General features: G+C 42.0%; 7 protein-coding genes across 9 annotated transcripts; 2 read left to right on the top strand and 5 right to left on the bottom strand.

Annotated features, from left to right (window-relative positions):
- Positions 1-5,303: 5,303 nt before the first annotated feature.
- Positions 5,304-35,371, top strand: RC3H2 (ring finger and CCCH-type domains 2; the record flags this gene model as incomplete). Of its 3 annotated transcripts, none has more annotated exons than XM_084239178.1 (20): positions 5,304-5,534; positions 7,039-7,156; positions 9,693-9,926; positions 11,867-12,042; positions 15,702-15,902; positions 16,657-16,789; positions 16,919-17,037; positions 18,244-18,356; positions 23,630-23,938; positions 26,878-27,092; positions 27,706-28,136; positions 28,791-28,961; positions 31,097-31,243; positions 31,579-31,792; positions 32,020-32,101; positions 33,095-33,176; positions 33,261-33,395; positions 33,942-34,049; positions 34,414-34,562; positions 35,176-35,371. In XM_084239178.1, the coding sequence occupies 20 exons, from the start codon at positions 5,304-5,306 to the stop codon at positions 35,369-35,371; spliced, it is 3,564 nt and encodes a 1,187-aa protein (XP_084095304.1). The 3 variants fall into 3 exon arrangements, with proteins under 3 accessions (XP_084095304.1, XP_084095306.1, XP_084095305.1); XM_084239180.1 differs by having other exon boundaries at positions 34,414-34,543; positions 35,176-35,204; XM_084239179.1 differs by lacking the exon at positions 33,942-34,049.
- A 13,720-nt stretch (positions 35,372-49,091) lies between these two features.
- Positions 49,092-54,354, top strand: PDCL (phosducin like; the record flags this gene model as incomplete). The annotated part of the gene is made up of 3 exons (XM_084238582.1): positions 49,092-49,263; positions 51,587-51,768; positions 53,612-54,354. The coding sequence occupies 3 exons, from the start codon at positions 49,092-49,094 to the stop codon at positions 54,161-54,163; spliced, it is 906 nt and encodes a 301-aa protein (XP_084094708.1). The 3' UTR covers positions 54,164-54,354.
- A 13,551-nt stretch (positions 54,355-67,905) lies between these two features.
- OR5C1 (olfactory receptor family 5 subfamily C member 1) lies at positions 67,906-83,366 on the bottom strand (the record flags this gene model as incomplete). Its single annotated transcript, XM_084236313.1, has 2 exons — positions 67,906-68,869; positions 82,564-83,366. The coding sequence occupies 2 exons, from the start codon at positions 83,364-83,366 to the stop codon at positions 67,906-67,908; spliced, it is 1,767 nt and encodes a 588-aa protein (XP_084092439.1).
- A 6,857-nt stretch (positions 83,367-90,223) lies between these two features.
- LOC311173248 (olfactory receptor 1G1-like) lies at positions 90,224-91,261 on the bottom strand (the record flags this gene model as incomplete). Its single annotated transcript, XM_084237097.1, has 1 exon — positions 90,224-91,261. The coding sequence occupies one exon, from the start codon at positions 91,259-91,261 to the stop codon at positions 90,419-90,421; it is 843 nt and encodes a 280-aa protein (XP_084093223.1). The 3' UTR covers positions 90,224-90,418.
- Positions 91,262-98,428: 7,167 nt separating this feature from the next.
- Positions 98,429-99,271, bottom strand: LOC311172785 (olfactory receptor 1G1-like; the record flags this gene model as incomplete). Its single annotated transcript, XM_084236314.1, has 1 exon — positions 98,429-99,271. One exon carries the CDS (start codon positions 99,269-99,271, stop codon positions 98,429-98,431), a length of 843 nt encoding a protein of 280 aa, XP_084092440.1.
- An 18,346-nt stretch (positions 99,272-117,617) lies between these two features.
- Positions 117,618-118,638, bottom strand: LOC311173232 (olfactory receptor 1L4; the record flags this gene model as incomplete). The annotated part of the gene is made up of 1 exon (XM_084237083.1): positions 117,618-118,638. One exon carries the CDS (start codon positions 118,636-118,638, stop codon positions 117,700-117,702), a length of 939 nt encoding a protein of 312 aa, XP_084093209.1. The 3' UTR covers positions 117,618-117,699.
- A 22,133-nt stretch (positions 118,639-140,771) lies between these two features.
- On the bottom strand, positions 140,772-141,707 carry LOC311173240 (olfactory receptor 1L1-like; the record flags this gene model as incomplete). Its single annotated transcript, XM_084237089.1, has 1 exon — positions 140,772-141,707. One exon carries the CDS (start codon positions 141,705-141,707, stop codon positions 140,772-140,774), a length of 936 nt encoding a protein of 311 aa, XP_084093215.1.
- Between the last annotated feature and the right edge of the window lie 2,472 nt (positions 141,708-144,179).

Consider the following 144,179-nt stretch of genomic DNA (forward strand, 5'->3'; position numbering starts at 1 on the left):
GTTTCTGGTGAATCCCTCAAACTACCCCCCCCCCCAATCTCTGGCCTGCACCCCAGCTCTTTGTATGAATAAATAAATAAATCTTAAAAAATAATTAAAATGGAAATTATCCCTTTATTCTCCTACTAGAAAGCATTGCAAGTTATAGCTCATTCTTTTTTTTTTTTTTAAAGATTTATTTATTTATTCATTCATTTATTTATACAAGCGCTGGGTACAGTCAGAAGCACGGGAGGGTGAGAGAATTCACCAGAGCCAGAGCGGGGAGCAGAGCAGGCAGAAGGACCGAAGTACACTGCTGAGGGGAGCAGCGGGCGGCAGGAGAGGTCTGCGCACCATGTGGGACCCTCCTGCGGTGGCCGGGGAGCAGCCGGGGATCGAACCGGCACTGCAGAGGCTGCGGGCAGCTTCGCAACCCAGTGCTCAACCGCTGCACCACTGGGGAGGCCCTATAGCTCATTCTTACTAAAAAACTGAGTTCAACCCTATAATGGTTTTAGAAATAAAACTTGAGTCATATATGTTTCCTAACAAAGTCACATGTAATGGCATTTTTTAAAAGTGTTATCCAGTTCTCTTCAACCCATTTGATGTTTGAATGTTAAGTTTTTGAGCTTAAAGATACTGCCATTGGTTTTATTTCTTTTCTAGTTTAAGATCTAAATTCTACCTGTGATGTTTTAAATAAATTTTTTTAAATTCCAAAACTAATTATTTTTAAGGTTTCTAAGTTGAGAAGTACTGCGACAGACCATTTCTGTAGCTTAGATTCTTTTCATGGGTGAAGTAGAATGAAAACAGTATTTCACTTAACAGGCCTGCACCATAATCATTATAAAGAGTATTATAAAATACTATATATCTGTCTCTGTGTGTATGTATGTATGTATTAATTACACATTAGTGAAAGAGGTGTGCACTTTATTCTGGCATTTTAAAACAAGGTGTTATAGTTTTGAACTGGCTGTACAACATCATGGTGGACTAATAACAGAAAATGAAAGTACTTTGCTAGTATGCAGTTTGTTTAATAAGGAGGTTTGTAATCATCTGAGAGATGATTACAAAATCTTTATTCTCCCTTGTATTTTATGAGTTAGTGATCATAGAAAAGAACTTAGTCTGAAAAATTACTTGGGTAAAAATCTGTTTAAGATCCCACCTTTAATTTAGCATTTCCCACTTCTATGCTTTATCTTTGTTATCTTTAATTTTAATAACTAGCAGCTGAAATTAGTTATTAGAAATAATTTAATTAGACTGGTTTTCTTAACTAGTCCCTTTACACATCTAGTTTAGGCTTTTCTTAATCCTTATTATCTCAATTTGACATGTTCTGGGAGTATCTTTATGATGAATACTTAAGTATTAACTATAAATGTTGTTAGCAGTTTAGACTTCCATAGATTCAACTTCATTGTATGTTAGTATAAATATAGAAGTTTTACACATCAATATATATTCCCAGCTTGCTATGGTTTATTTAGATGTATCTTTAAGTTATAAAGATGACAGGTGGTCATTTTTTTATAATTATCAAAATATTTTCTAGATAAATGTAAAGTACCTTTTTTAAAAGGACTGAAAGCTCAATTTTGTCATTACTAATTAAATATTTTAGTGGTCCATATACCATGTGAATTTCTTCTGTGTTCTAGGTAAAATTTTATTTTGTCTTTATCTTAATTAAGGATTCTAGAATTTATTGATAACTATTGAAGAAAAAAAATTTTTTGAATGAAACCATTACTTTAACCAAGTCAGGAAAGTTTAATTCATACTTTTCCCATCAGAACGTTAGAACCTGGGGCCTCCCCTGGTGGCGTGAGGGCTGGGCTGCCAGGCTGCCCTCAGCCTCTGCAGCGCAGGTTTGTTCCCTGACCGCCGGCGAGGGTCCCACAAAAAAAAAAAAAAAAAAAAAAAAAAAAGAAAAGAAAGTTAGAACCTAACACACAGAAGAAGGAAGATTAGGGAGAGTTACTACTAAAATGTTGGCAGAAATTTTCTTTCAAAGTTTTTCAATTTCAGGGCCTCCCCGGTGGCGCAGTGGTTGAGCGCTGGGTTGCGAAGCTGCCCGCGGCCTCTGCGGCGCCAGTTCGATCCCCGGCTGCTCCCCGGCCACCGGAGGAGGGTCCCACATGGCGCGCAGACCTCTCCTGCCGCCCGCTGCTCCCCTCAGCAGTGTACTTTGGTCCTTCTGCCTGCTCTGCTCCCCGCTCTGGCTCTGGTGAATTCTCTCACCCTCCGCGCTTCTGACTGTACCCAGTGCTTGTATAAACAAAAACAAACAAACAAACAAACAAATAAATAAAGCATGCCTCTATTAAAAAAAAAAAGTTTTTCAATTTCAATTAGAAGTTAATTATTTGAATTAATTTAGCTATTACATTTAAAGTTTCTGGTGTTCCTACATGTAGAAACATCAAATGGGATGTTATAACAAAACTATCAAGTGCATTTTGAAGTTAGAAACACTGCTATAGGTGAACTAATAGGTGAAAATATGAGAGTTTTTCTACATTAGTTCCACTAAATGTAGAATGACTACACCTCCCCGAAATGACTCTTACCTCCCCCAAACCCTACCTCTCCACCAGCTAACTTGAAAGGGTTTCAGAGTGATCTTGGAAAATTGACTAAGGAAAAGTGTTTGCTATTTGTTTCCTCTTATCCAGTAACCTGTAATACCCTAATCCATAAAGTTAGCATTCCCAAACAGATGGCCATTATGAATAAATAGATGCAGTGTTGTATTTTCATAAATACTTCATTGGCTCAAGTTATTAACTAAATTAGGGCCCCCAGCAGTAGATTTTAGATAAAATTTATTCTTCTTTAGAGCCCTTTTCCTTGTTTCATTTTACAGCTTAGAAAACGGAGCATTAAAAATACTAGTTTCAGGCCTCCCCGGTGGCGCAGTGGTTGAGTGCTGGGTTGCGAAGCTGCCCGCGGCCTCTGTGGCGCCGGTTCAATCCCCGGCTGCTTCCCGGCCACCGGAGGAGGGTCCCACATGGCGCGCAGACCTCTCCTGCCGCCCGCTGCTCCCCTCAGCAGTGTACTTCGGTCCTTCTGCCTGCTCTGCTCCCCGCTCTGGCTCTGGTGAATTCTCTCACCCTCCCGCGCTTCTGACTGTACCCAGTGCATGTATAACAAAAAACAAACAAATAAATAAATAAATAAAACATGCCTCTATTAAAAAAAAAAAAAATACTAGTTTCAAAGAGTGAGTGATGTGTTCATTTCCAAGGTTGGAAACCAGTGAACTGGTTTTGATATGGATGGTATTGATAGCTATGACCCCTACGAGGGTTGAAAGTGTAAGATAAAGTAAGTATAACTTGAAAGATTTGATCAGTTTAAAAATAAAAATTAGGTACTTTGCATTAGAGCTATTTGAAGAAAAGTTTATATGGGGTGCTTTTATATAGCATGCTTTGTAATTCATTTTTACCAAGTTTTTTTTTAATTGAAGTAACATTGCATTATAACAATTTTTGGTTATGTATCATTATAAATCAATATCTGTATATACTATATCAAGTTCACCACTAAAAGTTCAATTCTATTCGTCACATAGTATATCCCCCATTTACGTGAATGACTGCCTGAAGAACCCCTTCTCCTTTAGGTAACCACTAATTTGGTCTTATAGTTTATTTTTGTTTTATTTAGATCACTTGTTTGTTTATGTACCACATGTGAGTGAAATCATGTGATGTTTGTCTTTATCCCTCTGATTTTTTTTTTCATTCAGTTTTTGTTAACATACAAGCCCTATAAGGGCCAATAGAATTCTTTATTTGAATGTGGGGATATTGGAAAATCTGTAATATACTTTTATCTCTGAGTCTGACTACATTTTTATTTTTTTAAGATTTTATTTATTTATCTTAAATAAATAAAATATTTATTTAAGCCAAAGGAGGTGGTCGTGGTGGGGGGGATGTGAGAGGTCTGCTGCGCCATGTGGGTCAGCTCCCTGGCTGGGAATTGCACTCATGCCTGCAGTGGCTGACTGTGGCTTGATAGTGCTGAGACTTTAACTCCTGCGCCACCAGGGAAGCCCAAGAATCTGACTGCATTTTTTAAACAGCTGATTTCTATGGAACGAATACGTTTGTGTTGGTAAATATTCTTATGAAATAAAGTTTTACTGTTTAATTGCCCTATATACCTAGATTTCTTGCTCACCAGACAGAATTTGTCAGACTTACATAAGTTTTGAATCAGAAGATATGGAAAATTTGTGAAATGTAGTGTATTTGAATTTGGTATCAAAATGGTTTTAAAGTACAAGACAGTATTGTTTTGATACTAAATATTTTACCAAAAATTATGGAACATTTAATCTTAATGTGCCTTTTAATCATATGCATATATAATTCTTCCCAAACCATAATCATATCAAAGATAAAAATTTATACTTTTTTTTTTTTTTGCTTAGAATTATTGTAGATGAGAGTATACTTTTATTCTTTATCTTGTGTGTTGGACTTGACAGTTTTTGGTACTGTGTGTGTGTGTTTGTGCGCGCGCACGCCACTAAACTATCTGTTTTGCGCAGCGTATTGTAAGGACCCACATTCAAGATATATGACAGTTTTTCTTTTTTACTTTGTCATTCTTTAATTTGTGGACATACAGCTCTGTCACAATCTTATATTTTGATTTTCAATGGCTCAGCTAGCCTCCTACTCAAGTCCTGACCAGAAATTTCCCCTTGTGAAACTGCCAGTTGACTGACTTGGCCATTCAGATGGCAAGGCAGTTTTTTTAAAACTTGTCTCAATAGGATATTGTTTGGATCAATAGTTATGAAAGTTTACTCTCAGGCCACACTGTAATACGTTTTGGGATGGTGTGTATCCAAGGGAACCACTTTTTAAAAATTCTAGCAAAAGTAATTTGTGTTCCTTAAAATGAAATATCTAAGTTAATATTATTAACTTATTTGATGTGGTCATTAAGAAAACTGTGTGAAAGCATTGAGAACTATTATATGAGAAACTGATATAAATATGTTTAGTTGAAAGGAATACTATCAGGCTATTGTTTCTGGACAGAGTTTCCGAAATTTAATTTAGTAAATAGATTTAAAGTAACAGAAATCCAAAGCATACAAAATTATTTAGAAGTGTTTTTAGAATTTAAAACTGTGATGATTGACTTTGGCAGTTAACTTTCAAAAGGTGAATGATGAGTAATTGGTTTATTCTTACTTTTGTCCATTTCCAGCTTAATAAAACACTACACAGCAAAATAATGATCTGCTAGACTCCTAACCCAAGCATCCAGCTTCCACAATGCCTGTGCAGGCAGCTCAATGGACAGAATTTCTGTCCTGTCCAATCTGCTATAATGAATTTGATGAGAATGTGCACAAACCCATCAGTTTAGGTTGTTCACACACTGTTTGCAAGACCTGCTTGAATAAACTCCATCGTAAAGCTTGTCCTTTTGACCAGACTGCCATCAACACAGACATTGATGTGCTTCCTGTCAACTTCGCACTTCTCCAGTTAGTTGGAGCCCAGGTAAGTTTTCAAGATTTTACTAATTTGTTATCTGTAATAATTACAGGATGTTGTTCATTAAGGGGTACAAAGCATGTTTAGTAATATTTGAGACATAAAAAATATTGTGTACCTGATTTTCTTGAATGTATTTAATGTCATAAAGCAAAACTGTAAGTTCCATTATGGTCCTGTATTTTTTGTGTGTTAAGCGCTATGGTCAAAATTTGTGATTTTTTTTTTTTGTGACTCAGGAATTTTTTTTTTTAAGATTAATTTTTATTTACTTACGCACATAAGAACGGGGATGTAGGCAGAGGTGTAGGGGCTGAGAGGATTCATCAGAGACAGAATGGAGAACAGAACAGGCAGATCTGCTGACATACACTGCTGAGGGGAACAGCAGGCGAGACAGGAGAGGTCGGCTATGCCATGTGGGTTAGCTCCCTGGCCAGGGATCGAATTCGTGCTGCTGATAGCTTCATAGTGTTGAGACTTAAACCCTTGCACCACCAGGGAGGCCCTGCAGTGATTCTTGTATTTACCTAGAATATTCATTCCTCTTCCTTTTTCAGGTTTTTAGTCAAATGTCTTGATTCGCAAGGAAGCCTAGCCTGACCATACTTGTTAAAATTGCAGCCAGCACTTCCAAACTTCTTATCCTTGGTGTAAAATTTTTACTGAGCACCTTCCATCATACTACATATTTATTTATTATGCTTTTTTATTTATTGACTGCCTCCTATCTTCTCCACTATAATGTAAGCTCCACAAGGGCAAGAATTGTTGTCTGTTTTGCTCACTGATAGATGCCTAGTGCCTAAAACTGTGCTTGGCATGCATGGTAAGCACTCTGTAAATACAAATATTTCTTAAATTAAACTAAACTTTTATAATGGCACTATGAGATAGGGATTTTCATCTTCATTTTGTAGATAGAGAAACCATGACAAGGAGCAATTAAATAATTTACTCTAGATCACTCAGGAAGTGGCAAAGCTGTAGTTTATACTTAAGTTTTGACCTTTTATTGAAAAAATAGTGTCTTGTGGTGCTTATATTCTTGCAAAAGGGGACAGACCATAAGCAATAAATATAGGAAGTAAATTACATAGTAAGACGTTCCTAAGTGCTAAAGAAAAAAATCTTTTACCTCTACTTTTTTACTTTGACATACTTTTTAGAATAACTTTCAAAATATGTACAGAGAAACTGTATTGGTTTCCCATTTTCCCCTTTAAAATTACAGCATATTATAGCATAATTATCAACCCCAAGAAATTAACATTGATATAATATCATTAAATACCTGCTTTTTCCCATTCATTAATGTACCCACCCCTTGCTATTAAGTTTGATTATCCTTGGCTCTTAGAAAACAGTTTGCCTTTAACTTTATTCAAACTGCTTTGCTATATTGTTTGTATTATAAATTTATACTCACCATTATTATTACCAAATGTGTAAGTAAATCTTGTGTGTGTGAGCTGAATGAATATGTTCTTTAATTTTTCTTTATTCTTAGGTACCAGATCATCAATCGATAAAGTTAAGTAATCTAGGTGAGAACAAACACTATGAGGTTGCAAAGAAATGTGTGGAGGATTTAGCACTCTACTTGAAACCACTAAGTGGAGGTAAAGGTAAGCTCATAAAAGTGTTTTCACTGGGAGATAGGACTTGGTAATAAATTTGTTTTGAATGACTTGATACTGATAGCCTATTAAATACTTTTGACGTTTGGAAAATGAATTTGCTAAGAGAGGTAATGGAAAACTTTTTGATTGAAAACATTTATAATTTTACTTTGTGAAAATAACCAGTATTGTGATTAACATAAGAATTCATCAGACATACTACATACTGAGATTCATGTAATATTTATAGTCACTGGTTAATAGTACTATAACAGTATTAGTTTTGATAATTCCTATTAAGACAGTTTCATTCAATCAGTCACTAAATTTTTTTTTGATTACACATTGTGGTTAGGATGCCCAGTCTTCATGAGGCCCACAGTCCACTGGGGAAGATAGGCATACAAGCACAATAAATTATTTTAAGTGCTCTGATCAGAATGGAAATTTTTTTTTTATCACTGCATGCCTAGTAATTATGACTAGCACATCATAGGCATGATTTGAAGTTGTTGAATGAATCAACCAATTATTTTTTATACCTGGTCTGTGTTTTGCGCTGTTGGGTATTTTGCAGATTATGTTTTCCTTGAAAAATTTACCGTGTTCATCCACCACATTCATTTATTATTTCATTCATTGAACGGATATCTAAAAGAACATGTACTAAGTGCCAGACACTATTTTGGTACTTGTAATACATTAGTAAAAGTGCATGTTTTCATAGTACTTATGCTTTAGAAAAGGGAGAAAGTATAAACAGTAAGTGGATAAGATATAGTGAAACCAGGTGATTTCTACGCTTACAGTCCATTTTAAAGACTTGAGCTTTTACTCTTGAGTCAAACTGGGAAGTAACTAGGATTTTGAATGGAGAAGTGACATGATTTGACTAATGTGGAAAGGATTACTCTAGCTGCTCTGTTAAGAATTCAGTATAGAAGGGCAAAGGTAGAAGCAGGGACTCAATCAGTTTATAAGCTAATGTGACAAGATTACTACTACTGAGGATAGAGGATTTCCAAATTATTGGCTGTGTGGATGAGAAAAAGAACAGAGCTACGTGTGACTCCCAGATTTGAAACTTGAGTACTTGAAAAGAGCGGTTGCCATCAACTTATGTAAGGAATACTGCAAATAGATCAGGTTTAGGTAAGAAGATCAGTTCAATTTTCGTCATGTTAAGTCTGAAATGGCAAATCTTCACTTGGATACAGTTGAGTAACCAGTGGGTATATGTTAAGGAATCAGCTGTAGGAGCTGTAGATATGGGAGTCATGGACATATTGATGGTATTTAAAATATTAAGATTGAATAAGATCACTTAAGTGGTGAGTACAGATAGAGAAGAAAGCAAAACTGGGTCCTGAGACCCTTTAACATGAAGAAGTCAGGAAGTAAAGATGAAATCAGCAAAGTAAGAGTGGAAGGAAAGAAGGATGAAAACCAAGAGAATGGGGTGTTATGGAAGCTAACTAATGCAAGTGTTCAAAGTAGTTAGGATTTGATAATTTTGTTAAGTGCTCTGTGAAAGGTCAAGTAAGATAAGGAATGAGAATTGACCATTCCTCTAAGAGCTGTTTTGTCAAGAGATGGTAACAAAAAACCTATTGCAGTAGGTTTTAAAACTAGAGAAGAAGAAAATAGAGATAGTGAATATAGAAAACTCTAGGAGATTCACAGCAGAAGGGAAGAAAGAAATGGAGCAGAGCTGATAAAGAGATCCATAAAAAGGATTTTTAGGATGGCATAAGCAGCATGCTTCTTATTCTTGTGTGCTGATGGAACTAGTTAGGGAAAAACTGATGCTATGGGGGATGAGGGAAGAAATGGTGAAGCAATATCCTTGAGTCAAGAAAAGGGAGTAGGATTTAAGAGCTTACCATTATGCAATATGCTGTCTTGTATATGGTTAAAAAAAATAAGTTTTTATCAGTCATTACTTGTGGATTAAATTTTTCATTCATTCACCTTTAAAATTACCTTTAATAGTTTTAAAAATGGAGATCAGGCTAAAAAAAACTAAATACTGTTTTGAGGGGCACACATACAACCTAGGGAATAGAATACCTAAAAAGGGGACCTCCCTGGTGGCGCAAGGGGTTAAGCACCGCACTATGAAGCAATCACAGCCTCTGCAGCAGGAGTTCCATCTCCAGCCGGCATGGTGAAGCAGACCTCTCCTGTCTCACCCACTGCTTCCCTCAGCAGTGTGTTTCAGTCAGTCTGCCTGTTCTGTTCCCCACTGTCTCTGGTGAGTCCTCTCACCCTCCGCATCTCTGGCCTGTACCCCAGCTCTTGTATACATAAAAAAATAAATTAAAAAAAAAAAAGAATACCAAAAAAAAAAAAATTGAAGTAAATAAAAAGTAAATTCTTCATATCACAGAACAATAATAAACAGATAAAATATTCATTGATTAAAAAAATGAAAGTACCTTATGGAGGACTCATTTGGAATTGTGGCTTAATTGAATTCAGATAGTAAAACTTGATTTGTCTTTTTTTAAGTGAAAAAACTTTAGTTTCCTTTTTCCTAAAGGTGTAGCTAGTTTGAACCAGAGTGCACTGAGTCGTCCAATGCAAAGGAAACTGGTGACACTTGTAAACTGTCAATTGGTGGAAGAAGAAGGTCGTGTAAGAGCCATGCGGGCAGCTCGTTCACTTGGAGAAAGAACAGTAACAGAACTAATTTTGCAGCACCAGAACCCTCAGCAGTTGTCTGCCAACCTATGGGCTGCTGTCAGGGCTCGAGGATGCCAATTTCTAGGGCCAGGTAAGATAGAACCCTCATTTACCTTTCTTATTGTTTATGAGGACTAGAGTATGCCAGTTTCTAGAGGAACATGAGAATTTCCAGATTCAACACATTTTTATTTATACATAAAAACCTTGACATAATAAAGACAACCAGTTTTTGTAAATCATAACATATATGATATAGCTGTAATATTTCAGAATAAATTTCTCAGTTAGTCCTCAGTGACCTTCAGAAGAAGTGACACAGATCCAATTTTACAATCGGAAAATAGAGTTAAAGAGATACCTAAGATTACACAGCTATTAAATAAAGAAAAAGCAAGTTTTCTGAAGAAGAAAAAAAAATTTGTTTTTAAAACTTGAAAGATAGGGACCTCCCTGGTGGCGCAAGGGGTTAAACATATTGCTGTGAAGCTATCCGCAGGCTCTCTAGCACAAGTTCAATCCCTGGCCGGCGAGGGAGCAACCCACATGGCGCAGCAGACCTCTTCTGTCTTGCCTGGTGCTCCCCTCAGCAGTGTATTTCAGTCATTCTTCCTGTTCTGCTCCCCACTCTGTCTCTGGTGAATCCTCTCACCCCACCCCCCACACCTCAGGCCTGTACCCCAATTCTTGTATGCATAAATAAATAATATAAATTGCACTGAAACATAAAAAGATACTCAAACTTGCTCATATTAAGAGTAGTATACATTAAAGTTAATACTGAAATACCATTTCTTATCTCTCAGATTGATAGAATCTAAAAGTTTAGCAATATATGGGCCTCCCTGGTAGGCTAGGGATTAAGTCTCGGCGCTATCACCACTATGGTCTGAGCTCAATCCCTTGCCAGGGAGCTAACTCATATGTGATGCAGCAGACCTCTCCTGTCTCGCCCGCTGCTCCCCTCAGCATTGTATTTCAGTAGATCTGCCTGTTCTGCTCTGCATTCTGTCTCTGGTTAATCCTTTCACCTCTCCCTCCCCACCTCCTGCCTGCACCCCAGTTGTTCGACACAAAAATAAATCTTTAAAAAAAAAAAACCAAGATTTTCATTATTCAAAAAAAATCACAAGTATGAAATGAAATAATTTTATATAAAAACCCCGTAGTATTAAAATTGAATTAACAATATGAGAACAAGAATCACTTAGATTATGGCCATTTCCCACTAAAAAGAAGGAACTTACTGGATAAATGTCTTATTGTAATTCTAGAATAGGAACATATAAGGTGAGCCCGGAGAGTCTTAGACTAGAAAGCAAAAAAACTATCTGAGAAACCTGGAATCTTGACAGAAGGAGACGGAAGTGAATTTAAAGGGGCTCCCACAGGACATAGATGGAACAACTTGAACTTCAAAGTGAATAATGACTATGATGGATTGTAAGGCATAAAATAGATAAAAAGCCGTGATTTTTGTAATGGTAGTTCACAAAAAATTAATTGGTTATCTTTGGCAGTTGCTATGGCACCGACATGTTATTTTCAAAATTGGAAAAGAGTTAGAAAAAAACAAACTTGTTTTTACTGCCATTACATGCTGTTTCAAGGACAATTCCTCAGGGTGTTGGGTATAGGTTCCTCTTCTAGCTGAATTTCAGCTAATAAATTTAGGAAAGAAATGTTCAAATTAGAAATATCACAAATTTGCAGCCTCAAATGTCAGTGTACCTCTGTGTCTTTTATAAATGAGGGCTTTTCCCCTACTTTAACATTTCATTAGCAAGTTGATTATTAAATATCTATAGCATATATTCTAAGTTTTCTTTACTTGTGTTTCTGTTGGTTGTTTAGTAGCATGTTATCTTTTATTTGATTAAACTATATTTGTATATAAGTGATGGTTTCTCTGTGCTAATTAAATGCAGACTAGATAAGGAACCATCATAAACTAACACCTAAAGAAGTCTGTGACAGACATAATCTGCCAGGTTCCTCACTTGTCATGAACTTAATGCTCTTCACTTCTAGCTATGCAGGAAGAGGCCTTGAAGCTGGTGTTGCTCGCCTTAGAAGATGGTTCTGCTCTCTCAAGGAAAGTTCTGGTACTTTTTGTTGTGCAAAGACTAGAACCAAGATTTCCTCAGGCATCAAAAACAAGTATTGGTCATGTTGTGCAACTACTGTATCGAGCTTCTTGTTTTAAGGTATGTCATAAGCAACCATCTGAAAATTACATGCCTGTATGTCAGACACAGGCTACCTAGGATGGATGTTAACCAGTCTAAAGACCCAGAAATGCAGAATGTTTACAAGAATTGAAAGGGACATTTTTTTTTACTCTGCTGCATTGATTGAATTGTTGCCGTAAGGACTACTTTTTGGGAATAAGAACACCTGCATGAAGGTGTCAATACAAAACAGAACATAAGGAAATCATTTGCTAAACTTAATTCTTGTGTTGGTAAAAGTAGATTAAAGAAGACTAATTCATTTATAATTTCCATCTTAAAGGGGATTTAGGAACTACACTGAAAACTTCATAAGAGTAAGTAAATGTTTTAACTTCTCCATTATTTTTGTTATTGCAGTCTCTATGGTGACTAGATTAAAGCCTTTAAATTGAAGTTGGCCTATATGTTATTTTAGGAATCCGGGTAGAAAATTGAGATTGCTCCACTCTACATTTAGGTGGTTTTTGTTTGTTGGATGGAGAGGGAAGATAAGATCCCAAAGACAGGGCCTCCGTGGTGTGGAGCAAGGGGTTGAGCACCTCACTAAGAAGCAGTCCGCAGCCTCAGCAGCCTCTGCAGCAGGAGTTCCATCCCCGGCCGGCCAGGGAGCTACCCACATGGTGCGGCAGACCTCTCCTGCCTTGCCCACTGCTCCCCTCAGCAGTGTGTTTCAGTCAGTCTGCCTATTCTGTTCCCCGCTCTGTCTCTGCTGAATCCTCTTACACCCCTGCATCTCTGGCCTGTTCCCCAGCTCTTGTATGCATAAATAAATAAATCTTTAAAAAAATCCTAAAGATATTTAGAAATACAGTTTTATTGATTGATAGGCTAGTGAATAGTGACAGGTACTGAAAGGAATGCAAAGTAAACCAAGTCCTTGAGATTTCTGCATGTTTTCAGAGTGTAGATTGCTGGTTGTGTCTTGAGAAAAGCCTAAGGAATTGGCTTCTATGAAAGGAAAATGTCTATGTTTGAACCATAACTTATTTGGGTTATTTTTGCTGGTTTTAAAGCCTCAAGAGTGAAAACAGTAAAGACAGGAAAAGGTTTTTTGGTGGACTGTTTAATTTGAGGTAACAGGAAGTGATGATAGGAATGGGTTTACTGATCTTCGAAAATGAGGCATGGACCCTGCCTGCCTGCCTGCTAGTTACAGTGTTGGATGTTGTGTCCTTAGGGCAACAATTCAAATGAATCTCTAGTTCCGCAAGCATTTTATTTTTTGGCTAAGCACCTACATTACAGAGATTGCTTGTCATCTTGAAGTGACTGCCTAGGTTGTCACACAGTGTATTACTCGTTTAATTTTGTTTTTTTCCTCTTAAGTATCATGCTGATTTTTAGTTTATTTTCATGTTATAGCTGCTGCTGATCTAACGTTTGGGTAACACTAGTTTAGAAAACAGGTCAATTTTATGCTCTCAGTTTTATTTTACAGGGCTTACTGCCCTGTAGTTTAAAATGTTACAGCAATGTTTACATGAATAAAAGGATTTGGTGCTGACTTAACTGCCAAAGGGCTCATTACTCTTGTGAACTCCCTATTGTTGAACGTCTTTTCCTTGACTCAGAGAGCTGGATTTTGTGGGTGTGTATTACAGATCCTTTCCTCAGGAGCAGAATCACCCTAACCAAAGTCACATAAAACAAATGATCCACTTTCTTAATTTGTAATAGAAGTGTGACTCTAAAATTAATTGAATTGTCATGTTACTGATATTTTCCTATAAAAGAGTGTCAAACCTTTGCTTGCTAGTATGGAATCAACATGAATAATTAATGATTTTAATGTTTAACGCAGTGGTTCTCAACTGAAACTATATATCAGAATCACCTATGGAGTTTTTAAAAGTGTACGTTCTTAGAGCCCATGCACAGATATCCTGATTTGGTATACTTTCTATTTTTTTTTTAAAGATTTATTTATTTATGCATATAAGAACTGGGGTACAGGCCAGAGGTGTGGGGGGTGAGAGGAATCACCAGAGACAGAGCGGGGAGTAGAACAGGCAGACTGACTGAAATACATTCTTGAGGGGAGCAGCGGGTGAGTCATGAGAGGTCTGCTGCGCCATGTGGGTGGCTCCCTGGCGGGGGATCGAACTTGTACTGCAGTGGCTGCGGACCGCTTCATAGGTTGCGTCACCAGGGAGGCCTACTATACTTTTTAATTATGTGGTCTTCAAAGTCTGGGATTCTGATTCTGTGGACCTGAAATTGTAGTTTTCAAAACTTCGTGAGTAATTTTGATGGATGTTATTAGATCTTTAATAGGAGTAGACTTTCTTGATGACCTGTGTCCATATTCACTACTCGGGTCGATAGATACTTAGGCTGTAGGTGAGACACCCCCTGTACTGCATTTTGCTTCATCAGGGTTACCATTCTTATTCATTCTATGTTTCATTTCATTCTTTCTCTCTTTTTTAGGTTGATAATTCCTCTTCCCCCCACCCCGTTTTTCTCCAAGTTATGGTGGAATTCACATTTTTGTGACTTCTAGGTTAAACTGTGCTCTTGCTTTAAGTTATATCAAAGACGATGTTGAATGGAATTTTGGGTGTCTAAAAGTTTTCTGTAATGTATTTTTAAATACATTATTTAACTTGAGTTCCTGCTTTTGGGAGCATGTTAACTATAGTCCTATGTACCAATAACAGCAAGAGAGAGAACCAGAGAGATTTTTCTGGGGAATTTTACATTTTACTCATGAGAAAATCATTGTTTTGTGTAATTGGAATTACTCAGTCTTAAATTTTAGAGACTGAACTAATCCCAGATAATTTGATTCCTAACCAAGTTTCAGATTTCACTGTGGCCACTAGCAAGATTGAGTGGCTCAAGAATAAGGATGTATCATCCGTTGCGGAAATTATTTAGCCATATACTTGTACATTTGGACAAATAGTTTAACTAGGACATGTGAAACTAACTTTGAATTTATGTTTTCTTATTACTACGTCAGGTATAGATTAAAGCTGTATAAATAACCCTAATGATCATTTTTGGTGGCAGAGAATTTCTTAATCATCCTATCTGTAGTAGTGGTAATATATACCTACCTTTCAGTATGCCTCTCATCTACTTAAAAGTTCTCAGTGGCTTCCCATTTCCTTCAGGATAATATCCAACTTTCTCACCAAAGTATACAAGGCCCTCTTATTTTTCTCTGGCTTATATCTTGTCCTTTAATTATATGTACTCAGCTCTTTTGTGCTTCTCTTTAGTATCACTTGCTAATATCGATATTTCTGTCCTCACTCTTTGCCGATAGAAATATTTATTCAAGATTTAATTCATGTGGCCTTCATCTGGGAGAAACCTTCTCTGTTACCCCGGCTTTAGTTGTCTTACCTTTATGTTGCCATAGAGCTCTATAATAACATATACTATAATTTTCTGTTTACAGTTCTCTTCCCTTCTAGCTACTGAGCTCGTTGAAGGAAGGCAGGACTATGTATTGGCTTATATAAATTCTACTTTTTCCAAAAAGAATATGTGATAACATTATCTTCTTTGTGTGGTATCTGATATGTAGTCGGTACCCTCCCATCTCAAGCTCCCCAAAACAGAATTGGTGGGGCAGATCAATTCTGATGTTTTGTTTTTTTTTCCTCCTTTTTATTTTTCAGGTTACCAAAAGGGATGAAGATTCTTCCCTGATGCAGTTAAAGGAGGAATTTCGTAGTTATGAGGCGTTACGCAGAGAACACGATGCCCAGATTGTTCATATTGCTATGGAAGCAGGACTCCGTATTTCACCTGAACAGTGGTCCTCTCTTCTGTATGGTGACCTGGCACATAAATCGCACATGCAGTCTATCATTGATAAGGTTTGTGAAATTAGAGATGCTGATTTTGTATTGTTGCTGTTATAATACAGAGGGACTAAAGAGGCAACCTAGCTGCTGTGTTTTTATGTATGAATGTACGTATGTGTGTATATATGTATGTATTCAAGAGCTGGGGTATAGGTCAGAGATGCGGGGGGGGGGGGGTAAGAGGATCCACCAGAGACAGAGCGGGGAACAGAACAGGCAGACTGACTGAAACACACTGCTGAGGGGAGCAGTGGGCGAGATAGGAGAGGTCTGCCTCACCAGGTGGGTTTCTCCCTGGCCGGCCAGGGAGCGAACTCGTGCTGCAGAGGCTGCGGATTGCCTCATAGTGCAGTGCTTAGACCCTTGCGCCACCAGGGAGGCCTAGCTGCTATGTTTTTAAATATCAGGCTCTTATAAATCATCTTTTTTTCTTTTTTTTTTTTTTAACATTCTAAATAAATTAAGGAGGGCAACAGGAAGCAAATACAGGATACTAGCATAAAAGCAACCTGGCTTACAAAATGTGTCATTTATCTTCATTCTGACCCTAGAGAGTTAATACAGCTTATAAATCAGTTTTCTAAGTGTCTAATGATGAATTTCATAGGGCAGATTCTGAGGTGAAACTTAATTCATCATTGATACTCCTACTATGGAATCTGAAGACACTTGAAAACCTATTTTATATGCTGACTGAATCAAAGTATTTGAATAAAGATGTATCATAAGAATGAGAGTAAAAACCATTCTGCTTTTTGTTTGTTAGCTGCAGTCTCCAGAATCATTTGCAAAGAGTGTCCAGGAACTGACAATTGTTTTGCAAAGAACAGGTGACCCAGCTAACTTAAATAGACTGAGGCCTCATTTAGAACTTCTTGCAAATATAGATCCTAATCCAGGTATGTGGGAAAATGCTCAATTGCTTATACTTTTTTAACCTTTGAGATAAATAACACAAAAGAATTACTGCTAATGAGGTCTTCTCTGCTTCCCTCCTCCAAACCTCACCTCTTGGTGGCTTATTTCAGATGCTGTTTCACCAACTTGGGAGCAGCTGGAAAATGCAATGGTTGCTGTTAAGACAGTGGTTCATGGCCTGGTAGACTTCATACAAAATTATAGTAGAAAAGGCCATGAGACACCTCAGGTAAGCACGTTCATTGCATTTCTCCTTGCTGCTGTCCTTAAAGACTCATCCTGAACAAGATGTTTGGTTGATAGACTCCTTGTGTGACCCTACTGTCATAGAAGTTTTTATTGTCTCTGTTCTTTTGGGAGGAACTCAAAAATTAGTGTGCCTTATAAATAATGGATAGCACAGCAACAGTATGAAGAGTATCTCGAATATGAATGTGCTCACTACAGACGTTTTTGACCAAGTATAGATCATTGATTCCTTGTAAACATTTTGTCTAAATCTTTTCTAATGTAACATTTTGTCTAATTCTGTTTTCTTTCCATTGCTGTCACACAAATGAATCTCTATTTGTAAATGTATGTGATTTTCAGGATACTTCAGAAGTTCTTTAAGGTCATCAACTTACTCATATAAAAACATCCATTTATTAAGTTACTATGAGCCAGTCCCTATGTTCAATATTTTACATACTGTTTCTGATCCTCACAGCCACTTGCAAGATAACTGCTGTTCCTGAGCTGAAATTTAAAGAGGTTAAGTAACATATCTCAGATCTTGGTAGCAGTAAGTGACAGCAATGGAATAAAATCTATTCCAAAGTGATTTTTCTGCTCTTTTAATTCCATTAGAGACATTATAACATCCAAATAACCACTGAAAAATAAATGTTTCATCTTCATTAGGGTCACAATAGTAGTAATAACATCTTAGATTTTGATGCAAATTATAGCAGTTATGATCAGGGTTTTGTATTTTGGCTCATTATATGAATTTAAACAGTGCCACACCTAAGAAGTTTTACCCTCAATTTTATTAATAAATGTTATTAATTTTTTACTTTCAGAGGAAATTACCTTGTATTTTTTGTAGGAAAGTTTAAGGTGACAAAGCTTATGACTTTTAAATGCTTTTAAAATTAATTTTGGTATCAGAATTTTAATAGCAAACTATAAAAAATCCTTTTTTTGGTGGGTGTTGAGTGATTAAATAGACATAACATTTGAGCCAGTTTTGGAACATCTTCAGAGGGCATGTTTACAGTGTTGGCGTGGGGCTATGCTGCATGACGTCATCACGGGGATCAGTGGGGCGGTAGTTGTCTTAGCACAAGAATACTTATGTGAAAAAAAAATCAAAGATGTAATCATAAAATTCTGCCAAGACTGAATAGCAACTGGAATCTTCACTTCTCCATACACTGTTTACTTTTTGTAGCCTCAGCCAAATAGCAAATACAAGACTAGCATGTGCCGAGATCTGCGACAGCAAGGAGGGTGTCCACGAGGGACAAATTGTACTTTTGCCCATTCTCAGGAAGAGCTTGAAAAGTAAGTTATGAAATTGTCTTAATTTTTGGTCACTATGAAAATGCTACTGCAGTCTTAAGGTTTGTGATAAGTTTCAAAGATTTAATGACATTCACATTGTCATTAAAGCTGTTTGGATTGCAAAATCATCATTTAAAAAAAAAACATACCTAATTTCTGGGTGCATGCATGCTGAGTGATTTAGACTGTTAATTCAGAGGTCATATTTCGACTTCTTTATAAGTGCAACTCATGTTTCTGTTAAGCGCCTGTGTAGGATGACGGTACCCCTATGTACAATCTTACTTGCTCAGGTTCAGTTGAAGATAACAGCAAATTCCCAGGTAAAAATGGTAAAGAGATACATTTTCTTTTAACGGCTTTTGGCCTTATTAATGTTCTTTTTTGATGTTGTCTTTCTCTTCTCCTATGGGCAGTTGTCCTAATGGAGATAAATAGAACTTGTTCATATCTGAAATAGAGCTTTCTAGCTAAAATCGAGCTTTTTAGAGAAACTTCCTTAGGAGCATTCAGACTTGAAAAGTCAGAGAAGACTGGTGTTCCTGCTGAAAATCCGTCTTACCTTTTTTTTTTTTTTTTTTTTTTTTTTATAGAGGCATGCTTTATTTATTTGTTTGCTGGTTTGTTTGTTTGTTTTGTTTATACATGCACTGGGTACAGTCAGAAGCGCGGGAGGGTGAGAGAATTCACCAGAGCCAGAGCGGGGAGCAGAGCAGGCAGAAGGACCGAAGTACACTGCTGAGGGGAGCAGCGGGCAGCAGGAGAGGTCTGCACGCCATGTGGGACCCTCCTCCGGTGGCCGGGGAGCAGCCGGGATCGAACCGGCACCGCAGAGGCCGCGGGCAGCCTCGCAACCCAGCGCTCAACCGCTGCGCCACCGGGGAGGCCCTCCGTCTTACCTTTTATAAAATCTTTAGCTTGGCTTCTTACTCTCTGTCTTCAGTACCTGCTTCAGAACTTTATATCTCTTATGTGAATTTATAGTAGTGGTAGTGGTTGCAGTGGTGATAGTGGTGGTGGCAATAGTAGTAGTATCAATAATAGTCAAATTAATGGTCACATTTGTGCCAGGTACCATTTTTAGTGTTGCACATATGTTTATCCAATTTATCCATATTAGTGCTTCTGTTTTTTGACTTTCATAGAAATTATTTTCTCACAATCTGGAGGTCAGAAGGCCAAGATCAGCATGTTGACAGGATTGGTTTCTTCTGAGGTCTTTCCATAGCTTGTAGGTGGCCATAGTTTCACTGTGTCTTCGTGTGGTCTTCCCTCTGCATGTGTCTCTATCCTAATCTCTTACATTTCCTTGTCTCAAAGATTTTCTTTTGCAAATAAGTTGTCTAGTCATGTCCATCTTGCTTTAACTTCTTAATTGTTCTTTAGTACATTATAGGATGTAGTCTCAATCTGGCTTTCTAGCCTTATTCTACCTTTTGCATTCCTTATTTTTTTCCTTATGGTACATCACTTAACTACTATACAAATACTTTCCATTGTCTTTCCCTTGAAACTCTTATTTGCTGTATGTCATATGCTGTTCTTCCTTTCTCTTTTTGGAAAACTCTTGTTCCTAACTACATTCATATGTCACCTTCCTTCTGAAGACTTCCTTGGTTTCCCCAGACAGTGTCAATTACTTCCTTTATTGTGCTGCCATAATACTGTCTACATGGTAACTTGATTACTGTGAGTTCTCTTACTACATTGCAATTATTTATTGTATATGTATATTTTCACTGGACTTCATTTATCCTGTGGATTATTCATCCTTATATTTTCTGCTCCTAGAATGTATGTGTTATGTAAATTCAAAATATTTATATTAAAAAGGGAAATAACCTGCAGTTCATATTTCTTATTTCCAACCAGCTTCGTACTTTCTGTTGCTATTACAAAAAAAGAAAAACAAGAATTAAAAACAGGGTAATATATAGGAATAAGGAAGTAGAAAATGTTTTTTGAGGGTACAGACATTGTCTTAATCTGTGAAATACACCAGGAGTTCAGCCAACTTTACTGAATTTAAGTAATTTAACTTAACCCTGCTTGCTTTCTCTACTATACATCTCACTAAACAAATAAAATGTAAGTACCCAACAATCTTTACTAAGAATAAGTATCTCTGTGAGTACATTTTAGAATGTAGGGTGTTGGAATCCTGTTCCCAAGAATTGCTGCTTTTTTGGAGGGTGTCAAGAACCTGGGACCAGGGCGTCCCCAGTGGCGCAGCGGTTGAGCGCTGGGTTGCGAAGCTGCCCACAGCCTCTGCAGCGTCAGTTTGATCCCCGGCCGCAGGGTGAGGGTCCTACATGGCGCGCAGACCTCTCCTGTCTCTCCCGCTGCTCCCCTCAGCAGTGTATTTCATCAGTCTGCCTGTTCTGTTCCCTGCTCTGGCTCTGGTGAATTCTCTCATCCTCCCGTGCTTCTGACTATACCCAGTGCTTGCATTAAAAAAAAAAAAAAAAAAAAAAAAGAACCTGGGACCAACCAGCTCAATAAGCATTTGTAAAAATGATGAGTACTATTTAAGGTGCTTCTGTAGGGAGAGTACAGTAATGGACATATAAACAAACAATTTCAGTTACTAAGAAAAATACTACAAAAGTCTGAGATAGAAATAAGCTTGCCATATTTAGGAATTAGAAATTAAATCAGAACAGGGAGTGAGAAGACAAAAATATGATTAAAAAGGTAAACAGGTCAGGGCCTCCCCAGTGGCGCAGCGGTTGAGCGCTGGGTTGCGAAGCTGCCCGCCACCTCTGCGGCTCTGGTTCGATTCCCGGCTGCTCCTCGGCCACCGGAGGAGGGTCCCGCATGGCGCGCAGACCTCTCCTGCCGCCCGCTGCTCCCCTCAGCAGTGTACTTCGGTCCTTCTGCCTGTTCTGCTCCCCGCTCTGGCTCTGGTGAATTCTCTCACCCTCCCGCGCTTCTGACTGTACCCAGTGCATGTATAAAACAAAACAAACAAATAAGTAAAGAAATAAGACATGCCTCTAGAAAATTAAAAAAAAAAAAAAAAAGGTAAACAGGTCATACTGGCTTCATGGACCATGAGAAGCAATTTGGATTTTATTCTGGAATTTATTGTAGAATTTTATTCAAGTGGAACCATGAGATTTTACATTTTTGTCTTAGAAATATGTTACTCTAGATTTTGCATAGATAGAGGCCAGTTAAACTGTGACAGTGATCCAGGCATGAAATATGTCATTTGTTCTAGGACTATGGTAATGGAATGAAAAACTGTCAGATTTGGGATATATTTTGAGCACAGATTTTATAGAACTGATACAGTGAATATTTGGTCCAAAGAAAAGGGAGGAATCAAGGATGACTCCAAGGCTTGGGGCCTGCATAACGGAGTAGTGTCTTTTATTGAGATGTGAAATGCTTTGGGGTGGAAAAATCAGTAGTTTTCTTGCCCATATGAGTATGAGGCTTACTTCACATTCATGCAACAAGTACTTTTGAACACTTTAATATGCACCAGGCCGTGTACTATGTGTAAAGATTGAGAGGTGAACAAGAAAGGAAAAACTGACCTGTGACTATGCAGGTGTTTCTTTTCACAAACCTTTTCCTTTGCAAAGCAGCCGTGGCAGCTCTTTCTGCACACTTGTATCTGTGCAAGTGTCTTCTCTTTTGTTTTTCCTAATAGACCTGTCCTTTTGAAATGGGGAAGGGAAAAAAAAAAAAGGAAAAACTCATCACTTGTGGGGCTTAGGTTGTAGTAGAGAAGATCAATATAAATAAATAGAAAACAATATCTGGTACCAATTGGTGCTAAGGTACTTTACACAAGGTGTAAAGAGAAAGATTGGGCTGGGGAGATATTTTAGATAAGATGATTTGGGAGGGATTTCAGAGAATATAACATTTAAACAGATACCTGATGAGGTGAGATTGCATTAGAGAAAAAAAATAATTACAGGAGTAAAGAAACAGGTCTTTGTTGGAACCCAGGTGGAAAGAGAGGCCTTAGGGAACTCTTCATCCCTCAGTTTAGGAGGTGTGTGCAGTTAAAGATGCAGTAGGATGGTAGTGGAAAGATTAATAGTTCTGCCCTGGTTTCATCTATTTTTCTGGTGAATGGGAGGCAATATCATCAGCTATGGAAGACTGGAGCATGGAGGGGGAAAGGATATTAGAGATGGGAAAGTGAATTTAGTAGAGAAGTATATTAATATATTGCTTGGCCATTTTAATAGTTGATCATAATATTGAAGGGAGTCTAGACAGCATGACTGCATGATTTTCCTCCAGCAACATTCAGCTGCTTGGGAGCAGGCACAAAATAAGAGAATAGTGAAGAATTGGATTGGGGTATTTACCAGGTGAGTTCAACAGGGGAGTGGGCTAAGGGAGTTAAAGGGATTCATAAGGGAGGAATTAAGGTAGATAATGGGTTCTGAGTTGGGTTAAGGGAGGGAGTAAATACATAATGGAGTTAATGCATAATTTTAAAAAGAATAGGAAATAGTTGTTATTTCCAAATAATGAGGTTCAGATTCTAAGTCCAAGTCTTTAAGTGCCTATATGCGAGGAGTCCAAGGTGTGGCCCTACTTATCATTTACTTTACCTCCCTTGGTTAAGGTTTTAGTTTTCATAATTCTTTTTTAAGACTTATAATTAAAACTTTACTTTTTGCCTGCCAGAACAATCTTAAGGATGTCTGGGATTTGTTCTTTGAGGATGGAAAGCAAGGAGCAGCTGGGCATTTTGTACAAGAACCTTTGATGTGAAGAATGAAGAGCAGGTTTCAGAGAGCATGTTGAGGAGAGCACAGGCCCCTCCATGCCACCAAATTGCCTTTTGAAAATTGTTTTTAAGAGAGTTTTTTTTTTCTTTAAATTTACATAATGCTTTATCAATTTGGTAACAACAGAATTCTTTCAACTCTTGTTTACTTTTTCTCTTCATTCTACATTTTCAGCTAAATTTGGTAAGGTTCCTTTCATTTTGACATGGTATACTTTATGTTCCAGTTATACAAAATTTTTGAAAGGATCTCTTTCCACTCCCTCCGAAGTCTTTTTTGAATACATGTACTTTGCCTACTTTATTATGTGTCTGTATATACAAGTGTGTGTTTGTATATAAGAATGTTTGTACTAATGGCATATATATATTTTCGTGTGGCAATCTATCATTGCATGGTTTGATGTAGACTGTATTTGGTAATTAGCTGAAGAAACTTGTTTGCTTTTAAAATCTTTCCCCATAAAGTTTAGTGAACTATTCACCGATGCACTGATTGCTTTTGTAACAGGTATCGATTAAGGAACAAAAAGATCAATGCGACTGTAAGAACATTTCCTCTCCTAAATAAAGTTGGTGTAAACAACACTGTCACAACCACAGCCGGAAATGTCATTTCTGTCATAGGAAGTACTGAAACAACGGGGAAAATTGTTCCAAGTACAAATGGAATTTCAAATGCAGAAAACAGTGTTTCCCAGCTAATCCCACGTAGTACTGATAGCACATTAAGAGCTCTGGAGACTGTGAAGAAAGTGGGGAAGGTTGGCACTAATGGTCAGAATGCTGCCGGGCCTTCTGCAGAGTCTGTAACTGAAAAGTAAGTACTGGGTTATTTAGCTTTTTTAGAAATGCCTGTGTATTTTTACACAAGAAAATAAAAGCAGTCGCTCATAGTTTGTGTATAGAACATTTCATGTGGTAGAAAAAGCACTTAAATACCACACTATATGAGATCTAGTCATGGCTCTGCAATTATTAGCTCTGTGACCTTAGAAAGTCACTTCAACTCTGGGTTTTGTGTTTCTCAGCTTTAAAGATTATTTATACAAGAATTGGGGTACAGGCCAAATGCTCAGGAGGGTGAGAGGATCCCCCGGAGACAGAGTGGGGAACAGAACAGGCAGACTGATGAAATACACTGCTGAGGGGAGCAGCGGGCGAGACAGGAGCTGTCTACTGCGCCATGTGGGTCACCTCTCTGGCTGGTGATTGAACTCAGGCTGCAGTGGCTGTGGATAGCTTCACAGGTTGCGTCTTAACCCCTTGCGCCACCAGGGGGGCCCCAAATTTAATAATTTATTTCAGCAATTAGCTTGGGAATTTGTCCATTAAAGGATGCCTCTTTCCCGCAAGAGAGTTTAGAAAAGATGTATCAGAGAACATTATCTAGTTAGAAAATGTTATTTGCATACTCACTGTCAGCTTTCTTGGAAATACATACGACATATAAGATATTCTTGTCTTTAAGAAACTTAAGATGATACACTTGTGAAGATAGCAGTTACATAGATAAAATAATACTGGCACTACATAAAGTGTAGGAAAATTTTATATTGCTGAAAGAAATAATGGAAGAAGGTTTTAGAAAAAGAAACAACTTAGCTGGATCCAATTTATTGGTAATTATGTGGAATATTTAGGAGACCAGCCTTTTAGAACTGAAGGTTTATGTTAGGGGCTGTTTGAAATAAGATTATATATATATAGGTTGCCATCAGATTGGGGATACCTTGTGGAAATTTAACTTTTTGAATGATTTTGGCAAGATTGCATTGTGAAACTGATTTATTTCCACATGACAGTATGTTGTTCAGCCATAAAAAAGGAGCAAAGGACTACTACAGTATGGATCAATCTTGAAAACGTTATGGCACAAACATATATGCCACATATTATATAGCCCCATAGGTATAGATGTCAGAATAATTGAAACTATAGAGACAAAATAAATTGGTGGTTGCCAAAGGGTGGAAGGAGGGTGGGATGGGGGGTGAATGCTAATAAGTATAGTTTTTCTCTCAAGAGTGATGAAAATATTTTAGATTTAGATACTGGTGATATTACACAACCTTGTGAATATATCAAGTCACTGAGTCATACATTTTAAAAGGATAAATTATATTTCCTTTTTTTAACATGATGGACTAGGGGGAAACGTTTTTAAAAATAAATGAATCTAAATAAATTATTTATTCATTCAAAGTCACAGACCTTCTGCTATGTGCCAAACACCAGACCAATTGGTGTAGCTAATGAAAATAAATGTAATCCCTACATCTGTGTTCTTCAAGTATAGTTTGGGAGATACATACAAACAGATAACATATTATGAAAGGTAATTAATGGAGTTGTGTTCCAAGTATTGGTCCAAGTATTGTTAGAATATGCACAAACACAAATAACTGATTCTATGGTGAGTTCTTGTAGATGACTTTTAGAGGTGAAGTGATGATATCTGAGCTTGTTCCTAAAGGAATTGCTGTAAAACAGAGCATAGAATCCTGAAAGGCACATGCTCTCTGATTAGAATGTGACAAAGTTAGCTCTCCCTTACGTCTGGCTATTTGGGATATCTTGTATGATTTCATGAGGCTATGATCCTTGTCATGGATTTTGATACCTTTTTCCTGATAAGTAAGAATTTGCCATTTCAAAGTACTTGTTCAGAGTTTAAATATATGGCATTTTGACAGACACAAATCTAATGTGAAGCACTTAACATTGTGTCTGGAATTTGCTCAGTGTTGTTATAAGACAATCTATATAATCTTTCTTGTTATCTTTATTTTACTTCAAAGCACAGCCCTAAAATGTCTTTAAGCACTAAGCCAACGCATTCGTATCTTCTAGTATTACTCACTGTTTCTTAATTTTTCTACATTCTAATAGGCAATTGCGCACAGAAGTAAACATCTGCTAGACTAATCTGCTGGGCTAGTCTTAAAGGCAGTCTGTGCTCCTTATTTTTACTCTAGCTCTAAAAGAGCCATTCTAATTTGAGGGAAACCCTCTAAACTGGTTGAGATGCAGTGTATTGCATTCCTGCATAATTAACAAGATCTTTTTCTTGAGTCACCATACTCTAAATTCTGCCAAAGTTTGACTTCTTAAAGGGCATAAGGAAGCCATGATGAGCTCTTCTAGAACTGATTGCTTGGTGACTCAACAAAGAAAATCCGTTGCGTTTGTTTGTTTAAGATAAAAAGTTTTTGCTTTTTGCATCAGTTTAATAAATTACCATTTCATTTGTCCAGCATATATTTGCTGAGTACATACTATTTGCAGGAACTATTTCACTTGCTCATCAAATATTATGAGTGTCTATTGTGTGCTAGGTTCTGGGGATGTAGCAGTTAACAAGATGGTCTTTCTTAAATGAGTTTGCATTTTAGCTAATCTAATTTCTATAACATTCCAGAATTCTACTGGTAAACTGTATTGTTTCTGATGAACTTAATAAAAGCAAAAAATTTATTTTTATTTCAGTGTGGAAAAGATTTCTTTAGAAAGAATGAGTGAAAGGGGACTAATGGGTCACATTAGTGCCTGGGATTGCATATCTTTTTTTTTTTTTCCCCCTTACCAGAATATGAGATCTTTACTATGAGCCTATAAATTAGCAGTGAAATTCATTGCCTTCATTTATTAACATGGTTACTGGTTTCACTGTATAATTTTATGCAAGAGTCCTACTGAGAAAAACTTAACAGTCAGAGAATGATTTTTCATTTATCCTTTGTTAAATTTCCTCTCCAGTAAAATTGGTTCTCCACCCAAGACACCTGTAAGTAATGTAGCGGCTACCTCAGCTGGGCCCTCAAATGTTGGAACAGAGCTAAATTCTGTGCCTCCGAAATCCAGCCCATTTATAACTAGAGTACCAGTATATCCTCAGCATTCTGAAAACATTCAGTATTTTCAAGATCCAAGGACTCAGATACCATTTGAAGTCCCACAATACCCACAGACAGGTAAGTAGTGTAACTTGTTTTCTTTAGATAAGTCAATTGTTTATATCTTTCAGAATATCTACATTAAAAAAAAAATTCTTTGGATTACATGATCCCTAGGTTTTTTTCCTATCTTAAGAATCTATGGGTCTACATACTAATTATTTTAAGGCTCACATTCTGTGAATCAACTTCCTATGAATCAAATGTAGGGTCCATGGATGAGCTTCAGGGAGTTCTGTAAATCCCCTGTAATGGCATAGAAAATATTTGGTTTATATGTACTTATGGATGAATTTTGAAAAGACAATTCACAGTTTATGTAGGTTAACAATCAATGATGTAATTACTTAATCCAAAATTTGTGGCAGTGAATGTGTTAGAAAGAAATTTACCAGTCATCTGTTACTAGCTTTGTCATGTGTTTTTAAGGAACAGTTTAATAAAGCATTGGACATTAATGATTTTCACATGGTGATATCTTAAAAGTATGTGCTTTCTTTCTAAATCATGTATAACTAAGATAAGGTTCAAACTTATTTTCTTGCATTAAAGACTACTTTAGACTTAATCCATTATAAAATGTTGAATTTTTTCCTAAATTTACATTACATTCTTCTTTCCAATTTTCAAGGATATTACCCGCCACCTCCAACAGTACCAGCTGGTGTGGCTCCCTGTGTTCCTCGCTTTGTGAGGTCCAATAATGTTCCAGAGTCCTCCCTCCCACCTGCTTCCATGCCATATGCCGATCACTACAGTACATTTTCCCCTCGAGATCGAATGAATTCTTCTCCTTACCAACCTCCTCCTCCTCAGCCGTATGGACCAGTTCCTCCAGTACCTTCTGGAATGTATGCTCCTGTGTACGATAGCAGGCGCATCTGGCGCCCACCTATGTACCGAGATGACATCATTAGAAGCAATTCTTTACCTCCCATGGATGTGATGCACTCGTCTGTCTATCAGACGTCTTTGCGGGAAAGATATAATTCATTAGATGGGTATTATTCAGTGACTTGTCAGCCACCAAATGAGCCAAGGACAACTGTGCCTTTACCAAGGGTAAGTGATGATGGAGATGGGAATGCTGCTATAGTATAGTCTATAGAATAGTATATGCTCTGGTATATACTAGTTATGTAGTATATACTACAGAATAGTCATGGTGAGGAGCCCAGTGTCTTGGTGTCAGACCACCCAGGTATATATCCTAGCTCCTTCCCTTACTGATTGTGTCACTTAAGGAAGTTAACTAACTTTTCTATGTCAGTTTCTTCATCTGCTTCATGGAAATAATAGTAGTATCTGCCTCATAAGGCTGTTGTGAGGATTAAATCAGAAGAAAACAAAGCTCTTAGAGAACTGTTCCTGATATACATTAATGCCCAATAAATGTTATGTTTGGATAGGAAGTTGGAAAGGTAAGAAGTAGTCAAAATACAAGGATGGAACCTATTTTCATAGCACCACAGTATCAATACATGCAATGAATTTCCTAAACCAGGGAAGTGAGTGCTCAGATTTTACTTTTATCATAACCTAAATATTTACCCTTTCATTTATTTGTATGGGAAATAGACTGGGGTGTTTTCCCTGTCGTACTTTTTTTCATACCAGCAATATAATGAACTGTTTACATGATTTCCACAGAGCATAGTTAAATTTACTTCCTGCTCCTGAGATGAATAAGATTGTTTCTTTTTGTCCCCTCCTTAGGAACCTTGTGGTCATTTAAAGACCAGTTGCGAGGAGCAGATGAGAAGAAAGCCAGAGCAGTGGGCGCAGTACCACACTCAGAAAGCACCTCTTGTCTCTTCAACTCTTCCTGTGGCAACACAGTCACCAACACCACCTTCTCCTCTATTCAGTGTAGACTTTCGCTCTGATGTAAGAAAGGTTTTAATCACTTGATGTTGCAGGGATAGGTCAAACAATTGCCATCATAGCACTCGTTCAAACCAGACTTAACTGTGTTGAATATTTTGCAGTATTGTGGTATGCAATTGAGTTTAGTTCAATCAACACTGAGTGTTTAAGCACAAGAAGTCTTGGTGTTGTGAGACTTAAGACATCACAACCCGTTCCCACCAAGAATTGAAAACCTTGCCAGCAGTATAGTTCTCGCTAATTTTATGGTTTTTGTAAATAACATTTATATCGACCATTTATTGAGCACCTACTTGTGCCAGGCACTGAATAAGCACTTACATGCTATTTAATTCTCACAAAACCTTTAAGAAGCAGGTATTATCTGGAATCTGACTCAGAAAAGTTAATTTACCCTAGTCTAACACATTTCTTCCCAATTTTATTGGCGGTACAGAAATGGTGTTTCACATTACTGTTAATTATTGTCCTTATTAAAAAAAAGATTTATACCAGGATCATTTCTGTGACCCTGGTATTTTCAGTAGTAGTATATTTAGAGCAAACCATCCTTTTTAAAAATTACTTTGGTTTACCCCCTAATGCTAGAGTTTCTATTAAAAAAATTTTTAAATCTTTCATTATGAAAAATTTCAAACACATACAAAAAGAGAATGATATAATAAATATATCATCCAGCTTCCACAATTACCAGCACAACCAATCTTATTTCCTATGTATTCCTTTTCCTACCACATGATACTAAAGTGCTTATAATCATCATATTTGAAACCATAAGTATTTCAAGGAACCAGTGCATTTTTAGACTAGATCCAGATTCATCTCATCAGACTTCTTCAGAACAGCTAACTTATTGACGAATGGTAGCATTGCCACCTGCTTAATAGAAATTTTTTTTTTCTACTAGAAAATAATTTCGTGAGACTCAGGTCTGCTATTATTAGCTAGTAATAGGATATGAAGTTAGTGATTACCCATTTTGGCCTTGAGTTTCTTTATTTGTTAATTAGTAAACTAAAGTTACTGATTCTTAAAACTTAAGCATTCTGGTCCAATAATCCTTAGAGTCCCTCCAAAATGTATGTTTCCCTTTCTAATTCCAGAGCTGCCTTTGAATTATTTTAATTCTGTATTTAATACTATGTGGTTTATAGGTTACTTACACATGACATTCTTTTCTAAAGAAAATTCTATAATACTTTAGAACATGATTCTGTGTATGTGCTTATGTGGGGTTTTTTGGAGCAATTCATACCATTTTAGAGGCAAGCTATAAATTTTTTTTTTTTTTTTTTAAAGATTTATTTATTTATTTATTTATACAAGCACTGGGTACAGTTAGAAGCGTGGGAGGGCGAGAGAATTCACCAGAGCCAGAGCGGGGAGCAGAGCAGGCAGAAGGACCGAAGTACACTGCTGAGGGGTGCAGCGGGCGGCAGGAGAGGTCTGCACGCCATGCGGGACCCTCCTCCTGTGGCCGGGGAGCAGCCGGGGATCGAACTGGTGCCGCAGAGACTGCGGACAGCTTCGCAACCCAGTGCTCAACTGCTGCGCCACCGGGGAGGCCCTATAAATTTTTTTTTTTTAAAGATTTATTTATTTATACAAGAGCTGGGGCACAGGCCAGAGATGTAGGGTGGGGGGGTGAGAGGATCCACTAGAGACAGAGTGGGGAACAGTACAGGCAGATCAACTGAAACACACTGCTGAGGGTAGCAGCGGGCGAGACAGGAGAGGTCTGCCTCACCATGTGGGTTTCTCCCTGGCCGGCTGGGGATCGAACTCATGCTGCAGAGGCTGCGGATTGCTTCATAGTGAGGTGCTTAACCCCTTGCGCCACCAAGGAGGCCCTAATAAATATTTTTTGGTTGATACTGAAAGTATCAGTTGCATTTATTTGCTCTTAAAAGGGTAAAGAAAGAAGGCATTCTATTTTCTGTTAATAAGAAATATAAATACAAATAGTAAAATGCTATTGTGACAGTTTTTTATATTATTGAAGGTTTAATTGTTCACTATGAAGTCTATATATAGTTACTTTACCTAGTCTGTATATAGTTACTTTACCTAGTTACAAATTTGTAAATTTAAGTTTCTTACTAATGGCTCTGCTCTTTTTTTCTTTTTTAAATCAGTTCTCTGAGAGTGTAAGTGGTACAAAATTTGAAGAAGATCATCTTTCCCATTACTCTCCCTGGTCTTGTGGCACCATAGGCTCCTGTATAAATGCCATCGATTCAGAGCCAAGAGATGTAATTGCTAATTCAAATGCTGTGTTAATGGTATGATTTGGGAGTTTGGGGGGGATGTCATGCATGTTGATGCAAGTTTTAGAATGATTGAATATTTTCATCTTTGTATTGTTGCTGTATAACTCATCTGTTAGCAGAGTTGTATTTAGGTGAGTGTGAAGTTAATTGTATTTAATGTTTAAATTATTTGAGCGTAGTTCAGTGGTTTAGAATAAATGCTGACTTATCATTGAAATCTAGAGCTAATGTTAAATTTACTAGAAAACTGGATTACATGTCTTTTGATAGCATGTCCCTACATTACTAGCTGAAGTAATTGTTAATTGACACCAGTCCTTTCACTGGTTTTTCTTTGTTTTATGCAGGACCTGGACAGTGGAGATGTTAAAAGAAGAGTGCATTTATTTGAAACTCAGAGAAGGACAAAAGAAGAAGACCCAATAATTCCTTTCAGTGATGGACCTATCATCTCAAAATGGGGTGCAATTTCCCGATCTTCCCGTACAGGTTACCATACCACGGATCCTGTCCAGGCCACTGCTTCCCAAGGAAGTGCAACTAAGCCCATCAGTGTATCAGGTAATCCATCTAACTGTCACCTCAGCTTGTGTGTTCTAGCACTGTAGATTTTAATCTTCACTTTGTGAAATGCAGGGCTTTCCCCTCCATTTAACATCTACAGTAAACTCACAACTAAATGGGAAAACCACGTTAGCACAGTTAGTTGGATAAAATGTGGATCTTTTTGGAAAAGTGTACATTTATATCTATATCCTGATTTTTCACTTTTCTGATTTTTTCTACAGATTATGTCCCATATGTCAATGCTGTTGATTCAAGGTGGAGTTCATATGGTAATGAGGCCACATCTTCACACTATGTTGAACGGTAACATTACTCTTAATTCTCTAAAATTCTCTGTTCTTTTGCAGGTATCTCACATTACAAATTTTATCCTAAATTGTTTATGAAATGTGCTTTGTTAATTTTAGCTGTTTAACAGGTTTTTGAAATAATTTTACATTTGGAGTGATGATTGAAATTTTCAGGGTTGATCTGTTTTGAAAAACATACATAGTATTGTTATTTAGGCATCCACATATGTTTGTGAGTGTGTTAATATATATAAATTATATTTTTAAGCAAGTATGTGATGAACTAAAAGTTCAAGATTATGATTTCTTTGAGGGTCAGAAAGGAGATAAGGGAATATAAAGGTAGGGCCTCCCCAGTGGCGCAGCAGGTTGAGCACAGCACTGTGAAGCTGTCTGCAGCCTCTGCAGCGCAGGTTCTATTCCCGGCCTGCCAGGGAGATTTCCACATGGTGCTGCAGACTCTCCTGTTGTGCCTGCTACTCCCCTCTGTCCATCTGCCTGTTCTGCTCCCCACTCTGTCTCTGGTGAATCCTCTCACCCTCCTGCGCCTCTGGCCTATACCCCAGATATTGTATAAATAAAAAAATCTTTTAAAAAAAAAAAAATAGTCCCAAACTCTTAGGAAATTTCCAGTTCTTGTATTGAGTGGTAGACCCAAAGGTGTTCATAATATGGTTAGTAATTCATTAAAAATGGAACAGTAACAAGAAGATTCTTGAATCTAGAATTACAATTATTTCATAATTTTTTGAAAAAACATTTATTTTCTTTCCCCTGAACACTCTTAGATATATAATTACTTGTATTTCCCCAGGTTGATTGATATCTTACCCATGGAATGAACCAAATTTTAATGAAATTATTTATTTTTATTGATATGGCTAATATTTTCAAGTTTCAGTAATAAATTTAATATAATACACTAAGAGCATATAAAGTGTGTAGTCATTATTGCTTTAGTTCATTTATTTCACTTTTATTACAGTAAACATATTTTTCTTTAAAGGGACAGATTCATTGTTACTGATTTATCTGGTCATAGAAAGCATTCCAGTACTGGAGACCTTTTGAGCATTGAACTTCAGCAGGTACGCACTGTGTCACTCAACTTTGAGTTTAGAATGGCAGTGGAAAGCTATGTTTGGAATCTAACTTTACCTTTTTTCCTATAGGCCAAGAGTAACTCACTGCTTCTTCAGAGGGAGGCTAATGCTCTGGCCATGCAACAGAAATGGAATTCCCTGGATGAAGGCCGTCACCTTACCTTAAATCTTCTAAGCAAAGAAATTGAACTGAGAAATGGAGAGGTAAAGAAACAACTCTTCACTGCATGCTTAATGTATTTGTTTGCTGCTATGCATTGGTTTATGCCATTAGCGCATTTTAGCGTGCCTTTTCTGATGGAAGATTGCTTTTAAAACTTAAGAATAGAAATAAATTTTGTTGTAAGATTTCTTTTTGTTGTTGTTTTAAGATTTCTTAAATAACTCTTCAGATCAAGCATTGGGATTCCCATTTTAATTTAAAAGAGTAGCCACGGGTTAAAAATTGGTATTTTTTTGGGCCTCCCCGGTGTCTCAGCGGGTTGAACGCAGCACTGTGAGGCTGTCCACGGCTGCTGCAGCGTGGGTTCGATTCCCAGCCAGCCAGGGAGATACCCACATGGCACACCAGACCTCTCCTTTGTCACCTGATGCTCCCCTCAGCATGTGTTTCAGTCCATCTGCCTGTTCTGCTCCCCTCTCAGTCTCTGGTGAATCCTCTCATCCTCCCGCACCTCTGACCTGTACCCCAGTTCTTGTATAAAAATAAATAAATCTTTTTCAAAAAATTGGTATTTTTCTTAATTACAGAGTGATTATACAGAAGATGCAACTGATACTAAGCCTGACAGGGACATTGAGTTAGAACTTTCAGCACTTGATACTGATGAACCTGATGGACAAGGTGAACAAATTGAAGTGAGTACCTCAGTTGGATATTTAGGAAGACTTCATTCCATTAAAAATTAAAGTATAGGGCCTCCCTAGTGGCGCAGTGGGTTGAGCGCAGTGCTGTGGAGTTGTCCGCAGCCTCTACGGCATGGGTTTGATACCTGGCCGGCCAGGGAGATTCCCACTTGGTGCGGCAGATCTCACCCACTGCTCCCCTCAGCAGTGCTTTTGGTCCTCCTGCCTGTTCTGCTCACCGCTCTGTCTCTGGTGAGTCTTCTCACTCTCCCGTGCCTCTGGCCTGTACTCCAGCTACTGTATAAATAAAAAATAAATCTTAAAAAATTAAAGCATAAAATACTTTCATACAGAAGATTAACATTTAATTTCTTAGGAGATCCTGGACATACAGCTTGGTATCAGTTCTCAAAATGATCAGCTGCTGAATGGAACGGCGGTGGAAAATGGACACCCAGTCCAGCAGCACCAGAAAGAACCGCTGGAGCAGAAGAGACAGAGTTTAGGTGAAGACCATGTGATTCTGTGAGTGTTAGACAGAAAACTCCTGACCAGTGGGCATAGGGCATGAATACTTAAAGAGAAATAGATACAGTGTTAAATTCACATTTGAATTTAGTTTTTGTAGGAAAACTTCTTTAACTAGGCAATCATTTGGTCAGTCTGGATTTTTAGGAGGGGAAGTAAATTAGGACTAACAAAGTGTTCTATTTGAATAGCCTGAAATTTGCTTTTCTTTGGAATAAAAGTTAGTTTTTGTGCTCCAGCATCAGATAATACTTCCTCAGTGTAATAGCCAAACTTCTAGAATACAAAATGGAGAATTAAAACCTAGACGATAAGCTTCCCTTTTTTTTTTTTCTTAAAAAAGTTAAGATTTTCTTGACTTTAATATTGCCATTTTGTATAACTATTGCCAAAAATATGGGCTAATCTTGAATTTGATGGTTTATTGATCTTTAGTATTTTAATGTTTTAATTTTTGGAAAATGGGGCTTTTTTTAACAACCGTGATATTTTTTAGTGATAAAGACGTGCTTTGCTAGGGACTTTTAAAGTTTGTTACAACTTTTATTAAGCATGAACAATTACTCTTAAAAATTTTCACTTACAGATAATTTCATTTATTTTCTCTCAGGGAGGAGCAAAAAACAATTATGCCGGTAACTTCTTGCTTTAGCCAGCCACTCCCAGTGTCCATTAGCAATGCAAGTTGCCTCCCCATCACCACATCTGTCAGTGTTGGCAACCTCATTCTGAAAACTCATGTTATGTCCGAAGATAAAAACGACTTTTTAAAACCTGTTGCAAATGGGAAGATGGTTAACAGCTGAAAGGAGGTTCATCTTTCAAATTTGTGACCATACCATGGAGGCATTTACACTAGCTTTTTATATATATAATATATATTATATAATGTATATTTTTTTTAAAAAAAAGATATTACTGGGGGCATCCATTTCCTGTGGACTCTTTGATACTTCAAGCCCTCTTGCATTAGCATTATGAAAAAAAAAGAAAATTTACTTTACTAGGGTAACATGTTCACTTTCCAGAAGTGAGTGGAATTTGGACATTTAACTTAAGCTTCAAGCAGCTTTTTATGAGTTTGTAGCAATCCGGTGCAGTAACTGAGCCATTTCCTATTTTAAATGGCTTCTATAGAAAATTAACAACTCAGTTATTAAACTAGCAGGATCCTACAATGATACATCTAGTGAAAGTAGACTTAATTAACTTATTTATTTCTATTTTATGTTTCACTGAGAGAAATTTCCATCTCATTCCAACTGCTTTATTTATCTTCTTCATGAACTTTGCATGGACTTTTTTTCTTTTCTGTTGTTTTCTGTTTGTTTGTTTTTTTTTTTTTTTTTACTTTGAAGAGTGGAGTTAGATGTTCTTACCATAGAATTTTACAGGGTTATATACTAGCTTTCTTTACTGCATTATATGTAGGAGTGTGGTGCAGTGCTTTTATCTGTAGCATTTAAATTTTTTTTTTAATTTTCCATTTTTCAAGAATAGTTTCTGCTTTGTTAATATTTATACACAGGCTACTTGTTGAAGTAAGTAATTAAATATATAACCAAGTGCCTAAGTCTTTCAGCTGATGTACTAGATATTAAATTCTCCTAAGTTATGCAGAATCGTTTTTACAATTTTGATAAATTATGCACTAATGTAATGGCAGTTTTTTAAAACGCAGATTTAAGCCTGTACATTATTGAATCTGATGACTTGGCAAAAGAATCAGGTGCTTTCAGCTTTCTTGAGAAAACCCTGTATGTAGCGTTTGCACTGACTAACAAGATGGTATTGCTGGGTTTTTTAATTTAAACTAATTAATTTAGATGTTCATTTCATTGTCTTGGTTAAATATTGTTTATTGTTACTTCATGTTGGGGTTTAATTTTTTTTTTTGTTTTCTGACTGACTGTTAGGTTGGTAAGACTATGAACCATGTAATAATAGAACATTGGCTAACCTTTATTCATACTTAAAAACATGAATAATTTCCCCCCTGCTAAATGTGACTGAAAAGTGTTTTGACTTGGCATCTGAAAGTATGCAGTCTGTTCAACCAGCCAAGCTCCAGATTTGTGGGAGGTATTTTATTGAACCTAAATTTCAGTCAACATTTGAAAACAAAAGCTGGGCTTCTTGGTGATCTCACCTATAGTTTGTCTTTTGTTTGTCTCCCTTCTCCCCTCCTCACCCCATTTTCTTTAAGATTAGTTTGACTTTTATTATTGTTTTTTTAATTAACTTCTGTGAAGTTGTTTACTCTGAAAATTGTACTGGAATATTTTAAGCCAAGCTGATCTTTCACCAGGTGTACTGTATGTAAGGGCTTCTCCTGCTAGCAAGATGCTTAAACAGGATCATGTTATTGGTCGTCTGAGCTATTTAGTTGTTTTACAAAACCACAGCATTGTATCAGATAAGATTTTGATAAAAGTTTTGTGCACATTTCCAGGGGTGGGAGGGTTGACATTTCCCTGAAATTTCTTGATCAGAATGAGTAAATACTGGTGTTTGATACCTGTCTTAATGAACATGCTCATAAGGTGACTGATAAGTTGTAAATATACCTGAGAAACAAAGGGGGTAGTTTTGATATTCTGGTGTCAGTATGGAAGATCTTACACATTTATTTAATACTCAGATGTAGGGAGATGTTTGTTTGTAGCATAACAACACAGTAGCCTTGACTTAGTTTCCTTTGGTTAGTACTGTACCTTTTTGCCATGGCCAGTGCTCCCTATCCCTATAAAGACATTTTATTTATTTCACTCTAACCTGAAATGAATAGGAACAAGAGTTTTAAACCATGTTACATTAACTTATTTCTGACATTATAAATTAGCCTAGAATATTACAGGAACATGATTGTTATATAATTTATATCAGAACCTTTCTATAAATATGTGCTTATTACATTTGAAATGCTTCCAATGTACTTTATTTGCTGTTTGTATTTCCAAAAAGGATATGCAAACCAATATGTCTGTTTCATGGATATTTAAATAGTGAGATCTTCCATGTTGAAGGTAATGTATTTTTTTTTAAGATTTTAAAATTGCTATTTTGTTACAAAATAGAGACCTATTAACAGTTTGAGAGCTCCTTATGTGCCCTCAGGGAAAGAACCCTCTGTGCGACAGAACTACGCAAAACATCTTCAGCACTGTTCTGAGGGTGAATAATATACTACATAAATTGATCTTGTGTATTTAACCTTATCTTTTTAATTTTAAAATTGAAAATTTGAAATTGGTTGTGCTCTGCTGGAGGGGGTTGGGATAAACTGCTTAGGTGTTTGCCTACTTGTCCAGTGAAATTACATTTGCATCAGTGTATGTATAGACCTTCCAACCTATTGCTATGTCTCCGAACATTTATATTAAAATAATGCTTGTCTTGCAGCAGGTGATCCCATAAAATAATAACTCTCCATTCTAAAAAACTTACTCTTTCTCACTAACAACATAGAAATTGTTTCTGTGTTGGGATTATTCTGTGTTCCATCCTTTATGTGGTGGCCATCTGTTTCTCGTGATGGGTTTAATATGAAGAAAGACATTAGTTCTCTGCCTTTTTAGAAGAAAGAGTAGTTTATCTAATCTGTCTTCAAAATGGTATCGTATCTACTGAAGTCATACTGGAAAAAATTACACGTCAGAAGTAGGATGTGGCTTTTTAAATTGGGGGCATTTCCTGTCATTTGACCTTTTCATCAACATGTTGTGATGTAATGTTTTGAAATCAAAGAATATAAAGTAATTGGAGAGGAAATTTGTAATGTTGGTGACTAACTGCATTTGTTGCCTCTGGTCTAATCAAGAAAAAGTAGTCAGAGGTCTGAAAGGTAGGAAAATTGTGTGTTGGGGGTGTTCTCCTCCACTTCTTGTGTTTATTTTCAATATCCAAGTCCCATTCTGAAGTCCACGCCTCATTCAGATACTGTGAATATAGCATCAGCAGTTTTCTTCTATGTCTCATTTCATTTTATAAATTATGACAAAGTTACATGTGTATTTCCTCTAGGCAGATTCTGTTGCCCTTGCTTTTAATGCCGTCTGATTAACTAGTGTCGCGCTTGAAAGTTATGCATTGTAATTTTCAAGTTAAGATAGTTCATGGAGCCAGTGGCACTGATTTTTTGTGCTAGTAGCTCTTTACCTTTCATAAGAGAGTAATGACATTTCTTTTGACAGAATAATGAAATTTTCTTTCTGCTACGCTAGAACTGAAATTTTCCATTTGTATAGATCCTAGTCACTTTCACTCAAATTTCAAGTTGATGCTAAGTATAAAAAGCACATCCCAATTTTATATGCTGCCTTGAGAAAATTACCTGATAAACAACAATTTGTAGGAATTTAAAATGTGATCATTAAACATTTGAGAATATTGTTTTAAAAGCCATCTAGCTTGCTTTTGCATTTTAGATGTTAAAGCCCATACTGTCTTGTTAACAGAGATCTGTAATGATCAGATACAGCATGTGTTATCAACTTTGAATCTCAATATTTCTTCCCTAGCTGCTGTGAGTCTGTTTCTGAGCAGACTGTCCACCTGTATTGGTAACTAAGTCATTAAAGGGAAAAGTTACATTGCAACTACAGATGAGTTTCCTGTGTTGTAGTGAGTAAAGAGTGTTGATGGGATCACTTACTGTAACTCCGCCTATGTAAGAACCCCTTCTGCAAGCAGAACACAAATGAAAATGCTCAAGGAGTATCCCATTTTCTGGATAAATTGAATATATTTGCTAGTTTCTCCTTTATACCAACTGTTTCTTTGTATCCCTTTGCTGGCAAGGGAATGCAAGGAGTCAAGGCCTCTGATCAGAGCATCCCACATTTGAGTGGAATCTTATTTATACTCCGAGAGCAGTTATACCCCCAAGTAAGTAATTGGCAGTTTTTTTTTTCTTTTTTAAAATAAAAATTTAAAAATATCCTTAAACCAGTGAAACACAGACACTGGCTGCACTTAGTACTGCCAAAAGCCAAGGTCATTTGCATATATCCCATCAATCTGTCAAGAATTAGGCCTCATTTTATAACCCAAGGCATGGAAGTGCATGCATTCTCTTAGCTGGGCAAACAATTATACTGTAGTTGTGATACAACACATGTGGCTTTTATTTGTACTGCACATATCCACTGTACAGCCACTTGGGAGTATCGTGGTTAGCTTGCAGCAACTGCTGTCTGCATTTATACTGTTTATTGCATATTCTTTTCCCTGGAAGTGAAAGAGAAATGTTTTTCTTGTTGCATTGATTACATTTTATAAATTTGCTTAGCTGGAAAGTTTGGGAAAAGAGGCCTGTTTGTCAATTGTACAACCGATTGTGAAGCTCTAGTGTGAATATTTTTACGTCTGTATTAGACATTTTCTTTGCAAATCTATTGTTCGATTGAAATGTAAATGAAATTAAAGATGGTGTACACCCATCATGTAAAAAGCAGGCACCATCTCTAAGATGGATTTAATGCTCATTTTTAAGGCATATACTCAGCTTCTATTTAAAACTATAATTTAAAATAATTCTGTACAATGAAATGGGGACTATATATGGGAATAAATTCTATTCCATTTATTTCAATTTGAATTTCCAAATTGTAATGTTTCCCTTTGTGCTATAGGAATAGGATTAAATGGGGGAAGGCTAGGACTTATAAGGCCTGTATATGGGGGGAGGGCGGAGATGGAACAATGAGGGTTGTGATGATAGTGGATAGCAAAGAGTGAATTCTGTGTGTTTTGCTGTAGCACTGAAGTGAAGAGATAATAGCTTTGGCTGTTCACGGAATAGAGCATCATGATTTTCAGTGTTTGAGAGAAAATTGATGGAAAAAGTTTGCAGTACTTGACATGTATTTGCATGCACAAAATAAAATTATTTGTCCACCTTAAGAGTTGTTTGTTTAGTGTCAATATTAAGTTTATGGTACATTTCAGTTACCTTGATTTCTTTGCCTTTTTTTTTTTTTTTTTTTTTTGATTAAGCTGCCAGGATACTCCTTAAATTGAAATTTAAAATAATCACCTGTCTCATGCATATATCATTGGGCAGGATCTAAAATAAATGACTAGACCAAGGAAGTAGAAATAGTCCTTAATTTGATCAGTCACTTCATTCCACTGTACTTTCTATATGGGAGATAAGGACATAGATAATATTTGCAGTTCACAGGCTAGTGGAGAAAATAGGACAGGTACTTAAATAACCAACACAAAGCAATGTATCATAGAAGTATGAAAACAGTTTTGTTAACATCAGAATATGAACAGATTATATTGTTTCCTGGATGGAGCAAGACACCATTTCCACGGGCCTTGAGTAATTTCATTCATTCATTCAGTGAGTAAAGTCCCTCTCTGCTGGTCATTAAAACTAAAGGGCAGTGAACCACACACCTTTCTCTATCTAGCAGCTCAAAGTATGGAAAATGGAAAGATGAATCTGAATAACCTGCTCAGTGAGCTAAATATTCTTTTGTATATGGAAGTTCCCAAAGTAGAAATATGGGGGGGGGTGCGGAAGAGGAGGGCACACAGTGGAGGTGGTGAGCCAGAAGAGGTACTTCTTTGAAACACGACCTCAGACTGAACTTTGAGGCTTAATAGCATTTTACCAAGCAGGAGTAAGGGGAGAAAACACCCCAAGAACCTGCTCTGTCTTCACAACAACCTACTTTGAATCTTAACAGTCCTTCATCGTAGGTATTATGATCCCTATTTTGTATCTGCAATGTTAAGTCACTTGTCCAAGAAAGTGGTCGAGTCAAAACTCCAGTTTACGTTTCTCCTTGTTGTGCCTCCCACCAGTGGTGATGGTGGCTGGAACCTGTTGTAGCCATTGCTGTCACTGAAAAGAGTGTTTAAGGAATAGCTTAACTGACTCTTAGACCACTTAACGTGTTGCAGACACGGCTCTGAGCACTATAGGTATGTTAGGATCTAGGACCGTTGACTGTCACCATTTGGTGAGATGAGAAACTCAGGCAAAGGCCTTAAGAGAATGTGTCCAAGGCGGCCACATGGTTGGATGAAGTAGGTAGACCCTAATAAAGGACATTAAATACCTTACTAAAGAGACTATTAGGGAAACTTGGGAGTTAGGGTTTTTAGAAAGATCACTTTGGCTAGAGATAGACTGGCAAAGAGACCCGATTAACAATCTAGATGGGAAGTTATCTAGAGCATGGCCAAGCAGGGAGAAGAAAAGAGATGGATTTGAAAAAGTGGAGAGAATTGACAAGATTTATGGGAGAGGGAGTTTCTGTACATTATAGTGGATTAAATTTAACTGGATCCCAGATATCATTGCTAAGGACAGACCAGTATTTGTGAAGCATTTAATCTTGTATAAGCCCTGGAGTGACTGTGGAGATCAGGAAGAAGAAAAGCCACGGATAGTTGATCCAGGAAAAGAAAGAAAACTGAATGAAGCAAATGAAATTCCAGGAAGATTTTATTTCCTTTACCATTAATACCTATTGAAGTACTTGTCATCCATTTTCACAAAGTCTGAGTTTTTTTTAATAGTTGAAAACTCCGTAGCGGTTCCAAACTTAGCTATGCGTTTCAACCACCTAGGGATCTTTTAAAAATCTCAAATCCCAGATCACATCCAGACCTAATCAATCAAAATCTCTGGCGGTGGGACCAAAACACCAGCGCTTTTGAAGGCCCCAGGTGCTTCCAGTGTGCAGAAAAGTTTGGGAACCACTGCCATAATGAATGAAAATGAGCCTGGGCCTATCTGCCCAGGTGTGTTCAGTAATATTCACTGTCAAGTGCTCGGAACTGGATGGCTTTCACAAATATATTTTTTGAGAACTTTGCAGTGTCTCTTTACCAGACCTTAGGGATATGGGAGTGAACTGTCCCTGACTTCACTAGAGTTGGAGGGGACAGACAAACTGTAAATAAAAGGTGAATTTATATATCATGAGGCATAATACAAGCAGATGAATATTTTTCAACCAAATGATGAGATTTTGTCAGGTGGGGGCGGTCATTTTCAGCACTGTGGACAGTGTTAGGTCGGCATCTCCACCGAGCTCTCAAAGGCCTCAAACTTAACATGTTCAGATCTTGAGGTTTCTGGTATTTCCCCTCTGCCCAAATTAAACCTCTTGCCTTCCCCATTTCAGTTACTTCCCCCTTGACTACTACTCTTCATACCTAGTCCAGCGAGAAATCCTGTCCGCTCTATACCTTCAAAATATATCCAGAATTTGACCATTTCGCTCCCCGAGGTGCACACCTGTCTCATCTGAATCGTGACAGCCTCCTGTGCTCCCTGCTTCTGCCCTTGCCTCCCTTCAGCCTCTTCTCGCCACAGCAGCTGGAGGAAGCCTGTTAATGTGATAAGTCTGAGCATTCCTCAGTGCTCAGAACCCTTCAAGTGCTTCCTGTTTCACACAGGGTGAAAGCCGGTCTTCTCAGATACTTGGCTAACTGTACTCCAGCCACACTGGCTTCCTCTCTCTGCCAGGCATGCTCCCATAGTAGGGCCTTTACCCTTGACATTCTTGCAAGGGCAGAGGGCTTCCCCCAGATACCTTCACAACTAGATGTTCCCTTTCTTCAGGCCTTTACCCAGAAGTCAAGTGAGAACTGGATGGAAAGTCATGGGGGTGGGGTGCTATATAAAATAGAAGTTTCAACCCAAGAGAGTAGACAGATTCAACTGAAGTCTTTTTTTTAATTTCATATTCTGAAATACTTAACAGATTCACAGGAAGTTGCAAAAATAATACAGAGAGGACCCATGTGCCTTTCACTCAGCTTTCCCAATGGTAACATCTTGTATAAATCTCGTATAGTATCAAAACCAAGAAATTGACATTAAAGTAATTTACAGACCTTGAGATTTCATAGACTTCATGCGCAATCATTTGCATGTGTCTTTCTCTGTGTGTAATTATATGCAATTTTATCACATGTAGATTTGTGGAACCACCACTATCAAGTAACAGAACTAAAAAAAGATAACAATTCAGAATTGTCCCATCATCTCAGAGATCCCTCATGCTACCTCTGTATATTCACATCCATGCCTCTTCCATACCCCTGTTTTCCCACCCCTAATCCTTGGCAACCTCTGATCTGTTACCCATCTCTATAATTTTGTTGCTTTGAGAATGTTATATAAGTGAAATTTTACGGAATGTAACCTTTTGAAATTGACTTTTTTTCCACTCAGCATAATTCCCTTGAGATCCATCCATATTGCTGCATGTATTAAGACTTCGTTCCTTTTTATTGCTGAGTAATAGACCATGGTGTGGATGTACCACATTTTGTTTAAACATTCACCCATTGAAGAGCAGTTGGGTTGTTTCAATCTTTTGGCTGTTGCAAATAAAGCTGCTATGAACATTTGTATACATAATTTGTGTGGGTGTAATTTTTTTTTTGTTTCTGAAATGATTTTGAGCAAATAAATTGGTATGCTTTGTCTGCCTCTCAAGAAAGTGAATAAATGATAAGATCTAACTTAAAAATGGACAAATCTTTCAAAATACAGTTTACCAAAACAGAGACAAGATGAAAAGGGAAATGGTGTAACTCTTGTACTATCTATTGTCACATAACAAATAACCCCAAAAGTGGCTTGCCACAACATTTATTTCATGGTTTGTGTAAGTCAGGAGTCTGGAATCTGCTTCTGTCTCTCACGGGCTGCAGTCTGGGTGGTGGCTGCAGCATCTCACAGCTCATCTGGATGGGTATGCTTCCAAGGTCACTCTACTGACTGCTGGCAGGATTCTATTGCTCGCAAACCACTGGAAAGAGGGCCCAGATTTTTGTTGGCTAGAGGCTGCCCTCAGTTCCTTGCCACATGAACTTCTCTGCAGGGCAGCTCACAATCTATATGGTAATTTGATTCCTCCAAGCAGCAAGCAAGAAGTGGTTGAGACAGAGGTAGAGTAGGGAACACGGGGTGGGGTGGAGAGAGAGAAAGAAGTCACAATCCATTCCTTATAAGCAAGGCTCTAGTAGGTCCAGTCCAGAATCGGGGACTGTGTAGAGTTTCCAAAGGTCCCCGTCCCCTCATATTCATGCTCTTGTATAATTCCCTCCCCCTGAGTGTGGGCAGTACCTAGTGGCTTCTTTATCTTCAGGCATGAGAGATAAACCATATGGGAAGTTTTACATAAAGAATGGTTAACATCTAATAAATGAGTGACAGATGCAGGGACACTCCATATGGTGCTATATGACTTATTTGGGGAGAGCATGTAAGGAAGGACAAATGTGCAAAGGTGTCCCATTACCAGATGGGTTCAGACCTCATTGGAGATGGTGTAGTTCAGCTTACTGGGCCAAAGAGAGGTTTGCTGGCTTTGCCCAGGCTGGAACTGATTGCTGGCAAAGGAGAGTAACTCTTTGGGTCACAGATGAACTACACCAGAGCCCAGGGAGGGAATTGGCACCAGTGCAGACAGGAAGCATTTGGCTGCCAATGCAAGCGGGAGGCCTTCAGGGCACCGATTTCGGTAGAGAGGGCTACTGCAAAAATACTGCTAGGCCAAATCAGGGTTGGCAAGGACAGCAAGGGAGTACGTCTGCTCATCGCATGGCCTGAGAAGCGTGCCCTTGGATATCCTTCAAGCCATACACTGACCACAGCCCCTCCTGCAGTGGCCTCTAGTGCCCTCTACTGAGAATCTTTGTGCTCACTGCCAATGAGCGATGCTTCCAGGAATTCTGCCCATTGTTCCAAAGCACGAAGGGTGGGTGGACTGGGAACTGAGATGCAGTGAGTTGTTTATTGGCACAGAAGCTATTTTAGAAGCTGCCTAATGTAGCCCTACATCTATAATAAAGAAATGGAATAAATTATGAAAACTCTCACAAAGAAAACTGGAGGCCCAGATGGTTTCACAGGTGAATTTTATTAAAGAAGAAATAACACCAATTTTGCAGATACCCTTTCAGAAAACGGAGGAAGAAAGTCCCTGGTTAGTTCTATTAGATAAATATAACCCTGGTGCCAAAGTCTGACAATAACATTACAAAACACACACACACACACACACACACACACACGAGGAAATTATAGATAAATAGTCCTCATGAACATGGATGCAAAAATCCTCAAAATATTAGCAAATACATATATATATCTATAGATTTTATATATATGAAAAATCATGTCCTAATAGGATTTATCTCAGGAATGTAAGGCTGGTTTTTTTTTTTTTTTTTTTTTTTTTTAGATTTATTTATTTTTATTTATTTATTTATACAAGCACTGGGTACAGTCAGAAGCGCGGGAGGGTGAGAGAACTCACCAGAGCCAGAGCGGGGAGCAGAGCAGGCAGAAGGACCGAGGTACACTGCTGAGGGGAGCAGCGAGCGGCAGGAGAGGTCTGCGCACCATGCGGGACCCTGCTCTGGTGGCCAGGGAGCAGCCGGGGATCGAACCGGCGCTGCAGAGGCCGCGGGCAGCTTCGCAACCCAGAGCTCAACCGCTGAGCCACCGGGGAGGCCCGTAAGGCTGGTTTTTAACATTTGAAAATCAGTGTTGCATTGTTCAACCCATTATTAAGGGTTCTTAAGTTTGGGGGGAGTTTTTGACTCGATAGTCTGAACTGCTTTTCAGAAAAATAGGCACATACACAAATTTGCAGACAATTTCAAGTGGTGATAGGACCACATATTAACATAAAAAAAAAGATTTATGCATACAAGAACTGGGGTGTAAGCCAGAGGTGCAGGGGACGAGAGGATTCACCAGCGAGAGTGGGGAGCAGAACAATCAGATCCACTGAAATACACTGCTGAGGTAAGCAAGGATGAGGCAGGAAAGGTTTGCTGCACTACGTGGGCTGCCCCCTGGGCCGCCAGGGATGGAACTGGTGCTACAGTGGCTGGCGATGCTTGATGCTTGCTAGCCCTGTCTTTAACCTGGGTGCCACAGGGAAGGCCCCATATTAAGAACTTCTACCCCAAACTTAGAGCTATTTTAAACGGTGTATTGTTCTAGTATAGTTTGAGTGATTCAATTTACACAAAACTTTTTATGAGCTACTTATTTGTGATTGTGTCTTGAACACATCTCAATAAGGGCTCAGAACATACCATTTTAGGTTTAAAAAATGTTGCAAATAGAGTTCCTCTATATTCTTCACCCAGAATTCTCAAAGGTTAGCATCTTACATAAGCGTTGTACAATGATCAAAACTATTGAAACAACACGATCAACTAATATTAGGAGGAACTGAGATGCAGTGAGTTGTTTATTGGCACAGAAGCTATTTTAGAAGCTGCCTAATGTAGCCCTACATCTATAATAAAGAAATGGAATAAATTATGAAAACTTGGGTAGATTCTTGTCTGAATCTGTTTTCCTTTTAAATAGACTTGGTGTAATCAAGGGCCCGTAAAAAATACATGTGAATGGCTTGGCAAACTTCAAAGGTAAGTGAACAAAAGATTTTTATTGCTCACAGCTGGGCATACACCGTGTAGTTTTGAGTTCAAATAAAAGCCAAAACAAAGGAAGTAGCAGCGGATTGCTAGTGTCGAGGTGTTTTGTCCAAAGTGGGACCCGTAGCTCTCCCCGCCCGGCCGCCCGCTGGGGTCGGCTTCTGATTGGCTGGCGTGTGCCGGCGCTGACGCCAAGGGCCGCCTCATTGGTCCGCGCGGCCGGGACTCCAGCGGCTTTTCTCAGTGCTGGAAGCTCCGACCCCTTCTTCCCACCGCGGAGCGCGTCCTCCCCTCTGCAGGGCCCGGAGCCGCTGGCCCGACGGGCGCCGGACCGAGCTAGGCCGGGCAGCTGCACCGAGGTCAGCCGGGCGGACGCGGCGCGCGCGCAGTAGGGCGGGAGGTGTGAGGCCCTGGCGGCCGGCAGCCCGGCCTGTCCGCGCGCCCGACCCCGCGGCGTCCGCGCTTTTCTGGCTCCGCCCGCCCCGCGGCTCCCACCGGCCTCGGGTTCCGCCCGAGGTTCTCCTCGCCGAGTCCCCTGGGCCCGCCTCCTCCGCGAGCTCCCCGGCGGCCCCGCCCTTCCTTCCGGTCGGCGGCCGAGCCGCCTCCGCCGGCCCTGGGGACCCCGCCCTCCCTGGGCTCCCGCAACCCCCGCCACCGGGTCTCCGCGGGTTTTCCCCCCCAGGCTTCGCCCTAACTCCGCCCTCCAGCCAGGCCCCGCCCCCTCAGGAGCTCCCGCGGCCCCGCCCTCGCCGCGTCCTCCCTGGGGGCCTCGCCCTCGCGCCTCCCTCTCGGGCCCCGCCTCTGTCACGTGCTGCTCCGCCTTCGCGCCTACGGCTCCACCGCCTGCCAGCCTCGGCCCCGCCTACTTTTGGCCCCGCCCCTTGGACCCTGCCCGCCTCTGGCCACGCCCCATAGGACCCCGCCCTCCGCTGGCCCCGCCCCTCTGACCCTGCCCTCTACTGGTTTGCCCCTCCGACCCCGCCCTCCGCTGACCCCGCCCCCTCGGACCCCCGCCCCCCTTTGGCCACGCCCCTCGGACGCCGGCCACGCCCACCCACCCTGTCCTGGCTTCCTAGACCCTTCTCTGCCTCTTCAAGTTTGGTTATGTCCCACCCTCTATTCCCATCGTTTCCCAGCCACCGCCTCTAAACTGCATCTTTCTATGAACCCTGCCACCTTGAAACCCCTCTCCCCGTCTGATTGCCCCCATCTGGGTCCCCGAATTCTACCCATCCAGACTGTCGCTGTGGGCTTAGCAAATTGTGGAGAGGCTTTTATGCTGGGCATTGGGTGAGCTCTCTGCCCCGTGGGAGGATTATTTTGTCATGGAGTTTAATGGGCCTGGTTTTAAGTATTTAATGAAGAACGCTCAGGATTGAGATGCTTGGAGGAGGGAGTTTTCGCTTTCCCTGCTGGATCCGCCTGCCTACCTGGGAGAGGCCAAAGGAGTTTTCTCCCAAAATGTCCCTGGCTGCTTCTGGTATAGAAGCTTGACTTTAACCATTGTCTTTTAAATACCTGGGGATTAGCAAAATCTTGTCATGGGCTCTTCTACCCAAGTTGGTAGGGCTAGAGCCCACCCAGCCCAGAGTGTCCACTGGGAGGCTGAAGACAGGGATGGAGAAATGACTAGCTTTCACAGGGTGAGTGACTCAGCACTCTTGATGATGCTTTTTTGGAGTTTTTCTTGAAGATTCCTACACAACTTTCCAATTATCCGGTTGTCTTTAGGAAAACCTAAAAGTATGTGTAGATAAAACCTCCCACCAGCAAGTACAAGACTAACTCACACCTTTGTCTCTTGGAGTTAGGTCCCTGGTGTTTCACCCTCGCTCTCCCATTCACTGTAAAGTCTAGGAACATAACTTCCCGTGTGAGAGCCTCACTTGTACCTTCTGCAAAAAGGGTATGATAAACCTTGCCACGTAGGTCATGGTACAGATTTCTTGAGATCCTGCTTAAGAAGAAAATCACTTTTAGGGTCTTGGGAAGAGCAGGCCCTTAGTGCAAGTGAACCCATACTCTTCAGATTCATGTGTTTGGTTCACACCAGCAAAGAACGTGATATGTTGCCCTGTTCCAGGCACCATGACGACCTTGGATGATAAGTTGCTGGGGGAGAAGCTGCAGTACTATTACAGCAGCAGTGAGGATGAGGACAGCGACCCGGAGGACAAGGATGGAGACAGGGGTGCCCTGGCTGGCAGTTCAGTGCCTGCAGATGCTGAGTTGGCAGGCGAAGGCATCTCAGTTAACACAGGTACTGGCAAATCCTGGGTTCTGGGAAAAGATTTTAAAAATGTCCCTTTTGAGACAGTTAACAGTCTCCTCATCATGTCTCCTAATTCTAGGTCACTACCAGAGATAACCTAGTGTTGTCGTTTCTGTGAGTGTGCTTATAGCCATGCCCTGTGCCCTACAGCTATGTATGCACAGCAAGGGGGCTGTGAGCATGGATCTAGGTTTTAATCCAAATCCTCAAATGAATAGTTGTTTGATATCACACAAATCAGAGATATGCATATACTGGTAGTACAAAGTCCTACAGGGGGCATATTTACTCTTTCATACTGAAATTTTTTGAATTTCCATCCATCAGTTGAGGTGACAGTGTATAGCTTAACCATCTTCCCCGTACCCCTGCCCTCTGACTGCTTTTATCTTTGCCATCCTGGTGGATGCCATGTGGCAACTCATGGTTGTTCTGTTTTCTTTCTGTTTCTGTTCATTGTTAAAATTGAGTATTTGGTCTTTTGTCTCTTTAGGGAGTTACATATTAAGGAAATCAATCAATCTGTGGTATAGGTTGTGACTATATCTACCAGTTTGTTGTTTGTATTTTGACTTTGTGTTTTCCTGGCAGAAATTTTTATTTTTATGTACTTGAAAGCATTGTTTTATAGTGTCTTAGTTTTGTGTTTTTTTTTTTTTTTTTTTTTAAAGATTGATTTATTTATTTATACAAGCACTGGGTACAGTCAGAAGCGCGGGAGGGTGAGAGAATTCACCAGAGCCAGAGCGGGGAGCAGAGCAGGCAGAAGGACCGAAGTACACTGCTGAGGGGAGCAGCGGGCGGCAGGAGAGGTCTGCGCGCCATGTGGGACCCTCCTCCGGTGGCCGGGGAGCAGCCGGGGATCGAACCGGCGCTGCAGAGGCTGTGGGCAGCTTCGCAACCCAGCACTCAACCGCTGTACCACCGGGGTACAGTTTTGTTTTGTTTTTTACTTAAAAGTGTCTCTTCATTCCAGGGTTATAAAGAGACACGTGGCTTTATTTTTTTTTTAAGTATTTCTATGTTTTTTTTTTTAGACTTTTTTAATTCATCTGGAATTCACTTTGGTGCAATGTATGTGGTATGGCCCTGACTGATTTTTTTTCATATTGCTACCCAGTTGGGTCACAATCATTTATTCAATAAGTTATCTTTTCTCCATTGTTTTGAAATGTCAGTTTTATCATGTGTATTTGTGTATTTAGCTGTCCTTAGTCTTTAACATTAATTTGTCTTTGTGTTGTATCACACTCTTTTTAATTGTTTGTGTATTATAATATTAAGTATCCAGTAGGGCTGGTTCCCCTCAGCACCTTCCTGTGTCATTATTTTCCTTCCTTTTCCCCTCTTTTATTTTTCTAAAGCAAATTTAGAGGTGTGCACACATGTGTAATCACATATTTTCATCAGGACCACCTTAACTTTATAGATGAATTTAGGGGTAACAGCACATTCGGCTACTTTTTTGTTATAAAAATTCAGCTCATACAGAAGTAGAGGAAGAGCTGAGTCCCCTTCGAGCCGGTACTTAGAGACAACCACCGTAAAGAGTTTATATATCCTTCTAGCTTCTTTTTCTGTGAAAGTGCAAATGTACACATATGTGTAAATGTCCACAAATATTTATACACACATACAATGCTGTTCCTAACAATTGAGAATCATACAATATTATTCTACATTTTGCCTTTTTTTTTTTTTCATTTTCCTTTTTTTTTTAAAGATTTATTTAGTTATGCATTCAAGAACTGGGGTACAGGCCAGAGATGCGGGGGGTGAAAGGATTCACCAGAGACAGAGTGGGGAGCAGAATAGATGGATTGACTGAAATACACTGCTGAGGGGAGCAGCGGGCAAGGCAGGAGAGATCTGCTGCGCCATGTGGGTTTCTCCCTGGCCGGCCGGGGATCAAACTTGTGCTGCAGAGGCTGCGAACTGCTTCATAGTGCGGTGCTTAACCCCTTGTACCACCAGGGAGGCCCTCATTTTCCTTTTTTTAACCTAGTATACTTGAGCATCTTTTTTGGCTGGAAAGAGAGCTGCCTCATTCTTTGTAAGAGTTGCTTTATTTTCCTTTGCATAGATGAATCATAATTTATTTAATGTTGGGCCTTAGCTTGGCCTTTTGGTGATGGCAGGCCGTGCTATAGTGGACATCATGGTGCACGGACCCCACTGCCTTGTGTGAGTGCCTCTGTGCAGTCTGCTGGAGCAAGCTAGGACAGATGTGAACTTGCACCTACAGATGTGAACTGGTCCATAATTGCTTGCCTATTCTTCTTGGTCCCTTCCATGTGCACCCACAACTCAGGTCCAAAAGGTGTGATCAATGACTGGCGCCGCTTCAAGCAGCTAGAGACGGAGCAAAGGGAGGAGCAATGCCGGGAGATGGAACGGCTGATCAAGAAGCTGTCCATGACCTGCAGGTCCCACATGGACGAAGAGGAGGAGCAACAGAAACAGAAGGACCTCCAGGAGAAGATCAGTGGAAAGGTAGGAAGCGGTGCCGGTGTCTCTCAGCAGCTGTGCTGGCTGCTGAAGCTGGGGTTAGCAATTCAGGAGATGGAGGATGTTTGATTTGGTGGTGCAGTGCAGGGGACGTATGGGGTCACGTTGTCCCCCAGATGCGTCTGACTTTGAATCTCAGCTCTATGTCTAGTGACTGTGGGGCAGCTTTGTCATTGATTCAGTGAGGTCAGTAGCCATATCTCACAGGACCATGTGGGTAAGTGACCATCACAGGGCCTGGCTAGGTAAATGCAGTTTCCTGTCCTTTATGGGGGTCTTTCTTACCTAGGACCAGAAATAACCCTCTGAGGTTGGTAGTATTTCCCCATTTACAGATGATGAAATTGACGAGTAGAGGGAGAAGTAACCTTGCTCACGGTCCTGCACCTAGTAAGTTGTGACAGAAGCTGGGCTTCTAACCCACGCTGTCCTCCTCTTTCCAGGATGTGGCTCCAGTTCATCTGAAGCCTGTTCCTGAGAATCCATTCCGAGGAGGTAATCCAATAGCAAACGGATGCTCCACAAGATACTTGCAATTAGGTCCCTGACTCTCTCGTACCTGCCCAGTCTTAAAAGGACCTTCTGTTCCTCCCGTCCCCTCTGAGCGCAGATGAACATCTAGAAGGGCCAGAGATCCTGTGGCTGTGGCCCAGAGAACTGTTGGCTGGGAGCAGCAGTCAGGATCAGGAAACAGATGAGGATTAAGGGAAGAGTCATTTCAGGGCCTTGGACTCAAGCAAAGACCATAATTAGTCAAGAAGGAGCCACTCGGTTAGGCTGCGGTAGAGTGAAGAGTTGTGAGATGGGACGGAAACTGGAAATAATGAGTAAAGCAGGGAATCGAAATGGTGCTACTGTGGTGCAGGAACAGCATCTGTTCTGATCTGGCAGGGTCCCCAGCCTCCACCCTCTGACCTGCGCAAGATAAGGCAGAGCTGGGCTTGGGTACAGGCACAGGAAAGTCTTGCCACGCCAAGGAGAAGAAGGAAGATGGATTTGTCCCTTCAGCTGGCTGCTGGGCACTGTGCCCACCGCTCACTGCCATTTGCTTGTATTGAGCTGAGAGACGGAGCAACACAGCTCATGGCCACCAGGGGCAGTCTTGAGGTGGGATGGCCTGTCCTGCTGGGTTGTCAGAGTAGAACAGAACAGCACATTGACAGGAAGCCAGAAATAAGGGCGTGGCTGAGCAAAATCAGCACATTATGTACATCTCAGCAAAGACTGGAAACATGAGGCAATATGTATGATGTAATAGTGCTAAGTTGCAAAAGCATTTTATAGTTTAGTTGGTTCCCCACAAATGCTGTTACAAATGCAAAAATGACTTTAGCCTGTGATCGATAGTGAAAAGTTTCTCGAGAGTATGTGTGACTGAGTGTTTTAAGTGCGAGCTGGGGATTATGAATATAAAATTCCCTAATGTCCCATCGTCTTTTCTACAAAAGCAGAAGTGGATAAAATCAGGAGTCCTTTGTCAAGAGAGACAAAAAAAGAAAAATACTCAGGAGGTTTTGTTATCCCAGGCTGCCTGTTTGAATTAAGAGATGAAATGAAACCCACTGGGTTTTTTAAAATTAGTTTGAAACCTGGTCTTATTCTTGTTGCCTGTGTGACCTGGTGCAAATAATTTCACGCCTGGCAACCTCATTTACAAAATGGGACCACGATAGACCCTTTCCGGTGAGGCTGTCTTCAGAATTCCATGAGATCCAGGCACACAGAGCCCCAGGTCCAGCCTCATATAGCAGAAGCACAAGGTGCATGTGCACGTTAGTGTCAGGGTGTGGCTTGTGTTTCTCATGTTCATTCGCTCGTCCTCCTACAGATGACTCTGAAGGAGTTTGCCATGGTAAACGAGGACCAAGATGACGAAGCGTTTCTGCAGCAGTACCGGAAGCAGAGAATGGAGGAGATGCGGCAGCAGCTCCACAAGGGACCCCAATTCAAGCAGGTGTTTGAGATCCCTAGTGGAGAAGGGTTCTTAGACATGATTGACAAAGAACAGAAAAGCACCCTCATCATGGTCCATATCTACGAGGACAGCATTCCGGGGACTGAAGCCATGAACGGCTGCATGATCTGCCTTGCTGCCGAGTACCCAGCTGTCAAGTTCTGCCGGGTGAAGAGCTCGGTGATTGGGGCCAGCAGCCGGTTCACCAGGAACGCCCTGCCTGCCCTGCTCATCTACAAGGGGGGTGAATTGATTGGCAATTTTGTCCGGGTCACTGACCAACTGGGGGAAGATTTCTTTGCTGTGGACCTTGAAGCCTTCCTGCAGGAATTTGGATTGCTCCCTGAAAAGGAAGTCTTGGTGCTCACATCGGTGCGTAGCTCTGCCACCTGTCACAGCGAAGACAGCGACTTGGAAATAGATTGAGCCACGAGTCCACTAGCGTCGATTTCCCACTGTTGGGGCTGCAAGAAACATATCTGGGTGTTTTTTTTTTATTTTCTTTTGTTCTTTCCTGTGTCTTCTGGTGTTTCAGCTGTTTTTTGTAGTTCCTTTTCTTATGTGTAAAGTCAAGAAATTCTCAGATTAAATTAGAATGCTGAATCACCTTGTGGTTAGCAATAAAGTCACTTAAAATTGTATAAACAGGAAGCCAGGCTTTTGAACTATTTACTCAAGAGTCTCTGGTATGACATCTCTGTTATTGTTTCCAGTCAATATTTACATAGCATCCTAAAGACAGAGTCCTGCAAATTGTGCTCAGATGAGCTGGGAGGTCTCTGCCAGGTCTGGGAGTATGATTCTGTAACTTGTATGTTATTTGCAACGTAAATAGTACGTTTCCCTCATCAGATGATTGTAAATTATATTTACTGGTGATCAGACCCATACCCCGAGAAGAGAGTTCTTTCCCTGCTAGTGTCTCTTCTCCCTGGTCTTGCTTCAAGGTTGCTGATCTATGTGTTTGCCCCATCACAGGAGGCAGCCTCTGCTGGTGGAGTTGATGTCTGGCTCAAGGGTGACTAGATCTAGGATTAGGGGAAGGATGGGTGCCCGCTGCCTTCCTGATGCTGAACAACCAACTGGAGTTAAGAATTAGAACGGGGTGGCGCTGGGAAACCTTTTTAAAGGTGGATCTTTTAGTAAGATCCTCCCGCTTACCTCATTCTCTGTCTCTTATTTAGTAAGGTAATTCTGTTTCATGTTGCTTTTTTTAAAAAACTTTTTGCATTTTGGAAAAGTATTATTCAATAGGGGAAAATTGACCAAAATGCAGAAGCAAAAATAAGATTAGAATAATCTCTGATCCTATCCAGGGTAAAACACTCTTAATATTTTAGTACATTTCCTTCAAGGTGGTTTTCTTTGTCTACATAGACATTTTGTTTCTAACACAGCCTTGGGATCATTCTGGACATACTGTTTTATAGTATGGTCAGATATTATGTTAGACTTCAAGTTTTTAAATACTCTTCTACAACATGTTTTAAATGGCCGTCAATGTTCCATTGTATAGATATTCTGTCGTTTTCCTGGCAGTTGTCTCTTAAAAAGAAAAACAGCAAAGACTTTGTATTACAGGAGTAATAGATGTCCGGTGTAGAAAAATATAATAAAAACTGCTAAACCGAAGAGAGATTTTAAAAGCCCAATCCTCCACCAACCAAAATTTATCTCCGTTACCATTTTTACAGGTAGCTTTCTAAATTTTTTTTTTCTATGTATTTATAATAATGATGGTCATGGGAGGTTTCCCACTTGAAAAATAGATATTCCACAGTCAGGGAAAATGTAATCTGGAGTTAAAAATTAGCTTTAAAGTTCATAGTTTCACTTTTTCTGGCTGTTCAGAAATTGACTGTTGGAGGGTGTTAAAAATATCTGTGGTGGTTTTCCAGCAAATAGAGATATCGTGGTTTTTCTGATAAAAGAGCTTATTGTAGCAGAAAATTGTAAGAGGTAGAGACAACTGTTTTTACTGTTCGAGTTTATTTCTTTTCAGTCTCTTCAATATTTTTAATAACAATACGAACTTGTGAATTTAGTTCTGTATTCTGTTTTATTTAATATTACATCACAAATACCTTGACATGTTATAAAAATTCTAAATAAATAATTTTTAATGACTTCATAATATTCCATTGCTTGGCTATTCCATAATTTACTTAACTAGTCCCTTAATGTTGGATATTTCGATTCCCAGTTTTGGGGTTTTTTCCCCCAAAGTACTTCACATCTTTGTATCTGGGGCTATATTTTGAGTCATTCTTTTAGGATAGATTTCCAGAAGAGGAAGTGCAGGATGGCTGAACAGGAACATTTTGAGATAGTTTTTCCAGACTCTCTTCAGTTCTCATTGAAAATTAAAATGTATCATATGCTCACAGAATTTGGGCTTTCAAGAAAAGGAATTCCAGAACAGACACACAGTGATCAGGCACGGAGTGGGAGGTCCTAGAATGTCACCCTTCACTCATATGTAGTGCAGACAGCACCAGCTTGGCGGTCAGTCAGTCCCGGTTCCAGTCCTGTCAGACTCAGGCTGTGAAGCTGTTCCCCTGCCTTTGCAGTGGGAACAGCAAGCCCTGCGTTGAGGGTGGCTGTGTGACAGTGCTTCCAGCATGTGGGCCTGGGCGTGCAGCCTTAGCCTTGCTGGGAGCTTATTAGAAAGGCAGCCTCACAGGCCTCACCCACACCTACTGCATCCGAAACTCCGGGAGCGGCCCAGCATGCCTTTGCTGGTGTTCCGTGACCCATTCAAGTTTGGGGCCAATCTTTGGATTAAAGTGGGTGAGGGCATCTGTCCCAACCAGGACTCACTGCTGATAGACTCCTTTATTTGAGCAAGGGAGGAAGTTGAAAGAGGAAAGGTGAGTTCATGTCCTTTTCACTTTTTTTTTTTTTTTTAAGATTTATTTATTTATGCATACAAGAGCTGGGATACAGGCCAGAGATGCAGGGGGTGAGAGGATCCACCAGAGACAGAGTGGGGAACAGAACAGGCAGATTGAAATACACTGTTGAGGGGAGCAGTGGGTGAGTCAGGGGAGGTCTGCTGTGCCATGTGGGTAGCTCCTTGGCCGGGGATCGAACTCATGCTGCAGAGGCTGCAAATAACCTCATAGGTTGCGTCTTAACCCCTTGGGCCACCAGGGAGGCCTCCTCTTCACTTTTTTGTGATTCTCCCTTTCAGCTCTGGAATTGAGAGGAAAGAAACGAATATTTGCTATTACAATCTGTGGTAGTTTTCCAGGCTCCTCATTGACCTAGAATGAAAGTGGCCAACAGGCATGGACTGGTTTTCGCCCCGTGGAGGACATAACCTCTTCTCTTTGAAATAGGCTGAGGTAGACTGGCTTTGTGGGCAAGAGCTGAAACCCCTCCATGCTTCAGTGTCTTCATCTGTGAAGTGCGGAGGAGCAACATGACTTCATAATATTCCATCACACTGTGGAATAATATCCCATGAATGCTGCCAGCCTTCAAGTAAGTGCTGTCTGTCTCTCACCCCAGTGCTCACGACTGCCTGGCCTTGGGAGGAAGCCGTAAACATTTAATAAGGAACATACTGGTTCACAGAATGACACATCCTTCCCAGACAGGAAGTAGTGACCTTTCAAAGATGAAGACACAAATACTTAGCAGAGTGCAGTGTCTATTTCAAGCTGTACAGGGCCAGGTTTTGAAATCAAGTCTGTCTAGTTCCAAAATATTTATTTCTGTGATGTCAGGTTATTGATGGAGAAAGTAGAATGATCAAGTGACATTAAAACAGAAATAAGTTTCTTTTTTATTCACTTTCTGTTTAAAGATTTATTTTTTATCTTTTTTTAATTATCATTTTAATCCTTTTTTTAAAAGATTTATTTATTTATGCATACAAGAACCGGGGTACAGGCCAGAGGTGTGGCTGGTGAGAGGATTCACCAGAGACAGAGCGGGGAGCAGAACAGGACCGAAATACACCGCTGAGGGGAGCAGCGGGCGAGACAGGAGAGGTCTGCTGGGCCATGTGAGCTGCTCCCTGGCCGGCCAGGGTATCGAACTTGTGCTTCAGTGGCTGTGTTCCAACCCCTTGCGCCACCAGGGAGGCCCTTATTTTTTATTTACTTATGCATACAAGAACTGGGGTGTAGGCCAGAGGTGCAGGGGGTGAAAGGATTCACCAGAGTAGGGAGCAGAGTAGGTGGATTTACTGAAATACGCACTGCTGAGGGGAACAGGAGGCAAGACAGTCTGCTGTGCCATGTGGGTCTCATGCTGCAGAGACTGCGTGGAACTTTCCAGCATGGGACTGGGAATTAGTCATTGTCCAAGAAACTGTCTCCTTTTGTGGAGAATGGGTTTAGAATTAAAATCTGGATGCTTTGTGTGCCCATTGCTACTGAGTTATCTTTACTTCTAGGCCCTTATAGTGGACAGAGGAAGAAAACATATTTCTGAAAATGGCAAGTTCATAGTTACATTTCCAATGGCAATATAATCCCTACATCCATATGTTTACTAATTTTTATTACTGTCTAATACACACATGGTAGTTTCATCATAATTTCTATGCCACTAAAAATAGAAACTTCAAGAAAAATTTCAAGATTTCTTTGCCATTGTGGTTTTTTTTTTTTTTGTCCTTAGAGTTTCTCCAGCTGAGGATGTGCAGAGTATTGAGTTAAACATGATTTGAGTTATTTTCTTCTGTGTCATTATGTTGTCAACTTGATAGAGAAGTGCATTCATTGGTTTCTGAAGGAATCAATTTGAGGGCTTGCTTTTGTTCACTCTTCTTGATTTGACTTTTTTGAATTTGTAAAGCATTTGCCTAGTTTGAAAGCCAACATTAAATGTATACTCGTTTGAAAGCCAACATTAAATGTATACTCGTTTACAAAGGTATTCTCAGTGGCCTCCCTGGTGGCCTAGGGGTTAAGTCTCAGCATTGTCAACACAATGGCTTGAGTTCTATCCCTCCCAGGGAGCCTTGAGCCAAGGAGCTAATCCTGGGGCAGCAGACCTCCCCTGTCTCCCCTGCTTCTCCCCTCAGCAGTATATTTCAGCAAATCCACCTGCTCTGCTCCCCAATCTGTCTCTGGTCAATCCTCTTGCACCTCTGGCCTACATCCTAGCTCTTTCTATACAAAAATAAATAAAATCTTTAAAAAAAAAGGTATGTTCAGAGAGAGAGCTCACCGCTGCTTTTATTCCCTCCACCCCAGGAATTTATTTCTGATTGTATGAATGGCCCTTGGTAAGGTTCTTAGTCCCGCTATACTTTGCTCTCCCAAGTGAGGATAATCAGAGTAATAATTAAGCAAGGATTATGTCAGCGAGCGAGATTTCATCCAATGAGCTAAAGTTCTTAGCATGATGTCACACATAGTAAATATTCCATAAATGTCATCTGTTTCTTTACTATCCTCTCTCTACAAAGCCTTGCTTCCACTTACCATCCTGGGAAAAGCCCTATTTATCCTTCGAAACTCAGTTCAAAACTCACATTTCTGCACGCTTAGATGCAGTCTCCCCTGCCTCTGTAGAGAGTCACAGTCATACCACTGTGTGTGCGCCTCCAGACAGTGGCGACGTTGGTTGAGAAAAGTCTGGAGGGCTTAGCGTGTGGGTCCAGTGAGCACTGGCAGTACCTTTTTTTCCCCAGATGTGCCAGGGGGATAGTAGCAATTTGGATGAGAGGCCCACGAGTCAACGCTGATAAAGCATATAGCCCATTGCTTAGCAACTAGAAACAGCTCAACAAGTCATCTACTGTTGTCAGAAGGCTCTCATTTGGTATCTTGTTTAATTTAATGAAAAATTTAATATATTAATAAGTATAGGATGTGAAATTTCTGGTGACTTTGGTGAATTTGTCTTCCTTTCCCATCTGCTGACTCCAACTTCAGCAGAGGTGGTTGCCAAAAGGTGAATTGTAAGTATTTGTTTACATGTCAAACTATGAAGTCCTTGGGGACAGGGACCATGTCCTGTCATTTCTGGAATGTGATCCCACTTGACGTAATGGAATGTTTGCTGCTTAAGTGGGGGGATGTCCCCAAAGTCGGAGTAAATGGGAATTTTCCACGTTGGGTTGTCGGTTTCCTGTTATATTGCTTTTCCAGGAACGTTCCCTATGTGTAATCAGAGGTGCCCTACCTATGCCGACAGAGAACCAGATAACAAGTTCAATTCCCAGCCCTGCCAGAGGAACGGCTGTAACCCGACATGACCACACGGTGGTGGCAGAGGACAGGGAACGAAATGTTTCAACATTTTTTTTTTTTTTTTTTTTTTTTTTTAAGTAAAAGCCAGAAACTTGGGCTTTGGGGTCTGGGGGTGATGCCTGATGCCATTAAGAGTCATTTTAGAGAGTTAGTTTTGGGCCTCCCCGGTGGCGCAGCGGTTGAGCGCTGGGTTGCGAAACTGCGCGCGGCCTCTGCGGCGCCGGTTCGATCCCCGGCTGCTCCCCGGCCACCAGAGGAGGGTCCCACATGGCGTGCAGACCTCTCCTGCCGCCCGCTGCTCCCCTCAGCAGTGTACTTCGGTCCTTCTGCCTGCTCTGCTCCCCGCTCTGGCTCTGGTGAATTCTCTCACCCTCCCGCACTTCTGACTGTACCCAGTGCATGTATAAACAAAAACAAACAAACAAACCAGCAAACAAATAAATAAAGCATGCCCCTATTAAAAAAAAAAATCGTTTTATGAGAGTTAGTTTTTAGGAAAGAGAACCAGAAAGTATAATATTCACACACCTTATTAATCAATAACAAAGAAAAGAAATACTATTTGATGAACGCAACATACATACGCTTAAAGTCCACGTGATGGTCAGTTAAGGGTGAGCGATGAGCCGACCCTGGAAGAGAGGAGGAGGCAGTGGACACTCACCAGCCCCAGGGCCTCAGGTAAAAGCACAGCCCTTGTGTTCAAAGCCCAGTCCTGTCATTGGTCCCTGGAGCCTCCTGGTCTCAGTAGCGCCTGTCTGCAGGGAGTAGCACATGTATTGAGACTCACCAAGGGCAGGTCCTTGTTTTAAGCCCTTTCTACACCTTTTCTAGCTCATTCTCCCAACAACCCCAGAGTGATATTATCCTCACTCTATAGATAAGCATGTGCCCAAGGTCAACCAGTGAACAGTCAAAGCAGGACGTAGACCCAGGAACTCAGAGCTCAGAACTCAGCATCTTTTTCCCCCTCCTTAAATGTTATTGATTTGCCAGTTGCTTCCATAGCTGTATAATTTGGGGCATACAACCTCACCCCTCCATGGGTGCATATGCTTCCCTCACTCTCCCCCTGAGCTCCAGTGCCAGTGCCCTCTCGCCCTCCCTTCCCTATCAGCTCTGAACTCAGGATCTTAGTGCCACTTGGCAGCCTCACCTAGGGACAAGCTATAGGAATGTTCTCTCAAATAGGTTGCTGGAAAGAGGTGGGGGTGCCTGCCCAGGGTCGTCGTTAGGCACTGAATTGTGTCCACCCTATAGTCATGTGTTGAAGCCCCAGCACCCAATGTGGCTGGAGAAAGGCCACTATGCAGGTAATTAAGGTGAAATGAGGCCATAGTACTGGTTTCTTATTTTCCCCTCTTTTTAATAATTTTTTTTTCTTATATTGTTACAGTCCCCATAGTTGTCCCACATTACCTGTGAACCATCACGATATTCTCTTGTGTTCTTCCCGCCCCTGTTTCGACTCCCCTCCCTCCTCTCCCTTTGCCCTAAGCCTCAGATTTATGGTCAGCTTGCTAGTTTTAACTTTTTCTTGACCTTCTGTTTGGTTTCTCTATATTGCTCATATAAATGAGACTGTAACAGGGAGGTCCCCAGGAAAGGGGGATGTTCCAGGTTTCCTGCCCCACCCAAAAAGGAGGGTGGAGCTGAGCAGGGAGAGAAGCTGCTGCAGAGGAGACTGAGGAAGGAAGCAGGATGGAGCCAGGAGGAGACCTGGAGGAGGCACATGGAGCCTAGAGACACGTGAAGAAACTGCGCTTGCCTTTTGGTCTTGGACGGGGTGACACAGATGTGGGTGAGACTTGGGGCAAGGTGACAATGGCGGTTTTGGTCTTGATTTTGATTTTGCTCTTTTCCTCCCAGACTCGGACCCCTTTCTGTAGGTCCCCACTGGAAGGTGCTTTAGACTTGTGGCAGGCTTTGGGGCCTTGCTCTGGGCCAATCCTGCTTGGGTGGACTTTTACCCACGAGGGGACGGGTAACTTTGGGTAGTTGATTTAGAAACTATATTCTTTGCCTTTCCTGGATTGTTTCCTAATTGTATTAAAGTTCCTTCCCATTAAAGTCCCATATGTTTTGTGTTGATGCGGCAGATGGCAGAACCCATTGAGAACAGGCAGGTTTGCGGGTGTGGGATGCCTCTCCCTGCCCTGTAACAAGACCATCTAATATTTTTCTTTTTCCTTCTGACTGTTTCAGCTTGCATAATCCCTTCCTGCTCCATCCATGTTGCAGCAAATGGCATGAGTTTCTTTTTTTTTTTGATCACTAGTAATATTCCATTGTGTAACTATACCACATCTTTTTTGATCCACTTGTCTATTTTGGGGCATTTGGGTTGTTTCCATATCTTGGCTATTATATATTTTTTTATTTTAAAGATTTATTTATTCATGCATACAAGAACTGGGGTACAGGCCAGAGGTGCAGGAGGGTGAGAGGATTCACCAGAGACAGAGCAGGGAACAGAACAGGCAGACTGACCGAAATACACTGCTGAGGGGAGCAGCGGGCTAGACAGGAGAGGTCTGTCGTGCCATGTGGGATTCTCGCAGGCCGGGGCCGGTCAGGATCGAACCGGTGCTGCAGAGACTGGGGACAGCTTCACAGCGCTGCGCTCAACCGCCTGCAGCCACCAGGGGAGGCCCTAGGCTATTATAGATAGTGCTGCAATTGGCAGAGGAGTGCAGGTTTCCTTTTGAACTAGTGATTTTATTAGGACTGGTGTCCTTTTAAGAAGACCAAACCAGCCTTTGGCACATCCTCATTATAGTTTCAAAGCAGAAAAACAAATCCTGTTTAAATAAAAAAAAAAGCAACAACAACATTCTCTGCTTCTCCCAACCGCTCCGCTCCACCCTTCCTTAGGGTGGGGCAGGGAACCTGGGCCTCCCCTCCCCCTCCCAGGATAAGGGTGTTACACAGTGAGAAGAAGCTACTTCCACAAACCACCCCTGCCGGCACCACCACCTGGGCGTCCAGGCTCCAGAACTGTGAGCACCTTTGTTTCTGTTGTGTGAGGCCCTCACGCTGGGGGACCCCGTCACTGCAGCCTGAGGCCACTGGTACAGTGCGATTGACTGGTGACTGGGAAGTTACAGGTGTGGGTTGGTGGCCTTGTTTTCCATGAAATGCTCCCTCTCCCCGACAGGCTGCGCAGGACTCCCTCACCATCTCCTCTCTATGTCTGGAAGCTTTGCCACCCACCCACACAGCTGTTACTCCTTTAATTTGTGTCAGCGCCCATTTTCCCTGCGCGTTCTCTGGGCCTTGACCTGTGCTTGGTGTTTGGAGGCAGGAGAGTCACGCTGGGCCATTAGAGTGTCGGGGTGGATTTGGGGATCACAGAGGAAAGGGAGAGAGAGTAAAGCCAGTATTTCTGAGAGTGTGGGCCTGACAGGAGCTATCAGGAGAGGCCTCAGAGAAGGGGCTCAAACGGTTCTTTCCCTTGGCTGCTGTGGCCTCCTGAGTATTCTGGGCCGTGGAGGTGATGTCACTTGGAGAGGTGCTGGGTTCAGAGAGTGGGGTCCTGGGTTACCTCTGAGAGAGGTTCATCAGAGCTCCCCTTTCAGCGGCACGTGGCGAGTTTCCCAGGAGGCGGACACTGGTAGTTATACCCACAGGGGCAGGTTTATTATAAAAGGAAAGGGAAGAAAATGAGTCTTGCACAAATACAAGTGGGCGGAAAAGAGCTGCCCCGGAAGAAACAGGTTTGCTATGAGAGGCCTGCATCGTCCCAGGCGGGCAGAAATGCTGCCTCTTGCCAGGTAGAAATTGCACTCATGGGCCCTCCTGGTGGCACAGGGCTTACGTCTCAGCACTACGAAGCTATCAGCAGCCACTGTGACATGAGTTCGATGCCCGGCCAGGGAGCTACCCACATGATGCAGCAGACCTCTCCTGTCTCATGCGCTGCTCCCCTCAGCAGTGTATTTCAGTGGATCTACCTGTTCTGCTCCCCACTCTGTCTCTGGTGAGTCCTCTCACCCCCTGCACCTCTGGCCTACACCCCAGCTCTTGTATGCATAAATAAATAAAATAAATCTTTAAAAAAAAAGAAAAAAAAGAAATTGCACTGGTAAAGGCATCTCTTTGGGGGGATTCATTCCTCTGTAAGGTTGTTAACTGCTGTTAAATTAATTATTTCTAGGGTTGGTGCTTAAGGATTTTCTTTTTTAATATTTGGCTTGACTAGGTCCATTTGAAAGGACCTGTGATTTTTTATAATGGCCTTAATCTCTATCTCCTGGCCTGGTCTGGACCTCAGTCTGTGCCTCCGGATATACTTTACTTTCCTACAGTTTGTTTGATGGCTGTTGTTAATCATTCCTACCCCCACCTCTCATTTCATCAGCTTCTGGTCTTGTGATGCCTCCTTCCCAAAGTTTCCACTCTTAGTTTCCATGAGAGAGAAGACCAAGCTGGTTATTATGAACAGAACATTTGCTTCCCCCAATTTGAAGGCTCACAGCACCAAGCACAGCTCCCTGCCTGGTCATACCTAGGCAAGCCTCATCATCACCCACTGTGGCCCCTTTGTGCACGCCCAACCCCACTTCTTCCCCTCCTCCGTCACACAGTTGTAACCTTGAGCAAAACAATCTGTATTTCATATACCCACTGGGCCTACCCTACATGCTCATAGGCTCATGGTGGGTCACAGCAGAGATGTGCCCCCTGGAGGAGTGTGTCCACATCCACACTGCCAGCCCCACGTGGCACTGCCTCTACGTGTGTCATGCAGTGACCGTAACACAGTCACAGCCTCGTGCAGACAGCACACACTTTCACACTCACACCATGACTCAAGCTCATGGTCACACTCAGGAAGACAGATCTGCACACTGTCCAGCCTGGCCCCGAGTCCCAAGTGGACCTTCTGGCCTCCCCGTTGCAGAAGAGACCTGCAGGAGGGACCAGGAGCAGCTTGTCATTGGAGAGTCCAAGAAGGGAACCCCCACGCCTGTGTGGTCTGAGTCTTGGGAGAACCTTTCTCTCCAAAGGCACCACCCCCTTCTGTGGCTGCCTCTCCCCCTGGGCCAGGAGGCAGCTCCACTCAGGGGCTTGTTAATCTTTCTGTTTTGTGAAAACCAGAGAGAAGGGCAGGCTGACTCCTGAACCCCAAACAGTGACTGGGACTTCAGCAGGGGAACTTAGGACAGAGCAGTATCTTCTGGAGTCAACTCTGCCATCCCATCCACTGTTGCTGGCAGCTTCTCGTAGGAAATGTTGGAGTGTGGGAAGTGCTGCTCCTCTGATGAATGGCCATGTGTGTGGCTGCACATGTGCAGGATTGCATGCCTGGTCAGAGGGCTCTGGGGTCTCTGCAATCAAGTGTGACTATTGGCTTGGGGGTGTGTGTTTCTGAGGGCAGCTGTATCTGTGAGGGTGGGTGTCTGGAAACTTTCCCCTGATAGTGTATGGCATAGGAACCCCAGAACCCACAAAGGAAGAAAAGGTTACAGAGAAGGGAAAACCTTGCATTCTCAGTGCTGAGGTTGCCAACTCTCCCAGTAATACCTCCAATCACTGCCAACACGAGTTGTTATGAGGATTGGAGGTAAGAACTTGGAAAGGATTATAAACATTGTGATGGGAGAAGGGGTTTAGATTTATTTAAACCTTTGACAAAATGTGCTGAGTTTGGGATATTATATCCCCTGCACGCCAGCTGCTAATTCATCTGTAAATAAACTGACCCACCGTCCTGGTTTTCCCAGGGGGTTCTTAGGATACTGGATTTGGAATCTTAAGACTGGGACAATTCTGGGCAAACCAAGATGAGCTGGTCTCTCTGTCAGTAAACCTATAAAATTCCCTAGAGTTTAAGGAGATGATCTTGCCAAATTCCTCTTTCTGTAAGCCTGAGACCTACCAAAGGACTACAAGGAGGGGTTCTGGTCCAGGTAAGAAGGGGCAGCACCTCCCAGGGAGCCAGGGAAGCCTTTGGTCTAAGTACTGATTTCAGCTTGCAGGAGAGAGTAGCATGACAGTCAAGGCCAACCCCTGACTGGGGCACAAGGGAGAGACTCCAAGGGTAACCTACTAGGTGGTAGCAACTAACATTGTTTTGAGTCCCATATTTCACCACCAGGACTCATCTCAGTCATCATTAGGGCGACTGGCAGGGGATCAGGCAGGTGTTGACACTTGGTTCTGGCCACGCTCCACCCGTCCTTGGAAGCTCCTGCCATGGGGTCCACTTCTGTGCTGCTCCCGTGTGCAAGAGCTTCTCATGCAGAATGCAATGGCCTGGACCTTGCTCAGGTATAACTGAGTCAGGGAGACAAAGAAAATCTGGGTGGGTGAACATCTCAAGAGCGTTGGCTCTGAAGGGTCCAGAGTGACCCAGGCTCAGAATATGGTGGGTACCTTTGCCCAGGAGGTCAGGATTATGGCAATCTCTCTCCTCTACCCCTGCCACTGGATACTGTGCTCTTAACACAAAGCAGTCTACCCCAGCTGACCCGCCTGTGAATGTGCGCATGCTCGCAGCTCTGAATGCAATTTAAACATATTAGAGTCAACATCTACCCTTCAGCTAAGAGACAACATCTACCCTTCAGCTAAGAGACACTAACCCTTATCCATACCTTAAGTAAGTTTTAAATTAAGACCCCAAACATGCCGATTTGATACTTAAAACACTTCTTATGCCTCACTGTCATCTACTTCTGAACTAGAACTAAACTAACTGTAATAATAACTAGACTGTGACTTTAATTTATCACCTATACCAACTCAACTGAAATCTAACAGCTAAAGAACTAAACTCTAATTTGAATTTAATTTAGTCATAGAAATAAAAATGACCTCCAGTCTTTGTGTGCACTATAATTCTAATTTTAAAATATTTCTAATATTTCTAAGAGTTCAAGTGCATCTAAACCCCTACATTTATTCCAAATATAGTGCTAATTAAAATCAATCTAAATCTTAAAGTTTACATAATTTTAATTCAATCCTGTTTGTCTGATTGCTTTCCAATTCTAAACCTAACCTCAACTCTACCCTAACCCCAGCCCCATCTTAGCCATAACCTGAACTCTGAGTCTAACCCTTTCCTAACTGTAACCATAATTCTGACCCTTTCCTATCTTCTATTGCTTGCCAACTAATCCAATCCTGACCAAATCATAACCCAGATGTTGGGAGTTTAGGAATGAGCTCAGGTATGTGAGAGCTGGAATACAGAGGTTAATAGGGAGGGAGGTCTGCCACACCAGCCCCCTCTTTGGCATGAGTGGGTTCTGACGATGCTCAGGGTCAAGGAGATCAGATTTACTGGTCATGATGAACCTTAAAAGTGCAAGAACCGCCTCCCTGGTGGTGCAAAGGGTTAAGATGCAACCTATGAAGCTCGCCGCAGCCACTGCAGCATGAGTTCGATCCCTGGCCAGGGAGGTGACCCACATGGCGCAGCAGACCTCTCCTGTCTCACCCGCTGCTCCCCTCAGCAGTGTATTTCAGTCAATCTGCCTGTTCTGTTCCCCACTGTATCTCTGCTGAATCCTCTCACCCCCCACAACTCTGGCCTGTACCCCAGTTCTTGTATGTATAAATAAAGAAATCTTTTAAAAAAAAGGTGCAAGAATCTAGAAACACTTGGAGTCAACATAGCTCTTAATTGGAGTTTCTGAGACTCAATCTCTTAGAAGCACAAGTGGCAAATACACCTAAGTTACCTCACCTGCCAACACGTAGGAACTTTGTTTTGAGCAGTGAAGACACTAAGGCAGTTAAAGAGCAAATTAACCTGATATTGGCTCTGTCTATAGGTGTGGCCCTAGTTCCCCCCAGATTGCTGCCTGCCTTCTTCTAAGCTCCCCCCTCTTCCTTTCCCTTAAGCAAGAACAAGAGACATCCAAGCCAGAGGAACATCATCTTTACCCAGTGACAGAGGGGTCCTTCTCACTCTCCACAGTCAGTCCTAACCAGCCTCCTGGACCCTTAGTGGTGCCCCCGCCCCACAGAGCAAAATCGGCCGCAGGTTCTTTTGAAGGCCTCCTTCACCTCCTTGTTTCGGAGGCTGTAGATGAGTGGGTTGAGAGCAGGGATGACCAGGGTGTAGAACACAGATGCCATCTTGTCGGTGTCCAGGGCATAACTGGAGCTGGGGCGCAGGTACATGAAAATGAGGGTCCCGTACAGCATGGCCACAGCCGTGAGGTGGGAGCCACAGGTAGAGGCTGCTCGCCGCCGGCCCTCTGCTGAGCGCATGCGAATCACAGCCCCGGCAATGAAACCATAAGACACGACAATGGCCAGCACGGTGGCTGTCTGGATGAAGCCACACACGGCGAACAGGAGGAGTTCGTTGAGACTGGTGTCATCGCACGAGATGGCCAGCAGCGGAGGGATGTCACAGAAGAAGCTGTTGATCTCCCGGGAGCCGCAGAAGCTAAGGTGGAAGGTGAAGGTCGTGTGGACAAAGGCACTCACTGCCCCACCCAGGCCTGAAGCGCCCAGCAAGGCCAGGCATAGCCGTGGCGACATGGATGTTGTGTAGAGAAGGGGGTTTCCGATGGCCACATAGCGGTCATATGCCATGGCTGCCAGCAGGCAGCACTCAGCATCGGCTAGCCCTGCAAACACAAACATCTGGAGGGCACAGGCTGCATATGGGATGGTGGCGTGGGGCAGCAGCAGGTCCACCAGCATCTTGGGGCCGATGGCGGAGGAATAGCAGGCGTCCAGCAGGGAGAGGTTGGCCAGGAAGAAATACATGGGGGTGTGGAGCCGGGTGTCCACACAGATCAGCAGCACCATGCCCACATTCCCCAGCAGGCTCACCAGGTAGATGGGCAGGAAGATCAGGAAGAGGGTCACGCGCAGGTCCCAGCGGTCTGTGATGCCCAGGAGGATGAACTCAGAAGGGGCAGCCTTGGCCCAGGTGACATTCTCTGGGGTCATCCTGCTGGACAGAGACTGGGGAGAGAATGCAAGATGGAGAAGAGAGAAAGGTCACCAACCACCATGGAGGAGACAGCACTTTGTATGGGGGTCAGGCAGACTTGGGTTCCAGCCCTAACTGTACCACTCAAATGGGTGTGGCTGTGGATGCACCATGCAATTCTCCAAGGCTTATTTCTTTTTTAAAAATTTACTTATGCTTACAAGAACTGGGGTATAGGCCAGAGGTACGGGGTAGGGGGAGAGGATTCAGCAGAGACAGAGTGGGGAACAGAACAGGCAGATCTGCTGAAATACACTGCTGAGGGGAGCAGCAGGGAGACAGGAGAGGTCTGCTGTGCTGTGTGGGCCAGTTCCCTGGCTGGGGATCGAACTCATGCTGCAGAGGCTGTGGATAGAGTCACAGTGTTATACTTAACCCCTTGTGCCACCAGGGAGGCTCAGGGGACATTTTTCCAGAAAGTTTTATTTGAACCCCCTATTGCCCTACCTCTCAGGCAGAAGCCCCACTCACTGGACTCTGTATTATAGCCCTACCCTATTATTTTATAATTACCCATCTCACCTAGCTCAGCATTTGGGGACATTCTTGATTCTTCCCTCTTTCTTTAGGGGGTTTTAAGGATTTTCCCTTTCTCTTCAGTGTGGTCACTGAAAGAGGTCAGACAGCTTCTAGGGGTAGAGAAATCTGTGGAACTCCTGCCCCACCCAACTCACATTTTCCATGAACAAAGTCCACTGGCTTGGTGGAGTTCTGCACACAAAGCCTAGTTGGTGGCAAGTCCCTTGTATGTTTCTGTTTGTCCATCTGGGAAGCAAGCACTACTCACCCTCAGGAAGGGACGAGTTGAGCTACTTCTGGTGCCTCTCCATTTCTCCATCTGTAAAACGGGGACAATGAGACTTCAAGGTTTTTCAGTTGCTTCAAAATTTTGGGGCACAAGGATGCCCAAACTTTAGTAAATAACATTATGGAGAGAGAGAGAGAGAGATTGTGTGTGCGCCTGCACAAAACATAGTTAATTCTCCATTGATTTCTCTCTGTTGCCTTACTACCTATGACGGGTAATTCTGACTTGGTCGTGTTTCTTTCCATGAAGGCAAGAGCACTGAATTCCAAAGACTTATCCCAACCCACACAGCTGTGAAGGGATAGAACTCAGGCTTCAACTCAGGTCTACCTCCAAATCCAATTCTCTTTGTCTATAGACAAAGACCCAGTTCAGTCTCTTCATAGATTTCCAAGTTAGTTATTGCCATTGTCTTGCCTCAGCTCTCTCATCTTCGGATTGCAGAGACTAGGTCAGATCAGCTGTTCCCAATCTATTCTGTGGCCCAGCGTCAGTTACCAGTGGAGCTTTGTAAGCGCTGTCAGTGCCCAGAAATTCAGATTCACTTGATCTACCACAGTATTCACAAACCTGGACTGGAAAAGCAATGTTCCATGTGATTCTGATATGCAGCTTGATTTGGGACTCCCGAGCAGCAGAACTGCTCAATCTTTATGTGCGTGGGGATCACCTGGGGATCTTGTTAAAGGCAGATTCTGCTCAGAAGGACAAGGGGCAGGGGCTTCGATTTTGCATTTCTGACAAATTCCCAGTTGAGGCTGCTGCTGCTCCTTTAGACATCAGGATTGAGTAGGAAGACCCTAAACCACTTAGGGCCACTCTGACATTTTAGATTCTAGTTTTCTAGAGGATTCTCTTAGTCTCTTAGCTACTGTCTCTACTTATTTTGAACATCCTTTCTCTGCAGACCAACCATACTTATGAACACATTAAGTCTGGAGAAACTAGTCTCGCGCCTTTCTCTTCCTGCAGCTTGCCCCTTTTCTATCAAGCCCAAGTTCTTAGCTCATTCCTCCCCTGCACACAGACATTTCCAATGCCTTGGCCCCGACACCGCTGTTTCCACTGTGTTTGTGCGTGGTTATTGGGTTGGTAGGACATACCTAGAAGGTGGGGAGTTCTGTCGACAGAGCAGCTTCAGTCCAGCCTTTTGGGGTGAGAATTGCAGGGAAGTTAGCAGGGACATGCCCAGCCCCAGAGGTAAGAACAGAAGGCATTTATACTCTTCTTGGGCACGAGGGACTGTTCTCTTCCTGTTTTCCTCCTGAATCCTTCCCTCTCCCCTGCCCTGGAGTCCATGGAGACTCTTTCCACACCCCTTGGGGACTCCATCACAGCTAGTGGAGGGGAATGCCAGATGACTCACTCTTTGGTGCCGGGGGAGGTTGGAAAAGTTTAACCTGAGTGGGTCCCCAGGTTCTGTGCAGGGACTGCTACTTGATGAGGGAGTCCCTTTGGCTTACTTTTCCATCTATTGTTTGGGAATCAGTATTTTTATTAGGCTTGTGAGCTTCTACACAAACACAGATTCTTCTTCTAACACTTTACATTGTTCCTCTTACCTGAACGGTCCAGCTTCTTTCCTGTCTACCTGGAAAGGTCCCCCTTTTTGTAGAAGGACAAGCTCAAATACCACCTTGTGCAGGAAACCTTCCTGCCTCTGAAGGAGAGTCACCGTATCCCTCTGTGTTTCTTGGAGATGCATATACAAGAGCATGAATCCAAGACAGAGAGGGAAACATTTGACTGTGCCTGATGCGGCAGCAGACAGGAAGCCTCCTGAGACCGTGGTCAGGGCCAGGGCAGACATGGAGTAAGCAGTGAGGAAATTTACTCAGAACTCTTGGGGCGGCCCCACATATAGGTAACTTTAAAGGTGCCAGGATTAAAACTACTTGGAATGTCCACTGAGAACTACCCTTAAAGAGATCAGATGGGGTTGAGCCTGGAATTAGGGCTAAGTGACTCAGGTGGTGGGGAGTAGATGGTTATGGGCTGGAAATCTTCGACTAGAATCACCTCATCTATAGTGTGTCTTCCAGCTAACCTGTCAGTCATGTTTGCCACATGTTCTCCAGTTTACACAACCAATACTCATTGCACCTACTATGTTTCAAGCTTAAGTTTAAGAGCTGAATGATGTACCAACATCACATCCCTTTTTTAAAAATTATATGTTATATATTTTTTACATCATTTTCCATTTTTGCACAATGTGTGAATTTTCATCTTGGTTATATTCCTCATCCAATTCCCACCCCCCCTTAAGCAACTAAGAGACACACTACAGGGGGCTGGGGAGGGGAGGAGGGACTAGGGTCCTCCCAGCCCCCTGTAGTGTGTCTCTTAGTTGCTTTTTTTTTCATGGAGCATGCAGGGAGAAAGAGTCAGGATTAACTAACTAAGAATATTAAAGAGAGTGTTTCAGGTGGGACTACTGGCCTGGCAAAGGCCTGCATGTGGGAATGCAAATGGTGCAGTTGATGAATGAAGGAGGCCAGTGGAACTGGAGCTCAGAGGATGGTGGAGAGGTGTGTGGGAACCTAGCAAGGTAAGCAATGAGGGGCCAAATAGTGGAGCTTCACAGAATGTCGACATTGTCTGATATTACCAGTGCCACCCTATCTTTTGATTGCTCTGGCTGGTGTATATTTTATCACCAACTTATTTTTTGCTATGAACTGCTATTGTACCTTCAGTGCACGATGCACTTCATATTCCTCCAGTGGCCCATCACTTTCTTGGGCTTAGTGTGAGGCTTGGAATCTTGGAGGATTTTCTACCCATAACTGTCAGCGCAGGTCCCGCATGCTGCTGCCACAGGGAGAGCAGATCCTCTTCACACTCGTGAGCTGCCTCTCTCTAGTGTTAGACTCAAAGTAAGGCTCATAGAAACAACAGGAGATTGTTAGTTCTGTTGCTCAGTATCAGCCAGGCTCTACGTAGCACGTCTCAGTATCTTTAGCTTTGGACCCTCCCACAGTAAAAAGCAAGTGAATCTTCCACCTCAGTGGAGGACCTAGGGCACAGGTGGGTTTCCTGCCTCTCCCCGTCCATGGCAGTTGGACTATGCTTTGTAGGATGGGAGGGGCCATCTGTGGGAGTGACTTTCCGATCCCCTTTATTTTTCACAGCATCTCCCCTAACGTGTCTTTTCCACATCTATATGGTATTTGATTATTGTGAGACCTAACTAATATAATCGTTAATGGAAAAATTTTAATCATTGCATGCTTTTTAGGTTGTTTCCATTCTCTGGTTATGAATGATGCCACTGTGAACGTGCACAGGCTTTTGTGTGGACATGCGTTTGCTTGGGTATATACCTGGGAAGGGGATTGCTGGGCCATGTGGCAACTCTACATTTAACTTTTTGAGAAACTGCCAAACTATTTTCCAAGCAGCTGCAATATTTTACAATTCTACCCTCAGTGTAGGAGGGCTCCCCTGTACCTAACTCCTCATCAATCTTTAGTTATTGTCCATCTTTTTGAGTAGAACCGTCCTAGTGGAAGTGAAATGGCTTCTCATTCTGGTTTTGATTTGCATTTCCATGATGAATAAAGACCTTGAACATCCTTCATGTACTTATTGGCGATTTATATGTTTTTAGTTGGAGAAATGTTTATTTAAATCACTTGCCCTTTAAGAGCTATGGTTTTTAAAAATTATTGAATTTAAGACTTCCTTTATTAAAAGAAAGATTTATTTATGTATGCATAGTAGAACTAGGGTATAGGCCAGAGGTGCGGGGGGTGAGAGGATTCACCAGAGACAGAGTGAGGAGCAGAACAGGCAGCTCTACTGAAATCCACTGCTGAAGGGAGCAGCAGCCGAAACAGGAGAGGTCTGCTGCGCCATGTGGGTCAGCTCCCTGGCCTGGGATCAAATTCGTGCCTCAGTGGCTGGTGATAGCTTGATAGCCCTGAGACTCAATCACTGAGCCATCAGGGAGGCCCTATAAAGTTTAAACCTTTAATATAAAAAGGACTTACACAAGTCTTTAAATAGTCAAATAACATGGAGACATACTTAACACAGATACAATTTATTTTATTTTATTTTTTTTTATGTCCTAGAATTTTATTTTATTTTTTTTTAATAATAAATTTTATTGTTATATTCCCCATACAATTGCAGCCCCCCCATTCTGACCCCAATCCCTCCCCTCCCGCCCCCGCCCCCCTAAAAGTGTCTCTGGTTCATAGTTTTTTGTTGATTTTGATTTTCACTTTCTTATAGTTATTCGTTTTCCTGGTCCCTTATTTAAGTTTTCTAGATTCCTGCTATGAGTGAGACCATCCGGTATTTTTCTTTTTCTTTTTGGCTTATTTCGCTGAGCATGATCCCTTCCAGCGCCATCCATGTTGCTGCAAATTGCATGTGTTTATCTTTTTTGAATGCTGAGTAATATTCCATGGTATATATGTACCACATCTTCTTGATCCAGTCATCTATTTTTGGGCATTTGGGTTGTTTCCAAAGCTTAGCTATTGTAAACAGTGCTGCTATAAACATAGGGGTGCAGGTGTTCTTTGGAATTGATGTTTCTGTGTCCTTTGGGTAAATACCTAGGAGTGGAATTGCTGGATCATATGGAAGCTCTATGTTTAGTAGGTCCAGAAATCTCCACACAGCTTTCCACAGTGGTTGGACCAGTTTGCACTCCCACCAACAGTGTAGAAGAGTTCCTTTTTCTCCACACCCTCGCCAGCATTTGTTGTTGCTAGTTTTTTTAATATGTGCCATTCTCACTGGTGTAAGATGGTATCTCATGGTAGTTTTGATTTGCATTTCCCTGATGGCAAGTGATGTTGAACATTTTTTCATATGCCTGTTGGCCATTTGCATTTCCTCTTCAGAGAAGTTTCTTTTTAGCTCTTCTGCCCATTTTTTGACTGGATTATTTTCTTTGTTGTTGTTGAGTCTCATCAGCTCTTTGCAGATTTTTGTGATCAGTCCTTTATCATTAGTGTTGGGTGCAAAAATGTTCTCCCAGTTGGTGGGGTTTCTCTTTGTTTTTGTTATTGTCTCTTTTGCTGTGCAGAAGCTCTTTAATTTGATGTAGTCCCAGCTGTTTATCTTTGCCTTCACTATCACTGCTTTGGGTGATGTGTCTGTAAAGATGTCTTTGATGTGCAAATCACGTAGTGTTTCGCCTATATTTCCTTCTATATATTTTATGGTTTCAGGTCTTATGTCTAGTTCTTTAATCCATTTTGAGTTGATTTTTGTGTATGGTGTGAGGTAGTGGTCAAGCTTCATTCTTTTGCATGTAGCGACCCAGTTTTCCCAGCACCATTTATTGAACAAACTTTCTTTGCTCCAATGCATAGTCTTTGCTCCTTTGTCAAAGATTAGTTGACCATAAATCTGTGGGTTTATTTCTGGATTTTCTATTCGATTCCATTGGTCTGTATGTCTGTTCTTGTTCCAATACCATGCAGTTTTGATGATTATGGCTTTGTAGTATAGTTTGAAGTCTGGGAGTGTAATGCCTCCATTCCCTTCTTTTTTTTTCAGGAGAGCTTTGGCTATTCGGGGTTTTTTGTGATTCCATATGAATTTCATCAATAATTGTTCTATTTCTTTGAAGAATGACATTGAAATTTTGATTGGAATAGCATTGAATCTGTATATTGCTTTTGGAAGGATGGCCATTTTAATAATGTTTATTCTTCCAATCCACGAGCAGGGGATGTCTCTCCATTTCTTTGTGTCTTCTTCTATTTCTTTTAACAGTGTTTTATAGTTTTCTTTGTATAGGTCCTTTACCTCTTTTGTTAGATTTATTCCCAAATATTTGATTTTTTTTGTTTCAATAACAAAAGGGATGGTTTTTTTGATTTCTTCTTCTTCAGATTTATTGTTTGTGTATAGGAAGGCTACTGACTTTTGCGTGTTGATTTTGTATCCTGCCACTTTACTGAACTGATTGATGAGTTGAATTAGCTTTTCTGTGGAGTTTTTGGGGTTCTCTATGTATAATATCATATCGTCTGCAAATAGTGATAGTTTGACTTCTTCTTTTCCTATTTGGATTCCTTGGATGTCTTTCTCTTGTCTTATTGCCCTGGCTAGGACTTCCAGTATTATATTGAAAAGCAGTGGTGAGAGTGGACATCCTTGTCTTGTTCCAGATCTTAATGGAATTGCTTTCAGCTTTTCACCATTGAGAATGATACTGGCTGTTGGCTTGTCATAGATGGTCTTTATGATGTTGAGGTATGTTCCTTGTATCCCAAGAATTTCAAGGGCTTTTATCATGAATGGGTGTTGCACTTTGTCGAAAGCTTTCTCAGCATCTATTGATATTATCATATGGTTTTTATATTTCTTTTTGTTGATGTGTTGGATAACGTTGATTGATTTTTGGATGTTAAACCATCCTTGTGCCCCTGGAATGAATCCTACTTGGTCATGGTGAATTATCTTATGGATACATTGTTGGATTCTGATGGCTAAAATTTTATTGAGGATTTTTGCATCAGTGTTCATTAGGGAGATTGGCCTGTAGTTTTCCTTTTTTGTGTTGTCCTTGTTCGGTTTTGGTATTAGTGTAATGTTGGCTTTATAGAACGTGTTTGGTATTGTCCCTTCCTTCTCAATTTTTTGGAAGAGTTTGTGAAGGATAGGCACTAATTCGTCTCTGAATGTTTGGTAGAATTCATTTGTAAATCCATCAGGTCCTGGGCTTTTGTTTTTGGGGAGGTTTTTGATTACCATTTCAATTTCGCTGCTTGTAATTGGTCTGTTTAGGTGTTCTATTTCTTCTTTATCTAGCTTTGGGTGATTGTAGAGTTGTAGGAATTTGTCCATCTCCTCTAGATTGTTAAACTTGTTTCCATATAACTGTTCATAGTAGTTACTGATTATTCTTTTGATTTCTGCTGTGTCCGTTGTGATTTCTCCTCTTTCATTGATGATCCTGTTTATTTGTGCTTTCTCCCTTTTTTCCTTTGTGAGCCTGGCTATGGGTTTGTCTATTTTATTGATTTTTTCAAAGAACCAGCTCTTGGTTTCATTGATCTTTCGGATTGTTTTTTTAGTTTCAATTTCATTTATTTCTGCTTTGGTTTTTATTATTTTTTTTCTTCTACTGGTTTTGGGTTTTTTTTGTTGTTCTTTTTCTAGATCTTTGAGCTTCGAGATTAGGTTGTTTCTTTGAGTTCTTTCTTGTTTCTTGATGTGAGCTTCTATTGCTATATATTTTCCTCTTATTACTGCTTTTGCTGCATCCCATACATTTAGGATATTGGTGTCCTCCTTGTCGTTCAATTCAAAAAATTTTTTAATTTCTTCTTTGATCTCCTCATTAGTCCAGTTGTCTTCCAGTAGTGTGGTTTTTAATCTTCATGAGCTAGGAAAGTTCCTTGCCTTCTTTTTATGGTTTATTTCTAGTTTGATGCCTTCATGGTCAGAAAAGATGGTTGATATGATTTCAATCTTGGTGTATCTGTTGATGTTTGTCTTGTGCCCCAGTATGTGATCGATGCTGGAGAATGATCCGTGTGCGCTTGAGAAAAATGTGTACTCCGTTTTTTTGGGGTTTAGTGTTCTATAGATGTCTGTTAAGCCCAATTGCTCTAGGTCCTTATTTAGAGCTTTAGTTTCTTTACTTATTTTTTGTCTTGTTGATCTATCCATTGTTGATAGTGGTGTGTTGAAGTCTCCCACTACGTATGTGTTTTCTCTGATGTCTGTTTTCAGAGAGGACAACAGTTGTCTGATATATTTTGGTGCTCCTTCGTTTGGTGAGTATATGTTAATGAGTGTTATTTCTTCTTGAAGTATTGTCCCCTTGATCATAATGTAGTGACCATTGGGGTCTCTTTTTATCTTTTTGAGTTTGAAATCTGTTTTATCTGATATAAGTATAGCTGTTCCTGCTTTCTTTTTTGGTCCATTTGCTTGTAGGATTGTTTTCCATCCTTTAACTTTGAGCCTATTTTATCTTTTGTAGCTAAATGTGTTTCCTGGAGACAGCAAAAGGTTGGGTTTTGTTTCTTAATCCAGGCTGCAACTCTGTGTCTTTTTATTGAAGAGTTTAGTCCATTTACATTTAGAGTTAATATTGATATGTTAACATCTGTATTTGCCATTGTGTTTGTCTTTCCTTTGATTTTATTTATTTATTCTTTTAATAACTTTTTTTTTTTGGCCTTCTTTCATTGTTATTCGTCCCTCTGAGGTTCTGGCTTTAGGACTCCTTGTAGTATTTTTTGGAGTGGGGGTTTAGTTGCAATGAAATTCCGGAGTTTCTGTTTGTCTGGGAAGGTCCATATTCTTTCTTCAAAGAGGAAGGAGAGCTTTGCGGGATAGAGTATTCTTGGTTGGCATCTGTTTTCTTGGAGTCTGTTGACTATGTCCCTCCACTCTCTCCTTGCCCGTAGTGTTTCTTCGGAGAAGTCTGATGTCAGCCTGATTGGCTTTCCTTTGAATGTTATCTGTTTCTTCCCTCTTGCCAGCTTCATTATTTTTTCCTTGTCCTGGATTCTTGGGAGCTTTACTATTATGTGTCTTGCTGTATTTTTTCTTTCGTCGTGGAAGTTTGGTGTTCTTCTTGCTTCTTGTATATCAATTTTCAGCTCCTTCTTCACATTTGGGAAGTTCTCTTCAATTATCTCTTTGAATATTTTCTCTGTTCCTACTTCTCTCTCCTCTCCTTCTGGTATTCCTATAACTCTTATATTTCCTTTGCTCATGGAGTCAGATAGTTCCCGAAGTCTTTCTTCATTCTTTTTCCTTCGTACTTCTCTTTCCTTTTCTGTTTTGGTTCTTTTTATTTCTGTGTCTTCAAGAGCACTTATTCGTTCTTCCATTTCATCAATTCTGCTTTCATTGCTTTTCCCAGAATTCTTTAGTTCTTCCACTAATTCTTTGATCTCCTGCATTTCTTTTACTTCCCTCTTTAGGGACTCAATTTCATTCTTCTGATCGTTGATTATTTTTCCCTTATCATTGTTTTCCTTTATGACTTCTGTCAGTTTTTTAATCACAGCAATTTTAAATTCTCTTTCTGGAAGGCTCAGAAATTCTTCCAAGTTACTGTCGTTGCAATCTGGGGGCTGGTTTTCTTTTTGTGGTGTGCTTTTTCTCTGGAGAGTTGCTAGGTTGCGTGTGGTTCTTCTCCTCCCTACTGTCTGTTTTCTAATTTGCCGTATGCGTTGGGACACTGTGTTGTTGGGACTGGCCGGCATCTTGGGTGGGCTTCTCTGCTCCCCTCTGGTTCCTCCAGGAGTCATCTGTCAGTTTCAAGCAGTCTTTATTGGAGAAAGGTCCCTGTTCTAAAATGCCGATGTGGGGACTCACTCCCCTGTGCGCCTGGTCTGCCCCGCTGTGGGTTCCTGCTCCCCCTCTGGGCATGGACTGCAGGCCAGAGGGGGTCTGGCGTGGGCGAACTTCCCCCGCTCACCTCTGGCTCCTGAGGAAGCCTTCTGCAGGTAGTCTTTACTGAAGAAATGTCCCTGTTCTAAAATGGTGATGTGGGACACACTCCCTGCGCGTCTGGTGTCAGGCACACTCTTCTGCGTGCCTGGTCTGCCCTGGCTGTGGGTGCTCGCTCTCCCTGTGGGCTCAGACTACTTGTTCGGAAGGGGCCCGGTGTGGGCTAACTCCCCAGCTGGCCACTAGCTCCTTCAGGAGCCTGTGCTGGCTTCAAGTCACTAGGTGGCGCCAGAGATCTCTCCTAGAGCCCTTGGGGAGCTGATTTTCCACCCCGTGGGACAGGGAGGAGAGCGGGGATGGTAGGGTACACCTCAACGGCTTTGGAGTGCTGTGTCTGCCTTGTGCCCCACCGTCGTGGGGAACCCACGCCCCTAATTTCGTGCCCCGGGTCTCAGTTCCAAAGCCCTCAGTTCCAGGACGCGGGCTGTAGCCCAGATCAGTGGCGCGGGAATGGCGCCTTTTGAATCCCGCTCCCCTGCCTGGGCGCCTGGTTCCTGCTCACTCAGGGAGGGCCTCCGCGTGTCTCCCCGCAAGCCTAGGTCGCAGGCGCGGGGACCTGGGCAGCTGCGATCCGATCCGGATCCGCGTTTGCTTTTCAACCACACTGCTTTTCCGCGCAATCCCGATCCGCGTCTGCTTTTCCAGCGCGCCGCTTTCTGCGCAATCTTACCGGGTGGCCGGGGCTGTGTGCTGGTGCTGGTCTCCTCCTGGGGGTGGGGCTCTCTTTAATGGCGCCTGGAGCTCACTTCTGCGGCGGATCCTGCAGGGTTCTCCACAGCTCCCGTTCACGGGGTGTGGTGGCTGCAATAGTTCCTTTCCACTCACAGTCCCGCTTGCTGCGTCGTTTGTTCTTGTTGGCCGTTTTGGTTTGTTGTTTCCCTCCTCTCTGCCGGTCGGAGAGTGCCGCCTCTGTGGGCGGGGGAGGGGAGCAGGGTTCTGCGCTTCCCTCCCTTCTGGTCCTCTTTTATGGCCACTTTCTTCTTCGGGCAGTTTGCTGGAGTCGTCCGTTTATCTTCCGTGTCCCAGTTCTCACTGGGACCTGCCGCTTTTCCTCCCTATTAACTTTTTTTAATGGGAGATCTTACTCGCAGCGTCTCCTCGCCGCCATGTTGCTCCGCCCCTCCCTAGATACAATTTATTTATAGGCTTAAGGAAACAGTAAGTAAGCAAATGAAAGAGAAGTAAATATTTGCAACTATTAAGTAAAAAATAGGGTCACAAAATACTGGTAGGATACAGACAAAGCAACACTCATAGAACATCAGTGGGAAGGTAGATCATTAACTGCATCTTTTTTTTTTTAAGATTTTAGTTTATTTATACAAGAGCTGGGGTACAGGCCAGATGCGCAGGAGGTGAGAGGATTCACCAGAGACAGAGCGGGGAACAGAACAGGCAGACTGACCAAATACACTGCTGAGGGGAGCAGCGGGCGAGACAGGAAAGGTCTGCTCGCCAAGTGGGTTGCTCCGAGGCTGGTGGGGATCCAACTGGCACTGCAGAGCTGCGCGTAGCTTCACAGCGCTGTGCTCAACTGCCTGCACCATCAGGAAGGCCCCCATTGACTGCATCTTAACAACATAAATCAAATGTACAGAGAAAAGGATCATAAGAATTTGTGTAACATACAGTGGATTTTTTTTAAAGATTTATTTATTTATACATACAAGAACCCGGGTACAGGCCAGATGCACGGGAGGGTGAGAGGATTCACCAGAGACAGAACAGGGAGCAGAACAGGCAGATCTACTGAAACACACCACTGAGGGGAGCAGCGGGTGAAACAGGAGAGGTCTGCCGCACCATGTGGGATTCTCACCAGCTGGCCGGGATTGAACCCATGCTGCAGAGGCTGTGGAGAGCTTCACAGAGCTGCCCTCAACCGCCTGCGCCACCAGGGGAGCCCAAAAGGGGATCTTTTGAGAAGGGACTTACCCTTATTCACTGTTGGTGGAAATGCAAACAAGTCCATCTCCTATGGAACACAGTGTGGAGGTTTCCCAAAGAATTAACAATAGATCTATCATATGACCCAGCAATCCCACTCCAAGTTATCTACCCAAAGAATGCCAAAAAAAAAAAAAACTTATTTGGAGAAATATATGCACTCCTCTGTTTACTGCAGCATTATTTATATTAGCTAAGTTAAAGAAACACCCTGAGAACCCAAAGACAGAGGAGTGTAAGAAGAAGTGCTATAGGGGCTTTCCTGGTGGCACAGGGGTTAAAGTCTCAGCGCTATCAAGCTATTGCCAGCCACTGCAGCTTGAGTTCGATCCCCAGGCAGGGAGCTACCCACATGGTGCAGCAGAGCTCTCCTGACTTGCCTGCTGCTCCTCTCAGCAGTGCATTTCAATCTGTCTGCCTGTTCTGTTCCCCACTGTCTCTGGTGGACCCTCTCACTCCCCACACCTCTGGCCTGTATCCCAGTTCTTGTATGCATAAATAAATAAATCTTTAGAAAAATTTTAACTATTTTCTCTTTACTGCAATAACAAATGATTTTTCAGTTGGAGAAAAAAATAAATCAGAGTTTAAAGAGTAAAGACTGGTCACAACTAACCAAAACCCAAATAACCTGCAAGAGACTAATTCCAGATAAGTGACAATGAGCAAATTTTAATCTTTTTCTGTCCAGGTTTCTTTTCTAGAATGTTTGTGTCCTCTTGGGCCACACATAGGTTTTGCCTATTTGGTGTCATTTTCTTTATTGAGGTCAATTCTCATAAATGAGCTTCTTCCATGGCAGGTTCAGAAATGGTCCTTGAAACCCAGTGACTTTACCTGCCTGGTCTTGCCAGCATCTCCTTTTTCAAAAAATTAGAAACGTGTATTCAATGTGTTTGTTTGATGTATTTACATATTGCAATATGGTTGCTACATTAATGGTAGCTAACTTTTCATCTCATATAGTTTTCACTTCCTTTGTTAAGGTCTAATCTTATAGCAACTTTGAAGACTATAACAGAGTATTGTTAACTATATTCACTATGTTTATAGTAGATGTGTCCCCATTATTTTGGGGAAGAATTTATAGTTCTACTAGGTGTTCCTATTGAACTTGCTCCTACATGTTTATTGGCATTTTTGCTGTTCCCAAGGCTAGACTGAATCTGCTTGGATACATTAGCCACTCATCAAGTCGCTTGTAGGGACTGCTGGTCACTCACTTTCTCCAGGCTGCAGTTCTATCTTTGGCCAGTTAGTCCTAGCCCAGTCCTAGGTTGTCAGACTTCATTTTCTTGCATCTGTTTGGAAGGCTAACCATCCATCCTGTCTTGAATGTGTGTCTTTCAATTTTATGATGGACAAGTCCAGAGAAGAAGGCAAATTGGAAGTCTTGGCTTCAGGGACCTCTTAGGGGGTGGAACACCTCCCCCAGCCAAGGAGCCTCCACAAAGCCCCCTTCATGTCCCTGTTTCGCAGGCTGTAGATGAAGGGGTTCAGCATGGGGGTGACCATTGTGTATACCACAGAGGCCACCATTCCGGTGTCTGCTGAGTAGGAGGATGAGGGCTGGAAATACACTAGAAAGAGGGTTCCATAGAAGAGAGTGACAACTGTCAGATGTGAGCCACAGGTAGAGAAAACTTTGTTCTTTCCTCCAGCAGAGGGGACCCTGAGGATGGTGTGGATGATATGGGCATAGGAGACCAGGACACAGGTGAATGGGACCACACCCGAGAGGGCTGAGTCAGCATATATCATGATTTGAAATATATGTGTGTCTGAACAGGCGAGTTTGAGAAGTGGGAGAAGATCACAGAAGAAATGTGGGATGGAATGAGAGGCACAGAAGGAGAACTGAGACACTAGGATGGTCTGTGAGAAGGCCAGGATGTAGGCACAGAGCCAGGATGCAGCAACCAGCAGCAGGCAGCGTTGGGGATGCATGATGGTGGTGTAGTGGAGGGGAAGGCAGATGGCCACGTAGCGGTCATAGGCCATCACGGCCAGCAGAAAGTCATCCAGCAGGGTCAAGGCCATGAAGAAGTACATCTGCATAAGGCATCCAGCATAGGAGATGGTGTGATCCTGAGTCTGAATGTTGACCAGCACCTTGGGGACAATGGTGCAGGAGAAGCAGGTGTCGATGAAGGACAGGTTGGCCAGGAAGAAGTACATGGGGGTGTGGAGGCGAGAGTCAGAGCCGATGGCCAGGATGATGAGCAGGTTGCCCAGCACAGAGGCCAGGTACATGGCCAGGAAGAGCCCAAAGAGGAGAGGCTGCTGCTCTGGGTGTTCAGAGAAGCCCAGGAGCAGGAAGTCAGGGCTGCTGCTTAGGTTTTTAAATTCGTCCTAAGGCAGAGAAGTTAGAAGAGAATCTTGCTCAATAAAAGATAGGCATAATATTTACACAGACGAGGTCTTTGGTATTATATTCTTTGAAGAGGACCCTGAGGTCCAGTAGTAGCTGTAATGCCAGGTGTGCAAACGTGAAAAGCACAAGGACTGTGGACTGTGATAAGCAGGTTGGTGTGGCTGGCAGTGTTTGAAATTGCCATCTTTGATGTGATGCCTTGACAGTCAAAGCTTAAGTAGATACTTGCACTACAAAAAAGAAAAGTCAACAAAACCATGAGACTTATACTAGAGAGTCTTGGGAGAACACTGCCTCTTTGCATTTCAAGACTATGCCTGTGAATTAATGTGGGTATGGAAACTTTGTTAACTGGCAAGTGCTTTGTCAAGAAAGTGTTTGTTATTTTCATTATCAATATCTCAATCAGCAACATCAATTTTAAGATCATGGGGTTTGGGGCCTAGAGATTGGTTGGATCTCCTTTCTTTTTTTAAAGATTTATTTATTTATGCATTCAAGCACTGGGGTACAGGCCAGAGGTGTGGAGGGTGAGAGGATTCACCAGCGACAGAGTGGGGAACAGAACAGGCAGGTGGACCGAAATACACTGCTGAGGGGAGCAGTGGGCTTATCAGGAGAAGTCTGCTGTGCCATGTTGGTAACTCTCTGGCCAGGGATTGAACTCGTGCTGCAGTGGCTGCAGACAGATTCATAGGTTTCGTCTGAACCCCTTGCACCACCAGGGAGACCCCCTGGATCTCCTTTCTGTGCCTGTTCTAGGCAGTGTGTTCTTAGGAAAGTCATGTGAGCTCTGAAGTCTCTGTATTCTACTGTGTTCTTGCTTCATGAAGCTATTGCAGAGATAATACAAATGCAGGGAAGGCTCAAAATTAAGAAAGTGGTCGTTTTTATCACTGTCAGTACACCTTGGTGCAGTGTGATCTGGGAACAGTGTGCTTTGTGGTCTGGTTCTCCCAGGTCTGTTTTCAGTTTGGTAGCTAGATGCCCTTTTGGAGTTTGCTCCCTTTGGATTTAGATGTAGATAATAACCACACCTGATACATTTGTGAGGGTTCAGATACTGGATCAGTTTAAGTTTGTTCATGAACCATGAGGCACAATCGAAATGAGGGATTCCAGTGCTCCTGTCTGGTGGTTGGAGGCAAATGTGTGACACCCAGAGGGAGCATGTGCCAATGTCACACTAGTTTCTGTGACAATTGAAAATTAATACCGGGCCTCCCCAGTGGTGCAGCTGTTGAGCCCTGGGTTGCGAAGCTGCCCGCAGCCTCTGCAGCACCAGTTTGATCCCCGGCTGCCGGGCAAGGGTCCCACATGGCGCACAGACCTCTCCTACTGCCCACTGCTCCCCTCAGCAGTGTACTTCGTCAGTCTGCCTGTTCTGTTCCCCGCTCTGACTCTGGTGAATTCTCTCACCCTCCCGCGCTTCTGACTGTACCCAGTGCTTGTATAAATAAATAAATAAATCTTAAAAAAAGAAGAAGAAAAATAACACCCCTTCAGGAGTCTGTCAGAATTTCCCCACGTTTCACTCTCTGTGTGACTTTGAAAAAGTCACTTTCACAACTGTTTAAAGGAATATTAATTGAGTTTACTGTATGGCGTTGTTGTGAGGATTCAAGTAGATAACGATTGTAAAATGTTTAGAGCAATGCAGGCTTGTAGTAAATGTTCCTTATATATTAGTCATTGTTTCTATTGTTGTGAATACATGATGGCGCTTCATTGGCCCAAGTTACCTCCTGAGAGAGATAGATTGTGAGTTGTGAGGTGTAAGATGAATCATCATTATCATAATCACCACCACTCTCCTTGAGTGCTTATAACTCTACTCAGAACTGTTGGTGACAAAGCATCTGGAAACCAAACATAAACTTAAATCAAATAAGTTAATCAGGCAAAGTAACTATAATTTCATAGTGAGTATAAATAAATCTATTTTAAATAGCTACTCACTGCAAATTAAAAAACCAACAACAAAAGGTTGTGGACAGGGGTGGTGAGTGGTAGGTGGTGGTAGCAGAGCAGAGTGCTGGTGCTGGCAAGGGCAGTGGCTGAGAGTGACTCTGGGCCCCACGCTTGTGTGATCAGATATGATCTTGTAGCAGATGCTGTGGAGGTGAGCTTTATGATGAAAGTGACATGCCCTCTGTTACCACAACACCCTTCCCTTTGCAGATTTCTCACATCCACAGGTTTGTTGTTGCCCATTTGCTATGTCCTGATCACTGATGAGAACGGGTAGCCTGAGACTCTCTTGCCATAATGACCTGGGACTGGATCATTAGGGAGGTGAGGAACTCCTGAGTTCGGTAAGCCTTGTGGGGATCAGGAGAGCTGGGAAATGACGGGCAGAGAGGATTATAAGAGAGAAAAGGGAAAAAGGAAGAGACAGCAGCTCCCATGTGCCCTGTGTGTGCCCGAGAGTGTCCACATTTGGCCGGCTGGTCTCCTGTCCCGGCCTGAGGCCTTAGTTCTTACCTGGAGATGCTGGCTAACCCCACTCTCTGACACTATCATCAAGGAGGTTGGGTTCCTTGCTGCTCTGTCTCCCCAGGACGACATGACTGGTGCCTCTGAGTTCTTCCAGACTGAAGACTCAGGAGGAACTGCTCAGTATTCACATGTGGTGTCTCCTGGGACTCAATCCCAGACTTCCTAGTTAGAGACAGGATGAGGCAATTCTAGACTGTGGCCCCTGGGGTCCCAGTAGTGTCTCCTCTCAAAGAGATGAGGGTGTGGGTCCATGGGGGCACTGCCCTTGTATTGTTTTCCTCAGGGGCCATGTAGGTGGGATTCTTCATCTTCAGCCTGTCCCTGTCATGGAGTACACACTTTCCTCATCGGTAGCAGAAAATAATTAAAGAGAAAAAAGATAGATTGGATGTCACAATCGTTACTTGTACTTCTTTTTAAAGATTTATTTATTTATGCATACATAGCTGGGATACAGGCCAGAGATGCAGGGGGTGAGAGGATCCACCAGAGACAGAGTGGGGAACAGAACAGGCAGATTGACTGAAATATACTGCTGAGGGGAGCAGCGGACGAGACAGGAGAGGTCTGCTGTGCCATGTAGGAATCTCCCTGGCCCTCCGGGAATCGAACCTGCACTACAGAGGCTGCAGACAGCCTCTGAAGCTGTGCTTCAGAGTGCTGTACCCAACCACCTGCACCACCAGGGAGGCCCAATTTTTAATTTTTTGAGGCATGGCCATGTTGTTTTCCATAATGGCTTTGCCTGGAAAGTCTGGTGTCACTTGTTCTGGCCTTGCCCTGTACTAAACCATCTTCAACAGACGTGCTGTTGCCCCTCACAGGCTCCTGCTTGTGTGGAGCCAGGGCTCTGCTCCAGGCAGGACTGCTGGACTCTGTGCCTGCTGGTGGCTGGCGAGGTCTCATTGCAGAGATACCGAGCCTTCCCTGCAGACCAGGTCTCAGAAGCTGTCAGTTTAGACTCACACCTTCTGGGAGAGGTTATATTTAGTATTTAGAATCTCATATATCAGCCAAAAGTTGACTAGCGACTTTAAGAGCATTCCTAGGACAGCCTTGTCCTGATAAGTTTCCTCTTTTTCTCCCCCTTTCTCTCTTTATAACTCTTGAAAAATAATTTCGGATTATGAATGTTAGATTTGGAATCTAGCCAGAGCCTTGTCTCTGGTAGTTGGCGGCATTGAAGGCACAAAGCAGCCTGAGCTCCAGCTGATGCTGTTTGAGCCTCAAGTGGCCAAAGATACAACTTTGTGCTCCCAAAGCTGGAACCAGGTCAAGATAAACCCCGTTACCTAGTGAGTCAGCCTGCAGGGCACAGGCCAAGCATGGTTTCCTCTGACTCGGGACTGGTGCTGAGTTTGGTTTATTGGTGGGGTGTCAGCCCATTCCTTTGGTTTAATGGTGGGGTGTCAGCCCAGTGGGCAGAGGATAGAGACCGGGCGAGGGGAGCATCCCAATTAGAGAATATTGGAAAGAAACCTCTCCAGCCTCTCAGGCCAGTGATACTTTTTTATGTATCCAATAAGTAAAATATAATGCATTATACCTAGAACACTTAATTTAAATCCAATGTTTTCACAACAGCCTTTCTCTTTATTCATATGTATATCAAGTATAAATATGACAATTGTGGGCATATAAGCTTTGTTTTTCTTAAATAAAAAATAATACTGCTATTCAACATCTTTATAAATGAAAGAAAATCACCAAGGTAATACTGTATACATTAAAAAGTAATGTATTTCAGACAAAAATGAAAAAAAAAGTTGATTCTTCTTTGCATGGATTCTTCTTAGATAAGTATTTTAAAACTATAACTTCTGTAAAGGAGGTGATGAAGATGCCCTGATTTGATAATAAACACTTTCTTACACAAAGAAGTCACAAAGTTAAGAGATGAAGAGTTAGTTGATGGCACTACCTAGACAAAGATGACAGAGATATAATATCTTTAATGGATATAAAAACTCCTGTACAATTCAACAAAATTTCCATTAAATAATGGACAGATTACATGACAAAATAATTTGTAAGAGAATTTAAAAAAATTAGCTAACAAACTCAGGAAAATAGTCCTCTCATCAATAATGAAAAAAAATAAAACTAAAGCAAGAAGATAACCATTTTAGCTAACATATTAGTTATAATTAAGTGAATTTTGAAGCTATGTAGAAGATAGAGAAAAAAGGGCCTCCCCAGTGGTGCAGCGGTTGAGCGCTGGGATCCAAGCTGCCTGCAGCCTTTGCAGCACCGGTTCGATCCCTGGCCAGCCGGCGAGGGTCCCACATGGCACGCAGACCTCTCCTGCCGCGCCCGCTGCTCCCCTCAGCAGTATATTTTGTTAGTCTGCCTGTTTTGCTCCCCACTCTGGCTCTGGTGAACTCTCTCACCCTCCCGTGCTTCTGACTGTACCCAGTGCTTGTATAAATAAATAAATCTTTTTTTTTAAAAAAAGAAAAGATGTTTGTGGTTAACTCCAAAAATTCTCTTTAAAAAAAAAAAAAGGGCACATTTATTTAGGTATTTTGGCAACATGGATAGATAACCAGTCCTAGAAATATTTTATTTAGACATTCTACTTCTGAAAATTTAAAAAGTCACGTACTATGAATATAAAAATCATTTCTTTTCAGAGACTTTTATTGGATTGTAGTTTGTAATAATGAAACTTGGCCATCCCTAATCACCTATGGGTGAAGTCATAAAAACTGTGGCCCAAAGCACCCATAATCCCCTCCCCTCTCCCAAAAAATCTTAACACTGGAAAAAAAGATTACAATCAGATAAAATCTAAAACAGATATATACTAGGTGTTTACCAGAGCCTTGTTTAAAATAGTAAAAGTGTAGAAACAATAAAATATTCAACATTTTTAAAAAAAACATGGGACCTCCCCTGGTGGCGCAGGTGGTTGAGCGCAGCGCTGTGAAGCTATCCGCAGCCTCTGCAGCACTGGTTCAATTCCGGCCGACCAGCCGGCGAGGGTCCCACATGGCGCAGCAGACCTCTCCTGTCATGCCTGCTGCTCCCCTCAGCAGTGTATTTCATCAGTCTGCCTGTTCCGTTCCCCACTCTGTCTCTGGTGAATCCTCTCACCCCCCGCACCTCTGGCCTGTACCCCGGTTCTTGTATAAATAAATAAATAAATAAATATTAAAAAAATGAAAAAATGAAAAAAAAACCATGGACTTTTCTTCTGAGGTAAGCTTATTAGAGTGTCAAATAATCAGGGAGATTAATAATGTCTTGAAAACTCATGATGTAAGATTAAACAAAAAATTAAATTTAATTGTACCTGCAGCATTTTTTCAACAAAGTAGAAAAGAGTCATGAGCCTTGAATGACCACCAAGCCTCAGCTGATGGGTGCTCATACTTAGTAACAATACGTGAACCATACTCAGAAGGACAAATGGACTTTAGCCATACACTCTCCTTGCTTTCTCAGCCAAATAAAGTTTATTTCCTTTGTTCTCAAAACCCAGTCTTAGCACCGTTATACATCCTTAGTCCTGGGCCTTACAGAGTCACTTTCATATCCAGAGAGGTTTCCCTGGAGCTATCTCCTTGCTTTTTCACTAATCAATAAACGCTGACTCCTCACCTGCCTGCACTGGTGTCTGTATAGTTGTCTATTCAATCTTGACCAGAGGATCCTGGGGTTGGGAGCAGAGCCCCTTGATACATTCCTCCAGTTCCCAGTGGAGCAGTGGACAGCAGCTGGCTCAATCCTGGCTCATCATCTGTGTAGTTGAATGGTGGGATGAACTCAGCAACTCCAGATCCTCTCCCTCGTCCAGTGACAGCTGGGTGGGGCCCGTTAGTCATGACTGAATGGCTCACTGGCTTTCTCCATAACTTAAATTACATCTGATGTTGTCCATTGGGTGGTATTTACTCTCTGGTGTGAATCTGTCTATACAGCTGTCCTCTCTAATCAGCCACTTTGAGAGCTATGGTCACTCTGTAGCTCTGTCCTTGGCCAGTTGATCCTATTGCAGTTCTGCTGAGTTGGGAGTCTCCATTTGTTAAATCTATTTGCCATACTGAGTTCTAGACTTCCTGAACTTTGTGCTTTAAAAAATTACAGTGGAGGATCCTCCCTGGTGGTACAAGGGGTTAAGCACTGCACTATGAAGCAATCCGCAGCCTCTGCAGCATGAGTTTGATCCCTGACAGGCCAGGAAGAAACCCACATGGCGCAGCAGACGTCTCCTGTCTCGCCCATTGCTCCTCTCAGCAGTGTATTTCGTAAGTCTGCCTGTTCTGTTTCCCACTCTGTCTCTGGTGACTCCTCTCACACCCCCATATCTCTGGCTTGTACCCCAGTTCTTATATGCATAAATAAATAAATCTTAAAAAAAATAAAAATTACAGTGGGGAAGCTCAGGCAGAAGACAGATCAAGGAGCCTCCATTCAAGGGAAGGACTCTTCAGTGAGTAGAGAATTTTCTCCAGCTGAAAAGTCTCCACAACGCTCCCTTCATGTCCCTGTTCCTCAGGCTGTAGATGAAGGGGTTCAGCATGGGGGTGACCATCGTGTATACCACAGAGGCCACCATTCCAGTGTCAGCTGAGTAGGAGGATGAGGGCTGGAAATACACTAGAAATAGAGCCCCATAGAAGAGAGTAAGGACTGACAGGTGGGAACCACAGGTAGAGAAGACTTTGTGCTTCCTACCAGCAGAAGGGACGCTGAGGATGGTGCGGATGATGTGGGCATAAGAGACCAAGACACAGGTGAGAGGAACCACACCTGAAAGCGCTGCTTCAGAAAACATCATGACTTGAAAGCCCTGGGTGTCTGAACAGGCGAGTTTGAGGAGAGGGGGAAGATCACAGAAGAAGTGTGGGATGGAATGAGAGGCGCAGAAGGAGAACTGAGACATGAGGAGAGTGAGAGAGAAGGCCAGGAGATGGGAGCAGAGCCAGGATGCGGCGACCAGCAGCAGGCAGCGTTGGGGATGCATGATGGCGGTGTAGTGGAGGGGAAGGCAGATGGCCACGTAGCGGTCATAGGCCATCACGGCCAGCAGGAAGTCGTCCAGCAGGGTGAACACCATGAAGAAGTACATCTGCACGAGGCACCCAGCATAGGAGATGGTGTGGTGCTGCGTCTGAATGTTGACCAGCAGTCTGGGGACAATGGTGCAGGAGAAGCAGGTGTCGATGAAGGACAGGTTGGCCAGGAAGAAGTACATGGGGGTGTGGAGGCGAGAGTCAGAGCCGATGGCCAGGATGATGAGCAGGTTGCCCAGCACAGAGGCCAGGTACATGGCCAGGAAGAGCCCAAAGAGGAGAGGCTGCTGCTCTGGGTGTTCGGAGAAGCCCAGGAGCAGGAAGTCAGGGCTGCTGCTTAGGTTCCTAAATTGGTTCTAAGGCAGAGAAATCAGAGGAGAAACTTGCTTCAGGTAAGGTAGATGCTAAATGTTACAGTCAAAGCTGGGATTTTTTCTCTAAACCTTGAAGGGGACCCTGAGATCAGTAGTAGCTCTACCTGCTCATTTGCCAACGCTACAAGATGAGGACTGGGTGCCGGGGTGAGGCAGCATCAGGTGGCATTGCAGATTTGGTTCCAGATGTGTAGGGTGCAATTTTCCTGCGTTGTCTGAGAGACCGCACTGGGATTCAGCTCAAAGACCCTCTTCACATTTAGTTTTCTTTGAAAGACTTTCAAATGCAGCATCATCATCTTCCTCCCCATCAGCATGTCTGTTTGGCTACCTGGGCTCTGGCACCCTGCAGCCAGCAAGGGGGTGATCTCTGTTCTTTTTCTCAGGCTGACCTGGTCAATTCCATCCCTCCAGTAGGAGGAAGGCTTGGGAAACAGGAATCTGATTGACATGCCAACTGAAGGGGGTGCCAGGGGTCAGCAGGGGCTCTGTCTTGGGAAGCACTTTCTGCCTGCTCTCCCCGGGTGACAGCCTCTCCCATTTACCGCCTTAGGAGAGACAGATTATTGCAGCCACACAGACTAATGTGTGATGGACCAATTCCTTCCTCCAGATCAGCTTGTAAGAGGCTCCCGGGCGGGCGTGGAAATGGTTCTCTCCCATGGTGCCTTGATGTAAGTCTGGCGGGCAAGTCCCTTTGCTTATTGAGCCTTCCTAGACCACTGTGGGTAGCCTGCTTCTTTTGGGTGTCTCAAGCCTAAGGGGTTCAAATGTGACCCGGGAACTCCCAAGGGTGCCAGCACAGCCCTAAGCTCACCTGCTGGTTTGCAGGTCGTGTCCCTGCTGAAGGCCTCATGAACAGCAGGGAGCCAGCATGGAGGGCGAGCTACTGGTGGGGAGCAGGGGCTGTGGCCGCCACGTGTGGTAGGACACGAGAACCTGGGACAAATGGGGCATGTAGGAGGGGGAGCGTCACCCCATCTCTCATCCTCTCAGGACTTTTTATCTTGGGGAAATGTTTCCTGGCTGTGGCCTTTGCTCCTCTGTCTGAGGTTAGACAATATCCTCACCTGAGCATTTTGCCGAGGGGGCCAGAGGGTGAAGACAGCTGAAGTTCTGTCATCAGCCATCCTGGGCGATCACAGTGACAATGCCCCCCGCTCCTGTTGGAGGTGTGGAGGAAGAAATGCCATGAGCAGTCAGGGCCGTGGGGTCAATGCCAGGTTGATTATCACTGAGATTAAAAATACAGTCGGGGCCTCCCTGGTGGCGCAAGGGGTTAAGCCTCAGCACTGCAGCATGAGTTCAATCCCTGGCCAGGGAGGTGACCCACATGGTACAGCCCAGATATTGGCAGATGGGATGTAGCAATGAAATGGAAAGCAAGAGAAAGGGAGGAGTCTGTGGGCTGTGTGTGTGTGTGTGTGTGTGTGTGTGTTGTGTGTGTTTGGTCCTGCAGGTACTCTCACACAAGCCCTGGGAGGACTCTGTGCTCCTTCCCCACCTCTGCACCTCAGCTCTTACCTGGACATGCTGGCCAGCCCCAGCCTCTGAAATTTCCGGTGGCGAGATGGGGATTGCTGAGCCACTGTGTCCCCAAGAACACATGCTGGAGCCACAGAGCCCCTCTCTGTCCTCAGAACAGCACAGACGGAAGACTCGGGGCTTCAGTGATGCCTCAGGCGGGGAGCCCGGAGGAGCTGCTGACTTTTCACAGGCCGTGTCTCCTGAGACCCAGTCCCACACCTGCTAGTTAGGGAGAGATGGGGCAACTGTCCAAGCTCCTGGCATCCCCTCTGGGGCCTGGCCCCCTGTGTGCCAGCAGGTTCCGTGACAATTCCATTCAGGGTGACGGGGGCAGCTCCACAGGGACCCCCTGACTTCTGTCTTGGGTGAGCTGTGTTTGGACCCACTCTCCCAGCCTGACCCTGAGGAGGACCCTGGCTGTCAGGGCGCCCACACTGTCTGGTTAGAATCTAGGAGTCACGGATGAAACAGTCCATCCCAGCAGAGAAACCCAGAGAACCAACGCTGGGGTCATAGACATTGCTTTCAACAGCCTGTGCACAATGAAAAGCGTGTAGAGGAAATATTCTTATTTTGTAAGAGCCCATTGCACAGAGATAGGAACAATATGAGATTGTACCGGATGCCAGGCTGCTGTCTCTGGATGTTGACATTTATTTCCCTCATAAATCATTTCACAGAGTGTGTAAAACCTGGTGTTTCGGGAATGAGAATAAAATTCATGTCCATCTTTGCTGTTCGCCTTGAGTAGTTATGGTTTAATCCTTCGAAATCCTTGTGTACCTCTTTTCAGTTGTTTTTTGTTGCTCCCCTTTAGTGGAAACCTCTGTGGTGAACACTGTGTTTCATTTTCAGGTTTCATTGCAGTTATATTGCCTATGCATGGATGTCTGAAATATCTGCAGTATCCTCTGAATTTGCTTGTTTTTGTCCTTTGTGTGAATTGTGGTATATTCTGGTTTGTAGTATTATGTAGGTGAGGTCTACACACTGATATATCAACATCCATATATACTGTATTATGCTCACCCCAAAAGTCTAATTTCCCTTTCTTACATTTCAGCGGACCTCTCTTCCCGGTTTTCCTACTTCCCTGGCCTACTGGAAACCAAGATTTTGTTCTTTCCTAAGAGCTCCTTTTTGTTCTGTTGTTCATTTGTTTCCTCCCTTTATCTCCCACATATGAAGGATACAGTTTGACTTTGACTGATTTCACCAAGCCCAATGCCCTCTAGTTGCATCTATTTAGCTGCAAATATTGAAAAAAAAAATGTGGGATGTGTCCATAATGGATACCATTTAATAACAACCACAAAATTTAATATGTTGTTTTAGATGCCTTCCGGGAAGCAGGTATTGGAGGGGCATTGGTTTTCATTGCTGTTGTAAAGGTCATAAACCCTCAGCATTGACTCTGTTGCCCATACATTTCAGCTTTCAAAATGTTTGGATTTGGAATGACATGCTTGTTGCCCGTGTCTCAATCATATTGAAATACTCAGTATTTCCACATCAGAATGAATGTTATTCACGCTAAGTGCACAATAAAGACGACGAATACCCTGTGTCATTCCCATCGTGTTTTGGAGTAAAATCACCACAAATTAAAAAAAAAATTCTTATCAGAGTTTTAGTATGTTGGAAATGTAGCAAGATATTCTGGTGGGTATCTAGCATTACATCATGTATATCAAAAAAATTAAAAAGTGAGTTTTACTACATAAAATGGCACAAAACACAAATATACACCCCCAAGAAATGATGAGAAGCCATCACCTGTGTCCCCTCCCAGGGTTTAAAGCAGCCCATTGCCAGCCCTGGCGCCCCTTGCTGTGTCTGCTGAAAATTGCTGGCTCTGTTCCCTAGTAAAACACCTCATCATCTTTTCACATCTTTTTTCACTTGAACCTGTCTTTGAACTTCATGTAAATGCTCCCACAAGGATGTTTTCTTGTTCCTGGATTTCTTCCTCTCCTTCTGGCATTCTGCTCTTGTGAGGTTCCTGCGGGTTGCTGTCTGCTGCGGTGCGTGTTCACCACCATTGCTGTGATTGAGCTGTGATGTGAACATCTCACATACGGGAGGCCTGGTTACTGAAAGTCTGGAACAGATCCTTTCACTCCTCCAAGAGACCGACGTAGTTACATTTGTCTGGAAACGTCTCTATTTCATCTCTATCTCATCTGTTTCTGGAAACTTCTCTATTTCATCTATTTCATCTATCTCTATTTCTTCTCTATTTCATCTCCATTTCATCTATATTTTGAAATGGACTTAGAAGTGTGATAAAATTTCTCACAAGATGGGTTTCTCCAGTTCTCATTGTTTTCTTAATTTCTATGTATATTTGTGGCTTTTTTATATTGAAAAACAGTAGAACTGTCCTATTTTCCTGGTAGGTGAAAGAGTTCATGCTTTTAACATAAGTTATAGTGCTTTTTTGTCTTAAAGTCTACTTGTTTGACAATAACAGAACTGTCTCAATATGTTTATGTGCTCAGCTTTTTCAATTGCATTGTTTTTTCAATTTCTGTATTTTTACATTTGTTGAGTAGACATTTTATTGAAAAATGTTTATTGATGTCACTGAAAGTGCACAGATGCCCATGAATAGGATCATGAATTTTCTGGATGTGAACACACTCATATCACAGCAGCCAGATCCTAACACTGGACATGACTGGCACCCAGCACTCTCTGTCAGGTTCCTATTCTGAGTCACTCAGCATTTATATTTGTAACAAATATAAATTGTACAGAGAAAATGGAGAGAAATAACCTATAGAAAGCAAGGGAAATGTGTTGAGGGAGGATCACTTTATCTGTGATTTCATTCCAATGCAATATATGGTTACATTAAAAAATAATGTGTTCCCTTACACCAGTGAGAATGGCACATATTAAAAAAACTAGCAACAACAAATGCTGGCGAGGGTGTGGAGAAAAAGGAACTCTTCTGCACTGTTGGTGGGAGTGCAAACTGGTCCAACCACTGTGGAAAGCTGTGTGGAGATTTCTGGACCTACTAAACATAGAGCTTCCATATGATCCAGCAATTCCACTCCTAGGTATTTACCCAAAGGACACAGAAACATCAATTCCAAAGAACACCTGCACCCCTATGTTTATAGCAGCACTGTCTACAATAGCTAAGCTTTGGAAACAACCCAAATGCCCAAAAATAGATGACTGGATCAAGAAGATGTGGTACATATACACCATGGAATATTACTCAGCATTCAAAAAAGATAAACACATGCAATTTGCAGCAACATGGATGGCGCTGGAAGGGATCATGCTCAGCGAAATAAGCCAAAAAGAAAAAGAAAAATACCGGATGGTCTCACTCATAGCAGGAATCTAGAAAACTTAAATAAGGGACCAGGAAAATGAATAACTATAAGAAAGTGAAAATCAAAATCAACAAAAAACTATGAACCAGAGACACTTTTAGGGGGGCGGGGGCGGGAGGGGAGGGATTGGGGTCAGAATGGGGGGGGCTGCAATTGTATGGGGAATATAACAATAAAATTTATTATAAAAAAAAATAATGTGTTCCACTGGAAAACATTTAATAGTATCTATTTGTAAAGATTCTTTTAGGAAAGGATTTTCAAACTATAACTCCAGCAAGGAATGGGGTTACAGAGAAGATATCTTGACTTCCTAGTAAACAAAATAAAAACTTCCTATATAAAAAAATCACAGAGAGAAGAAATGTTACGTGGTATCATTATCTGGACAAAGAAGATGAAGGTATAATGTATTTAGTATGGAGAAACCAGTATAATTCCAAAATTCCCAGTAGCTAATGGGAAGAAACCATGGAAAACAATTAATGACATAATTTAAAAAATTTGCTCAGGAACATTATTCACTCATTAATCAAAGAAAATAAAAGTAAAACAGACAACAACCATTCTGCTAACACATTAATGAGAAAGAAGTGGAAATTTGAAAGTATGGAGAGGATGTAGCTAAAAGGGCACTCTCATTTGGGCATTTTGGCAACATAGATAATGAACCCAAAAAATGTTCTGTTTAGATATTCTATTTCTGAAAATGAGAAAAGTCACATGCTATGAATATAGAAATGATCTCTTTTTCCCCAACCTTTTGCTTTATTTTATTTTTTAAAATAAATTTTATTTTTATATTCCCCATACAATAGCAACCCACTTATTTTGAACCCAAAAGGAGGTTCATTTTAATGCTATTTGTGATAGTGAAAGCTCAGGAATCCCTTATCTTCCAGCAATGGTGAAAAATTATATAAACTATGAATTGCTCTGCTGATGTCATCGTAGCCAAAAATGTTCAGGAAGACAATAATGTGGAGAAAAGAGAGTTGAAAGAGAAATAATGTGGAGAAAAGAGAGTTGAAAGAGACTTGATAGAAGTCTGGCGGTTGTAATATAGATTTAGCAAAAATGTATATATAATTGCACCTGCAGAATTTTCTCAATGGAGACAAAAAAGAACAAAGAGCAATTGAAAAGACAGGAGGGAAACGATGTCAAATATTACCAGTGGTTGCATTTATTTATTTATTTTTTAAAAAAGATTTATTTATTTATTTATACAAGCACTGGATACAGTGAGAAGCGTGGGAGGGTGAGAGAATTCACCAGAGCCAGAGTGGGGAGCAGAACAGGCAGAAGGACCAAAGTACACTGCTGAAGGAGTAGTGGGCATGGCAGGAGAGGTCTGCGCACCATGTGGGACCCTCGCCAGTGGCCGGGGATCGAACCGGCACTGCAGAGGCTGCAGGCAGCTTCGCAGCCCAGTGCTCAACCGCTGTGCCATTGGGGAGGCCCCAGTGGTTGCATTTAAATGGGCCATAGATTACTTAAAAATTTACCATAGAAGTCATATATTATTCTGTAATAGACACAAATGAAGGAAACCAGTTAAAACTAAACATCAGGGATTTGTCTAAATAACTAATGAGCATTCACTTATAAGTGTAGAGTTACTCTGAATGTGTGATTTCAGTACTGGTAATTTTCAATCAATCTAGGTTCTCTCCTGAAATCATCAACGTTATTGCCAGTATACTGTGTGTCTTCATGGTCCCGTTTTTTCCACTTGGAGCTTCATCTTTATGAGTTGCTTCTCAAGTTGAGTTTGGCAGTGGTCCCTGGTAGTTGAGCATTTTACCCTTTGATGATTACTTTCCAATATTTCCTCGAGTTGTGGGACTTCTTGTAGCCTGAGATGCTGGCTGAGTTTCCAAGCTAGGTCTTGTCTGCTGTGGTGCTTTCGGTGGTCCTCACTGTCTGGTTGGAATCAGTAGGTAACTATCCCACTAACCAGCTCCTGTGGAGGGATTACTGGCACCTGCCTCTCCAGGCTGTAGTTCTGTCCTTGGCAAGTTGGTTCCTTTCCAGTCAGGCAATCTCCCTTTGTTAGATCGTGATGCTGAACATCCATCCTGTCTTAAATTTGAGTTTCTCCAAAACTGGAGAAATGTTGGAAGAAGGGATTGCAAGGAATCTGAGCTTCCAAGCTGGAAAGGAGCCTTTATGGAGAAGTGCATTTTCCCCTGCTAAAGAGTCTCCACAAAGCTCCCTTGATGTCCCTGTTCCGCAGGCTGTAGATGAAGGGGTTCAGCATGGGGGTGACCATCGTGTATACCACAGAGGCCACCATTCCAGTGTCTGCTGAGTAGGAGGATGAGGGCTGGAAATACACCAGGAAAACAGTCCCGTAAAAGAGAGTAACAACTGTGAGATGGGAACCACAGGTAGAGAAGACTTTGTTCTTTCCCCCAGCAGAGGAGATGCTGAGGATGGTGTGGATGATGTGGGCATAAGAGACCAGGACACAGGTGAGAGGGACCACACCTGAGAGTGCTGCTTCAGCAAACATAATGATTTGAAAGCTCTGGGTGTCTGAACAGGTGAGCTTGAGGAGAGGGGGAAGATCACAGAAGAAGTGTGGGATGGAATGAGAGGCGCAGAAGGAGAACTGAGACATGAGGAGAGTGAGAGAGAAGGCCAGGAGATGGGAGCAGAGCCAGGATGCGGCGACCAGCAGCAGGCAGCGTTGGGGATGCATGATGGTGGCGTAGTGGAGGGGAAGGCAGACGGCCACGTAGCGGTCATAGGCCATCACGGCCAGCAGGAAGTCGTCCAACAGTGCCAAGGTCATGAAGAAGTACATCTGCACGAGGCACCCAGCATAGGAGATGGTGTGGTGCTGCGTCTGAATGTTGACCAGCAGTCTGGGGACAATGGTGCAGGAGAAGCAGGTGTCGATGAAGGACAGGTTGGCCAGGAAGAAGTACATGGGGGTGTGGAGGCGAGAGTCAGAGCCGATGGCCAGGATGATGAGCAGGTTGCCCAGCACAGAGGCCAGGTACATGGCCAGGAAGAGCCCAAAGAGGAGAGGCTGCTGCTCTGGGTGTTCAGAGAAGCCCAGGAGCAGGAAGTCAGGGCTGCTGCTTAGGTTCCTAAATTCGTTCTAAGGCAGAGAAATCAGAGGAGAAACTTGTTTCAGGTAGGGTAGATGCTAAGTGTTACAGTCAAAGCTGGGATTTTTTCTCTAAAACTTGAAGGGGACCCTGAGATCAGTAGAAGCTCTACCTGCTCATTTGCCAACGCTACAAGATGAGGACTGGGTGCCGGGGTGAGGCAGCATCAGGTGGCGTTGCAGATTTGGTTCCAGATGTGTAGTGTGCAATTTTCCTGCGTTGTCTGAGAGTCCGCACTGGGATTCAGCTCAAAGACCCTCTTCACATTTAGTTTTCTTTGAAAGACTTTCAAATGCAGCATCATCATCTTCCTCCCCATCAGCATGTCTGTTTGGCTACCTGGGCTCTGGCACCCTGCAGCCAGCAAGGGGGTGATCTCTGTTCCTTTTTCTCAGGCCGACCTGGTCAATTCCATCCCTCCAGTAGGAGGAAGGCTTGGAATCTGATTGACATGCCAACTGAAGGGGGTGCCAGGGGGCATCAGGGGCTCCTAGCCCTGCCCTGTCTTGGGAAGCACTTTCTGCCTGCTCTCCCCCAGTGGCAGCCTCTCCTGTTCATCGCCTCAGGAGAGACAGATTTTGCAGCCACGCAGATCAGCTTGTAAGAGGCTCCCGGGCAGGCGTGGAAATGGTTCTCTCCCATGGTGCCTTGATATAAGTCTGGCAGGCAAGTCCCTTTGCTTATTGAACCTTCCTAGACCACTGTGGGTAGCCTGCTTCTTTTGGGTGTCTCAAGCCTAAGGGGTTCAAATGTGACCCGGGAACTCCCAAGGGTGCCAGCACAGCCCTAAGCTCACCTGCTGGTTTGCAGGTCGTGTCCCTGCTGAAGGCCTCATGAACAGCAGGGAGCCAGCATGGAGGGCGAGCTACTGGTGGGGAGCAGGGGCTGTGGCCGCTACGTGTGGTAGGACATGAGAACCTGGGACAAGTGGGGCATGTGAGGAGGGGGAGGGTCACCCCATCTCTCATCCTCTCAGGACTTTTTATCTTGGGGAAATGTTTCCTGGCTGTGGCCTTTGCTCCTCTGTCTGAGGTTAGACAATATCCTCACCTGAGCATTTTGCCGAGGGGGCCAGGGGGTGGAGTCAGCTGAAGTTCTGTCATCAGCCATCCTGGGCGATCACAGTGACAATGCCCCCCGCTCCTGTTGGAGGTGTTGAGGAAGAAATGCCATGAGCAGTCAGGGCCGTGGGGTCAATGCCAGGTTGATTATCACTGAAATTAAAAATACAGTCGGGGCCTCCCTGGTGGCGCAAGGGGTTAAGCCTCAGCACTGCAGCATGAGTTCAATCCCTGGCCAGGGAGGTGACCCACATGGTGCAGCCCAGATATTGGCAGATGGGATGTAGCAATGAAATGGAAAGCAAGAGAAAGGGAGGAGTCTGTGGGCTGTGTGTGTGTGTGTGTGTGTATGTGTGTGTTTGGTCCTACAGGTGCTCACACGCAAGCCGTAGGAGGACTCTGTGCTCCTTCCCTACCTCTGCACCTCAGCTCTTACCTGGACGTGCTGGCCAGCCCCAGCCTCTGAAATTTCCGGTGGTGAGATGGGGATTGCTGAGCCACTGTGTCCCCAAGAACACATGCTGGAGCCACAGAGCCCCTCTCTGTCCTCAGAACAGCACAGACGGAAGACTCGGGGCTTCAGTGATGCCTCAGGCGTTGACCCCGGAGGAGCTGCTGACTTTTCACAGGCTGTGTCTCCTGAGACCCAGTCCCACACCTGCTAGTTAGGGAGAGATGGGGCAACTGTCCAAGCTCCCTGCATCCCCTCTGGGGCCTGGCCCCCTGTGTGCCAGCAGGTTCCGTGACAATTCCATTTAGGGTGACGGGGGCAGCTCCACAGGGACCCCCTGACTTCTGTCTTGGGTGAGCTGTGCTTGGACCCACTCTCCCAGCCTGACCCTGAGGAGGACCCTGGCTGTCAGGGCGCCCACACTGTCTGGTTAGAATCTAGGAGTCACGGATGAAACAGTCCGTCCCAGCAGAGAAACCCAGAGAACCAACGCTGGGGTCATAGACATTGCTTTCAACAGCCTGTGCACAATGAAAAGCGTGTAGAGGAAATATTCTTATTTTGTAAGAGCCCATTGCACAGAGATAGGAACAATATGAGATTGTACCGGATGCCGGGCTGCTGTCTCTGGATGTTGACATTTATTTCCCTCATAAATCATTTCACAGAGTGTGTAAAACCTGGTGTTTCGGGAATGAGAATAAAATTCATGTCCATCTTTGCTGTTCGCCTTGAGTAGTTATGGTTTAATCCTTCGAAATCCTTGTGTACCTCTTTTCAGTTGTTTTTTGTTGCTCCCCTTTAGTGGAAACCTCTATGGTGAACACTGTGTTTCATTTTTAGGTTTCATTGTAGTTTTATAGCCTATGCATAGATGTCTGAAATATCTGTAGTAACCTCTGAATTTGCTTGTTTTTGTCCTTTGTGTCAATTGTCTTCTGTAAATTTCCTTTTTTGCTGAACATTTCCTTTTGTTTTAAGTTTCTTTTCTGTGTTTTTACTGTTGAAGTACTATTGGTTTGTAATATTATGTAGGTGAGGTCTACACACTGATATATCATCATCCTTTTATACTGTATTATGCTCACCCCAAAAGTCTAATTTCCCTTTCCAACCTTTCAGCGGACCTCTTTTCCCAGTTTTCCTACCTTCGTTGCCTTCTGGGAATCAAGATTTTGTTCTTGTTGTCTAAGAGCTTGTTTTTGCTTTCTTTGTTCTTTTTTTTTTTTTCCTATCTACCAAACATGAGTGTAATTATTTGGTGTTTATCAGTCTGTGCCTATTTCACTGAGCACCATGTCCTCTCATTCCACCTATGTTGTTTAAAATAAGAAAAAAAGATGCGGGATGAGTCCACAATGGATATTATTTAAAAAGTCACTGACCCAGGTGGTACAGGCAGTTGAGTGCAGCTCTGTGAAGCTGTCTGCAGCCTCTGCAGTGCGGGTTCCATCCCGCCGGCCTCAGAGCAACCCACATGGCAAGCAGACCTCTCCTGTCTCGCCGGCTGCTCCCCTCAGCAGTGTATTTCATCAGTCTGCCTGTTCTGTTCCTCTCTCTGTTTCTGGGGAATCCTCTTACCCTCCCGCGCATTTGTCTTTAAATGGGCCACAGTGAGAGTATTTCTTTTTCCTATTTGTTTATGCTGTACAAATTTACCATAGCAAACATGTGTTGATTTGTGAAGGACACAAATGAAGGAAACCAGAGGTAAAACTAATGATTCAATAACTTGTCTCAATAACTAATAAGCATACACTTTTTTAGTTGTAGAGTTAATCTGAATTGTGTGATTTTGAGCCTCATAATTCTCAATCTATCTGTCTAGTTTCTCTCTTGGAATTATCAATGTTATTGCTCATTTAGTCCAGCCTATTGTAAGTATTTGTGGTTCCGTTTTTTCCACTTGGAGCTTCATCTTTTTGAAAGTTGAGTTTGGAAATGGTCTCTGAAAGTTGAGCATTTTACCCTTTGATGATTACTTTTCAATATTTCCTCGAGTTTTGGGACCTGTTGTAGCCTGAGCTGCTGGCTGAGTTTCCACTGTAAGCTAGGTCTTGTCTACTGTGGTGCTTTCGGTGGTCCTCACTGTCTGGCTGGAATCAGTTGGGCAACTATCCCACTAACCAGCTCCTGTGTAGGGATTAATGGCACCTGCCTCTCCAGGCTGCAGTTCTGTCCTCAGCAAGTTGGTTTCTTTCTAGTCCTGCCAAGTCAGACATTCTCCATTTGTTAGATAGCTTGTAGTGCTAAACATCCATCCTGTCTTAAATTTGAGTTTCTCCAAAACTGGAGAAACATAGGAAGAGGGGATTATCAGGAATCTGAGCTTCCAATCTGGAAAGGCGCCTTTATGGAGTAGTGCATTTTCCCCTGCTAAAGAGTCTCCACAAAACTCCCTTCATGTCCCTGTTCCTCAGGCTGTAGATGAAAGGGTTCAGAATGGGGGTTAGCATCATGTATATAATGGATACAACCACTCCAGTGTCTGCTGAGTAGGACTTGAGGGCTGGAAATACACTAGCAATATTGTGCCATAGAAGAGAGTGAGGACTGATAAGTGTGAACCGCAGGTAGAGAAGATTTTGTGCTGACATTCCTGATTTCAGTTCTAAATCTGCATCTGGCTATTTTGTGAACTTGAATAAGGTACTTCATTTCTTTTTCCTTGTGCAAAAGACAAATCGTATAATTCCCATATTCCTAGGTAATTCTGAGGATACATGGTAAAGATCCCAGGAAAAGTGCTTGCAAATTAATTACTCGATTTCTTTTCTTTTTTTTTTTAAAATAATAAATTTTATTTTTATATTCCCCCATACAATTGCAAATGCCCCATTCTGACCCCAATCCTTCCCCTCCCGCCCCCCACCCTCCAAAAAGTGTCTCTGGTTCATAGTTTTTTGTTGATTTTGATTTTCACTTTCTTATATTCATTTTCCTGGTCCCTTATTTAAGTTTTCTAGATTCCTGCTATGAGTGAGACCATCTGGTATTTTTCTTTTTCTTTTTGGCTTATTTCGCTGAGCATGATCCCTTCCAGCGCCATCCATGTTGCTGCAAATTGCATGTGTTTATCTTTTTTGAATGCTGAGTAATATTCCATGGTATATATGTACCACATCTTCGTGATCCAGTCATCTATTTTTGGGCATTTGGGTTGTTTCCAAAGCTTAGCTATTGTAAACAGTGCTGCTATAAACATAGGGGTGCAGGTGCTCTTTGGAATTGATGTTTCTGTGTCCTTTGGGTAAATACCTAGGAGTGGAATTGCTGGATCATATGGAAGCTCTATGTTTAGTAGGTCCAGAAATCTCCACACAGCTCTCCATAGTGGTTGGACCAGTTTGCACTCCCACCAACAGTGCAGAAGAGTTCCTTTTTCTCCACACCCTCGCCAACATTTGTTGTTGCTAGTTTTTTTAATATGTGTCATTCTCACTGGTGTGAGATGGTATCTCATGGTAGTTTTGATTTGCATTTCCCTGATTACAAGTGATGTTGAACATTTTTTCATATGTCTGTTGGCCATTTGCATTTCCTCTTCAGAGAAGTTTCTTTTTAGCTCTTCTGCCCATTTTTTGACTGGATTATTTTCTTTGTTGTTGCTGAGTCTCATCAGCTCTTTGAAGATTTTTGTGATCAGTCCTTTATCATTAGTGTTGGGTGCAAAAATGTTCTCCCAGTTGGTGGGGTTTCTCTTTGTTTTTGTTATTGTCTCTTTTGCTGTGCAGAAGCTCTTTAATTTGATGTAGTCCCAGCTGTTTATCTTTGCCTTCACTATCACTGCTTTGGGTGATGTGTCTGTAAAGACGTCTTTGATGTGCAAATCCCGTAGTGTTTCGCCTTTATTTCCTTCTATGTATTTTATGGTTTCAGGTCTTATGCCTAGTTCTTTAATCCATTTTGAGTTGATTTTTGTGTATGGTGTGAGGTAGTGGTCAAGCTTCATTCTTTTGCATGTAGCGACCCAGTTTTCCCAGCACCATTTATTGAACAAACTTTCTTTGCTCCAATGCATAGTCTTTGCTCCTTTGTCAAAGATTAGTTGACCATAAATCTGTGGGTTTATTTCTGGATTTTCTATTCGATTCCATTGGTCTGTATGTCTGTTCTTGTTCCAATACCATGCAGTTTTGATGATTATGGCTTTGTAGTATAGTTTGAAGTCTGGGAGTGTGATGCCTCCATTTCCTTCTTTTTTTTTCAGTAGAGCTTTGGCTATTTGGGGTTTTTGGTGATTCCATATGAATTTCATCAATAATTGTTCTATTTCTTTGAAGAATGCCATTGAGATTTTGATTGGAATAGCATTGAATCTGTATATTGCTTTTGGTAGGATGGCCATTTTAATAATGTTTATTCTTCCAATCCATGAGCAGGGGATGTCTTTCCATTTCTTTGTGTCTTCTTCTATTTCTTTTAACAGTGTTTTATAGTTTTCTTTGTATAGGTCCTTTACCTCTTTTGTTAGATTTATTCCCAAATATTTGATTTTTTTTTGTTTCGATAATAAAAGGGATGTTTTTTTTGATTTCTTCTTCTTCAGATTTATTGTTTGTGTATAGGAAGGCTACTGACTTTTGCGTATTGATTTTGTATCCTGCCACTTTACTGAATTGATTGATGAGTTGAATTAGTTTTTCTGTGGAGATTTTGGTGTTCTCTATGTATATTATCATATCATCTGCAAATAGTGATAGTTTGACTTCTTCTTTTCCTATTTCGATTCTTTGGATGTCTTTCTCTTGTCTTATTGCTCTGGCTAGGACTTCCAGTATTATATTGAAAAGCAGTGGTGAGACTGGACATCCTTGTCTTGTTCCTGATCTTAATGGAATTGCTTTCAGCTTTTCACCATTGAGAATGATACTGGCTGTTGGCTTGTCATAGATGGCCTTTATGATGTTGAGGTATGTTCCTTGTATCCCCAGAATTTCAAGGGCTTTTCTCATGAATGGGTGTTGCACTTTGTCGAAAGCTTTCTCAGCATCTATTGATATTATCATATGGTTTTTATATTTCTTTTTGTTGATGTGTTGGATAACGTTGATTGATTTTCGGATGTTAAACCATCCTTGTGCCCCTGGAATGAATCCAACTTGGTCGTGGTGAATTATCTTATGGATACATTGTTGGATTCTGATAGCTAAAATTTTATTGAGGATTTTTGCATCAGTGTTCATTAGGGAGATTGGCCTATAGTTTTCCTTTTTTGTGTTGTCCTTGTTCGGTTTTGGTATTAGTGTAATGTTGGCTTCATAGAACGTGTTTGGTATTGTCCCTTCCTTCTCAATTTTTTGGAAGAGTTTGTGAAGGATAGGCACTAATTCGTCTCTGAATGTTTGGTAGAATTCATTTGTAAATCCATCAGGTCCTGGGCTTTTGTTTTTGGGGAGGTTTTTGATTACCATTTCAATTTCGCTAATTGTAATTGGTCTGTTTAGGTGTTCTATTTCTTCTTTATCTAGCTTTGGGTGATTGTAGAGTTGTAGGAATTTGTCCATCTCCTCTAGATTGTTGAACTTGTTTCCATATAACTGTTCATAGTAGTTACTGATTATTCTTTTGATTTCTGCTGTGTCCGTTGTGATTTCTCCTCTTTCATTTATGATCCTGTGTATTTGTGCTTTCTCCCTTTTTTCCTTTGTGAGCCTGGCTAGGGGTTTGTCTATTTTATTTATTTTTTCAAAGAACCAGCTCTTGGTTTCATTGATCTTTTGGATTGTTTTTTTAGTTTCAATTTCATTTATTTCTGCTTTGGTTTTTATTATTTCTTTTCTTCTACTGGTTTTGGGGTTTTTTTGTTGTTCTTTTTCTAGATCTTTGAGCTTCGAGATTAGGTTGTTTCTTTGAGTTCTTTCTTGTTTTTTGATGTGAGCTTCTATTGCTATATATTTTCCTCTTATTACTGCTTTTGCTGCATCCCATACATTTAGGATATTGGTGTCCTCCTTGTCATTCAATTCAAATAATTTTTCAATTTCTTCTTTGATCTCCTCGTTAGTCCAGTTGTCTTCCAGTAGTGTGGCTTTTAATCTCCATGAGGTAGGATAGTTCCTTGCCTTCTTTTTATGATTTATTTCGTTTGATGCCTTCGTGGTCAGAAAATATGGTTGGTATGATTTCAATCTTGGTGTATCTGTTGATGTTTGTCTTGTGCCCCAGTATGTGATCGATCCTGGAGAATGATCCGTGTGCGCTTGAGAAAAATGTGTACTCCGTTTTTTTTGGGTTTAGTGTTCTATAGATGTCTGTTAAGCCCAAATGCTCTAGGTCCTTATTTAGAGCTTTAGTTTCTTTACTTATTTTTTGTCTTGTTGATCTATCCATTGTTGATAGTGGTGTGTTGAAGTCTCCCATTATGTATGTGTTTTCTCTGATGTCTGTTTTCAGAGAGGACAACAGTTGTCTGATATATTTTGGTGCTCTTTCGTTTGGTGAGTATATGTTAATGAGTGTTATTTCTTCTTGAAGTATTGTCCCCTTGATCATAATGTAGTGACCATTGGGGTCTCTTTTTATTTTTTTGAGTTTGAAGTCTGTTTTATCTGATATAAGTATAGCTGTTCCCGCTTTCTTTTTTGGCCCATTTGCTTGTAGGATTGTTTTCCATCCTTTGACTTTTAGCCTATTTTTATCTTTTGTAGCTAAATGTGTTTCCTGGAGACAGCAAAAGGTTGGGTTTTGTTTCTTAATCTAGGCTGCAACTCTGTGTCTTTTTATTGAAGAATTTAGTCCATTTACATTTAGAGTTAATATTGATATGTTAGCATCTGTATTTGCCATTATGTTTGTCTTTCCTTTGATTTTATTTATTCTTTTAATAACTTTTTTTTTTTTTGGTCTTCTTTCGTTGTTATTCGTCCCTCTGAGGTTCTGGCTTTAGGATTCCTTGTAGTATTTTTTGGAGTGGGGGTTTAGTCGCAATGAAATTCTGGAGTTTCTCTTTGTCTGGGAAGGTCCATATTCTTTCTTCATGGAGGAAAGAGAGCTTTGCGGGATAGAGTATTCTTGGTTGGCATCTGTTTTCTTGGAGTCTGTTGACTATGTCCCTCCACTCTCTCCTTGCCCGTAGTGTTTCTTCAGAGAAGTCTGATGTCAGCCTGATTGGTTTTCCTTTGAATGTTATCTGTTTCTTCCCTCTTGTCAGCTTCATTATTTTTTCCTTGTCCTGGATTCTTGGGAGCTTTACTATTATGTGTCTTGCTGTGTTTTTCCTTTCGTCGTGGAAATTTGGTGTTCTTCTTGCTTCTTGTATATCAATTTTCAGCTCCTTCTTCACATTTGGGAAGTTCTCTTCAATTATCTCCTGGAATATTTTCTCTGTTCCTACATCTCTCTCCTCTCCTTCTGGAATTCCTATAACTCTTATATTTCCTTTCCTCATGGAGTCAGATAGTTCCCGAAGTCTTTCTTCATTCTTTTTCCTTCGTACTTCTCTTTCCTTTTCTGTTTTGGTTCTTTTTATTTCTGTGTCTTCAAGAGTACTTATTCGTTCTTCCATTTCATCTATTCTGCTTTCATTGCTTTTCCCAGAGTTCTTTAGTTCCTCCATTAATTCTTTGATCTCCTGCATTTCTTTTACTTCCCTCTTTAGGGACTCAATTTCCTTCTTCTGATCTATCACTTTTTTAATCATGGCAATTTTAAATTCTCTTTCTGGAAGGCTCAGAAGTTCTTCCAAGTTGCTGTCGTTGCAATCTGGGGAGTGGTTTTCTTTTTGTGGTGTGCTTCTTTCCTGAGGAGTTGTTAGGTTGCGTGTGGTTCTTCTACTCCCTACTGTCTGTTTTCTAATTTGTCGTATGCGTTGGGACACTGTGTTGCTCGGACTGACTGGCATCTTGGGTGAACTTCTCCGCTCCCCTCTGGCTCTTCCAGGAGCCATCTCTGTCTTCTGGGGGAGCTTTCTGCTGGTTTTAGGCAGGTTTTACTGAAGAAATGTCCCTGTTCTAAAATGGCGAAGCGGGATGCAGTCCCTGTGCCTCCGGTTTCAGGCACACTCTTCTGCGCACCCGGTCTGCCCCGGACGTGGGTGCCTGCTCCCTCTGTGGGCTCAGACTGCTGGTCGGAAGGGGCCTGACGTGGGCTAACTTCCCGGCTGACCACTGGGTCCTCCAGAAGCCTTCTGCCCTTTTCAAGCAGTCTTAAGAAATTTCCTGTTCTATGGGGTGTTAGTGACTTTTTTTTCCTGGTCGCTAGGTGGCGCCAGAGATCTCTCCTATTGTCCTTGGGGGGCTGTTTTTCGCCTCCCCCCACCCCGTGGGACAGGGAACAGAGCGGGAATGGTAGGGCACACCTCAACAGCTTTGGGGTGCTGTGTCTGCCTTGTGCCCCACCGTCGTTGAGAACCCACGCCCCGAATTTTCGTGCCCCGGGTCTCAGTTCAAAGCCCTCAGTTCCAGGACGCGGGCTGTAGCCCAGTTCAGTGGCGCGGGAATGGCGCCTTTTGCACCGCTCCCGTGCCTGGGTGCCTGGTTCCTGCTTACTCAGTGAGGGACTTTCACCCCCGTGAGGGCCTCCGCGCGTCTCCCCGCAAGCCTAGGTCGCAGGCGCGGGGACCTGGGCAGCCACGATCCTGGTCCACGTTTGCTTTTCAAGCGAGCCAAGTGCGCCGCTTTTCCGCGCAAGCTTACCGGCAGCCTGGGCTGTGTGCTTGTCTCCCCGGGGTCTTTGTTATTCTCTAATGGCGCCTGGAGCCGTTCGCTCACCGCGGCGGCGAATCCTGCAGGGTTCGCCACAGCTCCCGTTCACGGGGTGTGGTGACTGCAATAGTTCCTTTCCACTCACAGTCCCGCTTGCTGCGTCGTTTGTTCTTGTTGGCCGTTTTGGTTTGTTCATTTCCTCCTCTCTGCCGGTTGGAGAGTGCCGCCTCTGTGGGCGGGGGAGGGGAGCAGGGTTCTGCGCTTCCCTCCCTTCTGGTCCTCTTTTATGGCCACTTTCTTCTTCGGGTAGTTTGCTGGAGTCACCCGTTTATCTTCCGTGTCCCAGTTCTCACTGGGACCTGCCGCTTTTCCTCCCTATTAACTTTTTTTAATGGGAGATCTTACTCGCAGTGTCTCCTCGCCGCCATGTTGCTCCGCCCCCCTCTAATTACTCGACTTAAACTGTGCTCAAGACACTTCTTGTTTTGCTCTTTCTGGCCTCAGTTACAGATCAACCTGTTAACCTCCAGTTGCCTTCATCTGATCTCTTTGGCCAGAATTTCTCTTTTTCTGCTCTTTTTGTGTAAGGAAAGTAAGTAAACTAAGTTTTCCCTGGAGGAATCTCACAAACACGGTAAAGTTGCATTCTTGGATCCAATCCCTCTTAAAACAAAACAAAACAGTGGAATATGTTTGAGAGTTCCATTTGGGCACAAGTCCAAATTGACCTGGGACTTGGGATCTGAAAATACACTGCTGAGGGGAGCAGCCGGTGAGATAGGAAAGGTTTGCCACGCCATGTGGGTTAGCTCCCTGGCTTGTCATCGAACTCATGCTGCAGTGGCTGGTGATAGCTTGATAGTGCTGAGACTTTAACCCCTGTGCCACCAGGGAGGCCTTATATTCTGTTGTTTTGAACTGTCAAGTTTGTGGTTATTTGTTGCAGCAGCTACAGGAAACTGATACACAGATCCTATGAAAAAATAATGATATAGACCTTTGGCAAGACCGATCAAGAAACTAAAGAATGAATGGGAAAATAACCAAGATGTTATTTCAGACATGTAAAAATAAAATAAAAGTCTTATAAATTAAATTCCAGGTTAAATTCCTAGAGAAATATAAAATGTACAGAAAGGACTTGAATCGACTAATCAGTGTAAAACAGTTAGAAAATGGTAGTCGAAATTCTTCCCTCTCAAAAAGATCTCAGGCCCAAATGGTTTTAGGGTGAATTCTACCAAATGTTCAAAAAAACTAATTCCATCTTATGTAAGCTATTCCAGAAACCAGAAAACTGATGGGAAAAGTCAGCCTTCCTAGCTCATTTTGTAAGATTAGTTTATTACAGACTACAAAACCAGAAAAACAAATTAAGAGGAGAAAATAAAATTATAGACTTACTTAATTTACATATATAGATGCAAAAGCCTAAATAAGGCAAAAGTTAAATAAATCCAATATAGCACTAAAAATAAAGTATCATGAACAAGCAAGATTTGTCTCAGTAATTTCAAAATGGTTCAACATCAGAAAAATCCATCAGGATACTTCTCCATGTTAATAAAATAAAGGAGAAAAAATTATATGAACATTTTAATACAAACAGAACAATAATTTTGTAAAGTTCAACACCTGCCTATTTTTAACTCAGCAAACTAGGTGTAGAAGGGAATATTCCTAATTTGGTATGATGCATACATATACTCAAACCCTACAGCATATATTACCCTAAATGAATAATCCTTAGAAGCATTCCCTGTAAGATAAGAAATAAGATTAGAATATCCATTGTTACTCAAATATTTCATATGTAGTATTGGAAATCCCTGTAACACTATAAGAAAAAGAAGGAAAATTATAAAACTTTCGCTATTTAAGGAAGATAAGATTTTTTTTTTAAAGAACAAAACAGTTGAAAAACCACTAGATCCAAGAAGTGGGTTCCTTAACGTTGTTGGATACCTGGTCCATTGGAAAAATCCAAGTGACCACATGGGTGCAACTGGAGGGGATGGTGCTAAGCAAAATGAGTCAGAAGTAGAAAGACAAATACCAGATGGGGTCACTTTTATGTGGACTACAGAGAAACAAAGAGTCAGATAAAGCCAAAACAACAACAAACACTAGAAATCTGACCTTAGAACTGGGGCTACCTGTAGGGAAGGGAGGATGTAGTTAGGGAAGGCAGAGACCAATGTGGGGAGGGGGCAGAGTGGACTATGGTGGAATATTGTGGATGCCTCAGTGGGTGTGCTATAGTAACAACACCTGAAGGGGGCGCTCTCATACCTATAAATCACAAACAGTGTTGTAAACCAATGTTACCTCACAAATAAATCAACAGCATTTCTCTAAATTACAATAGAAACAACCAGCCAGAATATATAGCAAGAAATAAGAAGCTATTCGTTGTTGCAGTAAAAATACTAAAACTCTAAGAATTAATTTATTTAAGAATACATGAAATTACTATGTGGAAGCATTTTTAAAAGCCTAAGAAAGGGCATAGAGATGACTAAAATAAATGGAGAGAAATTCGTCTTGAAAGGAATGAGTTATATTGCAAAGATGTTATTTCCCATATTAAATTCTACATTTAATTCAATCTCAAAATGTTTGTTGGATTTTTGGAAGCCCCTTGAAAGTTATTCTCAAATTTATGTGGGACAATAAAGATCAAGAAATAGTTAAGTCAAACTTGAAAATGAAGAGTAAATAATGGGCACTTGTTTTATTAGAGATTAAACACGATAATAAAAAGTGTGGTTTTGGTGCAAGAACAGACAGAAGACAAAGGAAAATGCTTAGAGACTTACGTAAGTAAGGAAAAGGTGGCATTAAAACCGACCAGGAGAATTTATCCATTTCCCAGCTTTCCAAACTGAGCTTTGCTGTGGGACTCAGGAGCCAAAAAGTGAAGATGAGACAGGCAAGCATCCTTTTCTCTTTACCTGGAGGCATTGTTGTCTCTGTGTTTTACATCTTGGATTACTGCATAAGAAACGTTATGAAGATGGCGCTGAAGGGCCTCCCCTGGTGGCACAGCGTTTTGCGCTCTGGGCTGCGAAGCTGCCCGCAGCCTCTGCAGCGCCAGTTCAATCCCTGGCCCCTGCGAGGGACCCACATGGTGCGCAGACCTCTCCTGCTGCCCACTGCTCCCCTCAGCAGTGTACTGTTCTGCTCCCCGCTGTGGCTCTGCTGAATCCTCTCACCCTCCTGCACTTCTGACTGTACCCAGTGCTTGTATAAATAAATAAATATTTAAAAAATACATGGCACTGAAAACAACATGTAAGGAGAATCTGAGGCTCAGAGGGAAAGATCTACCCAAATAGCACAAACTGTTATTAGAAGTGCCAGGACAGGGCCTCCCTGGTGGTGCAAGGTGTGAAGTCTCAGTGCTATGAAGCTATTTGCAGCCACTGCGGCATGGAGTTTGATCTGGGCCAGGGAGCTGACCCACACGGCGCAGCAGACCTCTCCTGTCTCTCCCACTGCGCCCCTTAGCAGTGTATTTCTGTATATCTACCTGTTCTGCTCCCTACTTTGTCTCTGGTGAATCCTTGCACTCCCCTCCACCCTCGCACCTCTGGCCTACACCCCAGTTCGTGTATGCATAAAGAAATTTTTTTTTTTTAAAGAATTGATAGGCCAGTCCAGCCCTTTCCAGAAATTTTCTCCCCCTTACCAATCTTGGGTGCCAACTCATGGTCCCTGCTGCTCTGAAGATGCCCAGAGGTCAGGATGAGTCCATAAATCTGGAACTTTCCTGGCTGTGGGGGTAACCAGAGTCCAGGCCACGCTAACAGAAGTTGGGTTCTACCTGTCAGCATCAGGTAGTTCCACCTGTCTCTTCCCAAGTGCAGAACTTACCCACAGGCTACAAGTCCTCCCTGTGTAATGTAAATGAGGAAGGAGAAACAGGAGTGTGGAGACTTTATCACTGGAAGTTTCCGGAAATTGGCCTGGTTTGTGATCTCAGCAATGCTGAGCCTCAGATTTCGTCCTTGTTAAATAAACTCAGTTTCTATTACTCCAGGATTTGGAGGCCTTGAGTAGAGTGTAAGACTGAAGATCACAGCTACTTACTCAGAAGAAGAATAGTGATCTCCAGGGTCATTTGAGAGTCCAGGCATCTCCTCCTCAGCCTCGTTGGCCTTGGTGCTTCAGGGAGGAGCAAGGTTGGGTAGGCGGCCATAGCTCTTATACCAAACAAGGGAGGAAAAGATCTGGCGTGGTGTGGAGGCTGACAGGCTCATGCTACCCTGAGAGATGCATGTGTCATTGTCACCTCAGACATTTTTCTGCTTTCCTTTCGGGAAGGAATCTCTCAGTGTAGCCCCAGACATCCAGAGCACACTTTGCCTTCACATAATGTCACCCTAAGGAGGTGGGAGTCTTCCCATCCACCACCTCAGGGAACTCATTAAGAAGGAAGGCTTGGGAGAAGACTGGAGATGGAGGATACTTGGAATTCCAGGCTGACAGGTTTCTTCAAATCTGGGATTTTATAGGAGTTCATGTGTCAATCAGAAGATGTAAACAGGAGCGGCAGATCTCTCCTGTCGCACCCGCTGCTCCCCTCAGCAGTGTATTTCGTCAGTCTGCCTGTTTCCCACTCTGTCTCTGGTGAGTCCTCTCACCCTTAGCGAATCTGGCCTGTACCCCGTTCTTATATAAATAAATCTTTAAAAAAAAAGATGTAAACATAAGTCTCGCTACCCTCCCTGTCTTCCCCTTTTTAATATCTTGAACTATAACAAATACTCTGTCATATGGAAAAAAAGAGTAAAGAGATGGAGATTTATGCTGTCCCTGACTTCATCAAGGCAGGCACCTAACACCAGCAGCTATCACTTCTGATCTCTTGGGGTGTAAGATAGCAACTCTGTACCCCCCAATTGATTAAACCTCTGTAGTAAGGCCATTATTTTTAGCCAAACGTGAACCCCAAGTATACAGAGACCTTTGTGGGAAACTCAGAGATCAGCCTCTGACTAAAGTGAAAAGAATTGGAATTTTTGTCTCTGGTGCGTGTAAGGCAGGCTCTTCCTTACACCATTATATGGAATTTTTAATTTTAATTTTAGTTTTTTTTTATTTCTATGTTCACATCCTCTCATCCTCCACCAAACCCATTCCCACACCCCCTCTGCCTCTCCTTTACACCCCCTCCTCTTTGTTTCCTCTGGTAAGCATTAAATTCTTTCAGAGTTCAAGATTTATTCCTTCTGTATTCTGCCTATGTATTTTGTTGTTGTTATTTATATTCCACAGATGAGTGAAACCAACCAATATCTATCTTTCTCTTTCTGATGTATTTCACTCAACATAATCATCTCTAGGTTCATCTATTTTGTCCCACAAGTCACTACTTTATCTTTTTCATAGCTGTGTAGTACTCCACCGAATTTCTCTATACTCCACAATTTCTCTATACACACTTTTTTTTGAAGGGCATTTAGGTTAGTTCCGTGACCTGGCAATTATGGACAGTGCTCTACTTGGGCATACATAAATCTTTTGGTATTAGAGTTTTCATATTTTTGGGACAAATACCTAGTAGAGATACTGCTAGATCATGTGAAATTTTCATTTGTTTTTCTTTAGAAATCTCCATACCGTTTTCTAAAAGGCTGCACCAACTTACATTCCCACCAATGATGGGTGAGAGTTCCTTTTTCACCACAACCTTGTGAACATTTGTTGATTCCATTCTTTGTGTATGGGCCCTTCTCACCTGGGAGAGGTGATATCTCTTTGAGGTTTTGATTTGCATTTCTTTTATAATATGTGACATTGAACAATGTTTCATAAGTCTATAGGCCCTCTGAATGTCTTCTTTAGAAAAGTGTCTATTTAGGTCTTTTGCCCATTTTTTGACTGGGTAGTTCTTTTTTTGTTGTTGGATTATATAAGAACTTTGTAAATTTGGAGATTAGCCCCTTTTGAGGTATGTGATGTGCAAATGTTTTTTCCCCAATCTTTAGGTTGCCTTTTTGTTTTTGTGATGATTTCTTTTGAGTTACAAATGCTTTAGCTTGATGTAGTCGCACTGTTTCTTTTTACTTCTATAGCATTGCTTTTGGGATTGAGTCCCCATCTTTGTGGTAGATGTCCTAAAGTGTGTCCCCAATGTTTTCTTTCAAGTATTTTATGATCGGGTCCTTATATTGATATTTTGATCCATTTGAATTAATTTTTGTGCATGGACTTAAGTGTGAATCTAGTTTCTTTTTTCTTTTTCTTTTTTTTTTTATTTTCATGTGGCTCTCGGTGTTTCCCAACACCATTTATTGAAGAAGCTATCTTTTCTCCATTGCATGGCCATAACCCCTTTGTCAAAGATTAACTGTCTACATTTTTTGTGTGGGTTTACCTCTGAGCTTCTTTTCTATTATGGTGACCTGAGTTTAAGTTTCCTGGGACCAAGATCAATTAAATTTAGAGTTTACTGGAAGTTGTAATTAATGAATTTATTTATTTAACATATGTCACACATTCATTACATTCTAAAGTATTTTATTGCACTTAGTTGAGCATGAGAAAGTTATGGCACATGAATAGAGGAAGTAGAAATGTACAAGTATTCTAAGCCAGCATCCCCAAAGCTGAATGATTGGTGGGAGGTAACAGTGCAAGTCAGGGGTGACTATATACATATGAGGGTTATTGCAAATTGAATTTGTTTCCCAGGTTGCTGTTTTCCTCCTATAATTGGAAGAGGACAGAGTGACAGCAATGGGAGGGATCTGATGTTGGTCCTAGGTATCCCTGTGTTACATTAAATTGCTATATACCTCTTGTATTTTCAGGTCAAAAGACTTATACTTAACTCCAGATCCCACCCTAAGTAAGCTTATAATGTACGAAAGGTGGTGGTTATAAAATCTTGGACTAATTGAGGTAAAAGGATTCCAGAGAAATGTATATCTCATATTACTTGTGTTCCTCACACTAAGAAAATCAGAAATGGATAAGCAACAAATTCACGCTTATATAATTGTGTGTTATTAGACCTCTGTAGTCATCATTAATGCTGTCACCAAATACTTCTGGCTTTCCATGTTACAAGTATCTCTTTGGAATTTAACTCCTGGTTCCCTTTCTTTGGGTGGATTCATGAGATTAGTTATGGACAATGAACTGTGGTCAGAAGTGCTATGAGTCACGTCTAGACTGTATACCATTGTCAAATCTTCAAGAGTCTTTCTCAGCTTTTGACGGAGTGATGATTAATGTTTATAATAGTGTCTGCTCCATCAGATTTGGTCCATGAGTGTTAAAGTGAGCAGAACCATTGTTCTTTTCTATAGTGGACATGCAATACAAATAAAAAATAAATCTTCAGTTTGAAGGTCCAAAGATTTTGAGATATTTCCCTCCACAGTACAAATTAGCATTCTGATTGATACACACACTTTTTTTTTTTTTTTTTCGTATTAAAGGCATCTCAGTGAGAATTCTGGCCAGGAGGGTAAAGGAAGCGTTAAGTGAGACGGGAAAAGTAGTTGAGTACTGAGAATTCATATAGTGATTACTCTTTGGTGTAGGTAGGAGGAATACATATGTTTTACAGGTTCTTCTATCTTTCCACCCTTCTTATGCCTGCTCAACTTGAACAAATCTCACAGGGCTTTTTGCTATCCCACAAATATTTTTCAATATTCATTGTGTCAGCCTCCTGGGTGGTTTCCACTATTTGAAATGCTTTGCCCTTATCTTCATGCTTTGAACTTGTATCAAAATTCCATGCATTGTATGGACAATCTTAGGTCAATCCTCCAAGTCTTTAAATTCCCTACTCAGTAGATCTAATGTCTTATTCAAAACACATAGAGAATTTTTAGAGTCCTTGAAAACTGCCCATTTCAAGTTTAAGGAAGAGTTAATTTGTAAATAGCTTATTTCACTACTTGGCTAGCAGAAGCTCTTTTCCTGATATGTGAGTTCCTAGCAGTATTTAGTCTGAGACTGAACATTTATTTGGTCCAGGTCATTAGTAGAAACCAAGTATCCAAGCTTCTGTGTCAATGCTCTTATTGCTATTCAACACCACTTTCTATGATCTCTTTCAGTGCCTGGTCAAAAACGAGTGGGAAGGAAGATCGTCTGATCATTAGGTCCTCTTCCAATTATGCTATATCATTTTGTGCTTTCTATGAATGAATTCTGTCCCTTAATTTCCTCAAGCCCCTCTTCATATCTTTGTTCCTCAAGCTGTAGATGAAGGGATTCAGCATGGGTGTGACTACTGTGTACATCACTGTGGCCACCCTGTCCTTCACCACTGAGTACATGGACAGTGGTCTAAAATAGACATAAATGATGCTCCCATAGAACAGGGCCACCACAGTGAGGTGGGAGCCACAGGTGGAGAATGCTTTCCACTTCCCAGCTGCAGAGGGGATTCTGAGCACTGTGATGATGATGCGCAGGTAGGAGAAGAGGATGCAGAGGAAGGGAGTTGAGATGACAGCTAGGGTCTCGGTCAAGACCACGATTTGGCTGGAGGATGTGTCAGAGCAGGATAACTTCAGCACAGGCTGGGTATCACAAAAATAGTGCTTGATGACATGGGAGCGACAGAAAGACAGGCGGGACATGAGCAGCACACGGAGCAGGGCATGCAGGTGGGAGATGGTGCAAGAACCTAGCAGCATGAGGAGGCAGCGCCGGGGCCTCATAACCACCTCATAATGGAAGGGGTTGCAGATGGCGACCAGCCGGTCTATGGCCATGGAGGCCAATAGGTAGCTGTCTGTGTTCCCAAAGGCCATGAAGAAGTACATCTGCACCAGGCAGCCCACGTAGGAGATGGACTTTGTCTCCGAGAGCAGATTCACCAGCATCTTTGGCACAATGTCTGTTGTGAAGCAGATGTCCATGAAGGACAGGTTGCTGAGAAAAAAGTACATGGGGGTGTGGAGTCGAGAATCAGAGCGGATGGCCAGGATGATGAGCACGTTCCCCACCACGGTGACCAGGTACATGACGAGAAAGATGGCAAAGAGAGGTTTCTGGAGCCGGGGGTTAGACGAGATGCCTAGGAGGATGAAGTCTGAGGTGCTGCTGCTGCTGTAGTTCTTATTCTCCATGTCTCTTGAGCCCTGACAGGCTTTGAGAAGCGGTGGCAAGATGTGCAGGGCAAAGCTTTCAAAGATCTTCGCTCACATCCAACCTATAATAAAAGACCACATTTTATAAAGGATTTTAAACTACATTTACTTAAATAAGCAAACATCATAGAGAATAAAATCCCACCAGGAATGACTTAAAAACTCTAAACTGCCTCTTTATTTTTATAATTAAATTTAATTATTTATTTTCTTACATAATTTAAAAATTTTCCACAGTATTTGGTTTCTTCCCTCAGGTGTAGCCCCTGTAGTTCTCCCACCATCATAGGTCCCGTGATCCAGCTCCTCCCAGCCCCTCATCCCTTGTGCTCTTCCCTCCACTGTTTTGACCCCCCTTACTCCCTCACCTCTGCTGTGTGCCTGAGACCTATGCCCAGCTTGCAAGTTTGTCTTTGATTTCTCTATATTCCAGATATAAGTGAAACCATCCTTTATAGGAGATACTGAAGTTTTCTCATGTATTTTTCAGACCTTATATATGGTCCAGCTTTCTGAATCTTTTGCAGATCTTTTTCTGCATGTCCTTCTTAGGTTGTTCCTTGACAAACTCCTTAATCTCCTCATCCTTCCCACCCCCACCTCTTGTCCCAGGGTGAGGGACTGGTTCCCACCTTGACTCAGGATGCTTCTGCATAAGGGGTTTTCAAGAATAGCATCCTCTTATCGGGACCCTCTCTGACCCACTGTCTGGTGGTGGTGATGGTGGTGGTGGAGAGAGGACACAGTGTCCCCCAGCTTTGATCAATGTTGCCTGGTACCCACAGAGTCAGATGACATGTTCTAAAACCACCACAGCAAAGATGCTTAATATTTATTTTTTAATGTTTATTTGAACATTTTTGTTTGGGTCACAGGATCTGGACTTTTATTTATAAGTTTTAGTTTCAGGGATGATACTCCTCATAGGAATACCATCAGAAATAACCTAGGTTACGAAGATTAATTCTTTAAATATGTTAATTTTTCTGAACTATTAAAACAACTTACGATGCATTTTCATTTCTCAATACAATAGTCTTGATAGAAGTGAGATGGTTGATGTTAGCCTGCATTTATTAGCATTCAGCACATGCCACGCCCTCAGCTCTGTGCTCTGATGCCTTTTATCATTTTATTTTCTCCAAATCCTAGGATATAGACACTATTATTATTAACCCTATTTTACAGATTAAAAAAACAGAAGCTAACAAAGCTAAATGTTTAGCAGATCCCATAGTTAGTAAGAGGTAGAGCTAGGATTTGAATTCAGACAACTGGATGGCGGAGTAAAGGCTGTTCTTTCCTCAGATGACACCACATTTATATTACCATCTCCGACATTTTGTTGAGTGGTAAAGCAAGTTGGAGAGCAGTGCACACAGTACAATGCCAGTTTTGTAAGGAAAAACATATCCTGTGTATGTTGCATTTGTTGTGGTATGTATATACTCATGTCTGCGTGTTTGCCTCCTGAGTGAGATTGGAGGTAGTGTTCCTTCCAAATTTAACTTTACACCATAGCATGTGCATTTAACATTAACAAGCTTCTTTATATTAACTTGTAATTAAAAAGATGAAACGTCCCTATAATTCCACTTTACAAAGAACTGGAGTTATGTGTGTATTTTAAAGGTTTTTCCCTCTGCATAGATCTATACATATATTAATACAGCAGTGGGTTCATATTATGCATAATGCCTTGCCATCCCTCCACAACAGTGTCACAATGCATATTTGTATGTGTACATATGTGTATGTGTATATATGTTTAAATATTTAACCACGAGAATGTTCTATAATACAGAGTATATCCTGAGATATGGGATGCTGGGTTGAAGTTAGTGAACACTGATAATTTAATAGCTACACCCAATTTGAGCCAATTATTCCTCATTATAATCCTGGACAACGTATTTCTTTGACTTTCTGGACTCCTTCCCCATTTCCTTCATTGTGTCTTTTAGCCTCATGCTGGGAGGTGGTTTTCCCTGGTGATGAAGAGCTGTCTGATCCTTTTTGCATTTTGGTCTGAATTTCCCCAGATCTATGTGATATTTCTGGGATAGTAGCTTATCCCCTTCCCATCTTATAAAATTGCATATTGTAGAAATCTGTTAAGATTGTATATATATCCTCACGTTTTGGGAAAATCATTTCATCAGCCTATTCATCAATCAGATGGAGGTGGTTCTGCTTTCTGCCCTTTTTTTCTCTTGTCATTTAGTGACTCAAATGACAGTTGACATGCGTATGCCTGTGATGCCATCTCACATGCAATTGTATGCATAAATACATGCACTTTTTGGTTTGTCAATTATACCCCAATAAAACCATAAAGAGAGAAAAAGCATTGCAAAGCTTGGAATATTTGCAGACTTAATCTACATCGATAATGATAGTAGAATTCTGCAGCTTTGAAAAATTTTCAAAGGTCAACTGGAAAAGAATTAAATGACTTTAATTTAATGATTTTGACTGCATTGGTTGAATAGTCTCATAAGTGAAAATCAATTCCACTTACTTGTAATAACTGTTCGTTGCCCCCAGAGCACAGTTAGAGGAGGCATATGTGTACATGTGTGTTATCTAATGCCTGGTGTTTGAATATCTTGCAAATGCTGAGATTTGATGTGACACTGCAGTGTTAGTGAATGGAAGCACTAGGATTCAGAACTGAAGTGCCTGTGCCCCTCCCGTGTTTAACCTCTTTGTCATTGCTATTACTTTTACACAGCCCACACAAGTGGAGGTTGGGTGATGCTTTATAGGATTCTGATGATTAAAAAAAAAAAACAAGCATGGGAAAAAAAAACTATGGTATAAACATACACTGGAATATTACCTGGCAATGAAAAAGGGTGTGGTAATGATACAATATGGATGAACATTGACAGCATTATATTAGGTGATTCACTCACATGAAATGTCCAGAATAGACAAATTCATAGAAAAAAATGTAGATGTGTGGTGGCACAGGGCTGGGGCATGGGAGGTGGGGGGGAAGTGGGGATGAATGCCAAAGAACCCAGAGTTTCTGTTTTGGGGTGAATGAAATGTTTTGAAGTTGATAGTGGGTGATGGTTATACAACTCTTTCAAAATGCTTAACTATTGACTTGTACACTCTGGGTGGGTGAATTTATTGTATGTGAATCACATTCCAACAAAGCCATTATAAAAAAAAGATAAAAAAGAACCAGCCCAGGGGTTTGATTCACAGTCAATTTAACAATAAAAATGGAAGCCCGTTTCAATTCTTTCAAAAGTACATTTCCAATAGCTTGGTTGGATTATGTGTCTTCTTAAGTTTATTAGTAATTACAGAGATTTGTTCATAACATCTTAACAATTTAATAGACAGTGTACACAGACACATTTTAATATGTAATAAAAGTTAGTGTGGTTGATAATAGAACATTGGTTGTACTGGCTAAAAAAATGACAATTGACTGAAAGAGTCGGTAAAGCTTCTCACAGGTGATTAGTATTATTAGCTGCACAATTAGCCAGAGAAATGACATTTTAATGAAGGAGTTATAATCACGTAGTGGGTGGGAAGGACCTACAGTGACCTGGAGCCTTTCTAAAACTTTTATCTGTTTAAGACAGTACTTCCCTTTTTTATTCATTTATCAGTGGCTTTATTAGCCCATATCTGTGTAACCTTGGGGTTATGTTTTTACTCCTCTATATTTCTAGGTCACACCATCACATCTCTAAAGGTATTTATTCCCTTTCCTGATAGACAGGAAGCAGAGACAGTTTCTCCAGTTTCACCTTTCTCCATTGGAATTTTCTACTCTGTGGACATGTGTCATCTCGGGTTGCTTTTCCTTCCTTGCTTCCTCACCAGCAATGTTAGGTCCTTCTCCCAGCCACCAGCCCACATGAGACCAGGCAGTGCAAATGTGGAACACAGAATGCACCTCTAAGGAGGGTATAAAAATGCATGCTGGGTGTCCAGATAGAGCTGTCTATCCTCATGCACCTGCTGCCTGAGTGAGCAGGGACAGCTGAAAATTGACAAAGCTAGAAAAAATTCAGCCAACATTTTGTCAGGTTCTGTGCTCAGCTGAGTCTTACAAGGACACTGTGATGTAGTGGCTTTATTAGCCCTCTTCCTGAGATAGTCACTATAATGAGGGGTGTAGCTAAGATGCTCCAGGTATTCAGACTTGCACTGTGTGCTTCAATCTACTGTAACATGACTTCCCAACCACTCAGGAGTGTTAGAGCATTAAGCTGGTGTCCTGCTGATGGTTGTGCTCTTCGAAGTGGCTTTAGCTATTCTTACTGACCCACTCTGTGTACTTGGGATCTGTTCAATCACCTTCCTTCCACTGCCCTCCTTTCTTCTTGGCCTTCATAAGGACAGGTTGAGGGGGCTTTAGACCTCAGCTGGGTCAGATCCTGAGCAAACAGCCTTGCTCTCTCAGCATCAGTAGCTGATACAGAATCTCACTGGGTTAGATCCAGATTTTTGAGAACCTGGCCACCCTCTCCACACTTCCAGCAGTAAGACAAACAGGCCGAAAGCCCCTTGAACAGGTTTGTTCTTTGTTCAGCCTAGAGGTCTGTAGGGCCTCTTTCTAGCTGGATCCTTCTGGTCTCAGCTGTCTGAAATCTCTCCTTCCTCTCAGCTTCCCCATGCATATCAGATGAGAGCTTTATCTAGCCCTTCCCACTTGTTCAGTGCTAGATTCCAAGGTAAGTGGACATGTAAAATCTGCCCAATTGGAGTTCTTTTCATGAATGATTGTCTGCCCTCTGTGTGAACATACCTTTAGTGTCCATCAAGTGGGACTTTGCTGAAAACCAATCTCTGTGTCCCCCAGTGCTTCATCCAGATGTCTCCTATCTGCAGAAACCCATTGCTGCCCATTCCCAGGATAGTCTCAGTCAGCAGCTAGCAATTACACGGTATTTCCTTGTGCCAGACATGACTGTAAGAATGTCCCATTTATTGAGTCATTTAGTCTTTCAGCACCCGAGTTAAAGATAGTGAGAGTGAGGTACAGGGAATGGAAGTGACTTGCCTAAGGTCACACACTCGCTGGTGGTGGAGTCCAGATTCAGAGTGTGTGCTCTTGACCCCTGCATTGCCCTAACTTCAGTTCCCTTGCTCCCTGCTGACCCAGTTTCCTGGAGGAGATCACTCTGTGGCTCTTTGGGTTACAGGATGTGGACTGTGCCCTTCAAGGGCAGGAGCCATATCTTATATTAATTAAGTTTTCCAAATACATGTCAAAGGAGAGAAAAAAGGGAGAAGGAGCAGCCTTGCTTCTTGGCTTTTGAGATGCAAGAAAGAGGGTGGATGGAGAGAAGGGAGAAAGACCACATGGAGATGTAACACCATGGTGTCTTCCCAAAGATGCTTCACTCTACCTACCTGTGGGCTCGAGAGGAGATTCAGGGTCCTGATCAGTCTTGGGGACCGGCCAGGGCTATGGCCAGGCTCTGAATCTCTGAGGAAGGGAGCTGCTTGTAGTGCAGATCTAGCTTCAGAAATGTGTAGGTTCTTCTTTCCACCTACAGTGGGAATTGATGATAGGAAGTGAGACCCGAGGGCCTGTCCTCCCTGCATGCACAACCCTGTAGGGATTGGCCCTGTGGTCTTCCCAGGAGAGGAACACTTTGCTGATGCTCTCAGTGAGCTCTGTCCAGGAGCCTGTGGGGGATCCTGGGCTCCAGCAGTGCAGCCTCTTACACCCGGGAAAGAAATCAGGCCAATTAACACCAGGGGTGGAGGGATGTTCATGCACATGCATGTGAGCTATGTTCGCATGTGTCCATGCACATGTGTGTGCTGTGTGCACAAGTGTGTTTGTGTGTAGGTGTATGTGCATTTACCTGCAAGGAGAGGTGATGGCATCTGACATCTCTGAGGTCCCATGTCTGATGGATGGCTGTTTCTGGGAGCATGTGTAGTGCTATGGAGTAACACTGAGTTACAGCCTTTGAGGTCAACCAAATGGATTCAGATGCTGACTCTGCCACTTGCAAGTTGAGTCTCTATAATACTTAGCTGGTCTGAGTCTTATTTATTTATTCCCCCACCCAGGTTTCCAACGCCTTTTTTTTTCCACTTGCTTATTATTTATTTTTAAAATATATTGCTTTTTATTATTTTTATTATATACAACACTGTATAGGATCAAAGGATGTCTCATTTTTTTTTATTTTTTAAGAGCGAGATTTTCTAATGACCTTGATCTGTATAAAGGAACATGCCTGTATATCAATTACTTTGTTTCAATTGATATACCAGACCAAATTGCTATCTGTAAACTTCACACTGAATTTTTGACTACAGAGAGAGTAAAGCAAAACATTAGTGTCTCATATTTTTTTGTCTTTTAAAATAATTTTATTGCTTCAAATTCTTAAGTCAATTTCTTTGAGCCTTAGGTTAACCAATTACTAAGTAGCTGAATTTGTTTATTTCGCTTCACTCACCCACATTGTCCTCATCTGTAAGCTGTATAGGAATCACAAATTAGATATTTTCTTTTTTTCCCTTTATCACTATTTTAAAGCATAGTTTCAAATTCACAATAAAATTGATTAGAAAATACATTAAATTGCCATATACTCCGTGTGGCTGTACATCCATAACCTCCCCATTCTCAAACCACCCCCCAGCGTGGTACAGTTATTAGTATAATTGATAACCAACATTGACTCATCATAACCCAGAGTCCACAATTCACCTTTGAGTTTCTCCTGGTGATGTATCTTATACGAGTTTTTTTTTTTTAAAGATTTGTTTATTTATTTATTTATACAAGCACAGGGTACAGTCCGAGGCGCGGGGAGGGTGAGAGAATTCACCAGAGCCAGAGCGGGGAGCAGAGCAGGCAGAAGGACCGAAGGACACTGCTGAGGGGAGCAGCGGGTGGCAGGAGAGGTCTGCGCGCCATGTGGGGCCCTGGCCAGGCGGCCGGGGATTGAACCGGTGCTGCAGAGGCTGCGGGCAGCCTGGAAACCCAGCGCTCAACCGCTGCGCCACCGGGGAGGCCCTTATATGAGTTTTGACAAATATATAATTACCGCATTATAATATCATCAAGAATGGTTTTACTGCCCTCATATCTTCTGTGCTCGGTCTATTCATTCCTGTCTCCCCACTACCCCCTTGCACCCACTGATCTTTATATTATCTGCATAGTTTTGCCTTTTCAAGAATGTCATATAGTTGGAATAAAATAGCATGTAGTGTTTTCTGATTGTCTATTTCATCTCGTCAGGCATTTAAGTTTCCACCATGGATTTTCATGACTGATGGCTCATTTCCTTTTAGTACTGAATAATATTCCATTGTCTAAATGTCCACAGTCTATCCATTCACCTACTGAAGGACATTTTGGTTGCTTCCAAGTTTTGACATTAGGAATAAAGCTGTTGTAAATAACTCAATCGTATGCAACTTTTTGTGTCAATGTCAATTTTCAGTTCTCGTGTATCAGTTCCAAGGAGTGTGGTTCTTGGATCAGAGGGTAGGAGTTGCTTTAGTTTTGTAAGGAAACAGCCTGTCTATATCATTTTGCACTCCCACCACAAACAGGCTGGCATTTGGTGTATCAGTGCTTTTATGGATTTTAGCAAGTCTACTAGTTGTGTAATTTGCATTTCCTTGATGACATAGGACGTTGAGCATCTTTTCATGTGTTTATTTGCCATTTGTATATCTTCTTTGGTGAGTTGTCTGTTCAGATCTTTTGCTCATTTTATTTTATTTTATTTTTTCACAATTTTTTCAATTTAGTTTATTTTTATATTCCCCATACAATTACAACCCCCTTATTTTGACCCCAATCCCTCTCTTCCCTGCCCCCCATCCCCTATGGAATGTTTCTGATTCATAGTTGTTTGTTGATTTTGATATTTTCTTTCTTATAGTTATTCTTTTTCCTGGTCCCTTATTTAAGTTTTCTAGATTCCTGCTATGAGTGAGACCATCTGGTATTTTTCTTTTTCTTTCTGGCTTATTTCGCTGAGCATGATCCCTTTCAGCTCCATCCATGTTCTTTCACTCATTTTAAAAATCAACTTATTTCCCCCTTATTGTTGAGTTTTATTTTGGTATATTTTAGGTAACAATCCTTTATCAGGCAAGTTTTTTGCAAATATTTTCTCCTAGTGTTTTCTTATTCCCTTGCATCTTCCACGGAGCAGTTTTTTTAATTTAAAGTTTTTTTGTGTGTGGAAGAACTGGGGTGAAGGCCAGAGGTGCAGGGGGTGAGAGGATTCACCTGAGACAGAGTGGGGAGCAGAACAGGTGGATCTACTGAAATACGATGCTGAGGGGAGCAGCGGTTGGGCAAGACAGGAGAGGTCTGCCATGCCACATGTGGGTTAGCATCCTGACTGGGGTTCGAACTCAGGCCTTAGAGGTGGTAGCACTGAGACTTAACCCCTAGGCCACCAGGGAGTTCCCAGAAGTTTTAATTTTGTGAAGTTCAGCTTATCAGTTATTTCATGGATCATGTTTTGGGTGTTGTATCTAAAAATGTATCGCCATACCCAAGGTCATCTAGCTATTTCCTATGTTGTTTTCTTGCTTTCTGTTTTACATATCTGTGATCCATCATCAGCTTTTGTGAAGGGTATAAGATCTGTGTCTACTTTCAGTGTTTGGCATGTCCAGTTTTCCATCACCATTTGTTGAAAACGCAATCTTTGCCCCCTTGTACTGACTTTGCTTCTTTTCAATGATGAGTTGACTATATTTAGGTGGGTCTATTTTTACATCTGTGCAAAGAGATTAATCGTAAAAGATTACTCAAGATTAGGTAAGTGGTTAGTCATGGTCTGAAACTGGCAGGGGGCTTATGGTGTAGAAAGAAGTTAAAGCAAGTATAGGAGACACGTAATCTCTCGTGTGTCCTGGTGTTACCACTCACTATTGTGTGTGTGGTTTTTGTTTTTTTTTTTTGTGGGAGTTCCTAACTTCCAGGCAGAATGCTGGAATTTCAGAACTGCTCTTGGGGTTGGTATGACAGTTGGTGAAGGTGCAGCAAACATGGGGATTTTGGGTTAGTTAGAGAGAAGGGAGCTGGGGTGAAGTAGAGGAAGTCTAAGTTAGGTTAATGTCTGTGTTCAAATTCTTTCTTTACTGCTTACCAGTTGTATAGCACTGAGGAAATTCTAAATATCTCAGTAAGTACCTCAGTTTCCCATTTATAAGTTAGGGATAATGGTAATCTTGACCTCATGATCTTTTTCGTTAAGATTTTGCCTAGGGCCTCCCCAGTGGCGCAGCGGTTGAGCGCTGGGTTGCGAAGCTGCCCGCAGCCTCTGTGGCGCCGGTTCGATCCCCGGCTGCTCCCCGGCCACCAGAGGAGGGTCCCACATGGCGCGCAGACCTCTCCTGCCGCCCGCTGCTCCTCTCAGCAGTGTACTTCGGTCCTTCTGTCTGTTCTGCTCCCCGCTCTGGCTCTGGTGAATTCTCTCACCCTCCCGCACTTCTGACTGTACCCAGTGCATGTATAAACAAAACAAACAAACAAACAAATGAAACATGCCTTTATAAAAAAAATGTTTAAAAAAAATAAAAAAAAAAAAAGATTTTGCCTAACTCCCAGGATAGTTTTATGAGCAGGCTGCACGTGCTCAGAAGGTCATTGTGATTGATTTAATGCTCTGCTGTCTTTATCTTCAAATTCTTCATTCTTTTTGAACAAAGGGCCTTGAATTTTTATATTGCATTGGACCCTAAAAATTTTGTAACCAATGCTGCATTGAGTACAGTTGTCCCTCAATATTTTTTTTATAATTCAATATCTTTCCATAATACAGTGTGCTACAGCTTTTGTGATTGAGTTTTGTGGGTTCTTTTTATACTACAGTGTCAAAAGACTGGCGTCCACCCATCACGGTACAACTGAACCACTTCATGAACCATTCTACTCTCTTTCCACACCCCTTCTCCCTTGGTAACCACCAATCTGTTTTTTGTATCTATGATATTTTGTTTTGTTTTATCTGTTCATTAACATCCTTTTCAAAATAGTCTGCATATGAGTGAAATCACACAATATTTGTATTTCTCTAACTTATGTCAGTTAACATAAAGCATAAAGATGCATCCATGTTGTTGCAAATACAAGATTTGATCTTTTTATGGTTATTTTCCATTGTGTGTATGGATTACATCTTTATCCATTCATCTGTGGAGGGAGTCTTAAGTTTCCATACCCGGACCCTTGTAAATAATGCTGCAAGGAAAATAAGGGTGCATATACCTTCCAAACTATTTTCTATAATGACAATGACAGTGCCATTCAGACCCAAGTGTGTGAGGGTTCTCTTTTCCCACATCTTTTCCAACACTTGCTGTTTCTTGTGTTTTGGTAATAGCCATTCTAACCGATGTGAGGTGATACCTCATTGTGATTTTGATTTATATTTCCCTATAATTAGTCATGTTGAACATCTTTTCACATGACGATTGGCCATCTCTATTTTTTTTTTTTTTGAGAGAAGTCTTTTCAGATCATCTGCTCATTTTTAAATTGGATTGTTTTTGTTATTGAGTTTTATGGGTTCTTTTTATACTTTGGTTATTAGCCATCTGTTGGGTGTATGGTTTGCAAATATCTTCTCTCAACCAGTGGGTTGTCTTTTATTTTGGTTTGGGGGTTCAGCTCTCTTCTGGAGGCCAGGAACCTCTCAGCTCTCCCTGCCAAGGCTGGTCGATGACTGATGACTGTAGCAGTGGGTGCTGGGATGCACAGCCTCCTGATGTTGCAGGTAGTGAGTGGGGAGGATGGCCCCACTGACTGGGCAGAGGGAGACTTGAGGAGAGTGTCCAAGATGCTGGATTATGCTGCTGTGGGAAGTGGGAGGTCCAGGCATGGGTCCCCCACCTTGCAGGCCAGAGGTGAGTAATGGAATGTGAGGTAGGAAGGCACGAGGTGGCCAGGAGCTGGAGCAGAGGTGTGACAACTGAATTTTGTATGTTGATTTTGTAACCTGCCACTTTGCTGAACTGATTTATTGTTTCAATTAGTTTTCTAGTGGAGTCTTTAGGATTTTCATGTGCACTACTATGCCATCTACAAATAGGGATAGTTTTACTTCTTTCTCAGTTTGAAGTCATTTTATGTCCTTTTTATCTAGTTACTATAGCTAGCACTCCAATTCTATATTGAATTGGACATCCTTGTCTTGTACCAGGTCTTAGTGGAGTAAGTTTCAGGTTTTTATTCTTCAGAATTATGTTAGTTGTGGGTTTGTCATATATGATATATATTATGTTGAGATATATTCTATCTACTCCCAACTTATTGAGGATTGTTTAAAATCATAAATATTACATCTTATCAAATGATTGCTTAGCTTCTATTGGTATGATCATATGATTTTTATCTTTCCTTTTGTTGATGTGGTGAATTACATTGATTGATTTTTGGATGTTGTAAAGTCCTTGTATTCTGACTTGGTCATGACATATGATTCTTTTTTTTCCTTTTATATTACAAAATCTTTTTAAAAATATTTACTTATTTAACTGAGGTATTCCCTACCACCACTACCTCACCCATATTCTACCACCATAGACCATTGCTGAGTTGGGTTTGCTATGATTCTATGCCAAATCTATCACTATCAGGGAAATTCATCTGCCTTTTCTTTTTGTGTGTGTGTGTGTGTGTGTGGTGTCTTTGTCTGGTTTTGATTTCAGGGTAACATTTGCTTGATAAAATATGTTTTGAAGTGTTTCTTTTTTCTCAATTTTTTTTGAGAAGAGTTGGGGAGGGTAGGTATTAATTCATCTTTGAAGTTTTGGTAGAACTCACTAGTAAACCATCTGTGCAGAGTTTTTCAATTTGATGTCCCATTTGTTTATTTTTGCTTTTTTCCTCTTGCATTTGGGGTCAAATTCACAAAGAAATTACTAAGACTAGTAGTTAACCTCGTATGTTTTCTCCTATGTATTTTATTGTTAACCTAAAACTACTCTAAAAATTAAGTCTATGAAAAAGGTGTCCCTTTCCCTCCAGTTAGAGCAAGGTAGTGGTAGGAGATAGAGAGAGGGAGAAAAGATATATTCCATAAGTTTCTTTCTGCTGGTCACATTAATTTCCATGTGTCTATTCACTAGTAGTCACATCTCTGTCCTATATACTATTAGTCACATTTTCCATACAGCCACGTTGTCCAGGTTCTGAGAATGATTTCCTGTCATTGGTCTTTAAGTCTAGGAAGTGAGCTCAAGGTACTCCATTGTCCATTTGATATTTTCCTTAAATTCTGTCTCCAACTTTGAAAATAATCCCTTTATCAATCTCTTCTAATTTGTAGTCTTTGTTTCTTTCTTGCTAGGAATGACTGACATTAAAGTAAATTCCACTTTTATGTATATAAGGCACAGTACACATCTGAACAATGTAGATGTACAAGGTGTTCATAGAAGTATTATTTGTAATAGAAAAAAGAGAAGCTAGAGTCTGTTTAAAAGTCCAAGAGTAAAAAAAATGATGGTTAAATAAATTCTGGTAGCTTTACATTATAAAATATTATTGAAATACTATGAAACATCCACTGTTGGTCAGAATACAAGCTTGTACAGCCCCTAGGGAAAAAGGCATAGAGATTGCTCAAGAAAATAAAAATGGATATTGCTTTTGACCCAGCAATACTGCTATTAATTATACAGTATTTATACAGATATGACAAATCCAACATGAAAAGAGCATCTATACCTTTGTACATAGCAGCACTACTTACAATTGCCAAATCATGGAACCAACGCAAGTGCCCTTCAACAGATGAATGGAGAGAGAAACTGTGGAGCATATATTCAGTTGAATATTACATAGCTATGAAGGAAAGTGAAAGTGACATTTGGGACAAAATGGATGAACCCTGAAATGATTATGTTGAGTGAAATCAGCTAAAAGTGAAAGACAGATATCAAATGGTTTTACTCATCTGCAGAATATAAATATACAATAAAAACTATTACATGTGAACAATAGAAGAAATGAAAATTTGAACTCAGCAAAAAAAGATAATGGTTATCAAGGAGAATAGGAGAAAAGGTGGAGGTGGGGGGAGGCAAATGGGGTTTGGGCATGTGTGATTTGGTGGAGGGAATTTGAAAAAAAAAAAAAGAAAAAAGTACAATGAAATAGTTAAAAACAATAGGTTATATATAGTAGTCCCTGGAAACTGCCTTCAAGACATCGTGTAAAATAAAAATTCAAATTGCAAAGTAATACATTTGTATTGTATGATTTCCATGATGTTAATCCCACGTTTGCCTATGTAAATATATATTTTTATATATAACAGGTTTGGATGTGGGATTAATAAGGACTTTCAGTTTTTAATTTATGACTTCTGCTTGGAAGTTAGTAGACAGTAGATGGTCTTCACATATTGTCTGTGTTCGGAGGAAATTAGAAATGAAAAAGAAATTGGAAGAGCAGAAAAACAGAATTAACATAGTACCTTCTTTGTGTCTTCTCTCAGCATCAAATATTGACATAAAATTTTAAAAAGAATACCTAGGATGGGCCTCCCCGGTGGCGCAGTGGTTGAGCGCCGGGTTGCAAAGCTGCCCGCGCCTCTGCGGTGCAGGTTCGATCCCCGGCTGCTCCCTGGCCACTGGAGGAGGGTCCCACATGGCGCCCAGACCTCTCCTGCCGCCCGCTGCTCCTCTCAGCAGTGTACTTCGGTCCTTCTGCCTGCTCTGCTCCCTGCTCTGGCTCTGGTGAATTCTCTCACCCTCCCGCGCTTCTGACTGTACCCAGTGCATGTATAAACAAAACAAACAAACAAACAAATAAATAAATAAAAGCATGCCTCTATTAAAAAAAAAAAGAATACCTAGGATACATAAAAACGCACTTAGGAGATAGGAAGAGGGCCTTTAATTTGCTGAACCCTAAATTCACAATAGTGCCTGTAGCAAATTTCACAGGTCAACTGGACTCTTCTAGAGATCAGTGGTTCTTAACCACTGGAATGGGGATCACCTGGGAACTTTAAAGCTCCCACTCCTTGGGTCACAGCTCAGAGATTATGACTTAATTCTGGTCCTGGGCATAAGGATCTCTTTTAAAGCTCCCAGGTGATGCCAAGTATGTAGAGGAGACTGAGAACTGTTACTTCAAAGTAGAAACTGCCATAAAGGATTTTAGTTAGGATATCAAAAGGAGTGGGAAAATCGATTTCATACTCCTCAAGGATTATGTTGCTCAAAGAATACAAGAGGAAAAAGCCCTGGCTAGAAGTGGTTTAAAAATCTTCTCTCTCTAAAACTGGTTAGTCAGTAGCTCCTTCCATTTCTGCCCTTGGAGGATTGGCCTCAGATGGGAGAAGGCAAAGCTCTGAGTCATGGCATTTCTCCTTTCTAAAATTAAAGCAGAATGTGGCTCCTTGAGAGCAGCCCAGGGGGAAAACCGGAAGACCTCGTTCATGACATGGCGTCAGAAAAGTTTCTGAGCCGCTATCAAAGCAGAAGCTCCCTAGGAGGGGTGAGGTCCAATCTCTACTTTCTTAACAAGGCTCTGGGGAGATCTTTCTGGTGAACTTCCAGGCTCCTTAACTTGGATGCTAATGAGCCACCAGGGTAGCTCCTAATAGACTAATTAAAGGAAGTCTAGAGGTAAAAGTTGGCTTCTCCTTCATGAAGAGAAACAGTCTCACAGTATCCATGGCCACAAATGATGCCAACACTGTCCCTGGGTAGGTCAGGGCTGTTTTGGTGATATCTGCACATAGGTTAAAATGTGGCCTCAGATATCTTCCATTTCTCCTCCTGGTGTTTGGATAGACACTTGGGATGTAGTTAGTCAATTCTGAGTTTTTGAATTCTATTTGCTACTTACCTGCTGGTCACTTTGGGCAAGTGACTTCTTTCGACTTCAACTTTCTCTTCTTTAAAATGAGGCCATTAATTCCCATCAGTCATAATTGTTGGTGATTGATTTATGAGTTACCTTTTCATTTTATGACAAAATCTAGTGAACAGCAGTTACTATCTTTAAATTTATTACAAATATATGATAGAGAATATGTGCTAGCTTACCAGATATTGGAAATTATGAGGTGTCATTATGGTCAGAGTACTTAAGAAAATTCAGATTCCATTCTAAGTTTTAATTGCCTCTTTCTGTGAGGTTGCTAAGGGAAATTCTGTCCAAGAAAAAATGGCCAAGTGGAACCAAACCAGTACTTTATTATTTTCTGGACTTTGGACTCTGAATCCCAATGCAGAGAACTCTGGAGAGCTCACTGAGAATTCTTTCTGTATTGATAGTTCTGTTTAAAACAACAAAGCCAACTCTGAATGAGGCAACTCTAAATTATCTTATGATCAGGTCCACTGATAAGTACTAGTATGACTAGATAAACACTAGTGAAAACACTAATATGAAAAGAGTCACAACCCTGTCTTCCTAGCAGCATTATTCACAACAGCCAAGGCATGAAATTAATATAAATGTCTATTGACAGATGACTGGAGAATGAAATTGTGGTGTAATATACTCAATGGAATACCACTCAACTGTTAAAAAAAGATGAAATAGAGCCTTCTGGAACAAAATGAATAGATCTTGAGGTGATGATGCTAAGTAAGTCAGAAAGCGGAAAGACAATTACTGGATGCGGTCACTCACTTATGGAATATAAATAATCAAGGAAAACAAACTGGCAAAACACAACAATAATAATGCTTGGGCTTTGTGAAAAATGTAGTGAGTGCCGGTGGGAATGGGACCAGGAGGAGGAAGTAGAGGAGGTCATGTGACACTATATTGGGACTGGAGCTTTGGTGCGGAGTGAGGGGCGCATGTGCAGGTGTGAAGTTGTACTCCCCAAATTATAGTTATGAAAATGAATAGCAGATGAAATAAATTTTGATTAAAAAACAAAGTAACACAAATCCAAACCACCCATCTTATCACACTAGGCATTATAGAATGAGCAGGTAATCAATAGTAACAAAAACAACAATATTTATTGAGGCTTATCAATAGTTGAAGCACTTGACACACTATCCATTTGTTCCAGTAATTCATACACAGAGAATGATTAAAGAGTTGAACTATTTGAAAACAGGATTCAAATAAAGAATTGCTTGAGTATTTTATTTAAAAAGCTATGGCCATGCAACATTTTGGTTTGACACAAAGAGATAAACCAACAGAATAAGGGGCTCAAAAATAAAGTTAAGTATATATTAGAGCTGATTATATGTTACTGGAGAGTTTTAATTGGGGAAGCTTTAAGTGGGAAAGTTTATGAAATAATAATGGCATTTAGAAGACTGACACATAAGTACTACATAGCAACATACTCCAGATTGATGAAATAGATCTAAAACCAAAGTAGGAATCTTTCTATGTGCCAGGTACTGGATTCCCCAGGAATTGAAGTTTGTGCTGGCAGGAATCTGGTCTCTTCAGGACCCAGTGGGGACCTCTTTGGGCTGCGAGAGGTCAAGGCTTTGTTTCCAGCTGCAGAACATCAATGGGGGATGAATGAAGAAAAGCTTATCACCATCTTTGGAACACGAGTGTTTCTCATTTGAGAAGGGCATTTGACAAATATATGACTATCAGGATCTCAAATTGAGATAACCATTGGCGGAGAGACTTCTGATAATTTGGAGCCATTACTCCTTGTGAAATCTACTCGAAGTTACCCGCCTAACTTGCAGGACCATTCTACTATGCTCTGAAGGGAGCGGGGAGAGATGTTCACACTCTCATCAGAGTCGTGGTTTCCAGGAGTGCGGCTGATCCACTTATCATAAGGAATTTAGGAGGAATTTGGGCACCTCTCTATTCCATGATTGCGGCAATACCTCTGGGGACTGTAAGGAAGCCCTCCTGCTGCTCTGTGGAGAACATGACACCCCCTAGAGAAATACTCGTGCTGTGCCTGACACCTCCGTGCTTGACACATTCGTTGCCTTATTCATACTAGCATGTCAATGAATGCCTTATACTCTGTAAAAGAAAACAGTGGTGTTTCTTTCTGATCTTCAATTAAGCTCTTCCTCTTTGATGGTTGTACTGAAGTATTCTTAGATTACTAAAGCAGTCTAAGTCATTTACATTTTTTTTTCTTTTTTTAATATCTATTTTTTTATTTTTATACTCCCCATACGATAGCAACCCCCTTATTTTGACCCCAATCCCTCCCCTCCCCACCCCCCACCACCCACGGAGTGTCTCTGGTTCATAGTTGTTTGTTGATTTTGATTTTCACTTTCTTATAGTTATTCATTTTCCTGGTCCCGTATTTAAGTTTTCTAGATTCCTGCTATGAGTGAGACCATCTGGTATTTTTCTTTTTCTTTCTGGCTTATTTCGCTGAGCATGATCCCTTCCAGCGCCATCCATGTTGCTGCAAATTGCATGTGTTTATCTTTTTTGATTGCTGAGTAATATTCCATGGTGTATATGTACCACATCTTCTTGATCCAGTCATCTATTTTTGGACATTTGGGCTGTTTCCAAAGCTTAGCTATTGTAAATAGTGCTGCTATAAACATAGGGGTGCAGGTGCTCTTTGGAATTGATGTTTCTGTGTCCTTTGGGTAAATACCTAGGAGTGGAATTGCTGGATCCTATGGAAGCTCTATGTTTAGTAGGTCCAGGAATCTCCACACAGCTCTCCACAGTGGTTGGACCAGTTTGCACTCCCACCAACAGTGCAGATCGTTTATATTTTCTTTCAGCGCTCAGACCGTGGTCCGGGGGCCTTGTCTCCCTAGTTCACTTCCTGAGGGGCGTCTCTTGCTTGCTTTCACCGTCGGCGCCTGTCACCTGCCCTCGCTGTCTTCAGTGGCACAGCACGGCCTGGCCTAGACGCTACACCACACGGCCCTTGTCTTGTGTCCTTCCTGAGGGGCTGCTTCTCCCATGACCTCACCGCCATGGGGCGAGGTTTTATCATGCGTGAGCTCGCTGACGTGGCGAGCGGCCCTGGGTGAGCTCGCTGCCTGAGGGAGGTCATGCCCCAGCTCAAGCAGGCAGGGACGGCGTCTTGCGTGAGCTCAGAGTCTGAGGGCGGCGTCTCGCGTGAGCTCAGGGACTGTGGGGCGGTGTCTCGCGTGAGCTCAGAGTCTGAGGGCGGCGTCTCGCGTGAGCTCAGGTACTGTGGGGCGGTGTCTCGCGTGAGCTCAGAGTCTGAGGGCGGCTTCTCGCGTGAGCTCAGGGACTGTGGGGCAGCGTCTCACGTGAGCTCAGAGTCTGAGGGCGGCGTCTCGCGTGAGCGCAGGGACTGGGGGGCGGCGTCTCGCGTGAGCTCAGGGACTGCGCACGGCGTCCCGCGTGAGCTCAGAGTCTGAGGGAGGCATCTCGCGTGAGCTCAGGGACTGTGGACAGCGTCTCACGTGAGCTCAGAGGCTGAGGGAAGCGTCTCTCGTGGGCTCAGAGTCTGAGGGAGGCATCTCCTGTGAGCTCAGAATCTGTGGGCGGCGTCTCGCGAGAGCTCAGTGACTGCAGGCGGCCTCTCAGGTGAGCTCAGTGTCTGCGTGGGGGGGGGGGGAGACATTCTCGCGTGAGCTCAGAGTCTGCGGGGCAGTGTCTCGTGTGAGCTCAGTGTCTATGGGTGGCCTCCCGCGTGAGTTCAGTATGGGGCGGGGGGCTCTCGCGTGAATTCAGGATCTGAGGTGGGCGTCTCGCGTGAGTGCACTGTCTGAGGAGGGGAGTCTCGCGTGAGCTCAGAGTCTGAGGGGAGGCCCCTCGCGAGCTCAGAGTCTGCGGGCGGCGTCTCCCGTGACCTTCCTGCCTGGGCCTGGTGGAGGCCGGGAGCAGGGGTTGTTGGGTGCTTCCCTTTCCCAGCTTCAGAGGCAGGAGCCTCTCCATAGTCCACAGAATTCAAGAAACTCCCCCGCAGGAGCCTCTTCAAAGGCCCTGTGGTCACAGCAGTTATTTTCCACAAGTTGAGACTCAGTTTATTTATTTTTTGAAATTTCAGTTATTTTATTTTGGCAATTCAGAAGACAGCTTCGCAAAAAGACTCATTAATTGTAAATATGCTAAGACACAAAGACTAATAGCTGTAATTATCTTCCAGTGAAGTATATTCTGAGATACTGGGGCTGAGGACTTCCTCTAACGAATTTGTTGAGGACACAATGTCAACTAACAGATGTTTTTATAAATTCAGTTCAACCTAACATGTATTGATAAACCAATGCGCTAGACAACAAATTATTATCATTAAAGAGGCAGCATTTGGGATTCATATGTAACCCAGGGAAGCGTTGAAAGAGAAATCAGAGTGAAGGAATAAATTTATATGAGGCTGGAGAGGTTCTTCTCTACATCTGAAAGTAGATTGGATGTGTGCCTGCTGCCACTTGGAGGGTTGTCCCAGTGATCGTCTGCTGCCAGGGTTAGAATGAGCCATAGCCATAGAAAATCCTGGCATTGGGGTGGAGGGCTGAATATTGACCTCAGTGCTTTCCTGGAGGTAGATAGGTTCTCCTGGACTTTCCAAGGTTTTCCAAGGTTCACGGTGGCTTAAGCAAATTAAGTGACTGAGAAATACAAAGGCAGGTTTGTGGGAAGAAGAGAGGAGACACACGTCGAAATGATGTAGGGGAGAAACAACTCATCGTGGCTGATGAGATAGGGCTGATGAGATCAGAGATCATCATTATCCAGTATAAGAAGTAATGAGAGCAAGTTGCTAATCTCAAAAGCACGCCCATGCCCTCTGTCATCCATGGTGATGAATGGAAGGAGTGGGGTATTAGCATAGAACCAAAGATAGACTGGTCTAATAAAAGAACTCCTGTCTTTGGAGGCATCGGGGAATTTACCTAAGTATCAAAACTTGGAAGCAGCAATGATAAGAGGAAATGAATGAATGGTGCTAAATTATGAATAAAGTCACTGAAAAATTTTGGATTGGGTTGGGAAAAAAATCAGTATTGAGTTGTGATTAGATAGATTTACGACTGAAGTTAAAAATAAAATTAAAATATAGACATCAGGTTATAGAAATGAAGTTTCACTTCTGACTTTTTTTTAAAAGATTTATTTATGCATACAAGAATTGGGGTGCAGGCCAGAGGTGCGGGGGATGAGAAGATTCACCAGAGACAGAATGGGGAGCAGAACAGGAAATTGACTGAAATACACTGCGAGGGAAGAGGTGGGCTAGACATGAGAGGCCTGCTGCACCATGTGGGTCAGCTCCCAAGCCCGTCATAAGACTGTAGAGACTGTGAAGCTTTCGTATGCACCAGTACTCCTTGCACCTATTCCCATAGCAGGCGTCATCATCAGTCTTTATTCATTCTTTATTCATCACAGAGACAGGCACGAATTTTCTTAATACAGCCACGTAGGATGGTCTTATCAATTGACCACACTGCCATATAAATTAAAACTAATTTTCTTGATGTAATAAAGGAATGAAAGTAACCAATACAACCTCACCAGATTCAGCGTGGCCCCAGGTTAGGGGTTATCATGGCAAAATCAAAGGAATTTAAAAACTCCTCATTCTTTCATGTAAAATTTAATATCATCTATCTATTCCTTGTCTAAAACACCATGAGATTAATTTACTTGACTTAGCATATCCCAGCTATTAAAATACAAACATCAAGACATAAAGAGAGATAATCACTGTGGCGGAGGATGATGGGTTCTTTGGTGGTAGGAGAACTATGGTGCTTATACCTGAAGGGGAGAAATCCTATGTTGTGAAAAAATTAACATGTAAAAAAACCACACCACACTAACTCGCTTTTAAGATTTACCTCTTCATTTGTACACAAGCCTTTGTTGACTTTTATAAAGAGCTTATTGTGGCAACTTTTCTATGCATCACTCAGACGTCCTAGAGTGACTCAATGTGTCTTGTGTTTATGTTCAATCAATGAATTCCACACTTCTGAGCTCTCACAAGTTGAGCCCTGGAACCAGGCAGGGTCTGGAAATGCGTTAGAGGTTATTTGAATGTATCCACAGATTACTTACAAAGGTGAGCATGTACATTAAACATAAAACTGGTATATGAATGAATAATCACCCATGTTGTATGTATACCCACAGCTCCTACTCTCATGCCTATAACAGAGACTGCAAATCAATTGTAGTTCTTTCCCTATAGAGTCTAACCATAGAAATGGTGCTATATCCCTCAGGTAGTCAGAAACAATTCATCAGAGTTGGTGTGGATGTGTCACCCATTGGGTATCCATACTTTCAAGGAATTGTTCTAGAATATATATTATCAGGTAAATGGTCAGCAACAGCCTCAGCAGTAGACAGAGTGTATGAGCCCCTGACTATTGGTCAGGGATCCCTTTTCTGAAGCTTGTTGGCTAGAGCTTCATTTCATTGAGGAAAGTAAAATGTGGTTGTCAATGAGAAATAGGTTTAAAAGATACTAGCTGGCATTCTTTCACCAAGAACACAGTCAGAATCGTAGATTCAATAAGTCATCATAGGATAAATATTCTTATGTTTATTGGAAAGATAGATGGAAGAGATGCTAGAAATTAAGTCAGATTTAGGGAGAGGTAGTGAGAGCAATTTAGAGGTAAACTGTAGGGTGTGAATAATGAGATACCGAAAAGGATTTATTTTCCATTGCACACAGAGCAAGAGCTGATTTACTAACAGTAAGATGTTGGGTTGACACCATATATTGAGAGATTGATGTCTATGGAAGCCTAGGGTGGTAATATGCCAAGGAAAAGAAGAGGATTATAATCCGTCTGATAAAGGATTCATGCCCCTCTGGAGAACTTTCCAAACTAATATTGATGAGCGGTGTCCCTCGCTCTCCCCCCCTCCCCCCCCTTTCTTCCTCTCCCTGGCTCCCTCACACATACCATTTATAAAGAATTTTCACAAATTAAATGGCTCCACGGAAGTATGTACCTACCTCAGAGATCTGTGGTAGACATAGATGAATAAAAATAGAAAGACTCAGATAGAGATAACCCACCCAGCTAATTAAGACTTTTACTGGGGTAATGTAGAAAATTCCAGGGAAAGCCTTGTATTTAATAGCTTTTCATCATCTGTGAAGTGCCTTTATTGACATCCTTGTTGATCATCACCAGTTGTAATCAGATCAGAATAACTGCAGAATTTCCTAGTACTTGGTGTAAAATCCACATCATTGGGACTTTATCCTAACAATCAGTTTCCCCAAGCCCTGTTTCATGTCTTTGTTCCTTAGACTATAGATGAATGGGTTTAGCATTGGAGTCAATATGGTGTAGATAAGTGTTGCTATTCGATCCCTGACAGTATAGCTGGATAGGGGTTGGAAATAGACATAGCCGACGCTTCCGTAAAACAGGGCCACCACGGTGACATGGGAGCCACAGGTGGAGAAAGCCTTGTACTTCCCGGCAGCGGAAGGGATCTTCAGAACAGCGATGAGGATTCTCAGATAGGAGGTTATGATGGACGTGACGGGGATCATGAAGACAGGCACTCCTTCTATCTTAATCACTATCTCATTGACAAATGTAGATGAACAGGCCAACTTCAGCATTGGGGTGACATCACAGAAGAAGTGACGGATTATATTCTTGGAGGCACAGAAGTCGAGTTGATTTATCAAGTAGACATGAAGGAGTGAGTGAAGAAATGGGATGAGGAAGGAGATTATCAGGAGGAGGACACAGAACTTGTGGTTCATTATGGTGATGTAATGAAAAGGGCTACATATGGCCACATAGCGGTCAATGGCCATGGCTCCTAGGAGGTAACTGTCCACATTCCCAAAGGCTAGGAAGAAATACATCTGTGTCAGACACTCACCGTAGAGGATGGTCTTTGCCTCTGATAAGAAGTTGACCAGCATCTTTGGAATAATAACGGTCGTGTAGCAAATATCGGCAAAGGACAGGCTACTCAGAAAGAAATACATGGGTGTCTGCAGGCGACTATCTGAATAGATGGCCAGGATGATTAGCACGTTTCCTACCAGCGTGACCAGGTAGATGGTGAGAAATAAGGCAAAGAGAGGCTTCTGGTCCTCAGGTCTCGAGGAGAGCCCCAGGAGGATGAATTCAGAAGGTTGTGTTAGATTGTTCCATCTCATGGTTTCGCTTATGCTTAAAGATAAGTAAAATAAAAATTAATAGACTCTTCTACCATTTGAAGCATGCATTTTCCAAGCATCTTTAAACCTTATTTATCTGCACTGCTGCTTTCTGCTATCAATTCAGGGTGAAATATATTTTTCTGTTTCCCTTTTATTTCTGAGCACTTAGCACCATTAGAGAAATAGAATACAGAGGGGGTGGTAAGATCTGCGAGACAAATGGACACAGAGATGTCCCTTTTCTGTCATCTTGTATTCTGTTGCTAATCATTTTTTTGACTTACAGTTCAGGGTAATAGGACTTAGGGACAGAATAGGGTCTGGAGGAAATATCTCTGTTTAGGATTTTAGTAGATAAACTTGATTGGACAGTTATTGCCAGCTTTTGAGAGATCTTGAATTTTTATGCTCCCCCTGTCATTTGTCCTAGAATTAAGACATTGAATTCTGATATTATCTTACAAAATTTCCCATCACTGTATAAATGTATCTCCCTCCCCTCTCCACCTCCAGCCCCGCAGATCACTATTTGAGAACAGAAGGAAAGATGCAAATAGAGACATGGATCCAGCCAGGCATAGTTGGAATCCTTTTGTTGTTTCCAAACTCATCCTCTCCTTGGTCTCCAGCTTTGTGGGCTGTGACATTGTGTGTGTATCTGTGCAAGTGTATTTATTTGTAAGTGTGAATTTGCTTTTGTGACCATCTCAACCATAGATCCAGCTGCCTAGGACTTACTTGATCTTCGGCAAGCGCACGCAATCCTTGACTGACTTTGAGCAAGTGCTCTACCTTCCAGAGACTGTAGGGCTCTTCCATCAGACAGGACTGCAGGGACACATTCTGTGATTTTTGTCTTGTGAAGTTTCCTCAAATACCTGGAGTTCTGTTGGGAAAACAAGTAGAAAACAACCAATTATTTTAAATTATGAAAGGGACTAAAGGGACCAAGAGAATCCTATCTCAAGCTTTCTTCTCCATGGGGCCCTCTCCAAAGGCTTCTAAAATTCTGTGCTAACGCCTGAACATTCTGGCAAAGGAAACAATGCCCCAAAGGAAAAGGAGTGGAATGGGAGAAAATATTTGCAAACTTTGTATCTGATAAGGGGTTCATATCCAAAATAGGTATGGTATGCCTACAACTCAGTAGCAAGGAAACAATCAAAAATTTGGCAAGGGACTTGAAGAGATATTTTCTCCAAAGAAGGATATAGTTATAAGTTATAATGGGGAATCTGCTATTTACTAAAACATAATGAGAATTTAAAAAACGATGTTAGTAACCCATGAAATTGATCCTGTATCATATATACATATAATAATTACAGAATTCTATAAGCATATATTGGTCCCACAATATTGGACTGATTAAGCGAAGAGTAGGGAGGTCATTTTTTTTTTTTTTTTTTTATAGAGGCATGCTTTATTTGTTTGCTGGTTTGTTTGTTTTGTTTTGTTTATACATGCACTGGGTACAGTCAGAAGCGCGGGAGGGCGAGAGAATTCACCAGAGCCAGAGCAGGGAGCAGAGCAGGCAGAAGGACCGAAGCACACTGCTGAGGGGAGCAGCGGGCGGCAGGAGAGGTCTGCGCGCCATGTGGGACCCTCCTCCGGTGGCCTGGGAGCAGCCGGGGATCGAACCGGCGCCGCAGAGGCCGCGGGCAGCTTCGCAACCCAGCGCTCAACCGCTGCGCCACCGGGGAGGCCCAGGGAGGTCATTTTTTAGGGATGGAGTAGAGGTAGAATTGATAGAGAAGTCCCAGAAAGTAGATATAAATTATCATCAGTGTTACCTTGCCTTGGACAGTAATGGGCGTTTATAGTAATATTCAATGCCAAGGAAATAAGGAAGATGATTTTGGGGGGGGTCAAGATAAAGACTGTTCCATGATATGAAGATTATGATCAATCAAGCTCTATGGTCTTGAGGCTGAGGGAAGACAGGCACTTACAGGCCTTCCACCTGTGGCCCTCCCACTCTGCTGAAGATGGCTCTCTCCTATTCTAGAGCCCTGTCTAAATCCAACTCTGACCCTTGATCCCTGGGATCCATTCCAAATCAGCTTCCATTAGAATCAGCTCAGGGTACATCTTAACACAGCAATAAAGAGAAGTAGGAATCTGAATGACCAATGTAACACAGACCTGGGGTTGGGGAAAGCAATTTAGGGAAGCGTCTTTCCTCAAGGGCATAGGCAGATAGCCAGGATTTGCATGTATGATGACCTTTTTTTTTTTTTTTTTTTTAGATTTTTATAAAAATTAAGGTAACTTCGGTTTACAACACTGTATATAATTTAGAAGTATAGGGTTTCACTCTTCAGATGTATGTTAACACACCCCACCCACCACCATGGTCGTCCACCGCAGTCCGTACGCTCCCATCCTACCCTCTCTCCACCTTTCCCTCCCCTCTAGTCAGACTTCTAGGCTCATTGGTTTGGTTAAGACTGACCCTTTGTTTTGTTT

Source organism: Talpa europaea (assembly GCF_964194135.1).
Source record: "Talpa europaea genome assembly, chromosome: 7".
NCBI classification, from domain to species: Eukaryota; Metazoa; Chordata; class Mammalia; order Eulipotyphla; family Talpidae; genus Talpa; species Talpa europaea.